Raw genomic sequence first — 144,179 nt, 5'->3', positions numbered from 1 at the left:
GGAGTTAGTAATATGTTCAAACCCAAAACACAAGTATTTCAAGTACAGCTTTTTTATCAGTTCTGACAAATGAACTGTTTCTGTCCTCAAAAATAACTGGAAAAATACTCGAGGCTGGCATGTACAGTGTGTTTCTGACTCATGTTCCTGGTAGAACGGCATGTGAAGCCTTTTGGCTATTGTTAATATTTTCTAAAGCACCGTTAGCATATAAAGGTCCTCGTGAAGGCCCCTTCTTCAAGATTAACATGCAGCTATCAGTGCTCAATGGACCGATGGTCTCATTGAGGGGACTTCATTGTGAAGTTTCTCAGAAAGACTCCACTAGCATCGACTCGCCTGCATCCCAAGGTCAACGCCACCCTAACAAACCACTATGTGTTGCCACAGTTACCACAGCAACTCTCTTGTCTTGGCAACAGCCTTGCTTCTGTTTAAAAGCTAAACGCTTTAGATGCTGTTATCTCATCAGCAGAGGTTTAGAAGTAGAAGCAGCTCTGGAATACATATTGTCAGTAGGCAAAAGGGAACAATTATTCTGATGCTTTTAAATATGTTTGTCTGGAAAAGGCAAGAGCTTTTAAAAACGTTATAGTGGATGTTCTTTTTGGGCATCTTATGTGCCTCTTTAATGTCCTAAAATGCTGTCTAGGTTAGCAACACTTAAGGCTTTGAGGCATTGACAATAATGAGGTCTCATCAGTAATGATGGTCCGCTCGGCTTGCATCAGTAGAGAATTATTATTTGCTTTACTGGGTCATTGATATATTTTATATACTTTTGATCATGCACATGCAATTTTTATGCCTTGCAAAATTTTCTTTGGCATTTGTTTGTAAGCTCTGTTTGTCAACTTTTCATGTTGGTTAAAGTCTTCATGAAATCCAAATGGAAGTTTTTTGGATTTTAGTTTGAATATGTTAGCCTTAAAGCTGCAGTCCGTAATTTTTTTTTTTTTTTTTTTTTTTTTTTAAATGATCCCAACTCAATTTTTGAGCAAGTACATATCCAGCAAGTGTTCAAAACTATCGACTTACTTTAGGTAAGATTGTAATAAAATGATCTTTGCCAGGATGTGTATTCATATGAGCGCTACATATGTGGTGAATACGTGCTGAATCAACCATAAATCTGTCTGTCTTCAAATGCCGACTGATATCTGACACATCCTTCATTGGCATTGAGATGTTTCTTTCTCAAAGAGAAAGAGGTAAAGACAGCTGTCTGTATCCAGACGAATGTTGCGTTTCTTTCTGAGATGTGATTCTTTCTGAGAGCCATTGACATTTTTTATAGTGTCATTAAGTTCTCTAAAGATGTGCTATTTCATTTCCTCTGTAAATTTTTCTCATTTGTCCGTGATTGTAATCAGTTTTTCTGCAGCGAGGAGCGGTTGTGTTTCTGAGGAGCCATGCTCTCCATATCCTGCTGTCTGTGATCTAATTAGATGTCCATTAGCTCAGTTTCAATTAAGACTGGCTGGATGAGCCCCCTCTGCCCCAGTGTAGATCACCTCACAAGTTAGAGTTGTTTTATAATTTATCAAAGAAATTAGCTTGAAAGAGTGTGGTTTTAGCTGGAAGTGCAACTGGTTCATTCCTGTTCAGAAGCATCTTTTGAACTTTAAGGGATATGCTTGTGTTCATGTATATAAGTATTTCTATTAATACGTATAAAAGGCATTCAGAAATATTATGTTTGATTAATTATATATTGATTGCTTTTTTCAGCATCATTTGATAATCATATTGCTATGATCATCAGTAGGAAATCTTTAAACATGCCTTTAAACTTAATTCTGTTTATCGTCTGCTTTCCGCATGTAATATATTGTGCTAAGAGGTGCTAATAGTGTAGTGTTAATTTTTTTTTTTTTCAAGGCAGTTTCTATAATAAGTAATTGAATGAGGAATGCTTTAGTTTATAAATATATATAAACTAAATATATATATATATATATATATATATATATATATCATTAATATTATTACAGCTTTTATTATATTTATCATTGGTATAAGTTTGATATTAACAGATTTAAGTTATTCAAAGTAAGCTGACAATCATCCATCATTGAAAACAGTACTTGTTCAAAGACTCTTTATTTTTTTTTCAGATCTTCACACGCTACGGAAAATGCTACACCTTCAATTCGGGACAGGACGGAAGGCCACTGCTGGTCACCATGATGGGAGGGATGGGAAACGGGCTGGAGCTGATGCTGGATATCCAGCAGGACGAGTATCTGCCTGTGTGGGGAGAGACTGGTACGTCTCATGAACCCTAGTAATCTCATGTTTCTTCTGTTTTAGATGAGATCCCATAATATTAACCAGCCTAACAGTTGCTTCATTTGTGTGTGTTTTTATTTCTCCTAAAGAACTGTAGAAGAAACATCTAGACAAAGCTGGGCTAATATATATATATATATATATATAATTTATAATAGCCTAGTATAGACTATTTATTCTGATATCTAATCGATTACATTCTTTTAAATAAATACATAATTATACTCAACATTAATAAAACACCTGGTTCTGTTGGAAGCTGACCAATTTTGTGAAATTCAGCTCGAAAGGAGTAACAGCACAATGAAGTTGCGATTGTAAGTTGCAGTCTGTACGGACGCACAGAAGCATGACTTGACGTGCGACATTACAGAAAATGTGCGTTCACGAATGTAGCCTATGTTGATCCAAATTCATATCAAATATCGATGTGCCATCAGCGCAGCTGAACAGTTCTGTGTTCAAATGCATGCAATAATAACTTGCCGCAAAGCACAGGCAAAAGTAATTCCCGTGAATATGTGAGGGGGAAATAGTAAGCAGATATTTTAATTGTTTACTAATAAACTAGTGTTTTCTGAGTCGGTGTCGCAAGGATGAAGTTGCTGATTATGACTCGCCATCTCCTCAGACGTGACTTAAGAGAGAGTGCATGTTTACAGATTACGATTATAATGAAAGAGTTTTTCATTTGTTTTATTTCGTTAAGTAGTCATTTAAAGCTTTCTATAGATATATTTATCATGTCTGTGAGGCATTCACTGAGTTTCAGTTCATTTTTGTAAGCACTCCTGTTCAAGATGAGACGGCAGAAAGTGCATCGTGTTTGTTTTCTTTATTTTATAGAAGCACAACGTATTGTTGATATTGTGAGTGCACACAAATAAAAGTAATTACCTTTACAGTTACAAATGATGTATTACTCTTACCTTTATGAGTAAAAATAATGGTGTATCCACTGAAAAAAATGCAAGTGAACGTGCTGGCACCTCTGCGATTTGCAGTGTGATGTCAGAATGTTATAAATATTGGCACACACGTACACTAATATGTCTTTTTTATTAGATTAAACTGTTTGTCTTCACTCTTATACCATATTGAATAGGTTTTACTGAGTTTATGAATGAATTTGGCCAAAATTCTGTATTTTAGAAGGCAACATTTATGCCTATAATGCCTTAAAATGCTAAGTAGGGGACTCATTAGGTTTTGGAGTAGAGCTGTAGACTGCCTTAAAAACAGATAAACACTCATCAGAACAGTTCAAGCATGACACTGCAGTAAACGACATAAGCAGCCGTTGGACATGTTTGCCAGCTGAAGGTCAGAATGCTGCGAGGAGAAAATGTCTGTGACCTTTCCAGTAAAGTTCAATCAGTTTTGAGCACTCAAAATGCAGAAAGTGACGTCAGGCTGGATCCTATTGATCAGAAAACCGCAAATACACAGACACACATTACAGCTGCAAGCCAATTGCAAGTGATGCTATACGTCCAGACTAGGAAGTGAACCTCACTCTCGACCTTGTCTGTCTCTCAGCAGGACCAATTTAACCTCTCTACGCCTCCGTAATTGAAAAGATAGAGGGGGTAGATGGGAAACCCTGCACACCTGCCTGGTGTCAACACCTGACATTTACCAAGATTGTTTTTATAATGCTGTGATTTCCCAGAAAGTTCTGCTTGTGCTCCTTCAAATTTCCCCAAACGCCAGGTGCTCTTGAAGGTCTTCGATATCTAATCACATCCTCCTAGCAGCTCTCTGGTTACTGTCCTGAAATCTCTTCCACAGCTGACTGGATTTCTCTGTAATTACAGAGCAGCTGTCTCAAAGTCTTGACATCCAGAAACTCTGTACTGCACACTAGTTTGACACACTACGCTTAACCCTGGGTTAACATCTTTTTAACCCTGAGTTAATCCATGTGTAGCATTACTTTTAACCCTGGGTCATAAAGCCCTGCTGACCCTGAATTATACCAAAGTGGTGCAAAATTGAATTAGAGTGCTAGAATATTTTGGCAAGACTTTAAATGAAAGGTTTAAAATGACAGATTTTCAACATGGTCTCAGACTTTTAGACAAATGGTTATTAAACCAGGCTGAATTCTCATCTCACCTTGTATTTGTCCAGTCTTGTAAATATGCAAATAAGAACATTCATCCAGTGTTTACAATATAAAATCCTGAAGTCTGACTAGTCAGGATTAAATAACAAACCTGGGATTGAGTTTAACGAAGCCTGGTTTTAATCTGAATGCTGGATGATGCTCTAGATGATCTGCTAATATACAATTCATGAAACAATGCATCTGTGAGTTTACTGCTGCATCATTTCCCTCATGTTGTTCCATTGTGTGATAATTACCATAAAGCAGATGTTTCAAATACAAAAATGGTGATACAGCAGGTGGGAGAGATCCGTAACTCTTCTGTGTGCTCATAGAGGATGTGCATGGAAACTGCAGTCATTAGTAGTGGACCATGTGAAAATCCAGCAGGCTGTGGAAAAAAGCCAGCGTTTAGACTGTAATGGACTGATTTAAAGTACTTAAATGACACCGGGTAGTGTCAAACACAGCCTATAATCTGCGCTAACACTGATGTTTGCTTAGCTGTCCATAGAGACATGTCTCTAAACCTGAGGATTATTCCTGTTTACGGTCTGAGGATGGCACATGGCTAAATGTCAGAACATCACAGACGTGAAGCTGTCTTGAGACGTAGTATATAAACATCACTTTTCCTGTCAGTGTAGCTGTTTTTTAATGCTTCTGTTTTTATATTGTCTGATGTCTTTCTCATTTTGAGGTTTGTCGATTTCTTGTTTTTTCACTCGTGTTGTGCATGTAATCTGCCTCCAGATGTCTGTCGAGGACCACATGTTTGAACCTCATTTGTTGCATTATTCGCAATGTTTTACCACAGTTGTTACGTATTTTTATAGACTTATTCGCCGATCTTGTTCGTATTGGGTGTGGGACATTCTTAATTCCTTTCTGAAACTTTGGGACCAAGTGGAAAGACAACGTAAAAAGAGAGAAAATGGTATATCAACAAAACTATTCACATTTACTTAAAGTAAAGTCTTATCGTCGTAGTGGAGAAACGTTTTAGATTTAATTTGTGACATTCCGATTTGATTGTTGTTGGTTATATTTGTAACAATAATATTTACAATCATCTATTCTTTGAAGTTGACCATGTTAGTAGCATTATTGCATTGATTTATTGTTATAGGTACATTTTTGTGTCATGTATTCCAGGACAGGTTTTTGTTGTCATGCTTTTGGGTTCTTAATTTGGTATAATTAGCAGTGTTTGCTAAGGAATGTGTCGTTGCAGTTTGATATTGTGATATATATACGCTGAAAGTACATCCCATATGACCTGATACCATCTGTTCTTCTGAGACACCTGCATTGAGTACATTTCCCAGTCTTCACATCTCTTTCTCTCTATCACAGATGAGACGTCTTTCGAAGCGGGAATCAAAGTCCAGATCCACACGCAGGATGAACCGCCTTTCATCGATCAGCTGGGATTTGGAGTGGCTCCAGGCTTCCAGACGTTCGTCTCCTGCCAAGAACAGCGGGTACCAAGGCATTGTTCTTTTTGTACATTTCTTAATGCTGGACTGCAATTGTGTCAGTCTGTTGGTTAACTGCTTGGTTTTGGTGTTTTGCAGCTGCTTTTGTTATGTATGTTTGTTTTTAATACTTTAATGTGGAGTATCACATTCCATTTGTGAAAGTTCTGATTGACACGGTGACATTATTTAAAGCCAATGAAGCACATTTTCAGACTTAATTCTCATATATATATATATATATATATATATATATATATATATATATATATGTATATATATATATATATGTATATATATGTATATGTGTATATATATATGTATATATACAGTATATGTATATATACAGTATATGTATATATATATATATATATATAGAGAGAGAGAGAGAGAGAGAGAGAGAGAGAGAGAGGGTATTCATAATGTGTATAATATATATATATAGTATAGTATTCATTAATCATGGTGTTAGTAGTTGCCTTTAATATTGATTTAAATTTCAATTCATTAACAGTATAACAGTAATTTTGGGAATAATGGGACTTTCACATTTTGCAAATGACAATGTGTGGTGAAAATGTGCTTAATTGCAAACAAAATATGTTGTGGGTTTTTTTTAGGAGCCCTTGGTACATACATATATGACAGGAACATAAAGATAGTTTAAATAAGACAGAGATCTGTGGCATCTGCCTGAAGGGAGAAGTGCAAATAGGTTGTGTCCGGGGTGAGAGGGGTCTGTGATGATGTTTCCTGACCGTTTCTTCACTCTGGACTCAAGTCCTGAAGACTGGACAGGTGCACACCAATTATCTTTTTGGCTGTCCTGACGGTCCGTTGGAGTCTCTTTAAATCAGATTTGCTTGCTGACCCAAATCAGACAGTTTTGGAAGAGCACAGAACCAACTCAATAACAGCGGGGTAAAACTGTCATAAAAAAACGAAGAAAAAAAAATTTCAGTTGATGAAGGAAGTTACCACAGTGTTGTTAATGTATAAATTGCTGAAAAAAAAGCTTTTCCAATATTCATAATATAAATTCGTTTGATTTTGGACTGAGATATGATGTGTACAGCTTTGTGAGATTCACTCGAGAATAAATATTAGTCTCCCACAACCATAAACATGATTTGATTTTTAAATTAGAGCGAATGGATGATACAGAGGTCGACCCTGCTGCCTGGAATAAATATTATTTATGTATAGGATTCTCAGAATCCATGTTTAATTTTCATGAAGGCCACATCATAAAATAAAAACACCAACTTTGTTTCAGTGAGAAAAGGAAACAGTCGAAATCAAGGTGCATGTGATCAATAAAGAGTCAAAGAGACGTATAGACAATCTGACTGGCTGAAGACAGACAGAAAGGTGGTTGATATGCAGACGGATCTCTTCTCTTGTAATTGGAGGTCAGTAAGTCTCCCAAGTGGATTGATTTCAGTTACATTTCCCCTCATTTATTTTCCTCTTACACAAAAAGATCAAGCCTGCGTCTCTAGATACATCACTAAGATTCAATGTCATTGGATTTACAGGATAAGCATCCATCTCTGTCAGTCACTCTGACAACTGTATTTACTAATGGATGCTACTCTCAGACTGTGCTGAAGACTGAGTAATGTATATATGTGGTTTACTGAAGTCAATTGGTAATGCCCGTCACCATACCAATAGCTACTGGGTCAAAAATGTGGTTTTGTTCAATTATTTTGTGTATCCACCACTCGATACTCAATGGGGAATTTGTATATCTCTGTGTCCACACAACAATGCTATTTTCTTAAAATAATTTCAGTGCTGTTTTTCAAACACACCTTTGAGTAAATTAGGCTTTTTATAGAATATCCCAGACTCATTAGACACTGGCATTTGCGTCACACAATTAATGTTGCATTATTAGCAATGTGACGTTAGCATGTTGCCAAGCTAACAAGGCAATATCTTAACAACATTCACAAATTTGGGGTAAAATTGCAGTTTGTAATAATTTTTAACTATTTTTAACTCCACTGAGCTGGTTGCAGTGCATTCTGGGATAGGATACATGCCATCACAAGGGGTCTTAGAGGCAGCATAAGAATGCCATCTGTTTTTCACAATAGTGTTCACTTTGAGGATCCTCTTATAATGCCTTCAAATGCTGCCTATAATGCCAGCTTAGGAAGTCAACATGTCAGATGCTGTCGGTGATGCTTGCATTGTTTTGAACCTGAAACATTCCTCTAAGGTTTCAAGTAGAATGTTTATAGATAGTGAATTTATATGCAGTAATGTTATGTAAAGCATTAGCGTGCTTTACCTTTAGTGTCTGGAGTTTGTGTGTGTGTGTTTGTTTTTAGCGGATATGTAGCATTTTGGCGGTGTACGTGTGTGCATTTCTCGAGCTGATAGTGAGGTGTCTCCAGGGGTTATAAAATTGTCCTAAACCTAGTGATATGCCAAATAGACTTTTTGCAAAGGCTGTTCCAAAACGTATGCAGAAACATTATGCAGCCTTTTAAGATTATTTGTTTGGTTGACTGCAGCATCACATGTATATAGAAGTCTGTTTCCACCACTGAATTAAAGATATAAAAAAAGGCGACTTATCTCACAATTCTGAATTTTTTCACAGAATTGTGAGTTCTAAAGTCAGAACTGTGCAATATAAACTCGCAATTGCGAGAGCATATCCCTCAAAATTGGACTTTAACTCGCAATTACGAGATTCCTTGCAATTCTGACTTCTTTTTTTTTATTGTGAGATTATATCTCACAATTGCGAGTTAAAGTCCCAATTTTATTTATTTTTTTATTTTTAGTTATTTCGTTTTTTTAGGGGGAGGGGGAACTGGTTCTCACAATTGCGAGTTTATATCACACAACTCTGTCTTTATGTTCTGAGTTTATATCTCACAATTGTCTTGCAATTTCGAGTTTATATCACACAATTCTGACTTTTTAACTCGCGATTGCAAGTTTATATCACGCAGTTATGTCTTTATATTCTGAGTTTTTATCTCACAACTGTCTAGCAATAACTAGTTTATTTCACGCAATTCTGAGAACATATCAGTTCCCTCCATACAATTGCGAGATTATATCACACAATTTTTACTTTTTATCTCGGAATTTGCGAGTTTCTATCATGCAATTCTGAGAAAAAAGTCACAATTGTGAGATAAGTTGCAATTACCTATCTTTTTTTTATTGGAGAAAATGGGCTTTCACACATTTATACTAAATAATGCACCTGCAAACTTCAGAGAAATGTCAACACCGCGCCATATAAATTAATATAATTTAATATTTCTAAATTATCAATAAAATGGTTACAACTGTGAATAGTTATGGTCATTATATCAGGATTGTTAAACTGTTAGCAACATGCTAATGTCAAACAAACTCTTTTGGAAGCCATTGTGATTTGAGTCTTTGCTGCATGCCATGCGTGGAGCGATATTTGTGTTGCTGTTTTGCATTTTGGATTGTAGTATAAATTGTATTTGTAATGGAATAACATGATTGAATAACCATGTCTTTCTGTCTTGTAGTTGACATATCTTCCTCCTCCATGGGGTGACTGTAAGGCTTCAGCAATGGACTCTGATTTTTTCAGCACATACAGTATCACTGCCTGCCGCATTGACTGTGAGACACGCTATCTGGTGGAGAATTGCAACTGCCGCATGGTGCACATGCCTGGTAATGTATAAGCAGAACCACATATATATGGTATGAGGATATCTGCAATGTCATAGAACTAGAATTATCTGTGTGATTCTCTTGTGAGCGTTAAAAGGTAAAGCACAAATATTTGTTTTATTCTGTAGCCTGATTTCTCAAACACCCTAGAATCTTAAACTTAGTAACTATAATGAAAGAAACTTGAGAGAATCTCATTTCCCACAAAGTCTTTTTTAGTGCCTCTACTAATTTAGTGCGGACTGGCCACCAGTCATTTAATGAATTATTAAATTAATTGCTCCTTCTTGTGGTGAATGAAATGCTTTCAAGCTGTAGCTTCTAAAGCCTGTGATTTTTAAACCCTCGCTGTGCTCCCGAAGCTGTGTAGCACGTTGTGTTGCTTCAATTCTATTTACCAGGTTTTGGCTTATTGAAAGTAAGAGGATTTTAACCTCAGCAAGTAGAAAACCACAATTTCATGCAGCCCTGTTAGGATCCAGCTCCCCGCTGAGTTCTGTGCATCAGTTTGAGACACGTCTCTGTTCATCTCTAAAGACTTTGTCATTAACTAGATCCAAACTGCGTCAAACAGGGATTTGCTGTATCTTCAGTTTCATCTACACTGGGTCAAAACTGGAACGCTGTGGTTATAATCAACAAAGCTATCGTTATAATCAACCGCAACTTCACAGACAGTAGCTTTGTAGTCCATGTTTTAGTATAACTAGAGATTTGTAGCCAACTTTATTGATTGATTTATTGACTTGTGGATAAGCAAACTAGTTTATTATTACAAGAACATTCTAGTTTGGTCACATCACTGGCTAATGTAGTCTAGACATGTTTTTCACTCAGCATCGATTGTACGTGCTCTTTCTCTCTCTCTGCAAGAGTCCTTAAAATATTTGAGGAAACTTCAAGTCCTGGATAAACAAAACTAATCAAAAGAAGAAATCAGATTTTTTAAGGAGACGTTCAGAGCTGATAACAGCTGCGTGACGGAAGACGACACAGTTTAATTAACAGACAGACAGAGTCTGTTTCATTTCACCTTTAGCTAGAACATTGTGTTCTTCTCTCTCTGCGGCACATCTTTTGTTCTTTATCCTCACGCTTTTCTTAAAGGCTGACTCACACAAAAACACATTCAGTTCTTATTTCACCCCAAAAGCAAATAATAAGAAAATGCATTATACATGAAGCAAATTAAGTCTATTTTGTATCGTAACTTATTTGCATTACAATTAAGCCTATTTCTCATCACTGTAATGAGTGTGGGCATTTTACTTCAGGGTTAGTTTGTAATTCTCATTATTCTTGATGTTTCTCATTAGATTCTCATTACTGTAATAAAGTCACAAAAATCCCAGTCGCTTTTTATTGACATCAGAATCAATTAGAGACAGCACAAATACTATTATAGTGTACATACTTCATAATTTAGATTTATTTATTTTTTAGGTGAGAAAACTAAGGAATTTATTTTTCTTGAGTATTATAAAACCTGTTTTAGACAAGTATTTATTTATTGCACTGAAATTTTTATGGCAATTGATTTGCCATACTGCCTAATTAGGTAGTTTAAATAAAAATGACAATAAATGAATTAATCACGGTGCCCAGACAAGATTATTTCCATGACCTTATTGCAATAATGGGAATCTGATAAACAAAATACCACCATTAAAAATAATAAGTGAAGTAACAAAGTAAAATGTCCACAGTCAATACAGTAATAGTGCTTTATTGTTATCAATTGCAAATCGTAAAAAAAAAAAAAAAAACACCTTAATGATCCTAAAATAAGTTTGGTTTTCTTAAAGCAAAATATGATTTATTTTGATTTTGAGATTAAAATGGCCTGGAATGAGATTAAAATTACAGTTGCAACTAAAATGATACTGAATGTAATCTGTTTCCTGGAGTCATCTTTGCTTATAGGTTGTGTTTCTCTGTCTTCAGGAGATGCTCCATATTGCACTCCAGAACAGTATAAGGAGTGTGCAGATCCCGCTCTAGGTGAGAATTTCACTGCCTCCATTAAGAGAGGCCAGTTCTCCTCTCCTCATTACTGATGTCTGAACCTGAGGCCATGATGGGACAGCTGGATTTATAACCCCTTCTAACCGCACCACCCACTTCCCCAAGCCTTTTTCTACTTCATCATCTGTCCTGTTGTTTTTCCAGCCAGGGTTTTTGAGGTTAAGAGAAACGTTCTGTCTTTTTCTCTTGCTCTAGATTTTCTGGTGGAGAGAGACAATGACTACTGCGTTTGCGAGACGCCCTGCAACATGACGCGCTATGGCAAAGAGCTGTCCTTCGTCAAAATCCCCAGCAAAGCCTCTGCCAAATACCTGGCCAAGAAGTTCAACAAGACGGAGCAGTACATCGCGTGAGTCTTGGGTTCAAGCCCAAATCCAAGAGTTTTGGCCATGACAAGACATTTGTCGATTTATATTTCTCTCACGTTGCACTAGATATCTCAGAAAACTCGGTACACCAAAACACTGAACAGTTTTGCTAAGCTGACATTGGGCAACTTTATATATACAGACACTTTAAATAAGAAATATTTACATAATTGAGAAAATTACTTGTTTTTAAAGAATATTTCTTGCAATTGTTTTTTTTCTGAGCATTTTTTTTAAGCACAACCTTCAGTAAATCGCAAAAAATTGCCAATTGAAAAAAAAAATTGACATTTATGGTTGTTATGCCCTAAGTGTTACACCCCACTTGTTTAATTGTCCAAATTGCCAGCTGTTAAGTGCCTCGTCAGTAATTAACCATGGTCTTTGTCTGCCCTCGTGCAAGATCCAGAGCACCAATCATCTGAACAGCTTATAGACCAGACAACAGACTGACAGACATGTAAAACATCACTGCTTTGACAAACACACTAAGAAATGTCAGGAAATGTCTCTAAATCTGCAGTCATCTGGAACAACATGAATCCTGAGTAAATTTGCAGAGAAAGGTCAAGAAAGTTGCTGCTCTTAGTTTGCTGTGTATTCTAAAGGCAGTTATACTAGTTTAGGTATACTTTAAAATGCTAAGATTTAAATATTTAATGTCAGCTTGTTATGAACTATTAAATGGTGTGTTATTCTAAATAAAAAAAAATGTTCCTAAATTATCAAAATAAAATTATTTCTTTTGAGCTGATGTGTTAAATATTACTTCAGTGAAATTTTGGTTGTGTCGTTCCATGTTGACTCATTAATTTGCAAAATTATTACGGCAGCCTCAATGCACAAAACAGTGACCAAAATCTCTTGAAACTATGTTCTTCTATTTGCAGGATCGAAATGGAGAATAACTATTATTTGCAGTATTTAGCATTTAGAAAATGAAAAGAGAAGTCAAGTGGAACCATTGTAATTATCTGCGGTGCTTTACATTCAGAACAGGAAAAGAGAAGTTACTGAAAACCCCAATTTAATCAGCTGAATGACTTGTGGTTTCGTTTTCTGCTTGTTCCCAAAAATGTTGATGACCATCCAGTGAAAATGCTCAGAATCAGATATCTACCATGGTTACTTCAATTTAGGAAATGAATCATACATGATCATAAATCTGCCATTATCTACTTGTCTTTGACAGTAATAGGGTTATGTATTAATTTAAAGCAGAGATGCTGATGTTTTGAACCCAGATGATGTAATGTCTGGGTTTGAAAGGAGGAAGGTAATGTTTTCTTTTTAATACTTGGTTTTAAAGTAGCACCTTATTACCATTCTTCGATAAACCTGCTGCAAAAAAACCATTAAAACTAACCGTTTAAGTGTTTTTGGCTTCTCTAGGTAGCTTTGAAGAGCTTGGGCAAACACTCATAAAATAACTGCAGCTGTCATCTGTACCTTAATTAAACATTTAATATGTATTCTGAGGGGATCAAAACATTTAAACTTTCACACCATCTGCAGTGAATGTTCTTAATAAAAACGAAATAATTTTTTTTAAGAAGTCGAGTAAGTATAGCAATATGATATAAAGTCTGAAGTGCCATTAATTGATGTGCAAAAACCTAACAGGTAGACTCAGAATCAGCTCCAGCTGAGTCTAAAAATGGCCTGAGGTCGCTGCTGGCTCGAGAGAATGAAATGCTGTGAAACTGACAGACTGTGGATCAATGCTTGGAAGATGGTTTGAAAGATTGGGAGGGTTGTGGAAGTAAATGCAGCTGGGCTGTCCTTACCTTTCCTTTGTGTTCTGCCCTTTAGAGAAAACATCCTGGTGCTGGACATCTTTTTTGAGGCCCTAAACTACGAGACCATCGAGCAGAAGAAAGCCTACGAGATAGCCGGCCTTCTTGGTGAGCTGCAGTTTCTTATATGTCAATAGATGGTGATTTGAAGCTTTGAAATGATTTTATCCTTTTATATTTCCAGGTGTTATTTCACAGTTTTTCACTTTTTAGAAAGTCTACCTACCAATAACTAACTTATAGTGGCTGTAAACTGAGAACATAAAGACCATAAAGTTGTTGAACATCAAATAAACAGCAGCTTGTCTTTTTACAATCCATATATGTTGCAAAGCTTGTTTGTTTGTTCATGTGGCTAAATACTGAACTAAACTGTTTCAGGTGACATTGGCGGACAGATGGGCCTGTTCATCGGTGCTAGTATCTTAACCATCCTGGAGCTCTTTGACTATCTGTATGAGGTAAGACCTCCATGACTCAAATCCAAACCTGCACCTGTTATTTCCTCTTTTCTCAATGTATTAAAGACCCTTCGGAAATAATTGCCTTGAAACTTGACAGCTGTGGAAATTTCTGTCACTCAGAATGGCACATTCTCCTTTCCCCTTTAATTGTGTTGAATATGACCTTCACAAAAGCAGTGCTCTCTTAGCTTTCTTCCACTTGAGATCCCTTTCCACACTCAGCATCTGAATGAACAGAGAGTAAAAATATCATTAGCTTTCAAGCCTTTGCTCAGGATGTGATTGCTTTCGAGATATCAATACCTTAAAGCGAAGGGTGGAATTATCTCTTGATTGGGAAAATTGTCATCGGCTATGATGATAGGCAATCCAGCAGGCAGGCAAGCAGAACAGTGCAGAAGTAGACTACTAGAATCTTGTTCAAAGCAAGTCGAGGACTCTGTGTTGTTGTCAGATGCAGTGCTTCGAGCATTATGAAGAAATAGTTTTGGTATGCATGCAGATACTCTGTCATTAGCATCTTAATCAACTCAACGTTTGCTAAGAATATTGTCCTCCAAACTTGACTGATAACCATTGGTCTCATCTGCAAAAGTATTACACACTTGGGTGGGCGAAGCATTGCAGCAATATTCCCCCTTTTGAAAATTTTCAGTTTAAATCTTTAAATGTATGTTTTTTTTTGTATTTTGACCATCTATGGCCATTTTAGATGGCAGTGTTGATTTTAAAATGTTGAATATATAGAAAAATATCTCTGGTGCCGTGAGTCATAAATCATCACAATACTCATGGTTCTGCTTAATGTTATGTTGGCAGCTAGATCTTTGCCAAACACCCAATACTGCAATGCATCAAGACATATGACTTTAAAAACCGGGAGGCGGTGCCAGGAGAGCTATTTTTCATGCCTGTTCTCTCAGATGCTCCTTGGGTTATCTCTGTATGGCAGTGATTGATAACACATCACATGATCTTTTACACAAAGTGCTGACTTGCAACTCTGCACAACAGACTCACATGAGCCTTTGGAAAACAAAAGCACAAGCATTCAAGGTGTTCCTGCTGAAAGATAAAAGAGACAAATATTGAAATGTAAAAGGGATATTTCATCCAAGAATGCAAAATCTGTCATAACTGACTTACCTTAATGTCGTTTTAAACATAAATGATGTTCTTTTTTGCAGTAAAATGCAAAAGGAGAAGTTTAGCAGACTGTTCATACTGCTTTATAAAAACATTTTCTGCATTCTTGACAGAATAATTGTATTTATCTCATCATTCTCAATAAAGAAATGTGGGAAGTTTTGGGGGCCTTCATCAGAAAGACAGAGAAAAATATATATATACCCCACCCAATATTTTTATTTTATTCTGACCAAAATCACACATTACATAGTAATTCATGATTTTCAATTTGTATGTGAAGTACAGACCTTTTAGGAGTACTTAACAGTAGTGGCCAAGGTCTGGGCAAGCAGTCTTATGAAGCAGTATGACTTTGTGAGTTTTTCATGAGGCTGAGACATTTAAGTAATTTTTTGTGATTTATATTCCCAGAATAATGATTTCATTTGGGGGTTCTTTACCCAAAACCATTCTTGTGGAAAATATAAATAAATCTAGCAATGCACCAATTTTGATAAGTTGAAACTCCACGCGAAAAGTCCCTAGAGTCAGATTCAGACTCAACGCCAGGCTCTGAGTAACGCCTGTGACATTAGGACACAGATGGGAGACAGGGTGTCAGATATGGCAGGTGGAGCTGGAATCATTTGCAGGAAATGAGACACAAATACTGTCAGTTCCAGGACTTGTGTTTGTGTAATCTGGCTGGTTTAAACTGACTTCTGGTACATGACAGCCAAAAGCCAATAACAAACAATACATCATCAATCCATCATGTTGTTCTGTGTGACAGGAGGCCCTCATGGAAAGTGGGGGGGGGAATGCCCCAGTTACGAGTTCAAATCTGTTACTACACATCGTTTCTGTCAGTCTCTAGTAAAGCAGCGTTTAGAGACTAGACCATTTTCAGTTCCTGGAAATTTCTTAATGTGTGCTTTATTTGGGGACAAAATATTCAAATAGGACTTGGCTAGTCTTACATCTAAAAAAAACCCAAGTTTTCAGTTCCATGCATCCATTTCTGCCATTCTAATCCAAATTTGCATTTTTAAGTTTTTGTTTCATGCTTTTTTGATTTATCCACGATCAGACGTTCAAGTAAAATTATAAATTGGTTAAAATTTAATTGCTCTCCACATGAGCATCTATAGCAGATATCATAGCGTGAACTGCACAGCAAGTTTTAGCTGTGGGTTTGTTTTCTCTCTTCAAAGGTGATCAAGTTCAAACTGTGTCGCTGTGCCAAGAAGAAACACCAGCGGAGCAGCAACAACGATCGAGGAGCCGTTCTCAGCCTGGATGACGTGAAGCGTCACGTCAGTAACTATCACACCAGTATAAGTTGGCCAATAAACTCATACTTACAGACAGTAAAGACTATGTCCAGAATATTATACTGTTATATTACTCATACTACTGTATGTCTGCAGTATTCAGTATGTTTACTGTGGACAGGATGCAGTTTTTTTAACCAGAAGACCAACGATATTAAATGCCTGTACAACCCATAACACTGCATGAGGTGCTGTTCCATTGCCAGAAATAGTAGTTATATCAATTGTGTTTTTTTTTTTTTTTTGCATAATCTTATATTTTTTTTTTATTAAAATGACAAAAGTTCAGCCATTTTTACACAATTGTATTTTCAGAGATGGCAACTGGATGCCTCTTACTGAAATTCACATGTACACAATCAGGTCATGTTTGAAATGATTTTTGCATCTTACCGTGTAATGTTTCACATGCTACGTATTGCCTAATTGAAGGAAGTATTCAGTTTACACTGTGCAGTTTCTAAATATCTATCTTTACTCTCAGGCTCCCTGTGACAACCTTCATACCCCGTCAACCTACCCAGCCAACATGCTACCTCACCATCCTGGCCAAGGCAACTTCGAAGACTTCACCTGTTGAGCGTAAAGTAAGAGCCTGACAGAAAACAACCAAAGCTGACCACATCAGTACGGACTCCTTTCACAACCGGACAGTACAGTATAAACCTTCTGGATCTGCGACACACTAGAAAACCACCATGTCTTGAGATATATCCAGGCGTCTGAGGAATGGTGCCGATCAACAAAGTTTATTTTCACTAAAATGTTCCATGGAAAACTTTTGATGTTTTTTGAACATTTCAAGGAAATACTGCCTCAAAAACAAAACTCCTTGAAGTCTAAGAATTTACACATTAGGTGACTTGGACATCGAATAGCTTTCTGCAGCTGGACCCTGATGCCTTTTGTGTACATAGTGATGGCTCTTAACTGTCTTAAGACCAGTGGCTTACGTAGGTCAGTAGATATAGCGCTTATTCTCTGTATGTAGCCTCATTTGTCCATTGATCTGCTGGATCGATTCAGCCTCAGTGTATCTCACGAGAATGTAACTTTCTGAAGAAGGTGGCCATTACAAGCATTAAAAGGGGGATTATGGGACGCTGGATGGTTCAGATCCCATATGACATTGTGTTACAGGTCTCATCTTGTAAATGCATGCTGGTCATCTTGTGCATGTTTTTAGTTTTATTTAGATTTCATTATTTCCATCGCCAAGTTAGCCTCAATTATATACAATTGTTGGAAGATGGTGTAAAGTTTGTTTTCATGTGTATTAGGGCTGGGCGATATATCGAATATTAGCGATACTATCGGAATAATTTTGACGACGATGTACAATTTGAATATATCGGGAATATCGAATATTTCAAATTCAAGCATACTTTCCCAAAAGAACCCGCCGAATGTCCAAAAAAGGAACCTGTAACTGCTGACTGCTCTACGCCCCTCTACTACGAGAGCTGTAATGATAGCGGTTGCCAGATAACAAGAGTTTAAATCTCCCAATCAGAGCTCCACTGTTACAAGGATACATTTTTTTCCCCGGTGTTTGCTTATTTTAAGCTATCTGGCAACCATGCGCACGTGCTCACTCCTCATTGCGGAAGAGCCGCTGACGATAATCTGAAAACACTAACAAGCTGGAATTGAGCGATCTAATGAAAGCGTCGTTCAGCCGGTCTGTGTTCTGTCGTGAGATCTCAACTGTATTGTTTGCATTTGTGATCGCAAAATAAATGCACTTACTCGACCGCTGATGTTTGAATAGAGAAACATAGGCTATGGCCATTTGGAATTACTATTGGGGAATTTCACTGATATGTTTACCAGTTTCCATAATATAGACAGAGAGAATGCAAAAGTCTTTGGTATTCATTTATATATATTTATATATAAGAAATAGCTATGTGCTTCAGCAACTAGCTCCCCATCTAAGAGGGTTTTTAGTGTCAGTAGGAACATAGTTTCATGCCACAGAGCTTCTCTTAAAACCACAGACAGTTGACAGACTTGTGTTCTTGGCTTAAAAACTTGTTAAAAAATTAAAATAAAATACTTATCCCAGTTGCATAGTTTAAATTGTGAATTGCATGCACTAAAAAGTTGACAGAATGCACTTTCTGTAACTGTTACTTAATTTGCACTGCTTCAGTTACATATAGGCCTACATGTATTCATTAATAAAAAGCAGTAAGTGATCTCTTGGTCTAGATTTTTTAACTGCTTAAATTAGCTGTTTAATCTAAATGTTTTTTTTTTTATGGGCAAAAGAAAATCATGTTTTATTTTTTATTATTTAAATGCAAACATATCGAGATATATATCGAATATCGTAAAAAATTTGACAATATCGAGATATCATTTTTTTTTTGTATATCGCCCAGCCCTAATGTGTATATGCGTGCGTGTGCAGGTTTTACTGTTTTTGTGTGGATAACATTTCTCAGTGACCCCAGAATAATAGTAGGCTGATGAAACTAGTCAGAACATCTCTTCAAGTATACAACGGTTCAAAAATAATCAATGTTTAAATTCATATCTAAAAATGGCAAAATGTAGGATTAGTCTGTTGCATAATTAGTAGGAATGGAACGGTACACAGATGTCACGGTTCGGTATGTACCTCGGCTCTGGGGTCATGGTTCGATACCATTTCGGTACAACAGGAGGGGGAAAAAAAAATCTAGTATGCTCGGTTTCTTTTCATTTATTTTGAACAGACAGTAGTACAAATTAAAAAAAATTCCACCTAGATGTGAAAATGCTAAATATTATTATTGTTATAAATGTAAAAGATCTGCAGTACACAAGGAATAGTATACAAGGAACAAATATATTGAATATATATTCTATTTAGTTTACAGATAAACAAGGGGGAAAAAAACAGTGCGGCACGCAATGTATCCTATATATGCTGAGCTTCGGTTCATTTCATAATTTGTTCACAGAAAGGAAACTCATATGGCAGAAAGCCATATCCTATTTGTTTTCTTTATTTTACAAAAGCACAATGTTTTGTTTTCATTGTGAGTGTACACAAATAAAAGCAGACCTTTATACAGTGATGCAGTATTATTAAGACAATACGTGTTTAAAGTTGATTCCGCTGGAATGAGGAAACAGGAATGAAGTGATCATGCTGACACACACACACACACACAAAATCAGTTCCAGCATTGCTAACTTGACAGTGCAGTTGGTACTTTATCAAAATAAAATACAGTGAACCAAACATCAGCGTGCACGCCTCTGTGTCAACGTTGGAACAAAACTGAAGTACAAAGCCTATAATTTACACAATAAATAATAGTTTAGAAAACAGAGACATTACATTGCAAATATGGAAATATTATGGTGTATTTGGATTTGTGCCGAATAAGGGAGATAGGATACATGAGCACAAAGCTCCATTTCGCAAACCATTAAGTGCACAAGTATTTAAAGTACACACCATTTTCAGTCTGTGAGAGACACATTCAGAATCAACACATGGTCACTGTCTGGGATTTGTGCGCAACTCATGGCATTCGCTATTCTTCTGCTGTCGGTTGGTTATCAAACATTGCTACGGGTGCCCCCTTCTAGATTAGGGGTGAATTGCCTGCATTCATTGTAAGGCCTCATGCACCAAATCGAGATGTCCATACCGTGACGGTTAGGTACGAATACATGTATCGTTCCAACCTTAATGATTAGCATATATGACTAACAAGAAATGTTAATGGGAAGTCCCCAAAACATATTTGGACACTTAAAATATTAATGATTATGAATACATGATTGTTTATGTGTGCATGAAGGAGTGACTGAACAAGAATGTTTGTGACGAATGTTTTATCATTTGCGTTGTGTTGCTGGTCTGTTTCTGGATGAAAGCGTTTCCAGGATCTGGAATGTAACAAACCAGAGTTTGTATCGCTGGCTGGATCAGACCGATTGCTCGTACGACACTCCATTCACGAATGCTAACTTTTGTAGTTGTGCGTACAGTACATATGTGTGCATGTATGTCCATGTGAGACTGTTATTCTTCTGTCTTTATTTCGATTCTGTTAATGAAAATTTAACTGATCTTTTAACCACTTATTGTTTATTTGAATTCTTCTTGAATACTTGCAGGGATGTATGTTAATGTGGCAAACTTCATATCAAAGCACAAACGACCACCAATATGTAAAGGTGATGTTAAAGAATGATAAAATATTCTTATCAGTTATCATGGTAATCAGCAGATTCATTAGTACTCTTATTCTTTCCTTTGATTTTTTACTACAAACGTACATATTGCCTGATAGTGCAGTCGGCAGATAATAGGCTGTTCTATTTATCTATGAAGGTATAATAAACATCATTCATGATTTTACAAACGTCTCACTGTTACTTCATTAAGCTTTAAGGTGGATGTCAGTAGATTGTTCATGTTTAACTTCAGAAGTAAAAGGAGCTTAGAATAATTCTTCAGGATGTACAAGACTGCAAGCTTACAATACATTTCTTTAGCCATGACGCTGTAGATTCAATAGCGGATTTTTTCCTTCTTTCTGTATTTTAGTATAATTTTCCATTTCCACCAACAGAAGTACGCAGACTTTCAATTACTTTAAGAAAACTGGACCTCACTAAAATTATTCAGCTGCAGTATTCTTTATAAAAATGGACAAAAAATGGTTCTGAATTTCAAGTGGCTCCCGATTTCAAGCCTTACTGCTCACTTACCTCAGAACTATTCAGCAAATTAGACAGAATAAATTTTGAACCTACATTATGGAAAGTAGAAAGAGGGAGATGAAAGATGAAGAGGATGTTCATGAGAATCAGACGGTGTCAGGATACAGGACATGAGTGCATGAGCTGAAAGATCAAACCCAAGAGGAATAAGAGAAGATCCAAACATGACACATCCATCAAGATCGTTGGATGACATCTGACACCGACTCTTCTCAGGAAAATTTACATTAAAATGGCCTACTGGCATCAGGACCATGATTAAATCTAAACAGCAGTTCACGTATAACTGGACTGAATTGTCCAAAGTCACCCACAGGCTTTATATGTGGCCTCGTGGTGGTTTAGAACATGCTCTGTTTGTTTAACTGAATTGAGGGACATCACAAATGACTGATGAATGTAATTTCCTTCTGTCATCTCTTGTGCTGATGTGGGAATGTCTCTGGCAGATGTAGGGACAACTGCCAATGACTTCAGGCAGCACAACCCAACCATCAGGGCATTCTGGTGAGGATCTTGTAGTGCAACACTAGTGCCTTTGAGACATGCCTTGTCCTCCAAACGCATTAAATATACGCATTTGGAAAGATGCATTTAGTCTTGATTTGGCACAGCTGCTGCTGTTGTGAATGCGCAATGTGTTTGGGGTTTCGAATAAATATCCTTTAAAAGCCACATTCCAATTTTTCAAACTATCCATCCTAAATGGTATGCAAAAGACTTAGTGCATACAATCATATATGTTAAAAAAATACAATGCAAAAGGTATCTGGATGTTGTAGTATTACAAAGTGTGTGTTATGCATGCTTATTTAGTAATAATAAAAAATATTATTTTAATTATAAAATGCTTATTTTAGCCATAAATGCCAATGCTAGTTGTATATGGTAATTTTTTTACTAAAACAACACTGTAGTACCATGTCCAGAAAACAGTAATACCGTGGTGAAAAAGACCCATACTTGTTTTATAGTTTGTGATCGATGCGTGTTCGGAATTAAGCAAACTGGCATTAACGTCCATGTCACATTACCAGTGTCACTTAATTTTTCAGATCATCTGAAACTGTGAAAATGGAACTACCCTTCAAGCCTCTTTGAGTTCATCACACTGGTACTTGCTCACTGAAAATGAGTTACTATTCATTTCCCATAATGCAACTGTCAAGAGTTTCTGCCCTTGTGCCAATTTATCCTGTCGGATCTCGTGGCACAATTAAAAGCTGCAGCCGTTTGTCACTGATAAGAGTGTCATCGTGCTCTTTGAGAGGATTAATAAGAACTATAGAGACTGGCTCTTTTTAACCGGGTTGATTGGAGACACCATCATTTACTTTCATGCCAGTTTTGCATGCATTCATCATATTTAGAAATCCTGGCATGTGTCTATGTGTCATCAGTTGCCCACTAGGTTCATCAAAAATCTTTCTGTGCAGGAGGACACTGATATGATTGGCAACAATACCAAGTAAAGCTAAGAACTGTTTGGCTTTGGCAGCAAAAATCTTAACATGTCAGACTGAGCTAACAGGAAAACAAAAATGTGCAACAGGCAACAGTATATAAGCTCCATTTAGTTTGTATGTCTTACTTGCAGTACTTACATCATCACTGGCATATGTTGGTGTTCAGGTTACGGTAAATGGATGAAAGTTATTCACAGTTAAATAACCCTGTGAAGAGTCCTCTGGTTTTCAATACAAATCTTATTAAAAATTTAAAACTTTACACACTTATTCAATACAGAATTAACTGCTGAAAATAAAAAACACTGATGGGACATCAGCTGTGAAACAAATTATGTATTTTACATAAATATCCTCAAACTTTTGTTAATGATAACATCTGTTAGCAGTTTATGATTAGAGACGAGCACGATCTAACGAACACGAAACAAAGGACGAATTTCACATTAATAATCTCACGTCTACATATCTTGAGGGATACTTTTATTTAAATTATGATATGTTATCGATGTAAATAAATAATCAAACCGTTTAAATTTTGACGGAGCTGAAAGTGACGCTTACCTCACCACAGCCAACCCGTTTTGCGCGCGAACTGAGAAAAAATGACATCACGCATACGTCAGTATACAGTTAAATATGGGATTTTTATATTATAATAATATAAATTATAATACATACAAATTGTATTTTACTATTAAAAAATACGTTTTTTTTTCGCTTTTAATAGTTGTTGTTGTTATATATATTTTTATGTGCTCTATGGTCGTTTTTAATAGACATACAATGATAACCATAATACATCAGCTGATATGAAATGCCTGGACAATATCATGGACACAGCAACTGTTTAAGAAATTAAGAAATTTAAGAAATTAATATATTACAATGTCTGAGTTCAAACTTTATTCACTTTATCTTTTTTTTTCAACCATTTTGTTTAGAAATAGCTACCTGTGAGATATGTTCATTTTGTGTTGATAAAGCTTTGGCAGAACATATTTAACTTGATTTTAGTGAGCTTTGACAAGAAAAGAGAGTGTTAAATGACCATATGGTATATTTGATGTTCATATTTGTGTTTATTGATCAGAAGTGTGGGTTGGAAGCAGGCCTATTTATATAGTACAAATGAAATCCAACAAAACCTGGTGTTATAATATCCTGTTCTTTCATATCTTTTTCTTTTTATCACAATATGAAGTCTCAATAACAATAAAGCACCTTCTTTCATCAACATAATCACAAGTGAAGGGAGTAAACCTCATAAAGATGCCTTTTGCACCATAAACAAATGAAAACCAGCTCTTTATTTTCTAATGAATAGCAGCAGGAAGGGGTCTAATACTGTTCTTGTTTCATACTAGTGCTGCCACTAATTGCTTGAAATTAGTACTAGTTCATCCCTGTCAGCGCAATGCAATTAAAACATTGTGGAAAAGGAAATGTTCACATTTACAGTATAAGGACAACCATGTATGTTATCGGTTTTTGAGAGCATGAAACCAGTCTGAAAGATTCCCAGAAACTTGGAATATTTATTTATTCGTTTATTTATTTTAAGACCTGGGAAGTTCTATATAGTCTCAACTGAAACTGAAATTTTACCAGGAATACATCACACCTCATACTCATATATTTGCACAGCGAATTAAGGGATTGATTTTAGAGTGCGCTAATGGGAAAGAGTTTAATGATGTCATCAGAGTGTTTGTGACTGCCGATGTGTGACTTATGGATGCTGGCGCAGTCGGCAGGAAGCTGATCAGCCCTTTTAATCAACCACAGTGAGTGCTTAGTTGAGCTACTTTGTGTGTGTATAAATCTGTGCATTAGGATGAACGGCCAAATGTCAAAATGAAGGATGTAGAGAGAGATGTTTGACTTCTAAATTATCTTCACACATCATGTGATTCTGATGTGCACTACAGTGGACCGAGCAAGTCTTTGTAACCATTCAGAGTGATGTTTTTAATTCATGCCATAGATGACGACCTTTGACCCTTTTCTCATAGTTCTCTCCTATTTTATTTTGAGTTTTATTTACAACCATCCAAATTCAAATGGCTAAGAAAGGTGATGAAACACAAATAAAAAAAAATAAATAATAATTGTTGTGTTAGTGGTGTTTATACTTTATTTTCATATATATTAGATATAATACATAAAAATATTAGACCATCTCAAATGCTAGCCTGATGACTATAATTGGGTGTTTGTCTCCCTCTTTTGGATATAGTGTGAATTTATTCACATCGATTTGGGTCAAGTGTGAACAACTCTTAATTTAGAAATTGGAGTATGTTGTGAAGATTTACTTGATTATTCTTTAATTTTATTTTTAATTTTATTTTTTTTACTGTAAAACAGGAGTAAAAACTTTTGTACCAGAAAATTACATTTACATTGAAGCCTTTCAATACTGAATGTTTATTATTAATAAATAAAATCATAATATAAATAAAAATAAAAAAAATGCATTATTAGAAATGTAAATGATAATATTACAATACATAGCATACAATAAAACAAATAATATATATATATATATATATATATATATGTGTGTGTGTGTGTGTGTAGGAGCTTGATAAAAATCGTAATTTTAGATGAAAATTTCAGATGGCACTTAGAGGCTTTTGCATCTGAACTCTTCATATATATATAGTGGAAAATTTATATAAAGTTAAACAGTGAGATTTTTTTTTAAACTCCGTATAGACATTTAATTCATTAATTAAATAAACATACGAATTAAAGTCTACCAGAAAAGTTGACCATAGCGGAGTCTTACCTTATAATGTATGTTAGGGACGTTTATGTTATTTTTTTCTCCTATAGTTTAGATTACGTCAGTGCGCAAGCGGGCTCTCTCTTCACATCTCGCGAGACTCTGTCACTCATCACGGTTGGTGCTCTTCAGCTATCGCGATACTCGTTCACATCTCACCGGCTGTGTTGCGCCTCCGTCTGTTTGCGACTCGGGGAGAAGATGGCGGCTCGTAACGCTAGTGGTTTTCAGCCTGCGACACCTGGAGGTGGCGGAGCCCAGATGGGGCCCGGGCCTCCGGTACCCGGTGCAGGGCCCGGTATGGGTCCCGGTACGCCCTCGGGACGAATGGGACCCGGCGGCCCTCAGAACCATATGTATCGACCACCGATGCCCGGATACCCGGTAAGGCGCGAGAAGAACAAAGAAGCACCCTAACCTAGACGGAGGGTTTTGGTTTTAATGTTTGCATTCAGGGCCTATGGGTTTTTTCAATGCATTACACATTCAGACTGTTTTGAATCGAATTAAAAATGTTAAAATAATTTTATCTTGCATTACTATGCTCGCGTGCTGTGGTATTGATTTGAGTAATGCTAGGTTACTGCAAAGCATCAATCTCCTCTTTCTTGATTTGTAACCCAAAACAAGTGATTTGAATATTTATCTTATAATTTGCATAAATAAAAATGAACCAGCAGTTATTTTTGATGACGTTAAATTTTGGATTTGTAAGGCCTAAACTAGGGCCTACAGGAGCATCATCCTGATGGGTTTGTTGCATTGATATTAACTTACAGACATTGTAGATATTACACATCATATATTTTGCGTGCAGTGTGCCTGAGACTACCAGCGGAAATACTTCTGTTTTGCATTTTCTGGTTGAACACATTTATAATTCCTTGAATCATCAACACAGTGTAAGGGAGAAGTTGTTTGTTGATAGAAACATGAAAAAGTCAGAATGATCATGTTCTTCAGCATGATTTGAGATGTCCTTAAGAGCATCTTGAGCTTCAGTGACCATCTGTACAAAGAGTCAGATGATCAGTGACCCAGAAACCGTATAATGTTTGTGTACTTTATTATGGCTTAAACATTAAAAAGTTACTTTTATGGCCTCTAAAAGCTATTGTTTTGTTCGATAAAAATCACAAGTTTAACATTTAGGACAAAATGTGGAGAATTTGTGCTGCTGCGTCTTGCATTCTAGGATGAATTAGGTTTAGTTTTGCTGGTTTTCTTCCTTGTGTGTGTGTGTGTGTGTGTGTAGACTTCAGTGAAACCTTGAACACATGCTCTTTTATTTAGGATATTGTTCTTATTTAATTTTGTTACATTTTATTTTACTTCATGTTTAAATTTTCCAAATGTTTGAATTGCGATTGAATTGTTTATTCATACATTGGCAGTGGAACAATATGATTTTTTATTTTCTGCACCTTTGTGCCCTTTTGCAGCATGAATAGACTTCAGTATTTGTCTCTTGACACTTACAACGAGAGGGAACCGTCAGCTGGTTAACAAAATCATATTACTGCAAAACTAAATGCTTTGATAGTTATAGTGGTTGTCATTTTTATAACTAGTTTTGTAAAATTAGTGTTACATTTCAGCAACTTATCTCATTTTCTTTCATTAAATCCTTGTGTAAATATTAAAATGTTATTTTTTTATTATTGTTGTCATTTATTTTGTCAAATATTGATGTGTACTGTGATATATGCTGAGATTTCATGTTGCTGTTTAAATACGAAGCCAGAACAAGAAATCACATGAAAACGGCGGGTCTCCTTGTTTTTGTCCATTCGGTTAACCGTTCTTCGTTCCTGTCTTGGCAGAGACCGGGAATGCCTCCAGCCAGTCGTATGACCCCTCAGGGACCCTCCATGGGGCCCCCAGGTTTCGGGGCCAGTCCAGTGTCCCGTCCCGGTATGCCAGTCATGGACCCATCCCGCAAGCGACCGCCACCAAATCAGATCCAACAGGTCCAGCAACAGAATCGCAACCAACAGTAAGTCCAGCTAACACCTCACTCGAGGAAATAAACCTGATGTTTCCTCAATTGTGCTTAATTGAATCTGTCGCTTTCTCACTAATGGTGCTGTTTTTTTTTGGTTATCTTTTTAGTGCCAAGAAGAAGAAAATGGCAGATAAAATCCTACCTCAAAGAGTAAGTGGTCATGCTACCATGCAAATACGAAAAACCTTGATAGATTATATTAGCCGAGTGCATTACTCAAAAAGGTATGGAGCTCAAAGACTGGAAAACTAAAGTTGTGCGGATTATGATGCAAACAGAAGTGGTTCAAAACGCTGTTGAGATGATCTTGATTTTGCCTGTGGATCTCTTTCAGATCCGAGAGCTCGTTCCCGAGTCTCAGGCATATATGGACCTGCTGGCGTTCGAGAGGAAGCTCGATCAGACCATCATGCGCAAAAGACTTGATATCCAGGAAGCTCTCAAGAGACCCATCAAGGTACATGCAGATCCTTTACCAACAGTGTTCTGGCTGTCTTCGGACTCCTTTAGAAGAGCAAAACTTAGCTTGAATCTGGAACTACATTTGATTGAAAGACTTCACTATTTATCTGTTTGTTCTGTGCAGCAAAAAAGAAAACTACGGATATTTATCTCCAACACCTTCAACCCTGCCAAACCAGATGCAGAGGACGGCGAAGGAACTGTTGCATCTTGGGAGCTGCGTGTGGAGGGACGACTTCTTGAAGACGTAAGCCAGATTCTGTCATCTCGCAGTGATTGAAGATTTTATGTAGAGGTAGACAATTATTTGTGTAAACTCTGAATGCGTTTCTCTGTATCAGACTGCTGTGTCCAAGTATGAAGCCACCAAGCAGAAGAGGAAGTTTTCTTCTTTTTTCAAGTCTTTAGTGATCGAGTTGGACAAAGACTTGTATGGACCTGACAATCATTTGGTGGAGGTGAGTGCATTTCTCAGCTGTGGTTCTCTCCACTAGATCTCTTTTGTTGTCACTTTTGTGCCAGTTTTCAGTCATTCAGGAGTCGTTGTCTTGATTTCAGTGGCACCGAACTGCTACAACTCAGGAGACGGATGGATTTCAAGTGAAGAGGCCGGGAGATGTTGGTGTCCGCTGTACTGTACTGCTTATGCTGGACTACCAGGTGAGCAGAAACTACCAGCAGGTGGCACTCCACGCTGTTAGCAAATGTGAGTGTTTGTGACTGAGACAAATTGTTCTCTTTCTAGCCTCCTCAGTTTAAGTTGGACCCCAGACTTGCCCGGTTGCTGGGGATTCACACTCAGACCCGGCCCGTGATCATTCAGGCTCTGTGGCAGTACGTGAAGACCCACAAACTCCAGGACCCTCATGAACGAGAGTTCATCAACTGTGATAAATACCTCCAGCAGGTAACAAATATTAGAGTTTGTCTTTTGATGCTTTTACTTCAGGTGTTCAGACTGGAAATGCCTGTTTAGACTTGACTGCAGGAAGTAGCATATAAGCTAGTTGTTCGCAATATTGCAATATTTTTGTGTTTGGTATGAGTCTGATAGATTTGCGTAGTCCATATATGTGCTGTCAGAGACCAGAAAGATGGTTAAATGCATCTTTTAACCAGGGTAGTGGCTGCAATGCTAATGTCTTGAGATCCGATTTATAACCCAAAACGCATGATTTGTGTATTTCTCTTATAACATGCATGAATAAATAAAAGATATTGCTGCTTGATGTTGTTCTAGACCTATTAGTTGTGTACTAAATCTATTCAAACCCAATAATTGACAGATCTCCTCATTTAAGATTTTTGAGACCCAATAATTGCTGGTCCTCCTCATTTTAAATCTTTGAAACCCAACAACTTATGTTTCAATTCATTCAAGATCTTTGAAACCCAAGTATTGTCAGTTCTCTTTGGTCAAGATTGTTGAAACCCAATAGTTGCTGTTTTTCCTCGTTCAAGGCCTTGGAAGCCTGATAATTGTAGGTTCTCCTTATTTGAGATATTCGAATCACCAAAAATGACTGTTCAAGTTCATATTTATATATTATTTTAAAGATAATTTTACCCAAATACTCCAGCTCTCTTCGTTCTAGATATTTGAAACACTATAATTATTGGTTCTTGTTCAAGATCTTTAAAACCCAATAATTGTCAGTTCTCCTCGTTCAAGATCTTTTAAACCTGAGAATTGCAGGTTTGCCTTGTTTTTTTGTTATATTAAAAGCCAAAAATTGTCCGTTCGCTTTGTTAAAGAGTCACCTCAGTTCTTCTCATTCTAGATCTTTGAAACCCCGTAATTGTCTGTTCTCATTCAAGCTCTTTGTGATCCAGTAATTGTTGGTTCTCATTGTTCTAGATCTTCGAAACCCAGAGGATGAAGTTTTCTGAGATTCCTCAACGGCTGCATGCACTACTGATGCCCCCCGAGCCAATCATCATCAATCATGTCATAAGGTAACCGTCAATCACATGATGTCACTCAGAATTGCTGTTTCTGCCTCGTCTGTGATGCAACATCTAAACATCCTTTTGTATCAGCGTGGATCCCAATGACCAGAAGAAGACGGCATGCTATGATATAGACGTGGAGGTGGACGACACCCTGAAGACCCAGATGAACTCTTTCCTGCTGTCCACGGCCAGTCAGCAAGAGATTGCAGGCCTTGACAACAAGGTACAAAGGTTTTGCATGTGGCTGAATAAATAATGCTCAGCATGTCACTGCAGGGGTGAGCGCCGGCGTTGCCTTTGCACTATTGTTTTGTTGTATATCCTGGGCTTTCCTGCTGCATATCAAAGTGACTCTTGGCAACACGCCAGTCTGAATATTTTTTTTATCTTTTTTGTGAATAGAAGCCAGGGAGTGGTCAAGGAAAAAGCATCCTGTTTTCTGTCAACTCTGGACCTGTTTAATTGTATTATTTTCTGTTTGCTGAGAATCTTGAGGAGCCTAGTAACCACTTCAGGGATAGCAACCGGACTCACCGTGGTTACACTATTGCCACAGTTACTTCGTACTTGATGTAATCATGGTTTTCAGCTTGAGTGATTGTGAAATGGTGAAATCAGCTGTGGGTTAAAGTTCAGTTCCTTTGGATTCCTCTATAAAAGTTTATATGGCACCACATTCAACCAAAAGTGGATTTATGATTAATTTGCTGATATTGCATATCATGTTATATCTGCATAGTAACATCTAGCCTTTTTAAAATATTGGACAACCGCTAGTGTTTATAATCTTGGAAGCATTTTTAATTTCTGATCATATTTGACTAAAACCTGCTGTGAACTTTCACACACTTGAGACCATTCCCCTTTGACCCAGTTGAACCTCTAGTCAGTTTGCAACTGTCACAAACAGTGGTTGACCTTTGTATTTATGTAATATCAGGCTAGAGTAAAACCTGCATGATGTTAACCAAGATTGTTTGTGATTTCTCAAATACAAAAGTTTGGTAATGAACTTTATATTGAGTACACATTCAACCTAGTGAACCAGAACTAACTGTTATGTGATTCAAATGTTGTATAATGGTAATCATGATCCCACATGTGTGCTTGCTTGATCCCTCAGATCCATGAGACCATCGAAACCATTAACCAGCTGAAGACTCAAAGGGAGTTCATGTTGAGCTTCGCAAGAGACCCGCAGGGCTTCATTAATGATTGGCTCCAGTCCCAGTGCAGAGACTTGAAGGTGAGACCAAATGCTTCAAGGAGAGTGGCATCTAAAACTTTAAAAAGCCCTGCTTTCATGGTAATATCGTGTTTTTTATGGACACATGAAGTTGGAAGTTCCATTTTATCTTAATAAACCTGCAGGGTTCATAAACGCTTCTGCTAAGTTCTGAGTTCGCTAGTCAGAAGAGGTTTTCTGACCTTCGCCCAGAGCTGTAGTCGTTCACCATCTGTATGTTTGCTCAGCTGAGTGTTAGTTAGTGGACTGACTGGACTTGTAATGATTGTGGGGGTTGGGAAAGTGTTTCACAGGCCTTTGTATGTGATGCTGAATTTCTAAACAGCTAGGGAAAATAAAGCTTGCAACTGTTTGCCCAGTCCTAATTTATCAGCCTAAAAATATCTGTTGCAAAGCTGTTGCATGCATTTCCTTGGGACTGGACGATGTGATGAATTTCTGAAAGTGTGTTGCTCCAGACAAAAGCCATTATTCAGTAACCGTTAGATTTGATCTGCTGACATCTGAATTCGGTGTCCTTGCAGACGATGACAGATGTGGTTGGAAACCCAGAGGAAGAAAGGAGAGCAGAGTTCTACCACCAACCTTGGGCTCAGGAGGCTGTGTGCAGATATTTCTATTCAAAGGTGATGCTTTTTCACTTATTTAGCCACTGTGGAACTTGCAATCTCAAAGGGCATTATCCTTTTTATTTTATGTTTTTCTCAATCTTGTTTTCTCAGGTTCAGCAAAGGAGACAGGAGCTGGAACAGGCTCTTGGCATTCGAAACACATAAGCAAGCTCCCGGCCGTTGGGACACAGGACCAGAGGGGGTTCTGGGTAGCAAATGTCTTGCTGATCTGTGCTGCAGATGCTGATCACTACAGTTTATCTTGTGCTGTCCTGCTGTAGCTGCCCAGGAATAACCCTTATACAGAAATGACCTTATTTTTGTTGTGACTCCGCCAAACTGTTGTCTGCTGTCATTCTTATTTTTACATATTTAAAGGTTCCAACGCGACTGAATGTTTGTCAAGGTGATTTTTGCGATGCTGTCACTTCGTAAAATGTCGATTTCTGACCAAACTGACAGGCTTTGTTAAATAATATTATGTAACTAAATTCCAGATCGCAAGAATGCTCTTAGACATGCTAATGTTTGAGCCCATTCACAACTTTCCATATTAACCAGTCAGCAAGAGTTACTTTTTGGAGGAGGTCATTGTTTATTTTTGAAGTTATCGATATTGTCTTTGATATTTTAATGTTCTCATAAAATGAACTTTATGAAGATCTAGTCTAGTTAAGTATAGATGACTAATAATGACATAGTATAGTACCTCAGCTCTGTGAAGATGAATTATTTGGAGGAAGTCCCTTGAACAAGTCTGTTGAGATGAAAGGCGAGCTCACTTGTTAGCATTTTCAGCAACGCTCAATATAAGATTGTTTTCATCCGTTTGATAGTCGTTTAGGTGCACAAGGTTAGATGTACTGCTGATCGACCTGTTTGATTATAGATCTTTTGGTCACAAGCTTTTTCCTGGACTCTAAAGTACTTCCACTCTAACCTCGCTGTGATATGTATTAATATATTTAGAGAAATGCATTCATGGTTTATTGGTTCATTTGATTAATTCTTGTCATTCAACTTGTCACTTTAAATGTGAATAATATGAAAAACTTGCCAGTGCAAGTACAAACTGGTCATGGCTACCCACAAAACATCTAGTAAAACGGTCAAGAGTTTTAATGCTGCAGAGAGGCCGGGGGTTCTTCCACTCGAGTTAAAGCTAAAGACTTTAACATTCTGGGCAGTTTAAGTTTTAACTACATTTTGTTGTTTTCCTAAAGTCATGTATTTGTTTTGATTTTTATATCTTACAGTCTTGATATTCTTTGTTTGCTTTAATGGACCAAATGTTGTATTTCTCTATTAGTCCTTGTGTTATAATAAAGATAATCTTGTATCAATGCTCAACTCAGTGTAAAATGCAATCAGTGCTCTTAATGTTTTTTCCTGAGGTGTGGAATTAGAACCGTCTTTTTTTTCATTTATTATACAATTAACAAAAGCAAAAAACGATCTATAACACTATAGATTTCTATCTGATTTATTTTTATTTATTATATAAAAAAACCTACAGTACATGTACGGAGTTAAGCTAACTGAGACTTGTTATAGCACTTTGCTTGCTTCCATTGTTGCATTGGATGAAATTGTCAACTAAATGTAATGTAAATGTAACCGTACGCAAAATGTAAAATATGTTAAAAATCACTTCATCTGGAAAGTATAACCTGTGTAAAAACGTGATAGTTTTACACGCATTGTAAATCATAGACATCTTACAGACATCTTCTGAACGTCTATTTGACATCTGATAGGAAACGTCCTAAAGACGAATTGATGATAAGCAAACACTAAAAAATATGTCTTGCAGATCTAAAAGCAGACTTCAAATAGTTGTTTCCGTGATGTACATGTGCTATAAGGGACACATTTTTTGGCTTTGCCAGTTGTTAAAGGTGTACATTAGTTAGAGGTTTTGGCGCCTAAATGCCAACTGAACTTCCTGACAGATGAATTAGCACAAATATGTTTTGTATTCTTTTTTAGTCACAAAAGTTCTGATTTGTTTGTTCAAAACAATTATTATCATTGATAACTTAATTTTCGACGAACCGTTACCTCAGGAGTCTCTTTTTTGTGAAAATGCGAGGTCGCGTATTTAACCGTGCTTTCTGATAGAAATGCTTCTTGTAATAGCCCACCTTGTTGTTTCGAGTCTTAACAATTAAATCCCACGTAATTTGCAATTTAAAGACAGTACGAGTGATAGTTTACAATAATAATTATAAATCATCGGACCAGTGGTCAGTCCTGTCTTGAGGTGCGCTCAGCCAATGCGTGTTAAGGGGAGTGAGGCGCGTTCACGGGCTATTTAAAAGCGCGCCCACAGGATTCTCTCCGGTCCGTCAGCTGCTCTCGAACACAGCGAAGTCTTACAGCCGGGACAGACGCGCAGCATGGCGGCCAAGAAAGTCTGCATTATCGGCTCTGGCAACTGGTGCGTGACATTTTCATTGCGTGATTGTTTTACACTGTTTTTGCTGGTTTATGTTTTACAGCAATAGCGCGAAGCTACTGGCTGAAGTACATTTGGAAATAGCCTATTTTAATGTATTTCTATTTTAGGAAATTGAATAAATAGTTGCACGGATTTCCTCAGCGGACATCAAGGGCAAACCAGGAATAGGCTACCTAATCTCTACGAATATCACAGATTTGATAAAAAATGTTGGATTTTATATTTTGAGATTTTTTTTAGCCTACAAATTATTATTTTTTTTATATATAATGTATAAAAGGTATTGTATATAATGTCCAAATGTGCATTGTTTTGCTTGCTGAGATTATGTGCTGAGATGATATTTGCTGAGTAATGATTGCCCCTTGTTGTCCAGTGATCCTCACAGGCTGCAGTCTTTTCTTTCTGACCCATAAACTTAAAGTTGTTTTATGGTGTTGCAGAGCTGTAATGATCTGGATTATTATTACCATCCATAATTAGTGTCTTAATTGCATGTTTCATGCTTCCAGCGATAGAGAATTAAGTTTATATTTAGAAGTTTATGATTGCAGACACTATTTTAAGAGTTGTACAATGTTTGAATATCTTCATATAACACTATAGTACAGTACTTACCAAAAACCAGTGGTAAATGCAACAATGTTTACCACTTTAAGCACCTGTCCCAAGTTGCAACAAAGTCAGGAGCCAAAAACTTATAGTTTAGAGAATGTGTGTCACATGAAGTTCTCTTTTAGTTCTTCTGCTAATTAAACTCTCAGTAGATTTCATTACTTAATCCAGCAGCAGTATTGGCTGCTGTTTATCCAGTACAGTTTGTCTGTAATGTCAAAGTTCTTTCATTTCCTCAGGGGTTCTGCCATTGGCAAGATAGTGGGCGCCAATGCAGCAAAATACAACACGTTTGAAAGCACAGTGAACATGTGGGTGTTTGAGGAGATGGTCAACGGACGCAAACTCACTGAAATCATCAACACCGAACACGAGAATGTTAAATATTTGCCTGGACACAAGCTGCCGCCCAATGTGGTGAGAACACAAAGCATCTATAGAATCCTTGAACCCTTTAAACCATTACTGCCATTTAACAACAGTAAATGTAATGCTGCAGTGGAAATGTAGAAATCAAGCAGTGTCGTTATGATGTAAAGAAGCTTATCTTTGCTTACCAATCTTGAAACTCATAGGAAAATAGTGTGATGAAATGTGTTGTTTGATATAAGAAAAGTGCAATAAAACCATTGATAAATGGCTGTTTTTCTTTAGCTGGCGGTTCCAGATCTTTTGGACTCGGTAAAGGGTGCAGATATTCTCATTTTTGTCATCCCTCACCAATTTGTGTCCCGAATCTGTGACACCATCAAGGGTCACATCAAGACAGACGCTGTGGGAATATCCCTCATCAAGGTTTCCTCATATGCATTTTTTATGTTTCAGTTTGTATCTGGACCTACAGCACTGTTATATCACTGTGTGTGTTTCGTAAGGGTGTGGATGAGGGTCCTGACGGACTGAAACTGATCTCTGATGTCATTAGGGAAAAACTTGGCATCACCATGAACGTGCTTATGGGAGCCAATCTGGCCAGTGAGGTTGCTGATGAGAAATTCTGTGAAACTACGATTGGTAAGTACACCAAAATGGAAATATTATGTTTTGGTAATGACAGAAGGAAAATGTGCCCATATACGCCACTGTAACTATATACAGCCACTGTATTTCTCCAAATAATAATCTAATAATCTTGTGTTTAGGGTGTAAAAGCAAAACTCACGGACCCCTGCTGAAGGAACTGATGCAAACACAAAACTTCCGTGTGACGGTGGTGGAGGAGGCTGACGTTGTGGAGATCTGTGGGGCGTTAAAGGTAAAAATCCATCCATTCAGTTTTTGAAGCATTTAGATGAATAAAAGTCAAGAAGTAATGGATTTTATTGTAGAACATTGTGGCAGTGGGTGCTGGTTTCTGTGACGGTCTGGAGTTCGGTGACAACACCAAGGCCGCCGTGATCCGTTTGGGTCTGATGGAGATGGTTGCCTTTGCTCGAATATTCTGCACGGCCAGTCCGGTCTCTCCCGCCACGTTTCTGGAGAGCTGCGGTGTCGCCGACCTCATCACCACCTGCTACGGAGGACGCAACCGCAAAGTTGGAGAAGCGTTCGTTAGAACGGGGAAAGTATGTTTGCTGGTCCTTAGGATTAAAAGTTACGCTCTTTTTCAGTGTTCTTGTGCATCGCTAAATATGTGTTTTCTGTCAGTCTATCGAACAGCTAGAGAAGGAACTGCTGAACGGACAGAAAGTTCAAGGTCCAGCAACCGCAGTGGACGTTCATCAGATCCTCAAACACAAAAACCTTGTGGAAAAGTAACTATCTTTGTGCTCTTCACAATCAGTGCTGGGTAGTAAGATTATCTCATGTAAATCAATGTGAAAAATGAGTTGGGTCAAAATGTATCTAAATGTAATCAAAAGATAGCCTGATTATATTACGTATAATGGGTAGTGTAATGTTCTTAACGAAAATTTTTTGTCATGTAACGGACTACAATTTGTAAGTAAAAGTTCACATTATGGAAAAAATATTTTTTCCTTTTTATTAATGTCAACTTTTTTTCTGTCTCTCTGCAGGTTCCCCCTGTTTAATGCGGTTTATCAGATCTGTTTCCACGGTCACCCAGTCAAAGAGTTCATCTCCTGTCTACAGAACCATCCAGAACACATGTAAACATCATCATGGAAATTACGGCTGTTTTAGTTGTTTTTTCATTAACACATTATGAAATATTTGTCTAAATGTTCTGAATTAAAAGTGCATAACATTTTATTTGGGATAAAATGCATTGTAATGGATTTTGACCTGTTTTTAAGTCTTTTTTCCTATTCTGTAATGTTGCTGCCAATGAAAAAGTGCCTTGAAGTTGCTGGAAAACAAAGTTTCCTTTTCCTTGTGCCATAAAAACAGATTTCGTTCACTCTTTGGGTCTGCATGTTTGTTCGTGAAATCATTAGTGATTTCAGAAATGACTGAGAACAAAGCTGACATTGAGTCAAGTGTGTCTCTGTACATTGATATTACTCACTAACACACATGGAATGTGACCTTTACTTTGCACAACTCTCTCTGACACAGTTCACCTTTAACATTTTAGGGATTCAACCGTTGACCTTTTCTTGAGAGCAAGTAGCTCCTTACATAAGGCAGAATGGAGTATTTCAATTGCTAACGTTTTCCAAACTGGACTGATTTAAATTGCACTGCAGAACAGATATTATATTTACATTACAGTGATTGCACGATGATTCAACGATAGAATCATCTCAGGTGCATTTTCAAAACATTATTTTCGTATTCCAGTTGAGAAAGATCAGTTGTGTGTCTTAGTTTTGGGCCTGTGTGTTGTTTTGATTATTATTGGTTCTTTAGCTCTTCCTCTATGAGAACAGCAGCATGTATTAATAGCGCGCTCTTTTGGGGAGAAGTTTCGCGCTATTTTTGGAGAGGCGATTTCTCGCTTTGGACACTAGAGAGTGATGATGTGCTTGTGATGCATTTGCTAACATGTCCAGAAAAGCACATTGTGCGTAATACTGTGATCTACCATATGCAATCAGGGATGAGCATTATTTCAGATACATATATATTTAAAATACAAAAAACAGTATTTTGTCTTTTATTTTAAAGCCATTGGAAAAAATATAATGAAATTTGTATTGAAATACATTTATGATTAGTATTTTTATATTTTGTGTAAACCTCTTTATCAGGTTGCTGATTTATTTCAGGCATGAACTCCCCACAAACCCAGCATTTATCACGTGAGCTGCAGCTTTACACAGTTCCATCCAGCATTGGGTGAGTGACTTTTCTGGAATAGGATGTCATGGTCAACTGTACTTGTTTATTAATGTTAAAATATTGCATCATTCAGATTTGCTTTCAGTTAACATAAAAGAATTAAAGAGCACCAATAAGGGAAAAATATTGTTATATAAAGTTTTGATAGTTATGTATTAATTTATTTTTTTTATCAACAAGCTTGTCGGTGTTTAAAGCATCACTGCATGTTAGGGCTGTGTGATATGACAACATTGTGTCGATGATATAAAATGTGAATAGTTCAATCAAGTGTGAACTGACTGAAGTTTTTCTAAATCATTTACATTGAAAAAGGCCTATCGGGGTAAGCAAATATATCCATGCAGTTTTCAGTGGGAAAACGATGGGGTTGAAAAAGAAGCATGGATGAATGGTTGAGTTATAGAGTGTGCTTGGTTCAAGGAAATTCAAGTTCACACTGGCACGTTGGCAATGTCAGTGTGAGTTCAACCATAATGGAAGGAAATGTTTGTTTTGATGCGCGAGATGCTGGCATAGATTACATACATTTTCTATCTTTTTCTCATTTTAAGCATGGTCAGTATATTTTCTGATTACATAAACACTTCAGAAGAACATTGATCACACTATATGAGTGTGTTTCTAACAACTGTTGAAACTTTGTATCTACGTCAGCTTGTCATATTTCAATGACTAGACTTATTGGCAATGTGAAAGGTTATAATCTGTGCACCCCTCTTTTTTATTTTTTTATTCACCCGTTAACGTATGGGTTATTCGTGAACTAATCTGGGCTAAATCATCCGATTAATTCATGTAATAATAATGATAATAAATAAATAAAAGTATGACTATGTAACATACTTTGCAGTTTTTCATTTTCTGCAGTACTAGCTATTATTATTTTTTTTAATTTCAATGGGATATTGACTGTACTTTTGGATAGACTCAACCTTCATGTCATAGGCTAGACATTATGCTATTTTTATAAAAAGAGAAACACGTGACCGGTAGTCTACAACCAGTCATGCGGCTTCCCACACTAGAGGAAAAATTAGATAACCAATGACCTCTGATATTAGTGAGGCATCCACTTTAACATTTGGGAGAAAATAAATGTAATGCCTTGCTCAAGGGCACTTCAGTCATGGTATTGCCAGCCTGAGACTCAAACCAACAACCTAAGCGTTATGAGTCAAACTCTCTAACCATTAGGCCACGACTTCCCCAAATTGTAATGTTGTATTGTAACACCCTGTTTATATATATATATAAATCAAAAATGTTATAATAATAATAATAATGTGATTTTTAAAGTGCTGCTCAAACACTGGCTTCATGAAACAGGAAAGGTAAATACATAAGCAAGTCAATCAAAACATAAACATTCCCTCTATACAAATATTACTGGTGTTGGAGTGATTCAAGATCTAAGATTTTTATTTGTCACATACACCATTATATAGAGCATAAATATCCAGCAGTGAAATGTGAGTCAGGTCCGCTCCATGGACAGTGCAATTATTAAACAATACAACACAACATTTTTTAAATATAGATGAATATAGCTATGAATGAAATAAAAGTAAACAATAAAAATAAGAATAATATATATATAAATTATATAAATGTATACTGTAGAATTAAATATAAAATGGAAAATAATGTGCATGAAAGTACACTGTATTCTTAAATATTAAGATACCCAGAGATGTACAAGAGGCAATGTGCATAAGTGCATTATACGGAAGCGCTTACCAGATGGCAGCAAAGTGAAAAGATGGTGACTGGGGTGGATGGAGTCCTTGATGATTTTAACAGCTCTGCTTTTGCAGCGTTTGATGTAAATGTCCTGCATAGAGGGGAGAGCAGACCCTGAGATGCGCTCAGCAAAGCGCACAACTCTCTGAATGGCTTTGCAGTCTTGACTGGAGCTGTTTCCATACCACACTGAGATGCACTGAGTCAATACACTTTCTATGGCCCCTCAATAGAAAGTTTTCAGGATTGCTGGTGAGACCCTGAATTTCCTCAGCTGTCGCAGATGGTACAGTCTTTGCCTGGCTTTCTTAACCTGAGTTTGAATGTGGGTAGTACAAGTCAGGTCCTTGGAGATGTTTACACTGAGGTACTTGAAGCTGCTCACCCTCTCCACAGTAGTCCTGCTGATCATAAGAGGAGTATAGGGCTGCTGCGGTCTCTTCCTGAAGTCCACAATCAGCTCATTAGTTTTGCTCACATTCAGAGAGAGACAGTTGTCCTGGCACCATGATGTTAGTTTCTCTTCATCATCCAAGTATGCTGTCTCATTATTGTTGTGAATGAGGCCCAGAACTACAGTATCATCAGCAAATTTGATTATAGATGTGGAGCTGTGCAAAGACATGCAGTCATGTGTGTAGAGAGAGAAGAGCAGGGGACTCAGGACACAGCCCTGTGGGGCTCCTACGTTCAGGGTGATGGAGTTGGAGGTGTACTGGCCTACTTTCACCACTTGAGGTCTGCCAGTGAGGAAATCAAGAATCCATTTGCAGAGTGGAGAATTCAGACCGAGGTCCATGAGTTTGGAAGCTAGCTTTATGGGGACTATAGTATTAAAAGCTGAGCTATAGTCGATAAATAGCAGCCTTACATAGTAGAAAAATAATTAATGAAGCTAAAATAAAATGTTTTTGTTTACAAGCATATACTCTGTTCTTTCTTTGGATGTTTTGTATGTTCAGATATTCATGTAACAAGATATATACACATTAAAACCTAAATAGTGATATATTAGTATATTTAAAGAATGATGTAAAGTTCACTTAAAGAAAACTTATGAGAATACTTGCAGTATAAAAGAATCTGCCGTTTCTTTTTTCTTCTTCACTTGTGTTTTTTTGGAAATTCTGTACAGAAGATGTGCACTAGCGGCCTCTAGCGTATAATAATGAAAACACAGATTCTAGGAGTATAGCTCAAATATATTTAGAGTTTTTGTAAGTATAAGTCAAGTATACTTAAATGTCATTTTAAGTATATTTCTGAGGAGTACATAAAACGTAAACTAAAAGCATACTTTCCTATTTTTAGTTTAAAAAATATATACTAATAGCACACTTGAATACACTTATTTTTCGTAAGGGTAACCCCCAAATTTTTCACTGTTTTGTCAAAATAATCTTTTAGGCCAAGGCATGCCATTATTGAAAGAACCATATTGTAATGGACAAACCTTCCTAATCATCGGGAAGAAGGAGGCGGGAACCGGCGGACGATCAAAATAAAAGTTTAATAATCAAAATAAACACAAAACAGCGCATCAGCCTCTCGCAGACGACTGATGCGCTACTGAACCTAGCCGGCCCGGAGGCTGTTGAAAAGTCGGAATCCTTTGTGTATGGAGAGGGGGAAAGTCACGAAGAACCAGAGACTCTACTGGTAAAGTTTGCTGAATTATGTTTGTCAGCGAAAAACATCATTATGGACAGGCATGTTTTTAACACCACTAGTCAGGGAACCGGTGAGTCTATTCAGGCGTATGTCTCCACTCTGAAAATACTGGCGAAGAAATGCGATTTTGGCGCGCTCCGTGATGAATTGATCAGGGATCGTATCGTCTGTGGAATACAGAGCGACACCCTCCGCAAACAACTATTACGTGAAAAGAATCTCAGCCTTGAACTGGCAGTTAGCATTAGCATGCTCCATGAACAGTCGGAGAAAAGCTCTAAGGAACTTCATAAGGAAGCTGAAGTGTGCTCAATTCAGAAGGCTCGCTGTGGCAATTGTAATGGCCAACACTCACCTGACACTCACCTTGTTGAGAGCAAATGCTTTGCTCTCAACAAGACATGCAATAACTGTGGAAAACTTAATCACTTTGCTAGGTGTTGTCGCTCTGCACCAGCGCAGGCCACAGTTCGCCCCAAAGCCCCCACTCCATACAAAAGAAGAGAAATGGGTAGAGTAAATGAATTGACCACTGAACCAGACAATCAAATGGTTGATACTTTCTACTGTGACACAATACTCACACCCGCAAAGAAGGGGGAAATCTTCGCCACGCTCGCAATGAAGAACGGAAATGGACAACTGAAGGTAAAAGTGGACACTGGTGCCAAATGTAATGTGCTGCCCAGAAAACTGCTGCATGCAGTTGACCACACAGTGCATGTGGATCCAAATGAAAAAGTCAATCTAGTGGCTTATGGAGGTGAGTCAATCAAAACTGATGGCACTGTAACACTGCATTGCACACAGGGACAGTTCAAGTTTCATGTGGTCAATAGGGATGTAAAACCCATACTGGGACTACAAGACAGTATTGCTATTGGTCTCATACATCTCGGACCTGACGTCCACATGCTGCAACAAGAAGCTCCAGAAATACTGGAGTACAAAGACCTTTTTGACACTAATGTCATAGGTAAATTACCTGTGATATATCATATGAGACTAGATGACACTGTTGCCCCCACAATATGTGCTCCCCGCAGGATCCCCATTGCCATGAAAGATAAGGTCAAGGCGGAGCTGGACCGAATGACTGCCCTTGGTGTAATTATACCAGAAAACGACGCAACAGAATGGGTGTCTGCCATGGTTGCAGCGAAAAAAAAAGATGGAACAGTGCGACTTTGCATCGACCCAGTGCATCTAAACCGGGCCCTCCTCAGACCCCGTCATCCACTCAAATCAATTGACCAAATCATTGCGGACATGCCCGGTGCAAAAATATTTAGCATCTTAGATGCCAAGTGTGGGTTTTGGCAAATACCCCTTGACCGCGCATCCTCAAGCTCACAACATTAATGTCACCTCATGGCCGATATAGGTTCCTGAGAATGCCATACGGCATATGCACAGGCAGTGAGGTCTTCCAAAATGTGATGGAACAGTTATTTGCTGGACAACCTTGCGAGATCGTGGTCGATGACATCCTCATCTGGGGACGCAACATGATGAACGCCTAACACAGGTTTTGAACAGGATCCGTGCCATCAACCTAAAGCTTAATCCTGACAAGTGCAGATTCAGAGTCAACTGTGTACACTATGTAGGACACCTGTTAACCGCTGATGGTGTTAAGCCAGATCCGGAAAAGATCAAAGCCGTCTGCGAGATGGAGAAGCCACAGGACAAACAGGCTTTACAGCAGTTTCTGGGCATGACAAACTATCTATCCAAATTCATCTCCCAGTACAGTGACATGACTGGCCCTCTGAGACAGCTGATACACCACGACGTGGAGTGGCACTGGCATGACGCCCATGATGCGGCTTTCAGCAAACTGAAGCAGGCACTGACTAATCCCCCTGTGCTGCAATTTTTTGACACATCAAAGCCAGTGGTTATATCAGCAGACGCCTCCCAACACGGTCTTGGGGCGGTGTGCCTCCAAGACGGGAGGCCGGTGGCATTCGCATCACGTGCCCTCACACCAACTGAGTCCAGGTATGCTCAGATTGAAAAAGAAATGTTAGCACTGGTGTTTGCAGCCAAAAAATTTCATGATTTCATCTATGGCCGCCCCGTTACTGCTGAAACGGATCATCAGCCCCTTATAACTATCCTGAGGAAACCACTGCACACCGCATCACCACGCCTGCAGGGTATGATGTTAAAATTGCAACGTTACGACTTGGATGTGATGTATAAGCGAGGCAAGGAACTGTTTGTGGCAGACGCGTTATCGCGTGCACACTAACCTGAGTCTGAGCCCCCACTTACTGATGACTTACTAGAAGTGATGACTGTCCAGGTGCTCTCTTCATGTCGTACAGATGAATTACGAAATGCAGTAAAGAGTGACGTCACCTGCCAACAGCTATCTGAAGTCATCGTGCATGGCTGGCCAGTTGCGACCGTTCTTCTCCATGAAGGAAGAGTTGATGTTAGAGGATGGACTGCTTCTGCGTGGGCAAAGGTTAGTCATACCTGCAGCACTGCAAACATTTTATGTTGGCCAGCTACACCAGGGCCATCCCGGGATTGAAGCCACCAAACGCAGAGCTCGAGAGACTATGTACTGGACCTCAATGTACACAGATATCGAAAGAGAGGTGTCTCGTTGTGCTGCATGCAACGCTTTGACAGCACACCACACAAAGGAACCAATGCACCTCCATGACATCCCTGAACTGCCATGGTCATTTACTGCAGCTGATATATTTGAGTGGCGTGCCAAAATGCATCTTGTCCTGGTGGACTCCTACTCAGGGTGGTTCGAGCTGGATTACCTCCCCAACATGACCAGCAACATGGTCATTGCGAAGCTGAAGCGACACTTTGCAACACATGGTGTGCCCCACACCCTCATGACTGATAATGGGACCCAGTTCACTGGAAGGGACTTTGCAGACTTTTCACAAGCATGGGACTTTAAACACATCCGCAGCAGTCCTTATTACCCACAATCTAACGGTCTGGCTGAGCGTGCAGTGAGATCCGCTAAGCATCTGCTGGAGAAGTGCCACCGTGATGGCACAGACATCCAAGCAGCCATTCTCCACACTCGCAACATTCCCCGTGATGGGCTCCCTTCCTCTGCTCAGCGACTCATGTCCAGGCAAACCAGGACCTTCCTGCCAGCAACCACAGACATGCTCAGGCCTGCTATCCAAGTCAATGTGGCTGCCGCCATCTCCAAACACAGAATAAGGGGGAAAGTGTATCATGACCGCAGTGCTCACCGCCTCTCTGCACTAAGACCAGGTCAAACAGTCAGAGTGCACACTGAACGTGGCTTTGATCAAGTGGCAAGAGTGGAAGGCCCAGCTCAGCAGCCTAATAGCTATGTAATAGCATCACAAGGAAAGAAATATATCAGGAACAGGCGACATCTCCTCCGGGTTGATGAAAACCCAACGGCAAGCTCTGAGGAGGACGTGCCACTGAGGTCCACCTCACCAGTACTTGATAGAGAGACTGCCCAAAATGCCAACCCACCACCTACACCTCCTAGTATCACACCAGTGGTCAATACTGCTGACTCATCTGAGAGACAGTTGGTGGTGACTCGAGCAGGCAGAGTTAGCCAACCTAATCAGCGTTATCAGGACTATGTCAATACTTGGCTAAAAAACTAAACTAAAATCAAGGTATGGAAATGATAACCAGGTGTCCCTTCGTTAACTGATCTAATGTTGTTTGCCCATGCTTCACCATACTTTTTATGTTCTGTGTCACCTTTTGTTCCGTGGTGGGTGGCCTGATAATAAGTTGTGGCACTATCACTTTAAATATCAGTGTTCATGTTAACATCTATGGTGACCCCGTTTGGAGGAAGCGGGTAACATAAATAAAGGGAGTCTAGTGTATACACTCACACGAGTTACATGTGTATTATTTGACACTCTACAACTCTGATGATCAATTTTAAAATATTAGAAATGTAAGTCACGTAAAGATTGCTTTCAGTTTAATACTATCCCCAACCAGGAGAGGTCCCTAGTTTCCAGCCGCTCCTTGTATTAATTTCAGTGTAGTAGGTCGTGCACTCTAATGTAAACATTCACTAACATTAGCAAATAATAAATGGAAAACTGACCATGAAAACAGCATTTTCCAGCCAAGATGATGGTCCGTGTATATTTTGGTCATTTGATTTTCTATTTAAAAATAAATAAAGTAAATGAGAAACGGTTTGATTTTCGTTTTGTTTAAGAAACGGAAAACGAATATTTAGCTGGATTTTTCGTATTTTTGTTTGTGGGTAAAAAATGAGATGATGCTTAAATATTTGTTTGAATGTGTGGGCGGCGCTGAAACGCCCCTTTTATCCTTCTGTACTGCACCACAAGCGGCAACCGCGAGCTCAGTTCATCTTCACCAGGAGAGAAGCGGCAGACAGCAGAGCTTATTAATCCTGCGTTCTGGACATATTAGGCATACGCTTGGCCAAGGATACCTCAACTCTGAGCAGAAGGACAGACTCAATACCCTTTAGGCCTACAGCCCCCATCCTGGTCTGAACATCTGAACTCATGAGGAAATATACATGTGTGCGCATGTGTGTATACATTGAGACAGAGAGAGGTAAGACTACCAAGAGTAGAGAGAGGGAGAGCACATAAGGGAGTATTTATTATACATCACACTTTCAAGTGTCGGTTCAGATCTTTAGATGTGTGCATGTGTGTGTGTGTGTGTGTGTGTGTGTTTGTATTTCTTATTGTGTTGACAACAAATTGCTTGTTCAATTTAAATGTGAATGAAGTTGTTGTCTCTTCCGTTTAATAAATTAATCTTGTAATATTTATTTAAAAATGTAAGGCAGAGGTGCAACATTTCCTTACATTTATTGAGCCAAGTAAAAAAAAAATCCCAGTTAACAACATGTGAAAACCATTTATCTGTAACAACTTGTTACAGATAATTTATCTGCAACATCTTGTAAAAACAAGATAATGTGTAAAGTAGATGACCTGATGATTCTTTTCAATACACTCAGCATTCTTAAAGGGATAGTTCACTCTCAAATTAAATGTTGGTATGTTTTAGCTTACCTCAAGGACATCCAAGATGTAGGTTTGTCTGTTTTCTCAGTATTTCCCATTTTGATATTTTTAGGTCCAACCGTTCTTGTCTGTGACTCACATAATAGATGTCTATCATGGGCGTAGGTTTGGTCTCAACTTTGGTGGGGACACCCCCATACATCCCCCCAGGAATTCTTTTGTTGTAAGATACCAGTGATTTAATGGTGATTTCCTTTTTTATTTTAGACTGTTGGCAATACAGAATATCACAATACAGAAGTGAATCTACTTCATCTCATTATATTGTATCCTGACCCTGATATACCATCCTGTATACTGTCCCTAAAGAGCTAGTATAAGTGTATAATCTCAAAAATGCACTCTCAAAAAATAAAAACCTGAGACTGTGTAATGCTGAACAACCAAACGTTTTATTAACATAAATTATTATGTACATTAGTATTTACACTAACAAAAGATACTCTGTCACAAGGTAACAAATCTAAATAAATAAATATAATAACCTTTTTCTATTATAAACACTATTTACACTCCAGTACACTCACGTTTATGTTGACTGCAAGATTCTAAGTTAAGGTACAGGCTAATTGACATTCAGTTACTTGCTAACGTAGCATTCTATCATCCTGGGTAACACATACTATCACCAATTAATACTATTTTCCACAGTAGAATCTGCATTTGAAAGCCTGGTCAGTCACTACTGCTAGTTTATTTGTGTGGCTAGCTAGTTATTTTGCCTACTTACAAAAACCAGAATATTAAAATGTTTTTACTCTGGCCTTTGTATGTGGCAGAGAGACAGCACTGGTAACTTACCGTCGGCGTCGTCAACATGGGCGCGCACGCACACACACACCACCCTCTCGCTGCTAGTGCAAGCACAAAAGTAGTCCCGGCCCGCGCGTGTAGCCTGTCAGATACCCCGCTGCCAATCAAATTACAGCGTTTCTTGTACTATCGTCGTCCTGGCCGTTAGAATCGATCCAAATAACAGTGCAAAGATCCAAATAGCAGTTCAAAGGAGCTTGGTAAATATTGGTGGGGACAAATTAGTCATCTCAAAATATTGATAGGGACTAGTACCTAGCGTCCCCCCCTAAACCTACGCCCATGATGTCTGTGGTCACCACCTCAAAGAGCATGCAAGGAGGAGTCAAAATTAAACAATTCCCCATTGTAAGTACACATTGATGACCTAAGACACGAAACGAGCAGTTTGTGTGAGAAAACGAACAGTATTTATATCGTTTTTACCTCTTGTACACAACCACGTCCAACTGATCTGAGTGCGCGAGTGCTTCCCGATGTGACGTGCGCGCGCGCTCTGGCTTAGTCTGCGCAAGCGCGGAAAGCACCGGAAGCGATCTCTCACGCGTGTACATCACTCATTGTTTACACTTACTGCCTATGGTTTACACAGATTTAGGAAGTATTACCTTTCACTGTGAAGATCTAAACATATTTAGACGTACAGGAAATTGCAATGGAAGACGATTTCAATATATCCATAGACAACGTTGAATTTTTTTCACAACCATATTTATTTGAACCAGAATACACAGAACAAGTACTCAGGAGCGATCCGCTGCAGCAGCACGTCTTCAAGCCTCAGAGACAGAGATCTCTTCAAAATTGGTGGTGTTTTAGTAGCAAGTGTTGTGAGATGCCAACAGAAGTGGAGAGCATATGTTGTCAAGAATGGAACAACTACAAGACGACAACGAGGACATTGAAAGGATCGCATCACACACCTGCCTGACTGAAGATCCTGAGTTTTCTCCGCTGTTGAGACCCAGCGTTTTGCACGTTGTGTTTAGTTTGCCACGTATAGCTGGAGGCGACGTCCAATGCCAGAGGGACCCAATGGCACGCTGTCAATAGAGTGAGTAATGTGTTGTATTTTTATTATAAACGCAACGATTATAGGGTGCATTATAAACAAATTAATTTATTACAATTACTGCATTATATTTCAGACAGTGCAGATTGGTGGCGTAGCGTGTGGTAAACAATGAGTGATGTGCATGCGCGAGAGATCACATCCGGGGCTTTCCGCGCTTGCACAGACTAAAGCCAGACCGCGCGCGCACGTCACATCGGGAAGCACTTGTGCACTCAGATCAGTTGGACGTGGTTGTGTACAAGAGGTAAAAACGATATAAATACTGTGCGTTTTCTTACACAAACTGCTCGTTTCGTGTCTTAGGTCATCAATGTGTACTTACGATGGGGAATTGTTTAATTTTGACTCCTCTGTGCATGCTCTTTGAGGTGGTGACCATAGACATCCATTATGTGAGTCACAGACAAGAACGGTTGGACCTAAAAATATCAAAATGGGAACTACTGAGGAAACAAAGAAACCTACATCTTGGATGTCCTTGAGGTAAGCTAAAACATATCAAAATTTAATTTGAGAGTGAACTATCCCTTTAAACTAATGAATGCAATTTGCGTGAGTGAAGTAGGCTACTTCCCAAATACTATCATGAAAATCTGTTTCATGACATTTCATGACACTCATAAACCTTATGTCAACAAGGCCACCATGTATGAAAAGAAACAATTTAGTATAAAAAAATAAAAACAGTCTTTAAATTTTTTCTCCCCTTTTTTTTTGAAAATGTCCCTGCAAAATAGATGGTAAGGCGACAGCTTTCTAATTTGAACTTTGGCCGGGGTTCAGACGAAGCATTAGTCATTTGTGATCTTTTGTAATTACCGATCCAGTTCTGAAAAACAAAAAATTGCGAAAGGGTATTACACCAATTAAACCGAATGTTAACAAAACACTTCATTTATACAAGCAGTGCAGCAGAATTATATATTTATTTGACATGTTGTTTGTTAGTGTGGCACAAAAGTAAACCTTGGTGTCCAAACCAGTAGCTGATGCAGCTCTTGGTATTAATTCTGAACCAACTCGTGTCATTCCATCCTTAAAAAATGATTTCAGGGTTTCCTTTTGATTCCCATTAATGGGAGTTCTCACCCGTTGAATAACAACAAAGAAAGAAATAGTTAGTCAGTAATAAATCAGTAATAAAAAAAGACTGTGTTGCAGATCATACCATCGTTCTCAGGAGATACCCCCAGACTATGTAAAGCGCTTTGAGTGCATAGAAAAAGCGCTATATAAATGTAATGAATTATTATGAATTATTGTAATTATGCTGACTTTTGGAGAAAAACGCCACTCTTCGTGTGATAGTAACTATTTGTATAAATTATATAGATCTATAAATGTTCTGCCCCATATCTTGAAAAATTAGGTAATTCTAAATTTCCAGTGAAAGAACGCACTACAAATGCGTATGTGCACTAATCTATATCATCACGTAATGTATGCGTGCACTGTGTTTTGTTTTTGGACGGATGATGGATACTCTGAAGGCGCCAATCTTTTTTGTTGGCTGCATCCTGCATCCTTTTTTTCACTTCTTAAACTATTGTGAATTTACATTCTGCATTTAAATTAATAGTACTACCCACTCCAAACCACCCTATAGAGTTTATACAGTGGTGGCCGTGGTCACCTCTTAGGGGCGCCCCTGCGGTGTACCGACGGAGGCTCAGCCGCGTGCCAAAAAAAAAAAACGCAGACCGTATCTTGTCGGTTTGCCCCCGTTGGTCAGAACCTTTTGAACCGGGGAATTTGTTCCCGTCATTGTAAGTTTGGGGAGCCTCCCAAAATACTTTCATTTCCAGTGTTAGAGCGTTTTTACTTCACTGCATCTGCATCGTCTTTCACCAAAAACTGAAAATGAAGCACGTCTTTATTTTTCTCTTTTTGCTACAGTGTGTTCATGGGCACGGTAAGACGTTTACAGTGTACGTTGCTAGGCTCTTTTTGCCTAATATCACTTTTATTAACTTTATTCTGAAATTCAATTGTATTTTGCTCGACCATTGTAATACATTCAACTGTTACAATTTCTCTTAAACATTTTTATTTATTTATTTTTTTTGTGTGTGTGCAATTATTTCAAGAACACATGTAGCATTTTTGTCACTGGTGTTACGTTCATCAATATTAAAAGATTTTATGAAATATTTTTTCTCGATTTTTTTTATTTTTGTTACAGAAAAAAATTAAAATGCAAGAAATGCTTCATATTAAATCGTGAGTTAAATGAGAAAAAAATCCTGATATATGAAAAGAAACGTTTGAAATGTCATCAACGTGGTTTTTATTTCAAAATAGAAGCGGTAACACCAGGGGACCACTTTTTTTTATTATGCCATTTATATCATATCTTTGATAGTTATGAATACTTTATTGTAGGCTATTTTAAATGGGAGAAAAAAAATGTTTTTGACCCACAAAATAAAGCACTTTCGCTTTGTACATGGCTGTGGGGACGAGCACTTTTGTGGTGCTTGGAATACTTTATAATGAATTAAAAACAAATATTTCCACATTTATGGCGCAAGAAGGTTTAATTGTTCAAATAACACATTGTTTTATTGTAAAATATTACAAAATTGTGTTTTTCAATTGTAATATTTCAATAAAGGCTAGGGACAGAAAAATGGATGATCATGGCTATTTGAAGCATACTGACTAAATTATATCCACAGAAGACAAACGATGTGCTGAAAAATATCAAACCGTACAGCCTTGCACGTTAAAAACGATTTGTGACATGAACTATATAATGTAATTTAATGAAAAACCTATGTGGGTGTGGTTCTGTGGCAGGATTTGAGTCTTATGTTGTTGAGGTTATTTAATAATCATCCAACTATTCTAATGACCCAATTTTAAAGCCTCTCAAGCTCTATAAAGAAATAAAAATTAAAAATAAAATGACAACAGAGCAAAAGTTGATTGTATTATAGACTAACAACATAGTTTAGTCTGTTCACTCATGTTTGCTCTGCCTAATGTTAGCTATTTATCTGAATTTAATTAGTCAGGAAAACAGCGCAGACTATTTATTACACAAACGTATTTTTTTAATGTGAACATACTTGAACATTTTAAGCTTAACATCAAAATGTTGTTACTTTTTTCGTAATAATCCAATAAATGGATGTATGAAAAATTCAGCTGCGGGCGCCACCTTCTGGCGTGCCGCGGGAATTCATTCGAGACGACCTATGTGTAATTTCTAGCCCTCCATTTATTAAAATCAGAGTGAGGGGGGGTATTCTCTAGCCGTTGAGTTGTTATTACTCTAGCCATTGTTATTGCTTTGGATTATGGAAACTAATGAGTGCATTCTCTCTCTGCCAGATGTCTCTTTTAGCCAAGTGACTAAAACTGGAATTCATCGACTGCCCGCTTGAGGCTGGCTGCAAAAGGGAGTCAATCCCATAGATTCCCCATGTTAAAATCAGGGGGGCAGGGTTTCATATTTTTTTTGAAGCACCCCTGGGTGGCTAGCGCACCCCCACCTGCTGTTAGCATCAGGCTCCACGGGGGGGCCAGGGTGGGCCTGGCCCACCCAATCAGAGGCTTGGCCCACCCTGGCCCCACACCACATAACAGCCAATCACAAAATTAGTGCGATATTCAATTCAGCTCCAGATATGTTTTTTTCTCATTTCTGCCCAATCCCCTCTTTTTTTTTCCTCTGAGACAGACAGACCAGTGTTGCCAGACGTACTGATAATTATCGTATTTGTATGATAATTTTTACCTCTGTACGATGAACGATCAATAATGAAAAAAATCCCGTAATGTAGGGGAGACCGGGTATGGTTGTAACACGGGGAGAGTTGTAACACCACCATTTACACCAATTGGGGATAAGATAGGAGTCATGTGATCATTTCAATGTTTACCTACTGTCTCCCTGACAACGCATGGTGGTTGTCAAGTCGGAAAACTGGTGCAATCTGAAGTTATTGAGAAAAAACTGATTTTGAGGTAAGAAAGTAAATTTTTTGACCAAGACTATTTTTTGTCTAGTATCTAAACTATTGCAGATAAATAATTTTGACTTAAATTAGATTAAAATGTAGTTTCTTAGGCAAAATGTGATGCAGTTTTCCCCTGCTAATTTGAAACCATTATGCTAATACAGCTAGCAAAACAGTGACTGACAGGGGTGGGGTGGGTTGTAACACTTGTTGAAAAAGTGTTACAACCATCCCCTATCATACAACTGATTGATTTAATATTTTTATAGAATGCCTAGGCAGTGGAAAAGAAAGACAGACAGAGGTGTGACTGCCAGTCTTTTAAAAAAAGCATCAGATGAGGTCACAACAAAGGGCAAGTCAGTCAGATCAGCTGCGAAGGCACATGGGATCTGTCATGTAACACTAAGCAGATACTGCAAATCACTGCAGAAGCTGAGAGACAAGGGGTCCAGTGATCTTCCCAGCGTAGGTTACCGGAGTAGCAATAGAGTTTTCTCTGAGGAGCAGGAGAAAGTGTTGGCAGAATATTTGACGCAGGCAGCAGATCTGTATTATGGATTGGCTCCACGTGAGGTAAGCAATATGAAAGGTTAGCTACTGGAGACCAGAGTTTAATTGAATACTAGCATAGGTTCCAGATAAATAGATTTTTTTGTTTGCTATACGATCATGTTTTCTATTTCACTTTCTTTTAGGTCAGAATGTTTGCATATGAACTGGCTGTAAAGTATGACCTCAAATACCCACAAACATGGGGTGAGAAGCAGATGGCAGGGCCTGACTGGTTCACATTCTTCATGAAGCGGAACCCCAACCTGTCCATGAGGAGTCCAGAGGCAACCAGCCTTACACGGGCCACAAGTTTTAATCACATGAATGTGGAACATTTCTTCAACAGCCTCGGACAGGTCATTAAGAGATACAGCTTTGATGGGAGTGATATATGGAACATGGACGAAACTGGCGTAACCACAGTTCAGTCACCAGAACGTGTTGTTGCACGTCGTGGAGTGAAGCAGGAGGGTGCGATGACATCGGGTGAGAGAGGTGTGCTTGTGACAGTAGCATGCGCTGTGCAAGCACTGGGAAATGCAATTCCCCCCTTCTTTGTATTCCCCCGTAAACGGTACAAGAAATACTTTATTCAGAGAGGCCCAACTGGCAGTGCTGGAAGTGGACACGCTTCAGGATGAATGCAAGAGGAAGACTTCTTGTTATTCCTTGAGCACTTCGCAAAGCACACAAAGGTCAGCCTAGACAAGAAGGTTTTGCTTTTGATGGACAACCACTGTTCTCATATATCAGTGAAAGCTATCGACTTCTGCAAAGAAAAGGGGATTGTGCTACTTACCTTCCCCCCACACTGCAGCCACAAACTTCAGCCACTGGATCACAGTGTCTACGGCCCATTTAAGAAAATGGTGAACACTGCAAGTGATGCGTGGATGAAGATGAATCCTGCCAAGACGATTACGATATATGATATTCCAAGTATTGTGAAGACCGCCATGCCCACAGCTGCAACACCCAAAAACATTACAGCTGGTTTTGCATCCACAGGTATTTGGCCCTTCAACCCTGACATTTTTCAGGAGTGTGACTATGCACCCTCACAGGTCACTGACCGGCCAGACCCAGGTACATCATTGACATCTGGAGCTTCCCAGCTGGACTCTCCTCCAACTCACTCTGGGACGACCTCCTCTCCTCCTCCAACTAACCTGGGGACGGCCTCTTCTCCTCCAGCCTACCTGGGAACGACCTCCTCTTCTCCTCCAACCTACCTGGGAACGACCTCCTCTCCTCCAACCTACCTGGGAACGACCTCCTCTCCTCCTCCAACTCACCTGGGAACGACCTCCTCTTCTCCTCCAACCTACCTGGGAATGACCTCCTCTCCTCCAACCTACCCGGGAACGACCTCCTCTCCTCCTCCAACTCACCTGGGAATGACCTCCTCTCCTCCAACCTACCCGGGAACGACCTCCTCTCCTCCTCCAACTCACCTGGGAATGACCTCCTCTCCTCCAACCTACCTGGTTACGTCTGGCTCCTCTACAATTCACAATGTCACCATGTCCTGTGCTCCAGATGAGCCAGGCACCTCAGGGTTGTCTCCAGGTCAGGCATTCAGTCCTTCAGCCATGCGACCTTTTCCAAAAGCAGGGCCAAGAAAAACAACTGGCAGGATCAGGAAGAAGAGGCGGTCTGAAATACTCACTGATACACCACCGAAACAAGCACTGATGGAAGAACAACAGGGAAGAGGAAAGAAAAGACAGAGCATTGTTGGTAAGAATAAAGGCAAGAAACAGAAAAAGGAGAGAAAGCCCACCAAGAAAATGTTGAACTTTGAGGATTCTGACATCTCAGATAAGGAAAACTTTTGTGTGGTTTGCATGGAGCCATATGGCAACTCAAAGCCAAAGGAGGTCTGGGAAAAATGTGCCCTACGCAGTCTCTGGGCCCACAAAGCCTGCACTCCTGGGTTACCAGCTTTCATTTGTCAGCACTGTGACTCTGATTAAGAAGACACACACACACACACACACACACACACACACACACACACACACACACACACACACACACACACACACTCACTCACTCACTCACTCACTCACTCACTCACACTCACACACACTCACACACACACACTCACTCACACACACTCACTCACTCACTCACGCACACTCACACACACTCACACACACACACTCACTCACACACACACACTCACTCACTCATGCACACGTTTTTTTGTTAGAAATTGTAGTTTGTTTATCAAGTATACTGTTAAGTAAGTTCGTTCAAGTAGACACATTTACATACACACTCACACTCACTCACACAAAGATAGATATGTTTTTTTGTTAGAAATTGTAGTTTATCAAGTATACTGTTAAGTAAGTTCGTTCAAGTAGACACATTTACACACACACACACACACACACACACACACACACACACACACACACACACACACACACACACACACACACACACACACATACACACACACACACAAACACACACACACACACACACACAAGTTAATCAGACAGTCTGTTCCAAAGAGGGATTGAGACATTGTTCTTTTATGTCAATAAACCTGTTTTTGAAGCATATCGTATAGTGTGGCATCCATTTTTGCTTCTTTTGTGCAATTGTTACAACTTATCCCAGCATGTGTTACAACCTACCCCGGTATTGGGGTAGGTTGTAACGAAGGTACTTCATGTATTTGACACCAACTCACAAGGTCTGTGATATTCTTGTAGAGGATTGAATTGGTGCCATTTGTAGTGAACACTTGTGGGTACTTTGTATAAAAATTTGAGAACTCTAGCTACAAAATTCAGTGAGTTATAGTTACTGAAGCAAAAAGTGTTACAACCATAACCGGTCTCCACGATAATTTCAGAATTTTATGAAAAGTTAAATGATGACAGTTGCAGTCATAGGGCTTCACTCATACACTTAATTGGCTCATTACAGACACTCTAAATGCGTCCGTGTGCACCTCAGGGAGGGTGGGTGCCCAGCTTTAAAGCCAACGAGCACTATGTTGCGGTCCATGACAGCAAGAACCCCTTCAACATCTGGCAACACGCAGTCTTCCAATGAAAGCGGCTCAGATGTGTGGTTATTAGTTAACTGCGCCACATCGCAACAGCTAAATTCCGCCTACACTGGATGCGACAAAGCAAGTGTTAAAATCATTTTAATATGTTTTAATATGCGCCGCGACGCAGACAGTCACTGAAAATTATGGGATAGTATTTTGTTGCACTGAGCCATCCAACCATACGGCTTATCTATTGTGGTAATTTGCAGGTCGCGTTAAAATGTAGTTAGTTTAGAATAGATAAATAACTCTTTTGACTTGTGTACGATAATTTTCTTCCAAATACGATAATTTTGAACTTCTGGTACGATACTTGGACATTTACATTCTGGCAACACTGAGACAGACTTAGCTCTAATAGCTCATTCACTTCACAACCTTTGAGGTAAACGGATGTGCTGAATTATAAAGCAATAAACGACAGTAACAGCCAATTCATTTTATTAGAACTGTTAGTGATCTCAATTAGCACATTATAGTAGCCCAATAAGTGGCTTGAATATTCTGTAGATCGCGATGCATGCTTTTTGTTTTCCGTGCCGAGTGTTCGGTGTTGCTTTCTCTGAAAATGACACATTCGTTTCGACAGGTTTTCAAAACTGTAAAGCAGCATTAGAACGTGACCGTGGTCTTCAAAAACATGCATACAGCCAAGCTCATTTACAAGCCTCGACCTCATGGACAGAGTTTTGCCGCCAATCGGTGTCAGGGGAGACCGTTGCATGTTTTGCTCGGCCCCCAACAGATAGAAAAGAATCGCTATTACATAAAAAGCATGGCAGGTGTTGTTAAGTTTTTAGCAGTCAATGAGCTTCCACTACACGGGGATTGTGAAACATATGACATAGAGGAAGATTGCATAGCTGCGGGGCTTTTTGCTAAGTTGTTTAAATAAAAAAAACCATGGAAATGGAAAAAGATAAATACCTGGCTGACATTACATCAGGTATCCCACCAAATGCAAAGTACACTTCCAAAACCATCCAGAATGAAGTGATTGAAATTTTGGCATCCATGGTTCTGAACTACTAAATAGTTCCAAAATATATACAAAATATTAAAAATGAAGAAAACAAACACAACAATAACAAACAACCCTAACATTTGCCTTAAATATATGATATTAAAACTATATCAATAGACATGTGAGATTTAAACATTAAAGGAACCCATCCCCCCCACCCCCAATCCGAACGGCCCACGTAGAATATCATTTGGCCCACCTTTCATCTAATATCTGGAGCCGGGCCTGGTTAGCATTCCATTGACTCACATTCATTTTGGTGTCACTTTGACAGTGAATAACTTTACATCTGAGGCGTTTAAAGAGATTACCTTGTATCTTACGTTGTGGCCCTGTAGAATAAGTTTTTGTCAAAAATAGGCTAACGATTGCGTCATAACCTGCAACTTTCTGTTGCACAGTAGAGAAAGTACTGTATGGACAGGAGGAGAAGCTCGCAGACAATCTTTTAATGTCTATGAGGCTATCGGGGGGATGTGGAGGCATAAAGTCAAGGGAGATAATTAATCAGAACACTTACCAAAATTTGCTCCTGTTCACGCTCGCCTTCTCTGGAAGATTTGGTGGGTGATTCAGATTTCTCCTGGCACAGCGATTAGAAGACTTACAGGTTGCTCAAGTGACATCTACGTCATCATGCTCAGTTTGAGTCTGCGCAGTACACCGGACCCCCAGGAAGTGCGTGCTTCTAATTGACTTCACTTGTCTCCGTTGATTTCTAATGGGGTCGCTGTGTCCATTTCTTTTATGGTCTATGGTTAAAATTCACAACTTTACAGCAAAAAAAAAACATTCACAGCCTGGTTCAAAAAAATATTTTGGTTTATATAACAAATTTTGCCCTTCATGACAACTGTGAGGGGAGTGAATTTTTTTATAACTCATCCGTTTAAATTATATTAAGCCTTGAAGTTCTGCATAATTAAGGGCGTGGCCTGACAGGTGGATTGCCGCTGCTGACACTGCCGTCGAGCTAGGTGGGCATTTTCGAATGTCCGGGAGAGTCGGTGACACGCTGCCAAGATGGCGACAGCCCGCGCCGCCCACTATGAGCTTCAAAAACGCTCTTCAGAAGTCTACGGGTGACATCATGGACACTACGTCTATGTTTTAATACAGTCTATGGTTTGGACAGACCAAAATGTATAGTTCAGTTGAGAAAAAGTATCCTTGGCCAAGTGTATGTCTAATATGTCCAACTTTCTTCCCATATTAAAATTTTATTCAAATGCTATCTACATCTTAAATGGCTCTAGAGGTAGCAGGAAGGAAAACCCATTGTTTGCTATACAGTGATATAATGTATAATTCTTATTGGATAAACCACTACACCACCCCTTGCAATGCAACTTTGTATGGAACTTAGAAGAAGTATGTGAATAGACAATTGGCTCCATGTTCATAATCATTTCCATGGGCCCATGCAAGGACTGAGAATAGTCGGATGGCATCGAAAGATAAAGATAAACTAGTGGACGATTTCAGACACACCCTTGGTTCAAAAGTTTCCACATGGGCTACACTCAAGAAAGAAAGGCTTTACTTCTCTCTCTGTGCGTGTGTGTAGAATGCTGTCTATTTACTAGATGCCATATCAACACAATATGGAGAAAAAAAATGTGCCTTTGGATCTTTGGAAGAAATCACTGCGCATTTAACCATAGCAAAAAAAAATTTCTTGCTTAAGTTAATTTTTCGTCTAGTTTTTTAATCTCCAATTTGTTATTTGGCAATTTACACAGTGTATTAATCAAACAAGACCAAATATTTGTACTAAACATATCAAATTAAGGTGGTTAAAATTCAATTAAATTTGCTGGCTTTAATAATTAACTGTTTATTTCTTTCTTTTTTCGGTGTTGATACAGAAATAGTGCCAGTGTCTGTGACAGAGGGAGATTCAGTCACTCTGAACACTCACATTAAAGAAAAGAGATTAGAAGAGATTTGATGGTATTTTAATGACATTCACATTGCTGAAATCAGTGGAGATCACAGTAAGGTCTGCACAGATGTTGAGTGTAATGAAGGTACTGAGAGATTCAGAAACAGACTGGAGCTGGATCATCAGACTGGATCTCTGACCATCACAAACATCACAAACACAGACTCTGGACTTTATAAACTACAGATCAACAGCAGCAGCAGTCATCTTCAGTTCTTTAATGTTTATGTCTATTTTGAGTCATCTATGTTACTTATCTGATCCACAGTTCTCTCATGCCGTGTAGTTTGTTTGTTGTTTTCAACAAAAAGATCCTACAGCAGCTTTTGGTGATCCTCTATGTGAAGTGAGAACTGTCTGTCTTACACTAATGTCACTACTCTCAACCTTTATGATCTGTAGTAAAATAACATTTTAACAGCATTTTTCTATTTTATAATTTTGTTTGGCTTATAGTTATGTTCATTTCTTCAGGTTATGTTGATGCAGTGAGTGTGTCAGTGATGGAAGGAGATTCAGTCACTCTATACACTGATGTTGAAACAATCAAACAAGAAGAGATTAGATGGTATTTTAATGAGATCTCAGTAAGACCTGTACAGATGTTCAGTGTAATTATGGAACTGAGAGATTCAGAGACAGACTGAAGCTGGATCATCAGACTGGATCTCTGAGCATCACAAACATCACAAACACAGACTCTGGACTTTATAAACTACAGATCAACAGCAGCAGCGGCAGTCTTCTTCAGCTCTTCAATGTTTCCGTCTATTGTGAGTCATTATGTTCCTTATACGATCTCTTTAATATTCACAGTTCTTTCATGTCGTGTAGTTTGTTTGTCGTTTTCAGCAAAAAGATCCTCCAGCAGCTGTTGGTTTGTTGTTTAGATGCTCCTCAACGACAGAAAATGAAGACAGTGAAGGAGGGAGAATCTGTCACATTAGATCCTGGTGTAGTAAAAAAAACTAATTATTTGATGAAATGGGTCTTTAATGACGTTCGCATCGCTGAAATCAATGGAGATCTCAGTTTTATCTGTACAGATGTTCAGTGTTTATATGCGGATGTCAGATTCAAAGGCAGACTGAAACTGAATCATATGACTGGATCTCTGACCATCACAAACACCAGAACCACAGACTCTGGACTCTATTATCTGCTGATAACCACCATCCGATTTAACATCATAAAGAGCTTTATTGTTGATGTCACTGGTGAGTGTTATTTAGTGACGATACAAAATATATTAATCTTTGATCTCGTAGGTGTCTGATCCACCTCTTTATGATCTGTAAGAAAGGAAATTTTCAAAGTATTTTCCTATTTTATAATTTTGTTTGGCTCATAATTATGTTCATTTCTTCAGGTTATGTTGATGCTGCGAGTGTGTCAGTGATGGAGGGAGATTCAGTCACTCTATACACTGATGTTAAAACAAACCAACAAGAAGAAATAAGATGGTATTTTAATGACATTCGCATTGCTCAAATCACAGAAGATCTCAGTTTTATCTGTACAGATGTTCAGTGTAAATATAGTGATGAGAGATTCAGAGACAGACTGAAGCTGGATCATCAGACTGGATCTCTGACCATCAGGAACATCACAAACACAGACTCTGGACTTTATCATAAACAAGTCATCAGCGTCAGCAACATCAATGACGGCATCTTCAGTGTTACCGTCTATGGTGAGCCATTGCTTAATATACTGTAGCAAGTTTTGTATTTTTAAATCCAATCATTGTTCGATGATTGTTCAGTGATTCAAATTCCAAAGAAGTTGATAAAAGAAAAAAAAAGTATGTTTATAAGCACAAAGTATGGACATCTGTGCTTTTTAGACTGAAAGACAAGAAAGAGCATGAAAATCTTTCAGATCCACAATTCTTTTATGCTGTGGATTTAGTTTGTAGTTGATTTTTATTTCACCTGTTGGTTTGTGTTACAGAAGTTCTTGCTGCTGAACGAGATGAAATTAAGAGAAAGTCAGTGAAGGAGGGAGAATCTGTCACTTTAGATCCTGGTGAAACTAAAAGCCCAAATGATGTGATAACGTGGTATTTTAATGACATTCTCATTGCTGAAATCACTGGAGATCAGAGTAAGATCTGTAGAGATGATCAGTGTGATGAGAGATTCAGAGACAGACTGAAGCTGGATCATCAGACTGGATCTCTGACCATCACAAACACCAGAACCACAGACTCTGGACTTTATCATCTACAGATAGGCAGCAGCAGAATCAGCATCATAAAGAGCTTCTGTGTCACTGTCCCTAGTGAGTATCATTTGGCCATTTATTTCCTTTCCCATTGAGCAGTTTTAGAAAACAGTTTAAAATGTTTTAATCAAGATAAAACATTTTGTGGTGCCACCCCCTTGTGGTGCCATCCCAAAGACGTTCAAAATCACTCTCACGGACCTTTTCCTGGACTGTGCCTAGCCGGTGGAATGACCTCCCAATCTCAATTCGTACAGCTGAGTCTTTACAAATGTTCAAGAAACATCTAAAGACTCATCTTTTTCACCTGCACTTAACCAACTAACACAAGCACTTTTCCTTTTCTTGTCTTTTCATTTATAAAAAAAAAAAAAACCTGGCTATGCGTTCTATACTAGACTAACTGAGACTTGTCATGGCACTTGTATACTGTTGTTGTTCTCTTGTTGACCTGACTGCTTCTATTGTTCTCATTTGTAAGTCGCTTTGGATAAAAGCGTCTGCTAAATGATTAAATGTAAATGTTTTCACTGTAGTCTGTTTGACAAAGTTGACTTGGACCCTCCACTCTTGAAATAGTTTAAACTAAACCCTGTGAAAACACATTCTTGGGTTGTCTTGATTCACATTTCGAACTACTCTTAATTTGCCTTGGCTTAATGACCTTGTTTGCATTTTTGCGGTGTCAATGATTGGAAGAATGTGACATGCGGCCTATGATTGCAAACTACTTTTCAAGTTCTTTTCCAGACTTTAAAAATAAGTATAAAAGGTCTCTTATTCACCTCAATAGACATGTTTTCTGTTACCATTTAACATTTTCCCCCTCAAATGCTGAAATGACAATTATTCGGTGCTGAGCTTACAGTGTTCTGACGCTGTTTTAGCTGCTGATGACCAAAATAGAAAAAGAGAAAACATCAGACAAAATTGGTGTCTAAACCGGAAGCGATCGACACAACGCTACTAAAGACAATAGATCTAATCTCAATCAATGATTCTGTCCATTGAATGCTGTGTTAAAATCCTCCTTGGGCATTCGTACTTACTAGTTGACAAATTGTAATTGTGACGTTGTGTGCGTTCAAGTCACTTTGGTCGGAACAAGAGGGCGGAGTACCTCCTTTTAATAACTCAAAATAAGATACAACAGGGTTTATCAACTTATATTGCTTATAGAAAATGAACAGCAAAGAATTTGCATCAGGTGAGTTCTGCATTTTATTTTATATTTGGTAAATCAAAAGATTTTTCACCTATAGGTTCAAAAATGATTTAATAATTTCATTAATGATTTAATAATTTCATTAACTAGCTGCATAACAAAAACGTAACCAATTTACAACAACTAAAATATTGATTTCAACACAAATTTACCATCAACAACAGATGCTGCATCCGTCGATTCCGCCATGTTTCTCGTTGACATGCTCCCTACTCAGAAAGTTTCCCACTCGTAATTATGACTTTGTGGTGGCGTTTATGTGCATTTAACTCGTAAATACGATGTATCTGGCATGACTTGAACACACCAGAAGGTCGGTTGGATTTGCAATGATCATGAGTTTGACATGACAATGATTTGGTGTAGACACAGTGTTAAAATTGATTACTGACTCAAAAAATAATAATTACTGTCTGTCGGTTTCAGATTCAGGTCTGTCTTCAGCCGCTGTAGCAGGATTAGTAGTCCTATGTGTTGGTGTAGCTGCAGTTGTTGCTGCTGGTGTGATTTATTATCGCAAACGTCAAGCAGGACAACAAAGTTAGTATGACATACAGATGGTTTTAACATGATTAAAAATATTTAATTTACCAAAGTAATGTATGAGTTTAATTGACTTTGTTGTTGTTTACAGACTATGTTACAGACATGGTGATGCAGTACCTGGATCAGCTCCGGTTTCACGGAAGTGGAGACCACGCCGTTGAAACGTGGAGGCTGACGAATAAATTAGATCCTGTGTCCTTTCCGTACTGTGCTCAATACCCCCGCAGAAATGCCCGCCAGAAGTTCCACGCTGCCAGACTCTCTGAGAGCGGTACCAATTTTAACACTTCATTTTAAGGGGATGTTAGATGTTCCGCATGCTGAACGACGGCAGAAAACACGGGAACATCTAATATCTTAATGGAAAACCACCGCTCCCCGCTGCACAAGAAGTGGCAGGGATGGAGGGGTTTTGTGAGGGTAACGGGAAGGGGCGAACGCTTCCTTGTGTGCCTAGAGCCACTAGCTCGGTGCCCTGAATCGGCGGACCGGGAGGGGAAGACCGTACGAGCTGCTCTAGAGACCTCTGTAGAGGTAGTGAGCCTCTTAGCACCGCTATTTTCCAGGTGGTAACTGAGAGAAGCGCTCGCTGTAGATCGTTGGGCCCTGAAACACCGGCGGGGTTGGCAGAATGGTCTCCTGAGGGCACTGAGGATAGACGGGCACCGTGTAATATGGTGTCAATGGCCCCTCCCCTTGAGACAAATCCATGTCTCGACGAAGCTCAGCGACTGCTTCCTCGTGTGCCCAGAGCCACTAGCTCAGTGCCCTGAAGCAGCGGAACGACAGGGGACGACCGTAATAACTGCTCTAGAGACCTCCGTAGAGGTAGCGAGCCTCTTAGCACCGCTAGTTTCCAGGAGGTAACTGAGATAAGTGCTCGCTGGAGATCGCTGTGCCCTGAAACACCGGCAGGGTTGGCAGAAAGGTTTACTGAGGGTACTGAGGAGAGACGGGCACCGTGTAATACGGTGCCAATGGCCCCTCCCGATGAGTCCCTCCATTACTAGTGTGCTGAGTACTGAACTAGTGTGCTGAGTACTTAACTAGTGTGCTGACTCCCTTACTAGTGTGCTGAGTACTGAACTAGTGTGCTGAGTACTGAACTAGTGTGCTGATTACTGAACTAGTGTGCTGAGTACTGAACTAGTGTGCTTACTCCCTTACTAGTGTGCTGACTACTGAACCAGTGTGCTGAGTACTGTACGGGCTGCTCATGGTCCGAAGACCCAAGAGATATATAATCCTCCTCGTGAACCGAAGAAGCACCGGAGCGCGCTTCGAGATCACGAGAGAGGATGCGCGGATCCGGTGACCCCGCAAGCAAAAGGGACGAGCCCGTCGCTCATTCGTCATGCAAATCTGCACGAGAGCCCTCCAATGAAAAGGTGGGTGCAGTCGGAAAATAGTTCAGACGAGCACGAAGCATCTTCACCGAGAGCAGTACACAATGCTCGCACTCGCCCGTCTCTAAAGCCAGAACCGCATGCTCTTCCCCCAAACAAACAAAACAGTAAACATGTGTATCCAGCTCATAAATAGGACAAGAGCATGGAGGAACACAACACTTACCATTCCGTTGACTCATCCTACGAAGAGCTGTAGCCGACGAGAAGAATCCTCCTGATGCACACATGCACAGAATGATCTGAAGACAAAAGACCTGTTGATGCACCTGTGGCGTATCTATTTATAGCCCCGTGTTGCCGGCACGCGCCCCGATGATGTCATCAACCGAGGCAATATTAACACCGGGTCAATTCTATCGACGTGTTACACACATTATTCACAGCTGGTCATGAATAAGACATTTCCCAATGCGCTGAGCAGTGCAGCATCGATTGAAGCTTTCGAAAGGGAACTAAAATAACAGGTTTATTCAACAGTCTCCTCTTTGTCTCTCCATATAACTGTATATTTTTTTGTATCATCCGTGCCACAAGAATGTACTGTTTTCATTCTACTGATTATTATTAGAGTAAACTCAACTTAAACATTTAAGTTTATTTCACTCAAGTCGGTTTGAATTCAGGTAACTAATTCAAACTACCTGAATTCAAACCAAATCTTAACAGCTATATAGCTATTTAAATGGTTTGAGGAAACCGATTGCCTTAAATGGTTTAAGTTCATCAAACTCAAAGCAATAAAGTTACATAAGACTAAGCAAAAACACTGGTACAAAGAAATCATGACAGAACAGGAGTGTTTTCTCAACTTTAAGTAGTTTGAATCCTGTAACTATGGGAATACTTCCATTCAAAAAAAAAAAAAAAAAAAAAAAAAAAAAACACCATTACACTGACCCCAGACTTTGGCAGACATTATCTTCAAATACAACCAAAACATCCAGTGGGTTCGAAGACAATGTTCCCTCTTCCTCCTTAACAGCAAAGATGGTGACAACTGCCTTCTGTACCTGATGATACCTCCTGTACCTCCGTTTTTATAAATGCTGTAAAAAGGTTTGTTAGTGTATGGCACCAAATATCATCATATTTCAACAAAGCGGACATCATATTTATATTTTCATAAATGACAATAAAGGTGTGAAAGATCAGGAAAGTATTTATTCAATAAAGTATGTGCCCTGTAGTACTTTGTTTCACATCATAACTTCCAGAGATGTTTATCAGCAGGAATAAGCTGAATGTTTTAGAGCTTGAATTTAATTTGTATTGAAGGTTCACCCAAACAGGAATATTCTGTCATTAATTACTCACCCCATGTAAGACCGTCGTTCATCTTCAGAAGATGAATTAAGATACTTTCAATGAATTCTGAGAGCTCTCTGACCCTCCCTAGACAGCAAGGCAACTGTAATGTTACCAGGTCTAGAAACGTTGGGAGGAACACTCCATGAGAATTAGTTTTTTGTGCAAAGAAAGCAAAAAGGTTCACTTTAATTATCAATTCTTCTCCTTCCCGTCACCCTAGACTGCCATTATAGAGTATCACAATGCATGCAAGTGTGTTCCTCTGCATGTAAACAAGGCTTAGCGCATGTGTGTTCTACATCAGCTCGCATGCGCTGATTACATGCAGAGGTACTCTTGATAATGGTGGAAGGTGTGATTTGGAGAATAAGAATGGTTGAATAAAGTTGTCATTTTTGTTTCTTTTGTGTACAAAAAGAATTCTTGTAGCTTTGTTCAATTTAGATTGAACCACTGATGTCACATACAATTGTTACAATGTCCTTACTATTGTTTCTGGGTCTGGGAACATTTCAGTTGTGCTGCTGTCTATGGAGGGTCAGAGCAGTGGCGTAGCGCAAACTGCGTTGGCCCACCCGCAAGAGTGGAGGAGGGGCCCCTCACCGCATAATTAGATGGGGGATTCACCTTTTCATTCAAAATCGTGAATTAGGACTGTGGAATTTAATAGTATGTAATTATTTCGTATTTATTTATTAAGAACTTTAAAAAAAAAAAAAGAATAAAAGAAACACCAACAATAAAACAGCAATTACATTAACTTGTTAAAATGCAAGGGAGCACATGACGTCAAAATATTTTTTCTGCAGTATACAACAAAGATTCATGACGTTTAACATTCAATAAAGGTAATATATATTACCTTTAAAATCCTCCAAAGCGCCCCTTTCTCCTAGCATTTTTTTGCGCAAAGTCCTTGACAATGTCTGTTATGTCCATCTGACGCGCGTGCTGGCTTTTAATGCTGAGTATCGCAAGTTCAGAAAGTCTGTCCTGGCTCATTGTGCTTCTCATGGAGGTTTTTATTAGTTTTAGTTTAGAAAAAGATCTCTCGCCACTTGCCACTGTGACGGGGACGGTTAAAAAAAGCTTCAGAGCTTTAGCCACATCCGTGACACTTGGTAGAATAGATGTATGCTTCAGAATCAGCAGCTCAGCCAGATCTTTAATTGAACCCATTTCAAGTTTTTTTTTTTATCTCAGAACGTAGGGCACTTCGAAACGAAAGCAAGTGTGATGGAAATTCGGAGGAAATATAATTGTTGTAAATCACTGCAAATGTTTCGGCACAAGCACGCAACTCATCATCAGTTGCATGTACGAGTTCACTTGGACGTAAGAAGCGGAATCGTTTCACTATTGTATTCAAGCTTTTGAAACGTTGTTTGAGCTGGGAAACAGCTGTGTCAATGCACGGGTAAAAAACACCAACTTTGAACATTTTCTCGGGGTCTGTGAGACGCTCGTCCTCAGCGATTTCATCAAAGTGGCGCTTCACAATACGTGCTCGTTTTTGCGTGAAATGACAGCTGATGCCCCAGGATGCAGCAAGGCCTTGTGATATAAGGCCTCATCATTTTGTCAATCCATTGAAAGTCCAGCCAATCAATATTAAGCTTAAACACAAGTTTATCCATAAAGTGGTTTCGTTTAAGTCTTCTAAAGAAGACACAAACCTCATGTAACGCAGTGACAGAGACGTGAGATGAGCGGATCCATATGAAAGCTTTTATTGGACAGAGACGTGGTCATAACAGGCATGGGTCAAACACTGGAAAACAGGTATATAGGGGGCAAGACATAAGAATAATCCTAGGGCAAGTATCCAGATGGCTAAGCAAGAGGTGTAATCCAGTATCCATATATAACTTTGAAAACTAGAAACTAAGATAAGACTATGGAAATTTAGAAACAAAAACAAGACTGAGAGAACAAACTCGGAAAGGCTTATGTATCGCAGCTATCATTAGAAAAGAGATGTACACAGAACAATACTCGGCAGTATGAGAGAGGAAGTCTAATGCTTATAAAGTGTGTCTGATCTGATTGATTGTAGCTGTGTGTCTGTAATTGGTCTCTGGTGTATGGTGTGATTATTGAAATGGCGGCTGGGAAATGTAGTCCAGGGTATACTGTGTGGTGTGAGAGTCTGTGTGGTTGATGATGATCTCTGATGGTGAATTAACGAAAGTTCATAGACCAGATTTGTGACACATTAACTGAGAAGCTTGAACCAAGGTTGTTTTATTATGTGTCTATACTAAAAACTTTTTGAAGCTTGAAAATAAAGACTGCTTCGACTTCCAATGGATAGACAAAAACGATGAAGGAATATCAAAAATATATACTTTTGTTTGAAGATTAATCAAATTAATTAAAAATGGGTTTGGAACAATATGCGGTTGAGTAAACCATGACATAATTTAAATTTTATAGTGGACTATCCATTCAAGACAACTCAAATGTTCAACTATTCAGTCATTTCTGCTGATCTCAGCTAAAAGTTTAAATGATACCAAGTGAATATAAAGATGTTTAAAATATGCTGAGAATTGTGATGGAGCGCACTTGGAGCAAGTGAAAACCACGCTCTGACTTTTAAAATATCCTCTCGTCGCTCCAGTTAAAATCACACTGCTCTGCTCACATACACTGATTGTGAGTAACTGTCGGCCACTGCTTTAAGCATTTTAAATGTGCAGGCTGTTTAGGAAAGATTCATACAGATTAGCAAATGTGAATTTAATTTATGTGAATCTGTTTCCTTGAAGATGGAAAAAGACCCTGATGATGACTCCTGCCAATGAATCTGACTGAACCTGGAGCTGCACGTGAGACATCACAGAAACTTTATTATGTTGATGCTTTCATTTAAAGGGAACATAAAGAAAAGCTGGGAAACCAATAGTGTCACAATACCAAGATTTCAGTCTTCAGTACTGATACCAGTGATACAAAATTCAGCTAATTAAAAATTCAAACTAATTTGCTATAATTCAGTTCATTATTAATAAAATAAAAATTGCCTGATTTTTTTTTTTTTTTTTTTTTTTTTTTAGAATTGTGAAGGAGGTAAAATAAATGTTGGCTTTGGTGATCTCATCATTCAAGGGCTACAAGTGGAAGAAATCAGAAAAACCAAAAAGCAAGCAAAAGTGGAGAAGTGTCGCCAAACAAAGAAGAAAATTGGAACATCAGCATCATATGGACTTTAAATTGAGAACTGTAATAAAATTGATGCAGAAACAGGAAACATTGAATAAAAGAATAATGAAACTGATAAAAGAGATGTCTGACTATAACAGGATCAGTCTGGAGCTTCAATCATTAACAGATTACTTCTTTTTTGCTGGAGCTTTAATTTGTAATGATTAGAATCATTACAAATTAAAGCTCCAGCAAAAAAGAAGATAAGAGTTTCAAATGTATGTTTTTGTTCACACCTAGTATACCTCCATAGCTATGTTTTGTTGTTGTTGTTGTTGTTGTTGTTTGAAGTTGTTATGTGCTATACTGTGCAGAAGATGGAAAAAGGAAGGTGATGCATTTTTCAACAAGGTTGCAAAATGGAACATCTAACTAGCTGTGCTGTTTTGCTATACTAACATGTAGGTGTGGCCTGTGTGGTTAACACAGTGCAGGCCAACAGCTATGCTTGCAAGATGCTATAGATGATTTTTGTACCAGAAATGTGTGGTTTACCACCCTTGCAATTATTCCAACTTGAACTTTTGACACTGTCTAGACGGTGATGAAAGTCATGTGTGTGTGTATGAATACATGTGATTACCAAATAAGGAGTGATGCAGGGGGGAGGTTTATATGTAGATTGTATGCGAGAGATATAAAAGGCCCAAGAGTATTGAGTTTGGGGACGTACCCTGTGGTGAAGACTTCCTCGCTGTTATTTTCATATTTTTGATTGCTTATGAGTTATTGTCTATTAATAAAGCAAAGCCATTACAAATGGTGATGCGTTAAAACTTTATCAAAAGAAGAGTCTCTGAGTAATTTTTATAGATATGAATAACATATTCTCTGCAACTGAACTGAGCAGGTGTGGTGTCATGGAGGAATCCAGGTCCTTTGGTCGCATAACCGAATCTCAAAGGTAAGAGCAATTGTTTTACAACTGCTGTTGGGATTGAGGAAGGTACATTAGACAATATAAAGATTTACCTAGACTAAAAAACACAAAAAACCTAATAGATTAAAATGTGAGAAAGTTTCAAGTAGTTTTAAAAGCATAATGTTTAAAGGTTTGAAGGCCATCCAGTCTATCAGAAAAAGAACAAAAACAGACAGAATCAAACAACATGTTGGTTTCTTATTAAGAAACAGAGAAAAATATTAATTCCAATAGTACAAAGAGTGCTTGAGTTTTCTTTCAGTTTGTCAAGTTTTTTAGAGGTGCTAAAGTTATCTTTAGAATTTTCAACTTTACAGTTCTGCAGTTCAGATAGAACTGTAAAGTTGCTAATACGAAAATTCTAAAGATAACTTTAGCACCTTTAAAAAACTTGACAAACTGAAAGAAATAGGAAGATCCACGATGAAAACACCAGCATGCTGTTGTTCCCAAGATTCACTGTACTTTAATAAAAACAGCTGTTTTCAGCAGAAATCCTTTTATATTAAAGTTAAGCTTTGTGCTTTTGTCTGTTTGTGGTGTCATAAATTTGTTGTTAAAGGTTCAAATCCTGCCAGGGTTGATCCATGACATTTCACCATTGTGTCCTTGATCAAAGTCTGAATATCAGGATTTGAACCTGCAACAACTGTCACTGAAAGACACAGTGGAGAGACGCAGCAATCAAATGCCAGATATGTGTTATCTTGTTATATATTTTCATAACTGTTACTGGATGCTAAATAAGCTTTTTACTGGTAAATTAAGCAACTGAAGGGTGTTTAAGCACACTTAAAGGAATATTTCACATGGAAATTAAAACTCATCTATCCACAGTTTGTTTCTTCATCAGAACAGCTTTGGAGAAAATCGAGCATTAGAGCACCAGCGAATAAGAATAAAACAGCCAGAAGGACATGAGCCAAGAATGAACACAGGAAACACACGGTAGAAACTAACAATGCTGGGAAAAGATAGAGTAAATAACAATCAGGGACTGAACAAGAAAAACTACCAAAAACATGTGACAGGAAACAGTAATACAACTTAACCCTTTAACTCTCACCCCCCATTTTTTTCAAACAGGCATGAAAGAGCACTATCCAAACTTAATTTTTTTGTAATTTATGAACACTTTGGAATATAGCCTTAGATAGAGGTTGGTCTCTTTTAAGGAAGAAAATCAGCAGATTATTGCAAAAGTAGAATAAAAAAAAGTGATTGAAGTTTAAATGTACTGTAAATAAAATGCACTTTAATTTTACATGATTTTATTTATTTTAAATATTTTACATAACATGTTTTAATCTAAAATTGGTATAAAATTAAAGCCTTATGTCTAAAAAAGTTATGTTCCAAATTTGAAGTTGATTGAAAAAAAACAAAAAATGAAGTTCCTGTGAGGTGTTATTTAGGGTGTTAAACGACAAACATCTTTTTAAAGAAACAGCACTGTTTCTTCTTCAGTGCTCTCTCGCCATACACACTCAGCCTCAAATATATCCTTACTGCCCCTGGGATCGTGTGATTGATCTGATTCAGAGTGAGCCAGTGCCTGGTGGGAAGATCTATCCCCTCTCGTTACCTGAACATAAGGCCATGGAGGAGTATGTGGAGGAAGCTCTCAGACAAGGCTACATTGTCCCATCCAACTCCCCTGCTGCTTCAAGTTTTTTCTTCGTGGCGAAGAAGTTTTTTTGGGGGGGGGATTTGTGCGCAGCGACGCTTCAAGTCAATCAAACTAAGAAACACGTGCGCATATTTGCATCGCTTTCATCATGCCCTCTAGATCTCACCTTCTCACACGCAGCCCCACGATTGGTTGATTATGTGCAATACCTGCATGTTATTGGTCAAACTGCTCTGGATGTTTTAGGCAATATTAAAATCCTGTCCAGGACGTGTCCCATATAACTGGCGCATATGGCCACCCTACTACTTCTATGACGTATTTCCTGTATTTGGCCCAAGTGTTCATGTGAGCATGAAGACCACAAGTGTGTGTCTGACTTTTCATTACCTGATGGGACAACTTATAAAAATGCAACTATTTACATAGCTTTATTTTTTATTTTAAATTCAACATCTAAATATCTGTTCAGTAGTCCCTATAACATGACATAATTTTAATTTTTGGTGCTTCTTATTAAGTGATAAAAATCTGTTGCAAATGTTGTTCAAAATACATATCACGACTCATTTTTGCACAAATAAAATGTAAAAACGTAAAAAAATTATATTTCAATACAACATTATGCATAAAGCATTCACTAGCCTGGACATTATTTAATATAACTCCGATTGTATTAGTCTGGAAGAAGAATGTCATATACTGTACACCTAGGATGGCTTGAGGGTGAGGAAATCATGGTGTAATTTTCCTTTTTGGGTTAACTATCCACTTTAAAGGCCCTTTCACATGCTTTCTCTCGTTGTGGAAGCAGTTTGTGCGGTTGAAGCCTTGTTTGTACTTCTGCCTATTTATACTTTCAACACAGCAAACTTGCTGACTTTGTGCACTCCTCCCTAAACGGAACCGGCTTTTTTGACACTTGCTTGACACATTTCGTTCACACTTACTTCCCCTTTATATAATTCTTTGAAATGACATGGGGGTGATTTGGAATAGTTCTCTGAACCATCAGGAGGACACGTGAAAATATTTTTGAGTACACTACTTAAACCCACACAAAAGAATCAAAGATCTGTATAAAACCCAGTTAACTTGAGTTCCCTATCTGGCGGTCACTACGAGTTATGTCGAACGACATATGGGGTCTCACTTGGGAGGCCAATCATCTCTGAATTTAAGAGAAAACGCCAATGAAAATTGGCTAGTGGATTAACACACCTGAGCCACTCCCCGTGCCACGGGTATAAATAGGGCGACAGGTGCACCCACTCATTAGATTTTTGCTTCGGAGCCGAGTAGTCGATGAGAGCAGTCACTACAAAGCCATTCATCTTTGTTTTAAAGAAGCTGTTCCTGGTCGGTGTGACGGCGCGGTACAGCGGTGTCCCTGTGACGGCGATTCCCCTGGGCGCTTCGGCTAAAAGAGACAGTTTTATAAAAGAGCAAATCACGGGCGATTCGCGTCTTTTTCAAGATGCCGTTTCGTCCGTGTCCTTCTGGATGCGGTCGTTTACTGTCTTCGGTGGACGGTCACGAGCGTTGTCTGCAGTGTCTGGGCGTCCAACATGCTGAGGTTGCGCTCGTGGATGATTCATGCGTCTACTGTGGGCGTATGAACATGGCAGCGCTGCGATCGCGTCTCTCACTCCTCAAGGGGAGTGCAGCAGACCCCTCTGTCGCCACCCGTCCTGGTTTCTCTGACTCGAGCAGAGGACCGCCGGCTGGCGCTCTGGGAGATCTGAGGGTTACAGTGAGAGCTTCTCCGCCGGGCCACGCCCCACGGACCTCTCACTCCTCCCGCAGTGCCTGTCCCGTGCAGCTGCCGATTGATTCAGCTGGGCCGTCTCACGGCGGTCCCAGCGTGTCTTTCGGTGCGCCGCCCGAAGATCAGATGTCGATCGCTGCATCGGGGGATGGGTTATCGACCTCTGAGGATGAGGATTCGGCGGGGCTGCCCCCCTCGGGTGTTGTCGCTGCTGCCGAATCTGACTTGGAGTTGTCGGCCATGCTTGCCCGGGCAGCCGTGAGTATCGGGCTGGAGGTGACTACACTGCCCAGTCCCGAGCCCTCGCGGCTGGATGATTGGTTTCTCGGCGCGGGACGCGGCTCACAACCTCGTTCTGCTACGGTGCCTTTCTTCCCGGAGGTGCATGAAGAGGTGACGAAGTCATGGACGGCCCCTTTCCTCTTCCATCCTCACCACCCTCGATGGCGGGGCAGCCAGGGGGTACGTGGATGTTCCCCAGGTGGAGAGAGTGGTTGCGGTGCACCTGTGCCCACAAAACGCCGCCACTTGGAGGAATCGTCCGCGTCTCCCGTCCAAGGCCTGTAAACTGTCGGCCGCGCTCGCTGCCAAGGCTTACAGTGCCGTGGGCCAAGCTGCCTCCGCCATGCATGCCATGGCTATACTGCAGGTACACCAAGCCAAGGCGCTCAAAGCAATGCACGAGGGTGGTACCGACCCGGGGTTGATGCAGGAGCTGCGCACGGCGACTGACTTCGCCTTACGGGCGACGAAGGTCACGGCGCGGTCCCTCGGGAAGGCGATGTCCACGCTGGTGGTCCAGGAGCGGCATCTCTGGCTGAACCTGGCTGAGATGAGGGACATGGACAAGGCCTGCTTTCTCGATGCTCCCATCTCCCAGGTAGGCCTGTTCGGCGACACTGTCGAGGACTTTGCCCAGCAGTTCCCTTCCATTAACATTCCCCCTAACATGGGGATGTGAGCGCCTTTCTTCTCCCAGTAGAGTTCCCCGGTTGGCATACCCTGGTCGAGCATCTTCCAGCACCCTCGGCAGTCAGACTTGGCAGAGCAGTCTGTCACCAGGCCCAGTACTGGCGTTAGCATGCCCGGAGTTCTGGTCAGCCCCTGTACTGGGCTAGGTGTTCATATGGCTTGGTTCCCTACGGGTAATCCCATATGTGTATTCCTCCACGGTAAGGTTTCCCTCTTGGCAAACCCGTGTCTTCCCTTGGCAGACCCGTTCTGTCAGTCTCTTCTGGCAGCCGTTCCATCCCTACTCCAAGGTAGGACCTGCCTCAGAGACCCCTTCCATATGTAGTACTGCCCCCTGGGTCAGTCCATATCGTTATATCCACATGTCACCTCCCTACGGGTAGGATGTGGTCTCCGTAGCGACCTTTTCCTAGGCTCGCTTCCCCATTGTCTTGCCAGCTGAAAGAACAAATAGGGAAGATTTGAAGCAATCTTTCTCTGAAGGTTGAAATCCCTTCCATTAACTTTATGTGGGCAGAACAGCAGCATGGCCTTCTCCAGCAGCGATGTACTCACCCTTTGGCCCCTTCGGTACCAAGGTCAGTGAATTTGCGCTGGGGCTTTGGGAAGGTTACGACCTTAAGCGTAGCTTTTGTGGCACGCCAGGGCTTGTCGACAATTGCAGCGCCACAGGGTTGTGACGGTGTTCAGGTTGTGGCGTTTTCCATAGGACCCCATATGTCGTTCGACATAACTCGTAGTGACCGACAGATAGGGAACGTCTCGGTTACGTACGTAACCCTCGTTCCCTGATGGAGGGAACGGAGACGTTATGTCCCCATGCCACAACCTTGAACCGTTCGCTGTTGCCGGGACACGTTCTCGGCTCCTCAGCGTAAAACCTAATGAGTGGATGCACCTGTCGCCCTATTTATACCCGTGGCACGGGGAGTGGCTCAGGTGTGTTAATCCACTAGCCAATTTTCATTGGTGTTTTCTCTTAAATTCAGAGATGATTGGCCTCCCAAGTGAGACCCCATATGTCGTTCGACATAACGTCTCCGTTCCCTCCATCAGGGAACGAGGGTTACGTACGTAACCGAGACGATTAGCTCCATTTCTTGCAAAAGTTTATGCAGAGAGCATACTGAGAACTTCTCTTCCTCCTAGCTTGACACAGGTTGGGATTACTCTGATTCCAAAACCCCAAAAGGATCCTCTTCTTATTGAAAACTGGCATCCAATTTGTTTACTTAACACTGATTACAAGATTCTGGCTCAAATCTTTGCCCAAAGATAACAGAAAGTGATGAGCTATTTAATTGATGAATCTCAATCTGGTTTTATAAAAAAATAGGCACATTTCTAATAACAGATGAATTTTAGACATCCTTGACTATTCTGATTTGATTTCAGAGTAAAGCTTTTTTTTTAGACTTCTACAAGGCATTGACATGGTGGAGCATGCTTTTATTTTTCGTTACCTTCAAAAATTTGGTTTTGGTGATTTTTTTTGTTTTATAATGGCATTAGGACACTTTATGCTAATAGTAATTGCTCATTGAAATTTAGTTTTGGTATGTCCCCCAGATTTAATCTTCAGAGGGGCATCAGGCAAGGATGCCCTATCTCACTCTATCTTTTCCTCCTTGCAACCCAGATTTTTCTAACACTTTATTAATAAATGTACGTTGAAAGGGATTCTCATTGCAGAAAGAGACGTAAAGATCAGCCAATTAGCAGATGAAACTGCTCTTTTTTTTAAGAGATGCCTCTTGGGTCCCTATTGCAACAGCACTTTTCAACAGCACTGTTGAAAGATTTTCTAGAGCTTCTGGGCTTTTTAAAATTTGTCTAAATGTGAACTACTTTCAATTAAAGAGTGTAACCTTTCTACAATTAATAATATTCAAATTAAAGCTAAGATCTCTTATTTAGGTATCTTTATATGTAAAAATCAAAATGATAGATGTGTATTTAATTTTTCCCCAATTATTGAGAAAACACATAGATAGTTTTATTTATGGCTGCAGAGAGACTTATCTCTGATGGGAAGAATATTACTTGCCAAAGGGGAGGGGAACCTCCAGATTATTATCTCTCCATGTTGATAACAACATTCTCAAAAGTATTGACAAAATGTTATTCAATTTCATGTGGAAAAATGGCTTTCATTAAATCAAAAATCAAGAAATCTGTTGTTTTGAATACTTATGAAAATGGTGGTCTCAATATGTTAGATTTTTACACTTTTAAATAATACTCTTAAAATTAATTGGGCTAAACACTTTTTCAAAAATCCAACCTCAGTCTGGAACTTTATTCCACAATATATTTTCTCCAAATTTGGTGGATTTAATTTTTTATTGCTTTGTAATTATAATGTTGAAAAAATACCAGCTAAATTATCTAAATTCCATAACCAGGTCCTTCACGCCTGTTCTCTTCTATACAAACTTAACTTTTCTCCTAATAAATACTTTATATGGAATAACAGAGATATTCTATAAAACAGATCAGTTTTCTTCCAGCGCTGGTTTGAGGCAGATATTTTAATTGTAAGTCAATTATTTAATGCAAATGGCCTTTTATTAAAGTATGAGGAATTTCTTAATCGTTTTAACATTCCCATTACCCCTAAAGAATTTGCTATGGTATTCTCAGCCATACCATCTGGAGTTATTAGACTATTTCAACATATTCCCTACCCCTCTGTTTTACCTTTTTTAGACCCTACTGTTACAATGGTGGGGAAATATTGCTTTTCATCCACTCCTTCTAATAGACCAATATGTTTTTTATTTCTCAAGGAAAATGTTTCAATTCCAAATGTCGCAGTTTATTGGAATACCTTGTTTTTGATATTTCCTGGAGGAAAATTGGGCTGATTCTAATAAGACAAGAGAAGTTACTTTTCGTATTATCCTGTTAATACATTCTTAAAGAAATAATAATAAGAAAAAGATATTGATACAAATTGTTCTTTTTGCAAACAGCATCCAGAGACTATTGTGCATTTATTTTGGCTTTACCATTACTCTAAATTATGGTGGAAAGACTTTTCCCTATTTGTGACTGAGAACATTGATAAGGATTTTTTATTTGAAAAAAATGTTTTGTTTGGAATTGTTAATTGGGGAAAAAAGGCCATTTACTAGAAAACAAAATATAATTTTATTTAATCTTATTTTATTAACAAAATTTTATATACATAAATGTACATTTTAAGGTCAGAAACCACTTTTTTATGGTTTGCTGGCTGAATTGCAGCATTACTTTGGGATTATCTTTAACTCGTGTTACAAGAAGGCTTTAAAAACAATAGAAATTTGTAAGTCTTTTAATCTTTTCTTTTGATGTGATATATGATTAGTCGTACCCCCTGTCTTGTATATACCCTGTTTTAGGTTTGTTATTTATTCATTTATTTATTTTATTATTACTACTTTTTCCTCCCCTCTTTCCTTGTACTTTTTGTTTATCTGTTGTACAATGCAACTGCTTTCTTCTTTGTCTATATAATGTTCTCAAAAAAAATAAAAAAAATAAAATAAAATCCGTCAGAGCGGGTCCAGTTTACTTTCGGTTTCGTTTTCCCTGTAGCTATTTAAATGAGTGCTATATGTGCGTGCGTGAACGTAAGTTAATTTACCTTTCTTTATCTGTCATTTATCTTGCGATAACGAAAATAATAATAAAAAAATTGTTGCAAACTTGTAACATTCAGATTTTTAATTTTGTAGTGTTTTTTTTTTTTTTGCAATGAAGATGGAGTCTTGGAAATCTCTTTGGCACTGAGATTGGGAGTTAAGAAGAACAGTGGGATAGTAGGTGAAATTTATTATGGTTCTGTTTTTGTAAATGCTCTTAGAAATGTTATTTCAGTTGTAACAATTTCCCTTACACTAACAAAGCAAGGAAAAAGTACTGCACGCAAAACATAAGGTAACGGGCGGATCTGCTACCTACTGATATGAATAAAGCCAGTAACAGCTTACTTTCGTTAAATAACCACTAAAGAAAAAATATACAGACTACAATTGACATGTATGTAGACTTGAATTAATTATATATTAACGAAAAAACAATGAAACACAAGTTCAACCAAGTGTATTGAGAGATATATTACATTATGATACCCAGACGGGCAGCAATATGCGCTTATTTCACAGCTGGAGGCACGGCCGCACTCCAACACAGCAAACATTATCAAATTACCCATACACATTTAACCCTCAACACCCCAATGTCCCAAGGTCCTGGCCAGCAGACCGAAAGTTCATTCAAGCAACATAAATTGTCCGTACGGACACAACAATGTACTCCGCGAGAAGAAAAAGACACCAAACAAAAATGTAAGGCGAAGCGTGGCGAGAAGCCGCAGTCAATATATCCCCGTGGACTTACGCAATCTCGCCTCAGTCTGTTTAGCCGATGGGAAGATGTAGTAGTCCAGAAAACAATTGTCACGTAATCCACAAAAATAGGGTATTAGTCCCTTTGAGGAATTCTTCCTGCAACTATTACACAGAGCCCTTCTCTTCTTCTTCTTCTTTGTTTTTAACGGCGGTTGGCAACCAGCTTTTGGTGCATTACCGCCCCCTTCTGCTCCGGAGTGTGAATCAGACAATAGGCTTACAATCTAGTTTCTACATAAAAAAAAAAAAAAAAAAAAAAAAAACACTTTCATTCATTACCCAACACACTTACCCATATCCCTATTTTATCTTCATAACCTATTGAACAAACCAGTTTCCCTTAAGAAAGTTAACAATATCCTAACCTGTGCTCTATCACCTATGCTCAACACTCCTTTTAATGTTAAATCCTGCACCCCTATTTCCCTCAAATTATTCCTCATTGTTACTCTCTGTTCCTCATACCTCCTGCATCTTATAATTATGTGCTCCACTGACTCCTCTTCCTGACACCACTCACACAAGCCTGTCTCGTGTTTTCCTATCATTTTCAGTGATCTGTTTAAAGCACCATGCCCCAGCCTTAACCTTGTCACTACAGTTTCCTCTCTCCTGTGCCCACCACCTAACCTATTTATTTTTACACTCTTTTGAATTTGATATAAATGCCTTCCTTTCTCCTCTCTGTCCCACCTTTCTTGCCAAATTTGGTTAGTTTTTTCCCAGATGATACTTTTGACCTCTGCTTTACTTATTTTAATTTGCATTTCTATATTTCCCTTCTTTAAAGCCCTCTTTGCCAATTCATCCACCTGCTCATTCCCTTTCACCCCTACATGTGCTGGAACCCACATAAATTGTACCTGTCCTCCTTGATTTGTTATTCTTGTTACTGACTGAAGGACTTCATATAATACATCTTGACGGCTAGAGTGAAAAGACCTTAAACTCTCAAGGACTGAGGATGAATCGGTGCATATCAGAACCTTTTCTTGACTTGTTTTTTCCACCCACCTTAACGCAACTAATACTGCCACCATTTCCACTGTATATACTCCTAAAAAATCAGATGTTCTTCTATTAATTCCTATTCCTTTAGCAGGTATTGCCACCCCATATCCTGTCACTCCTGTCTCAGGTTTCTTAGAACCGTCTGTATACACATGTACAAATTCTTTATAATCTTTATTTATAAGGTACTTAAATGCATTTACCAAATCTATCTGATCTTTTCCATCATCCTTCCTTTTTAATTCTAACAAATACCAGTCAATATCAGGCCAAACAAGTAACCACGGAGCCACCATTGGATATACTACAGTAGGGCTCATCTTCATATAAAATACTCCAAATTCTCTTGCTACCTCGTTGCCTATTCTACTAAAATTCTCTCCTTTGTAACTTGCATTCTCCCAGGTCTCCTGCAACACTATTTTTGTGGGGTGGAACTCATTATGACCCTGCAAATTAGCCCAATAATTTGTCATCAGCTGCCTCCTTCTAATTGCTAACGGCATTTCTCCCATTTCTACCTGCAGTGCAGGTACTGGTGAAGTTTTAAAAGCACCACTACACACTCTTAATGCCTGTGCCTGGATCCCATCTAGTTTCTTTAATAGAGATTTGGCTGCTGACCCATAAGCTACACTCCCATAATCCAACACAGATCTAATCAATGCCACATATACTGTTTTTAATGCATAACAACTAGCTCCCCATTGCCTACCTGTCAAACATCTCATTACATTAATTACTTTTTTGCATTTTCCTTCTATTTTCTTTATATGATCTACCCATGTTAACCGTGAATCGAAAATAATCCCCAAAAATTTGAAAGTTCCAACCCTTTCTAATTCTTTCCCATACATATTTAACTTCATCCCTTCCTTAATTTGTTTCTTGGTGAAAAAGACTGTTTGAGTTTTTTCTATTGAAAACTTAAACCCCCAATCATATCCCCACTCCACCACCTCATCAATTGCTCCTTGTACTTTCCTGATTGCATGCTCCATATTCCTTCCCCTTTTCCACAACGCCCCATCATCCGCAAACAGTGACCTCCCTATATCCATTGGTACCTTAGTAAAGACATCATCAATCATGATGATAAAAAGTAGTGGGCTAATCACACTGCCTTGAGGTGTTCCATTGCCCACATCGAACTGACTTGATATGTCTGACCCTATTCGTACTTCAATTTTTCTTCCAAACAAAAAATTCTTTATCCAATTAAAAACTCTTCCACCTAGACCCATCAAGTGCAACTTTATCAACAATCCTTCCTTCCACATCATGTCATACGCTTTTTCTATATCAAAAAACACTGTAATGACTGATTCCTTATTTGCCTGAGCCTTTCTTATTTCATTTTCTAGTCTTATAACCGAATCCATGGTACTCCTCCCTTTCCTAAACCCACTTTGATATTTTGCTAGTTTTCCACTTTTTTCTAGTATATATGATAACCTTTCTGTTATCATCCTTTCCATAATTTTGCATACATTTGATGTTAATGCTATTGGTCTATAACTTGTGGGTTTAGAAGGATCCTTGCCTGGTTTCCTTATTGGAATAACTACTGCTTCTTTCCATGCATTCGGTAATCTTCCCTCCTCCCACACTCTGTTATAAAGGTTCAGCAACTTTAAGAGTGCTTCTTTCCCTAGATGTTTTAGCATGACGTAGCATATCTGATCTTTTCCTGGAGATGTTGGTTTAGCTTTATTTATTGCTCTAATCAACTCTGCCATACTAAAAGGTTCATCAATTGTATCATCAGTTTTTTCCCTCCAGTCTAACACACCAGGATACTGATTCATTGTGTTTTCCTTTCTCATTTTGCATACTTCTGACAAGTTATCTGAACTGTGAATTTTTACAAATGTTTTTGCCATTACCTCTGCCTTATCCTTATTGGAGATTGCTGTACCTTCCTCAGTAATTATAACTGGAATTTCCCTTTCCCTCCTTACTCCACCCATCCTTTTTATCATTCCCCAAACCTCACCAACAGGCGTTGTTCTTCCTATTTCATTGCAAAAGTTCCTCCAACTTGCCCTTTTAGCTTGACGCACTGTTCTTCTCACATTAGCCTGTGCCTTTTTATACAGAATCAAATGCTGCATGTTATGGGTGTTTTTAACTAGTTTAAATGCTCTATTCCTGTTTTTAACAGCTTGACGACATTCTTCTGTCCACCATGGTACCAGTTTTTTATTCCTCCTTTGTTTACTCCTTGGAATAGATCCACCTGCTGCCATAATAATTGCTGATGTTATTTGTTTGTTTGTTTCATCTATATTGCCAGAAATGTCTATCTTTGATAATGATTCCTCACTTAATTGCTGGAATTTTACCCAATCTGCTCTTCTAAAACCCCATTTTGGTATTCCTTCACCTGGTCTTATTTCCACTCGCTCTCCCACTGAGCATGATACTGGGTAGTGATCGCTGCCCACTGTAGTATCGCTCCAAACATGCCAGTTACTTATTCCAGCCAAGGGATTAGACACTAATGTAATATCCAATGCCGATTCATTTCCTGTTGTTATGTTTATTCTTGTTCCTCTTCCGTCATTCATACACACCAATTCCTTATCATCCATCAAATCTTCTATTACCCTTCCATTTACATCTGTATGTGAGCCCCCCCATATTTTACTGTGAGCATTAAAATCTGCACACCATATTACTTTGTTTCTATTATTTCCTTGTATCCTTAATAACCTATCTACTTCCAACCTTTTGCAAGGATTATAGTAGTTTATTATAACCACTTCCTCCCCTCTTTCCCACACTACTACCTTAATGTATTCTAAATCCTCTCCCTTTTCCAGTACCCTATATGGAACATCTTGTTTAATAAACGTAGCACATCCTCCTCCTCCCCGTCCCCCATTTTCTCTGTCATTTCTTATCCCTATAAATCCATGAATCACAAACTCTAAATTTGGCTTTAACCAAGTTTCCTGGATACACACTACATCTGGATTTATTTTCCTGTCTTTAATGAAATGTTTGAATTCCTGACCATTGGCCAGTAAACTTCTTGCATTCCATTGTAAGATGATAACCATTAATATTAACCAATACATGGTGCTTCCTGGCTTGACTGATTGGTGAGGTTCTCCCTCACTTCTTCCCACGTCAGTCCCACTAGTCCTAAATGATTTACTGCTGCTTTGACAACCAGCTGTATTTTATCATTTTTTGATTTAACTTCAGCTGTACTGTTTATCACTCCTGCAATAAACGTCACCAAGTCCTTTTTATCCACATAAATCTTGTCACTTGTTCTTTGTTGTTGTTCTTCCACCCCCAACTCTGCTTGTTCTATAGTGATATTATTGTGTACTCTTGACACTCTTGCTGCTTCTGCATAAGTGATCCTTCTTTCAACTCTTATTTTCTGGATTTTATTTTCCTGTCTCATCACCTCACATCCTCTATAAGCCACATTATGGCTTCCTCCACAATTACAACATTTTGGTTGCACTCCTGCTCCACACTTTCCGTAGTCATGCTCGCCCCCACATCTAGCACATCTCTTCTTCTCTTTACAGTTATTGGCTATGTGTCCAAACCTCTGACAGTTAAAACACCTCAATGGTTTTGGTACATACATTCTCACTGGGTAGCTCATATAACCTAGGTATACCTTTTTTGGCATATTTCCCCCCTCAAATTCAATCAATACCGTTTCACTATCCTTTTTCACTCCTTCTCTTGTAGTTTTTAATCTTTGTGCAATCACTATTTCCCCCCCTTTAAGATGTCTCTTAAGTTCTTCCATTCCTACATTCATTGGTACCCCTGTGATCACTCCTTTGCATCTTCCACCATTTTGTTCTCCCACCCTCCGTGTGTTTATCACTTTCAGTTTTCCAATCTCTTTTACTTTGATTGCTTTCTCAAATTGATCTTCATTTGCACAATTGACCAACAAATTTCCATCATTTAGGACCTTAGCATATAAGATCTCCCCTATCTTACTTGCCAGATGTTTTGTTAATACAAACGGGTTGATTATCTTCATGTTTTCTTGATCTTTTTCATTGAATCTTATTATGACTATAAAATTCTCATGTATTTCCTTCTCATTTCGCTCATGTTCTTCTTCCTCACTTTCCGAATTCTCATCATTTTCATTCCTTATTCTTTTATTCCCTTTTACCTGACTGACTCTCTTTTTTGAAACCTCTCCCTTCAATATTCCCTCATTTCCTTCTTTCTCTTCACTGTAATCCATTTCCGCCCACCTACCTACGTCTGATCCATTCACGAAGCAGTCGTGCTCAACCGCTCCCAAAACAGTATTTCCAATGTTTTTTGAATTTCCCGCTTTCATTCGATTACTATTTCCTCGATCACGTCCTGCTGATGTCGCCGCCATCCTCCCCTCGCGCCTGCCAGCTCCCCTCTCCCACCCAGTGGATTGCGCACTTGAAATAGCGCGTTTTGTTTGGTTAAGCCCTAGTGTGACGTACTTGATCCTCAGTCACGTTCCTTTCAACTATTACACAGAGCCCGCTAAACACAGACCGCTTTCCCCGTTTGAACTCCAGAGTCCCCTTGACGTCACTTCCACTTCTCCTTAAAACCAATATTGCGTGACATAACAATGACGCAAGGACAAAACAAAACAAATAACAGTCCATATAATAGTCCGTGATTACACCACAGGCATCTGATACAACAGTTAGCTTTTTCCATGTGAAGAAAAAAAAAAACATACAACCAAGCATGTTTATCATCACCTCAAAAAGCTGTACATAAAGGCAGAAATAGGTGACTATTACACAGTGACATACTTAAGAAGAATGTTCTTTAATGCCAAACCCCAGATCACAAAAACCATTTGCCATTTTTAAATAGATTTTCCCCTTTTTGTTTTCTTTTGCATCACCCAAAATGTGCTTTAACCTTTAGTCCATAAAAGCCCTTTTCTAAAAAAAAAAAAAAAAATTAAATTCTTGTAAGATCTGTTCATATGCTGAGATTCATAAAATATTTGGCCTGGTTGTATTTTGGTATTGTCCTAATGATGTTTAAACATTTTTTTTTATTTTTTTATTTTTAAGCAGGGTTTTCTTTCCTGACATGCTACAATTCTTGTTAAATGCTAAACATGCTTATCCTGTGCATCTAATTTTATTTTGTCCATCAAAAGTGTGCTGTCACTTTAATTGAGCGTGAGAAGAGGAGCAAAAAGAGACTAATTTTTGGCAGGAGCCCAGTACATACAAAACATGAAAAACATCTTGGTGCTCTTGCTCTCAGCAAACTCTGAACTCTCTTCACTGTCTATAGTCCAACCCCCACCATCCCCGGCTCTTAATGTAAACAAGATCTATCTACAGACCCGCAACACCCGATTGAAATGAACTATAGGCTACTATAGGCCTATTAAACGATACTAAACTAAATTACATTGCTGAGCATCAGAGAGAAGTTGGAGTATGGGGAGTTATTAAAAGTTCCCAATGCTTCAGGAAAAGCTGCAATTTGAAAGAGTTTTGATTTGATTATCAAAGCACCAAAGCACTGCACCCGTTTATCAATAAATTTTGGAGCACTTCATGCTTCCTTCTGCTGACCAGCTTTTTGAAGATGCTGATTTCAGGCATTAGGCATGAGAGATTCACTTGACACAAGATTTTCTTGTCTATAATGTGGTGACTGGTATCAAAGTACATAAACCACATTTTCAAAACAGTCGGTTGGCAATAAATCAGATAAACAAACATTTCACTTGGAAACAGTTAATCACAGTAAATTCTACAGAAGAATGTCAAAGTATAAACCAACTCTGAATTTATTTATAATTGATGTAAGTATGAAATAGTAGAGTTAAATATATACAGTTATACTACGGAGCCATTGAATGCTTGAATCTGATTGGCTGACGAATGTTCTGAGGTGTGCAATTATTTAAATTTACTTAAAATATGTGTACCAATGAGTAAATATTACCCATTATTTGGTCATTGATTTTATTAACCAATTACAACCTATGTGCAATTAAACACATAGGCTATTCAGAGTTCAAAGTTAACAATATTAGCAGAGTTAAAGTTATTTCCTATCACACTATAGAAGTCAAAAATATCATAAAATAACACTGAAAATAAAAAAAAAGTTAAAATTGCAGGATTTGTTTAGTTTATATAGAGTGGCAGACATCCATCCCCTCTATAAACCTATGAAAAAAGGAAAAATAATAATAATGTACCTGTAAATAAATTAATAAAAAATAGTGGATATTCTGTGAATAGCGGTCATGCCTTCTGTCATTTTCATGAGTAAGTAAGCTCAAGCCTGTTGGACAGAGCTGTTAGCACTTACGAAACTTTGAATAACGTTCATAGTTATTTTTTTCCACTCCAGGGCGTCCCCACAGGAAACACATCTGAACCTCTGTGAGGAAGTCCTCCTGAGCATCTGCTTCCTCCTGAAATCCCGCAAATGAAAAAAAAAAAACCTGAAATTAGTAACATAATATACACCTGACCTAAAACACAACCTTTATGTTCACTGGGTGTTAATTGAATGACATTTCATTTATAGCATGCAAATGTAATGCTTATTTTTTACCTATGATTGTTTTATAACTTGACTTTAAAGATGACTGGTTTAATAAATGCAACCCTTTATTGTCCTAAAATTCTGTACCCATTAGAAATTGTTTATGCTATGAAGCCATTACCCTGTAGTTTGATATCAGCATTTGCACTGAAGATCCTCCCATTGCATGCAATCGTACGTGGAGCATCCAGATGGCTCAAGACCAAGGCTACTCCAGTGTCTGAACTTTCCCATGTCTCTGACACATCAAGGGACAGCAGAGGGAGCACAAAGGGAAAATTTGTGCCTGGGGATCTACTTATCTCTGAAAGAGAGTTTGAAGTTGTCACGAGAATTTGAAATGGTTAGCAAACAGTATCTTTAAAGCAACTTTGTGTAACAGACAGAACATGAATACATTAGAATGTGTGAATAAATACCTTCTCCGTCATTCATCATCCTCATTGAGGGTCTAAGGGTTTTCTTATAAAGAACAGTACTTTCTGTGTACCTCTAATGTAAAACTGTCCAATGCTTATTCAAGCAAGCAATCTAAAAAGTAGATTTTTTGTAGTAGTTCATAAAAAAACTTTTTCCTCATATTGCAAGAGAAATGCTTTCATCAGTCCTAGAAAAGTAATTTAATCTCCAAACATTCATAATTTATACAATCAAATATACCATGCAGTCAACTTTGGTAATATGCATTGCCATTGTCTGTATATCAACTTCAAACAGGATGTCCTTCACTTTTTTCAGTATTATGGTTTCAAAAGGTTTATTTTCTGGGGGCATCTGATGTGACTGGTACATACTAGGTCTGAAGCAGGATACTGTGTCCATGGTGAAAGGCACTAAATAATCCTCATCATACTCCTCTCTGCAATCCAGAGTCTGCATCTCACGTCTTAAAAAGACATGATTTGTAACCACAGGGTCAGCTTGGGAAATCACTGGGTCATTTTGAGGATGATTTGCTGCTCTGTAATTTTGATGGGAATGTGTTATGGAGGATAGAAAGTGTACTGTTGGTTATAAATAGATGAGAGTGTTTTCAGGGGAGATGAACAAAGCTGTATCTCACTGAACATGTGGAGAACAGGTGATGAAGGGACTATTACAAACTTCCTGTTTTCGTAGGGGCTTCATCGGCGCCTGGCCACTGATGACAAATCAGATGAACAGTCACAATGTTATTCTCAGATTTTCTGGATTTATTTGATTTGATAGGAAATAAATTTTGGCTCATTAATACAGGGAAAGTTGACAATACAAGGTGCTGCTCACTTTTTTATAAATTGAATGTGTCATTGATGAATAAAAGTATCATTTCTTTCCCCAAAGATTTTGAATGGCAGTGTATTATGATTTCTAAATCATAATAAAACAGCATTGTTCAATTCAGCTTTGCCATCACAGGATGGCATATTTTCCCAAAATTGTAACAGTTTGTTTATTTGTGTCATTATTAAACATTGTTTGTTTAAGCACCCTGACAAGCCCAACAACAACAAAGATAGCTCAACCATGGGATGTGGGATGTGTTTTTTTACTGACCAATTGCAGTTACTAATTTTGTTTGTTGATGGTTAAGGCTCAGAAATTACACCCTTCACTTTTAATATCAACCATTTATAATTTTAAATTATGCCTTCATAAAAAATGCCTTCAGACATTCAGTGTGGATGAAAACTTTGATGGCTTCATGGTTTAAAAAATGGCATCGACATTCGACAGAATTACGTCATGACGTCATTTAACAAACTTTAGCCATGAAAGCTGCAATTAGTATCTTCACCTGAAAATGTATTCATTTACAACACACAGTCTGTGGAGCTAATGGAGACAGCCTCAAACTGCGCTGCAGCTGGAAAAGCCGCGGTGAAAGGCTGAGCCATGGCAGGAAGTGAGTGAGGCTTTGCTGCGGTGAGATCTGGGGTGAAGCCAGGCTGGGTTGAATGCCTGCTGCTGCTGCAATCCAGTGCTCAAGGAGAGCCGGGTCTTGAGCACGACAATGGAGCTCGGGGCTTTGCACGGTCTATTGGTCACAGTGTGTTGCTGGTCGAGAAGAGCAGCTGTCCAAATATCGCTTGGTGCCTGGCGGCCGTGTTTGGTGGGGAAGGAATGATCATGGGGCCGGCAAATTGCAGCAAATCTAGAAAAAAAACCCCGGTATAGATCTCTTAGTTGGATGGAACCGTGATAAGATGGCAAACAGAGCGAACCGAATGCTGAAAGACTAGAATAACAAAGCTAGGACTGCTTTGATTATTTATAGGGGTTCTCTCTTGCACTGATTGGATAGATGGATGTGATTACTGATGATGAATTGGCGGTGTTAATTATCTGTGCGTGCTCCTCCTGAAATTTGTTTATGAAACATCACTTAATGAGAAATGTGATGAAATGACAGCCGGCTTCTTTGTGGTCCATCTTGACTTCGTCGTTTGCCATTTCCGTTTTTCTTCTCGTGCTTTGATTCGCTAGCTGAACCATAGCTTAACAGCCAATCAGAGCATGCTCTCTCGCCGATGGCCCTGACACTGATTCAACATGCTGAATCGGGCCGACATGAGCCCGATGAGAGCCGACGAGTGGAACAAACTAGCCCGACCGTTGCTCATTGTCCTGATGATGGCTATCGGCCGATCGTTGGCTTGGTGTGTCCTGGGCTTTATGCAATCAGTTTAATATTCGCAGTTCTTTCATGCTATGTAGTTTGTTTGTTGTTTTTAGCAAAAAGATTGTACAGCAGCTGTTGGTTTTTGTTACAGAAATTCCTAATGCTGAACGAGATGAAAAGAAGTCAGTGAAGGATAGGGTGACTAGATGACCCCATTTTCCAGGGACAATCCCAGTTTTTGTCCAGTCCTCGTCTGGAGTTGTCCCCGTATAATTGCGACTATTTCCACCAGCAGAAGGCCCTGCGAGCTGATTACTTGGTCGCAAATGCAAGCCGTTACTGTAGCCATGAAAAGTGTGGATGAGAGCTGAGCTCTATTACCATCAGTTACCAAAAGAGACAGCATTATATTCATATTAAAACAAAGTGTAATGATATCAAACTTTCCTAATCATCGGGAAGAAGGAGGCGGGAACCGGCGGACAATCATATGAAACTTTAATAATTACAAAATAAACACCAAACAGCCACCAGCCCCTCACGGACGACTGGTGCGCTCAAATAAAAATCAAAACACAACTAAAATCCCAGGCCTGGTCCTCTCTCGTCCTTCACTGTCATCGCTCCAGTTTTATATCCTTCCATCTCCTACGTGGGATTTGAGACCGGCAGTGGGTCGTATGCGCCACTGATTTCCCAATCATTGCCGGCCTCCCTCCTTGTTCCCACGTCCCTCGGCCCCGCCCCACTCGCCACACAAAGTAATAATGTTTGTGTGTACTGTATGACAAGACATTTTAGATTGTTTTGCACACAACAGTCCTATTAAACTTTCCTAAAAGTCAGCGTCACAACTCTCTGAAGTTTCTGGTATGAATGATATATAAAAACAATAAACTAATCAATTACACTTGCACAATTACATTTGCAGAAAGCACATATTTTGTAGTCAATATGAGCCTAAAATGCAAAATATTAACCATGATTAGGGAAAGAAAAGATCGATTTCCAGAAACATATTTTTATTAAAAAAAGTTTTAAATGTACTAGGTATGTAGCTGTAACGGGTATATTATTTTGAAGGGAGATTATATATATATTTTTGTTTAGGGGACTTTTATTTAGGCGAGTGGTCTACTTTTTGTGCGTGCTGTGAATGCAGCGGAGGGAGACGAAGAAGAGCGCGTGCTATGAGTGTGTGACTGACACAGAAGAGAGTGCAGTGTCGCGTTTGTGAAGCTTGTTCGATAAAGTTGTTTCAATTAAAGATTATCGAGGCTTAAGTAGAATAAAGGATGACAGCACCAAGTGAAAGTGTGAACAGTGACCCACGTTTGATTTCGCAGAAGACAGTTTCGTTCCAGTGGTATGTGTTGGCTGTGAGAATGAGCAGTGACATATTGTGAAGACCACGGAAGCTGTGAGTACGTGCAAACCCTGTTTGATTTTTGCCATCCAGAGACCTGTTACATGTCTTTTTGCATTTTTTTTTTGCACTTCTCATGTTTTGATCGAAAAGTTTCGTAGAGTTAATAGCTAAGTGGGACTGTTCATGTGTAATTGAGTTTACCGCACGAGTCAGAGCACGTGAGATTGAGATCGCGGTAGCAGCTAGTATGCAGTATGCACTTGATGGAAAAAAAACATAACTTTTCCACTGATTCAAGAGTGAAGATTGTCGTTACCCTGCCATTCAAGTGACATCTCAGTTTGATTCATCTGCAAGTTGATTTTCTTTTTTTTTGAGACAGTTTATCTGTGAAACAGTTGAGACAAAGTTGAGTGTATTTTTGAACTTGCATACTTCAATACGGGATCTTCAGTTTATTGCAACGCACCCCACGTCCAGACAACGCACTCTAATTCTTCATTCTACGAACTGGTATTTTCTTTTATTTTTCAGTGACTGAACTGATAAACGGTGAACTGTGAGTACACGTTTAAAAGTGCTTATTCAGAGGTGAGATTTGATGGTATGTTTGTTTGTTGTTTTCAAATGTGATTGTTTGAAGGTGATCTTTTAAAAAAAGGTTATAATTTGGGGGTATACAAATTGAAACATTTGAAATTATCTCGATTTGAAGATCTATAAGGGATTCGTTATTCCACAAGCGAAAAGAGTTTTACAATTTCAGTGTTGAAAGTGTTGGTGTGAATTCAAAAGACAACACAAAGGCTGTAAATTATTTTTATTTCATTTTTTATTTAGACAAGACATAACCAATCATAAGAAAAAGAAATCTAAAAGAATAAATTGTTTAATTGTTTTTTTTGTACTTATTTACAGTGTATCTTTTCATTGAGAGCTGCTAGGGAGTGGGGAAGTCTCACTTACTTTATTAGATCTGGGGAGGGTGGAGTATAACACACTGTGATCTAGCATATGCAATTTCTCTTCAGGAAGCCACCGTGTGACATTATCGTACCTGAAGCCTACCCTTGTCAATCTTTAGATTTCTCATACAATAAAGTAAGAAATCACATACACACATTAGCGTGTAACGAGGCTAAAACGTTTGGGGAGCGAGGACCAAGATCCTTTCGTTGTCCGAACTTCCAGAGCAGCCATAATCCATTTCCCCACACGACGGGCTAAATACCCCGTTACAAAGTGGCGTCACGAACAGGATCGAATTAGGCACATTTAAGTAGTCGCACGTCTCCAGGCTCATAAGTAGCTGTTGTCAAGTAAGAAGATGTCTGAGCTGGAGTAATTAAAAAGAGAGATGGCCGAGATGCAGAGGAGGTTTGCTGAGCAGGCAGGGGCACTTGACCAAGCCAGGGCAGAGCAGAGAGAAGCCCTATCCTTAGCAAAGGTGGTAATTGAGAGCCAAACCTCTGCACAAACGACCCCGGCTGCCATTTATATCCCTCGAGACCGGAAGCTCCCTGATTTCACTGGTTGCGTGTCAAAACCAGGAGAGCTGAGTGTTGAAGAATGGGTAGCATCGATGAAGTCTGCATTTCAAGTCATGAGGGTGCCCACTGAGGATCAGGTAGAGCTGGTGAAACAGCACCTAAAGGATGAGGCCAAAGCCACAGTGAAGTTCATGATGGATGGGAAAGAGGAGTCTGTTGACAACATCTTTACCGTTCTCCTTGACACCTATGGAGATAAAGTGCCCATTGGTACAAGGCTGAAAGACTTCTATGACCGTGCTCAGAATGCAGGAGAAACAATACGCTCCTATGCTTATGACCTTCGGGAGAGACTTAATCGTGTTCAGCGCCGAGAGCCAGCTAGAGTGGCAGATGCTGAACATGTTCTGAAAGAGCAACTGGTGTTAGGCCTAAAAGATGACTTCTTGCGTCGAGAGATGAAGCGCAGAATTAAGGCTGAGCCAGAATTGAGTTTCGTGGAGTTGATGCAAGCAGCAATTACCTGGTCTGAAGAGGAGGAAGCACAGCCTTCTAGCAATGCCAGGCCCAGTACCCGTGCCAGAGGGGTAGTGAATGCTGCTGTAGCACAGAATGCTACTTCAGCGCTGTCATTGGAGAAACTGCATGAGGCGATACAGAAAATAGCTGCTCGTCAAGAGGAACTATATCAAGCAGTCTACGGGAAAGAGAGAAATAAACCACAGCAAAGCCGTCCAAAGAGTCAACCTTTAAAAGATAGTGAAGGACGTTATATTTGTTATTCATGTGGTGAACCCGGACATACCAGTCGCTATTGTCCACAAGGTGGCAAGTTAAGAAGGGGACCAGTTCCACCACAGCATACAGTGGAGTCAGTTGAGGCTACAGAGACAGAAATTGGAGGTGCAGTGCAGAAAGGCCCAGGGCCGTCATTGATTAGATGCCACACAGCGGAATGGTTGGCTGACGAGACTGCTAAAAAACTGAAGGACAGTGCTTTTGGGGATTGCTTGGCCATTGAGGTGAAGATAGCAGGTGTCAAAACCAAGTGCCTCTTAGATACAGGGTCAGAGGTGTCCACCATATCCGAGTCACACTTCAGACAGCACTTTGGGGAGAAGAAGTTGAAGTTATCCTCTGCGTGCTGGGTTAAGCTTACAGTGGCCAATTGACTGGACATTCCTGTCTTGGGATGCTTGCAGGCTGATGTAGAATGTCTGGGAAAGGTATTTCCTGGAAAGTGTATATTCGTTCTGACTGACACAAGTCCTGATGTGAAGGGAATGAAAGGGGTGTCTGGGATCATCGGGATGAATGTACTCAGTGAAGTTCAGTCCTTGTTTATCCCAGCTGAGGGGATGGAGAAGATTGGCAAGTATAATAGGCGAGATGAAGCCCAGGTCCGGAGAGTGCTTGCCAAAGTTGAGAAAGAAACAGGACATCTAGGGTCTGATGGAAGGATTGGGTATGTCAAGATTGCCGGAAGACAGGCTGTCACTATTCCTCCCCGCTGTGAGAAGGTGCTGGAAGGCCGCTGTGGAGTGTCGCCTAGGGTGAACAGTCATGTGCTAGTTGAGCCAGTCGCTGGAGCAAGTTTGCCAAATGGACTCTTAGTGGCTCACGTTCTTGCTAAAACTGAGGATGGAAAGGTCCCTGTGCGTGTAGTGAACTTGAGTGGAAAAGCTGTTAGACTTGTTCCCAGATCCAGAGTTGCTTCTGTTTTTATGCCAAAAGAAGTAATCACAAAGGACGTGCTTGAATTTGAGGAAGATAATGGAGTACTTCATGTCAAAGAGTTGGTGCAAGACAAAGTTCAAGCTGATAAAAACTCACTCACGCCGCTACCAGTTCCTGTTGAAGTGAACTATGACGGACTCACACCAGAACAATGTGAAAGGCTCACTGAGTTACTATCAAAGCACAGAGATGTTTTCTCCAAGGATGACCAAGATTATGGCTACACCACGGCTGTGGTGCACAATATTCCGACAGGTGAAGTGCCACCAATAAAGCAGCGACATCGTAGAGTACCACCGCGGATATTCCAAGAGGTCAAAAGGCATGTCCAGGGTCTGGTGTCCCAGGGAGTCCTTAGAGAAAGCAGTTGCCCCTGGGCATCACCTGCAGTTATTGTTATGAAGAAAGATGGCAGTGTGCGTTTCTGCTGTGATTATCGAAAGCTGAACGAAGTAACGTATAAGGATGCATATCCGCTTCCACGAGTGGACGAGTCCTTGGATGCGTTGGGGAACGCCAAGCTGTTCTCAACACTGGATTTGACTGCTGGGTATTTCCAGGTGGCTGTGAGTGAGAAGGATCAGGAGAAGACAGCCGTTACCACTCCATTTGGGCTGTTTGAGTGGACCAGGATGCCGTTCGGGCTGTGCAACGCTCCGGCCACTTTTCAGCGCCTTATGGGTGTGGTGCTTGGTGACTTAGCCTTTGACGTTCTTCTTGTCTATCTAGATGATGTCATTATCTTCTCCAGAGATTTTGAAAGCCACTGTGAGAGGTTAGAACTTGTCTTTAACCGGCTAAGACAATATGGTCTGAAGTTAAAGCCAAGCAAGTGCTTTCTTCTAAAGCCCGAAGTAAAGTTTTTAGGACACCAGATCTCTGCAGAGGGCATAAAAGTGAATGATGAGAAAGTTAAAGCCCTGGATATGTGGCCAGTTCCTAAGAATGTGAGAGAGGTCAGGCAAGTGCTTGGTTTTATGAGCTATTACCGAAGATTTGTCCCAAGGTTTGCTCAAATTGCCAAACCACTGCATGCACTGGTAAGTGGAGGAAAGACAAGCAAGAACCCAGGAACGTTTACTTGGAGCCAAGAATGTCAGTCCGCATTGGATAAGTTGAAAGGGTGTTTGATGTCACCACCAGTCCTGGCATATCCCGACTTCAGTGAACCCTTTATACTCACCACAGATGGAAGTCTTCATGGACTGGGAGCAGTCCTCAGCCAGAAACAGGAAGGGATTGAGCGTGTTGTGGCATGCAAGCAGAGGGCTAAGGGGTTCAGAAAAGAATGACAAAAACTATAGTGCGTTCAAGTTGGAACTGCTTGCATTAAAGTGGGCGATCACTGAAAAATTTAGAGAATATCTTATGTATTCAAAGTTTACGGTGATTACTGACCATAACCCACTAAGGTACCTCTACTCAGCTAATCTTGGCGCAGTTGAGCAGCGCTGGGTAGCGCAGTTGGCTGAGTACGACTTTGAAGTATGCTACAAACCTGGCCGACACAACACGAATGTCGATGCCCTGTCAAGGATTCCCTCCAAGGAGGAACCAGAGAAGGATGATGATGGGAAGGATTTTATTCGGCTAGGAGCTGATGAAGTGAGAGCATGCTTGTGGCCAGGAAAAAGGGTCGACCAAGAGCAACCTGATGGCAAAGCCGCGGTGCAGGCTTCAATAAGAGGAGAAATAAATGGGTATAGTTGGAGTGAGATAAGAAAGCAACAGAGGAACGATCCTGTGATCGGCCCCATTTATAAAGCCGTATCTGAGAACCAGAGACCAAGTAGAATGGATCACAGAGATATGGCGCCAAAACTGAAGAAGCTTGCCAAAGAATTTGACCATCTTAAGCTGCGTCAGGGAGTGTTGTTCAGACGCATCTTGGACCCGAGGGATGGAGAGGAGATCTGGCAGATGGTTGTTCCTGAGCCTTTACAGCGTGAAGTTTATGAGGGACAACATGAACACGGAGGTCATTTTGGAGAGAGAAGTACAGTTACTCGGATGAGCAGAAGTTATTACTGGCCTACAATGTCTGCAGATGTTCCATGCTGGATCAAGCAGTGCAGGAGATGTACACTAGCCAAAGATGTTTTTCCCAGACTTCGAGCTCCTATGACCTGCAGTAATGTTTCAGCTCCATTAGAGGTCCTAGCCATGGATTATACGCAGCTTGAGCAGTCTTCTGGAGGGTATGAAAACGTGCTTGTTCTTACCGATATGTTCACCAGATTCACAGTTGCTGTTCCTACAAAGAATCAGACTACAAACACAACAGCAAAAGCGTTGCTTAAGCACTGGTTTGTTTATTACGGCTGTCCAGCTCGCTTGCACTCAGACCAGGGCAGGTGTTTTGAGGCCAACGTGATCAAGGAGCTTTGCAAAGTCTATGGTATAGGAAAAAGCCGTACCACCCCATACCATCCACAGGGGAACTCTCAATGTGAGAGATTCAACCGTACCATGCATGATTTGTTAAGAACCTTGCCACCTGAGAAAAAAAAGGATTGGAAGACTCACCTTCCAGAGCTGGTAATGGCTTACAACAGCAATGTGCATTCATCCACTGGTTATTCTCCGTTCTATCTAATGTTCGGAAGAGATGCACGTTTACCAATGGATGTCCTTGGGGAAAAGGACCTAGAAGAGGATGAGGTTGATAACCTGGATGATTGGGTGAAAGGTCATCATGCAAGGTTGAAGACGGCAGTGGAGATTGCAAACGCAGCATCTCAAGAGGCTTCCAGAAAGAGAAAGAGAATTTATGACCGCAAGTCATTTGGAGCTCTTGTGAGGCCTGGAGATCGATAGCCTACACACAGTTGTGAAAAATGTTAAATACAGTTAGAAAATAACATATCTGTTGTTTTATGTATCATATGTTATCATACTTATTGTTTCATTTTAATATGTTTTTGTAAAGCCATAATTTTGTTATAATACCAGTCTGTTTTGAGATGTTTCCAAAACGTGTTTAAATGAGCATTGTATGTTTTATTAATTATAAATCGTGTTTAGTGATGTTTTACTAATTTTCAGTGTGATTTTTGGTGAATTGTATAAAAAAAATAAACAATTAGGGTAAGTTTGATCCTCAAACATAATTATAATATTAATGTATGGAACCCACGACAATAAAAACAAAAACAACAACAACAACAAAAAACATACTGTCCCCATTTTTAAATTAGTAGATAATGACAAGTAAGATTTCAGTGATATTTTGACCACTGAACTAGGAAATGTCCCTGGTTTTGATACATTTCAAAGTGCGCGCACGCACGCACAGCGAGTGCCGTAGACCGTCTTAGTGAGGTTATTTGATGCTTGTGTGGATTATAAAGTTTTTTTACATAGATAAATAAGTTTTTTTGGTAGACATAATTCAGAATGTCGTTTTTTCTTGTCAGAAAAGCAGATGGATACATATGTGAGAGAAAAACTTGTTCAGTGCAGTCTTATCCCAGATAGCACACGTACGTCTGCAAGATGTCTGTTAAAGATCTCTTGATCTGGAAAGCATCTTTCAGATGTCAGTTTATCATACATTCTAAATCAACATTTTAAAGACATCCAATAGACATCTATTTGACATAATGATCATCTGTATTGCAAATGAGCAAACACTCTAAAAAGATGTACGTGTGCTATCAGGGATCGAGACGTTTAACGGTAAGTTCATGTTATTTATACATTTTATATACATAATTGTCTGTGATAATCAAATAATGTTAACCCTCACATAACTAAACATATATAATTTAGTTTTGTGCTATAGTTAAGGCTTCACCTTGTAACTTTGTGTTCATAATGTACAGAATTTATATACTTCATATACTTATATATTGTGACGGGAGGAGCACAAGACAGACACAGTGGGCGTGGCGTCAGGCCTTGGAGAGGCTTTTATTAACAGAAATCAAATAAAACAGGGGATAAAAGTGGCCAAAGGGGAAGACTGTCCAAAATAATCAGGGAATCTGGTGTCCTCGTCGTGCTGCGGGGTTTGTGTAGGTCGGGCAGTGTTCATGGAGGAAGGGTCCAAGGGTCCGAGGCCTGACGACACGCCCACTCTGTCTGTCTTGTGCTCCTCCCGTCACAGTGGTGGAGAATGCGGGCAAGGCGGAGCCTAGACAGCGCAGTTGGGAAACATCTGGTGACGTCATTCCCTCTCGCTTCCAAACGTTCGTGAGAACCCGGAATGGGACAGAGGAAATCCTGGGTAAGCCTCCCAGCCATGAAAGGGGTAAGTGACTTCTGTTATTTTCATTTTACCCTGTGGTTGGTTGAGGCTGTCACTAAAAACCGTTTTTTTCTGTCCCTGTTCCGGTGCGCTGCAAAAGGGAGGACTGCCCGGAGAGGAATCCCCGCCCACTCCGACCGTTTGGAGCCTGGTTGAGGATGGTAGCACTCCCGTGTGGGCGGCACCCTGATGACGGGGATGTCGCTTGGGAGGGGGAATGTGACGAGTCAGCTGCCTCCTCCCTGATTGTCACCGGCACCCCGTCCTAAATCGCCGCCCTTCACCAGGCTCCCGACTGGAGTGGGTGTGTGAGAGGAGGGGCGCTGGACGAGTCAGGGCTGGCGGCGTGTGATGGGGGACACCTGAAGGAAATGGAGCCTCATCACCGCCGCTGTTTAAAAGCCCAACGCGCCTCTCCTCGGGAGACCAGTCTCTTCCTCGTGCATGCACACTGGTGTCCTCGTGGGTCCAAGAAGGGTGCGTTGAGGGACTCCCACGCCCCCAGAGACGTGAGCTGCCGGCCGTCGGGCCAGGATGCCGGGCCGTCCATCCCCTGCCAGCGCCACGGCCAACGAGAGTGATGCGGCGGCTAGAGGAAGTGTGTCTGTCTTGTGCTCCTCCCATCACAATACTTCATACTGTTTACCAATTTTTCTCAGTGTTTTTGACTTTTCCTTAATCACTTTGGTACACCTATAAGTGTTTATATATGGACTATTTTCAAGCTGCGGAGTAACCCAGTACCTGCGTGACTTGTCATAGAAATGTACAGTATGTGTGCACGTATGCAGTGTGATCTTACCCTTATCTGTGTGCCAGTGACTGTGCATGTGTGTTTCGATATAGCCACTGATTGTCACGATATCCAAACAAGAACGGAAGACAGGTAGATCCAAATGCAATAAGTCTTTATTAGGTAATCCAAATCGTTATCCAGTCCAGGCAGGGCTCAAAACCAAAGTAGCAATACAAACGTAAACAGACACAAAACAATCGGCCAAGAACAGGGCTAGAAGTGGAGTGTTAACTACAAGGACTCCGTGACACATACTTAAACAGACAGGGTATAAATACACAGGGAAATGACAATGCTAATGGGGAATCGGCTGAGTGCAATGATTAATGACCAGTGACAGCTGAGTGCAATGAGGAGACAGAGATCGTGGTGAATGTGGTTCAGGAAGTGACAGACACCATGGGGAAGGAGGACATCTAGTGGTTACCCAGGGAACACAAACCAGACACCGTGACAATACCCCTTCTCTACGGAGCGGCTACCAGACGCTCCAAGACGTGACCGACAAAAACAAGAGACCAGGAGGGAGGTGGACTGGTGGAGGCTCAGGGGGAGGGACGGAGGGCCAGGTAAAATGGGGAAACAAGGACAAGAGGACCAGGTAAAATGGGGAGACAGAGACCAGAAGTGCAAACACAAAAACAAGGAGCCCAGGAGGGAGGTGGACCGGCGGAGGATCAGGGGGAGGGACGGAGGGCCAGGCTCACAGAGGGGAACAGAGACAGGAAGTGAGAAAACAACAACAACAACAACCACACAACAGGAGACCAGGGTGGGTCAGGGCATTCAGGGACCCAAGACAGTGCCGACCGGGCAGGATTCCAGGGTGGAGCAAGTGGAACTGGGGCCCACCTGGATGGCACAGGCGGAACCGGAGCCCACCACAGCCGTGCGGTTGAGACAGAGGCCCACCAGGGTGAAGCAGAAGACCACCACATCCGTGTGGTTGAGACAGAAGCCCACCAGGGCGGCGCAGACGACCACCACATCCGTGCGGTCCAGACAGAAGCCCACCAGAGTGGCGCAGAAGACCTCCACAGCCGTGCGGTTGAGACAGAGGCCCACCAGGGCAGAGCAGAAGACCACCACATCCGTGTGGTCGAGACAGAAGCCCAACAGGGCGTTGCAGATGACCACCACATCCGTGTGTTCGAGACAGAAACCCACCATGGCGGCGCAGAAGACCACCACAGTGGGATCTAATTGACAGGAGAGCAAGTCTGGTTAGACAAGTCTGAAACAGAGAACATGAACAAGTTAAGGGTAGCCTCCGTGACCACGACAGGATCAGTCGAGCGCTCAGAGAGTTCGCCTGAGACGTGACGAGGCTCTGGAAGTTCCGCAGAGGCGAGGAGAGACTCTGGTAGTTCAGCCGAGACGAGGAAAGGCTCTAATAGTTCATCAGAAACGTGGAGAGGCTCTGGTAGTTCCACAGAGACGTGGAGAGACTCTGGTAATCCCATGGTGTTGGAACTGGATTCCAGAAGATCAATGCTGACTTGACTTTGCTCATGAAGATCATTGGTGGCCTGACTCTGCTCATTAAGATCATTGGTGACTTGCATTTGTTCATGAAGATCATTGGGGACTTGCATTTGTTCATGAAGATCATTAATGACTTGCATTTGTTCATGAAACTCAATGGTGGCTTGCCTTTGCCCATGAAGATAGTCGGTGACTTGACCTTGCCCATGAAGAACACTGGTGACTTGACCTTGCCCAAGAAGATCAATGGTGACTTGACCTTGTTCATGAATTTCACCAGTGACTTGGCTTGACTCTGGAAGGTCAACGGTAACTAGTCCTGACTCTGGAGGGTCAACGGTGACTAGCCCTGACTCTGGAAGGTCAACGGTGACTAGCCCTGACTCTGGAAGGTCAACGGTGACTAGCCCTGACTCTGGAGGGTCAACAGTGACTAGCCCTGACTCTGGAGGGTCAACGGTAACTAGCCCTGACTCTGGAGGGTCAACGGTGACTAGCCCTGACTCTGGAGGGTCCACGGGAACCTGACTCGACTCTGGAGGGTCAACTGGAACCTGACTCAACTCTGGAGGGTCAACGGGAACCTGACTCGACTCTGGAGGGTCAACGGGAACCTGACTCAAATCTGGAGGGTCAATGTGAACCTCACTCGACTCTGGAGGGTCAGCTGTGGCTGTCATCCTGTGCAGTGGCTCTGGGCTGGCGGCCACCTTGTGCAGTAGTGCTGGACTGGTGGCCATCTTAGACTGTGGCGCTGGCTCAGCAGACGTGACGTGAACCGTCTCTGGATCAGCAGACGTGACGTGAACACTCCTGGGAATCTCTAGGATTTTGGTCAGGATAGAAAAATAATCCAAAAATGTTTCAGTGGCCATCTTGGGCAGTGGCGCTGGGCTGGCGGCCATTTTGCATCGTGGCGCTGGGCTGGTGACCACTTTGGGCTGTGGTGCTGGGCTGGCGTCCATCTTGCCTCATGGCGCTGGGCTGGCGGCCGTCTTGTGCAGTGTCGCTGGACCTGCGGCCATCATGGGCAGTGGTGCTGGGCTGGGGGCCATTCTGCGCAGTGGCTCTGGGTTGGTGGCCATCTTGTGCTGTGGCACTGGGCTGGCATCCATCTTACCTCGTGGCGCTGGGCTGGCAGCCATCTTGTGCAGTGACGCTGGACTTGCGGCCATCATGGGCAATGGTGCTGGCTCGGCAGACGTGCGCTTCCTCTCCCTTCTCCGTCTGCCATGGTGAGACGGCGGCTCCGATCCGTCCCACACGAGCCCTGGGTCGAAGGGGGGCCATGGTGGAGAGCGATGCTGAACCTCCTCTCGACCACTCACTCCTCTGCGACCTCCCCTGGTCCCACGGAACACGACCAGGCGGGTTCCCTCAAACCGACTCCATCTCTCCCGCTCGGTGGCTGGGGAAGAATCATCAAAAGACATACCGCTGGATCTGTGTGTGACGGAGTCCTTCTGTCACGATCCCCACACAAGAACAGAAGACAGGAAGATCCAAATGCAGTAAGTTTTTATTGGGGTAATCCAAATCGTAATCCAGTCCAGGCAGGGGTCAACACCAAAGTAGCAAATCAAACATAAACAAACACAAAACAAACAGGCAAGAACAGGGCTAGAAGTGGTGTGATAACTACAAGGACTCCGTGACACATACTAAAACAGACAGGGTATAAATACACAGGGAAATGACAATGCTAATGGGGAATCGGCTGAGTGCAATGATTAATGACCAGTGACAGCTGAGTGCAATGAGGAGACAGAGATGGTGGGGAATGTGGTTCAGGAAGTGACAGACACCGTGGGAAAGGAGGACATCTAGTGGTTACCCAGGGAATACAAACCAGACACCATGACACTTATTATACTGACTGGAACATCCTATTGATTACACAGTTTGAAAGCACACCTTTCAGCCAGTCAGTATAGCCTTTTAAGCTTCTGTAGACCTACTCATAGGTGAATGTAACTAATAATCATGATGAACTAAATTTAATGATGAACTTCACACAGTTAATTGAACTTAATAACTGTTATTAAAACAATCTGTATTTTGTATACTTTATTTTATAGTTTAGAACAAACGTGGAATTACTTAACCGAGCAGAGTCCACAAAACCCCATCCAATTGTCATGGCAATTGGAAAACGTCACCTCCCAATACAAACAAACCCCATAGTATGGTCCCACCCCTAACATGGATTGACAGGTTTCCATGTGAGTCATTGGAAATTCAGATAATAAAGTAATTGGGATTCCATTTGAGTTTTGGCAGGTTACATGTGCAACACAGTTAAAAAGCAGACGTGGTAATTAATAACACCCCATGTACTTGTTCTTATGATGCATTTACGCTAACATTAGTCTGTTTTATTCTTATTCCAAGGTCACCGTAGCCACCCGGATCCAGTCAGTATTCAGACCAGATGGTGGATTGCCACTTAGAAAGGACCTGTACATCCCTGAAAGACAGTGGAGACCAGGACAACTACAGCCCCAGATACAGATCCCCTGTTAAGACCGTGTCTCAGAAGACCACCAGGGCAAGACCACAGGAAACAGATGATTCTTCTGCGCAATCTGACTTTGCTGCAGCCTGGAATTGAACTACTGGTTTCGTCTGGTCAGAGGAGAACTGGACCCCCAACTGAGCCTGGTTTCTCCCAAGGTTTTTTCTCCATTCTGTCACTGATGGAGTTTTGGTTCCTTGTCTCTGTCGCCTCTGGATTGCTTAGTTGGGGACACTTCATTTCCAGCGATTTCATCGACTTGATTACACAGATACTATTAAAACTGAACTGAGCTGGATGATGACATCACTGAATCAAAGATGAACTGACTTTATCTGAAAATTGAGTGTTTGCTGTTGTCCTTTTGCATTATTACACAATATTTTCCTATTTAATACTGTAAAGCTGCTTTTATGCTGTATTTTTTTTTAAATATGACAGGCTCATTACTCATAATACATGGAAAATACAGTTGCAAATGGACTTTGCTTTTCCATTTAAAATTTGGCAGTCACCTTGAATTCTTGAAAACGCAAACAGTAATGCAAAATTAGTTTGGTTGTCACAATTTGCCATTCCCTTTGCAAATTTTCTTGAATATCCTTCCATAGACAACCCATAGACAGGGTTTGTAAAGACATGAGGGTGAGTAATAATGACAGAATTTTAATTTTTGGGTGAACAATACCTTCAACTACCAAGTGCTCAGTGCGCATCTACTTAGGAGTCTTTATATACTTGATATAAATTTTAGGACATCTTTAAATGATTTTGCATTCTCTATCTTTAAATTTTAATTGTCAATGTCATTTATTTAAATAGTTTAACATGTCAAAATGTAATAGTTAAACAGTTAGTCAAACACCTGTCATTCAGAACTAATTTTCTTATTTATTGCAACTGTATTTATGTGATTGCATGTCGTTTGTCATTGGTACAAATGTTAACACATTTGTGAATGTCAGATGGCATTAAAAAAAAGAATATATATATATATATATATATATATATATATATATATATATATATATATAGTCTAAATAACCTGTATTATTCATTATTTATTAATCCATGGTTGTCTTGTTAAGCATAGGTAAAATTATGAGAATAACCCAACGTGAATACAACACAGAAACACGAAAAATAAAACTTATAAATGGTAAACCTGACTATACCTTGGGATTTCTTAACAACCCATCCTGCTGGGTTAAATTGTGTAAACCAGCATGATGGTTTACTTTAACCCAGCATGTGTTCTGTCCAATATTTACTCAGTGCTGGGAAAAAAAAAAAAAATTATATTTCAGCCATTTTACAGTGTATGATTAACGACTGCTTTTCCTGTTTTCATGAATTAACTTTTCAGACTTAAAAAATAAACATGAAAGGTCTATTTTTCACCTTATTATACGTGTTTTCTGTCACCATTTGACATTTCCCCCTCAAACGCTGAAATGATAACGCAGACAGTATTTTTAGACTTGTCGGTTTGCCCTCGGGGGTCCGACCTTGTCAAGTCAAGCCGCTGAAGCGGACTGCCAGGTCATTGTTGGCTGGACAGTCTTCAGATAACTTTCATTTCCAGCATCAGAGCGTTTTTACTTCACTGCAGCTGCATCGTCTGTCACCAGAAACTGAAAATGAAGCACGTCTTTATTTTTATATTTTTGCTGCTGTGTGTTCGTGGGCACGGTAAGACATCTCTTTTGCCTAATATCACCTCTATTAACTTTATTCTGAAGAAATTAAATTGCTCGTATTTTGCTCGACCATTGTAAGATATTTATTTGTTACAATTTCTCTTAAACGATAAAAACGAACGTTACTGGTTCAGTCTCAACACTTCACAGCATTTTGCAACTTTAGGGGAGAGGGGCACAACCTACAAGCGGAGAAGCGCACAGTTCAAGACGATATATATAGTCCAAAACGGGTCATTTAATCTCCAAACAGGCAAAAGTTCCACAAGAATGAATTAAGTGGCACGAGTTTGGAAAAAGAAAAAGAGGAATAATATTAGCCTAATAATAAAAAAACCAAAGGAAAGAGAAAGAGCCATCATGGCTATTTGAAGCATATGGAATTTATTAAATCCACAGAAGACAAATGTTCTGATGAAAAATGCCAAATCGTACAGCCTATAGCTTTGCACGTTAAAAACGATTTGTGACATAGCCTATATATTGTAATATAATGTGTGTGTGGTTCTGTGGTGCACAGGATTTGAGTCGTAGGCTAGGTCGTTTAGACCATTTTTCAAACTCTTCTAATGACTCAATTTGAAAGCCTCACATGTTAGCACGACACTGGTTCCCTCGACAAAAAAAAATGCCTTAGGATTTTTTCCATAGGCTTTTGGATTATTGCAAAAAAAAAAAAAAAAAAAAAAAAGCTAGGGGAGAACCGGGGCGAAAGTAATGCGGGACGAAAGTAACAAAGCGATTTTCTCAGAGCCTATTACTGCATTTGCATTCCCAGCTATGACGGTATATTCAGCATTCAATCCTTGATGGAGCAGAGAAATACAAGAAATATCACGTGATTTCCTCATCATTTCCCGCAGTTAGGTCGGTAAAACTATTTTCGAGTACAAAAAGTAAATTATTGAAGCGGTAATTTTTTTTAATTAGTTGTGTTGTTTTTTTTTTTGTTTCATGTGTCACAGTAAGGATCAATCTACAGGTTATTTAGTGCTTTAACACATCCTAAAGTTTGCATTATCAAAGTTTTTTAGTATAAAAGTAAATCAGGTTTAAATGCCAGGAGTTCCTGTCGGGACAAAAGTAACAGTTGTTACTTTGGTCCCGCTACAGTGACAAGAAGTATTTATTTTGTTCCGGTGCATGGTATTCTGTGAATTTCTGTCTCTTGCATCATTTATTAAAATGTTTATGTCATATTATACCAAAAGAATATGTCTGAGAGAGGGTCAGAAAGACAAACAGTGGTCTGGTTTATGAGAGAGCTTTTCTGGACATAGAGGAACATCTGGGCAGCTCCTACCTCGCATTTACCTTAGTTCTATTTAGGTTTTAGCCATACCTTAGCTTTTACACCTACAGCTATGAATTTGCAGTGTTTCCAGATGTTTTAATGCACATTTTGAATTTATGTATAAAAACAACTGGATGGAAACATGAATAGGCCTACTGTTACATTGTTTAGAATTTATATTATGCCAATGTAATTTAATTATTATATTGTTCATTCTGTTGAAAAAATGTTTTATAAAAATACACTGAAATAAAAAAATAAAAAAATAAAGTTTGTACAGTCGGGTTTTGAGACATTTAATGAAACTTAAATTTAAAATAAAAATATAAATATAAATATGTAATTTAATTTTTTTTTTTGCAAAAATAAAAGACAGAATATGTTTGCAGTTACATATTAACAAGGTCATAGTCAGGTATACTTAATAAAAAATAAGAGTAACAGAAAATAAATCTAGCTTATATTGTTGTGTCACTTTTGACCCACCTGTGTGTTACTTTCGTCCCAACCGACAGGGTCAAAAGTAACAATGTGCAACTTATGTTCAAATTGAAATTATACTGAAGCCTTTCTACATTTCTACAAAATAGCACCTGGTATTGATAGACCACACTTATGAGTTACTGACCACAGCAGAAATATATCTCTGTCTACAACATTATCTTTTAAAATGATGTTTTTCTGAAAAATGGTACTTTCGCCCCTGCTCTCCCCTATGTATTCAACCATAGTTCATGAAACTTTTTGTCCATCAAGAAACTCTTTACAAAATAATATAACTTTGAGGAATTTTAAAGCCTAAATAAAAGTGCCCAAAGTTGGAAGCTAAACATACGAACTACAGCACCACAGTCACACGCCTTCAGCCTCACCACCACCAAGCTTCCCACTTTTTCAAACTTATTTTAACTTGTTCAGTAAAACAGATTTACTCTGTATATGAACTTTAATCCATGCTATTTGAACCTTTTCATATAAACTGGAAAAAATATAATAGAGCCAAAGTAAAACTAAAATGAGACAATGATAATGTAATACATTTATATTAATACATTTACATAAATAGTAGCCTAGCCTATAGTGAATAAATGAAATTATCATAACTAAATTACATACGTATTTCTCCTACATTTTGAAATAAGGGGCATCAAAATTCAACAACTACTTGATATTTTAATTAGCCTAGGCTGTGTAAGGAGGTTACTTTTTGCCTCTAATTTGTATGTAAATCTATGGGAAATCTAGTTCATTTTCCCTAAAAAGGGGTGGTAACGAAATTGACAGTTTTTACTATATGCCATATCAACACTATATGGGGAAAATAATGTGCATTTGGATCTTTGAAATAATTTTTTAATCTCCAACTTATTTTCAATTTACACAGTGTATTCATGAAACAAGACCACATATGTGTACTAAATGTATTAAATTAATGTGGTGAAAATTAAATTAAATTTGCTGGCTTTATTAATAACTTGTTTATTTCTTTATTTTTCATATGTTGATACAGAAATAGTGCCAGTGTCTGTGACAGAGGGAGATTCAGTCACTCTATACACTGATGTTGAAACAATTAAACAAGAAGAGATTAGATGGTATTTTAATGACATTCACATCGCTGCAATCAGTGATTATCTCAGTAAGACCTGTACAGATGTTCAGTGTAATTATGGAACTGAGAGATTCAGAGACAGACTGAAGCTGGATCATCAGACTGGATCTCTGACCATCACAAACATCACAAACACAGACTCTGGACTTTATAAACTACAGATCAACAGCAGCAGCGGCAGTCTTCTTCAGCTCTTCAATGTTTCCGTCTATTGTGAGTCATTATGTTCCTTATACGATCTCTTTAATATTCACAGTTCTTTCATGTCGTGTAGTTTGTTTGTCGTTTTCAGCAAAAAGATCCTCCAGCAGCTGTTGGTTTGTTGTTTAGATGCTCCTCAACGACAGAAAATGAAGACAGTGAAGGAGGGAAAATCTGTCACATTAGATCCTGGTGTAGTAAAAAAAACTAATTATTTGATGAAATGGGTCTTTAATGACGTTCGCATCGCTGAAATCAATGGAGATCTCAGTTTTATCTGTACAGATGTTCAGTGTTTATATGCGGATGTCAGATTCAAAGGCAGACTGAAACTGAATCATATGACTGGATCTCTGACCATCACAAACACCAGAACCACCGACTCTGGACTCTATTATCTGCTGATAACCACCATCCGATTCAACATCATAAAGAGCTTTATTGTTGATGTCACTGGTGAGTGTTATTTAGTGATGAAACTTGCAAAATACAGTCATCTTTGATCTTGTAGGTGTCTGATCCACTATGTGTAGTCTCTTTATGATTTGTAGAAAAGGACATTGTATAATGTTTTTTGGCTTATAGTTATGTTCATTTCTTCAGGTTATGTTGATGCTGCGAGTGTGTCAGTGATGGAAGGAGATTCAGTCACTCTATACACTGATGTTAAAACAAACCAACAAGAAGAAATAAGATGGTATTTTAATGACATTCGCATTGCTCAAATCACAGAAGATCTCAGTTTTATCTGTACAGATGTTCAGTGTAAATATAGTGATGAGAGATTCAGAGACAGACTGAAGCTGGATCATCAGACTGGATCTCTGACTATCAGGAACATCACAAACACAGACTCTGGACTTTATCATAAACAAGTCATCAGCGTCAGCAACATCAATGACGGCATCTTCAGTGTTACCGTCTATGGTGAGCCATTGCTTAATATACTGTAGCAAGTTTTGTATTTTTAAATCCAATCATTGTTCGATGATTGTTCAGTGATTCAAATTCCAAAGAAGTTGATAAAAGAAAAAAAAAGTATGTTTATAAGCACAAAATATGGACAACTGTGCTTTTTAGACTGAAAGACAAGAAAGAGCATGAAAATCTTTCAGATCCACAATTCTTTTATGCTGTGGATTTAGTTTGTAGTTGATTTTTATTTCACCTGTTGGTTTGTGTTACAGAAGTTCTTGCTGCTGAACGAGATGAAATTAAGAGAAAGTCAGTGAAGGAGGGAGAATCTGTCACTTTAGATCCTGGTGAAACTAAAAGCCCAAATGATGTGATGACGTGGTATTTTAATGACATTCTCATTGCTGAAATCACTGGAGATCAGAGTAAGATCTGTAGAGATGATCAGTGTGATGAGAGATTCAGAGACAGACTGAAGCTGGATCATCAGACTGGATCTCTGACCATCACAAACATCACAAACACAGACTCTGGACTTTATCATCTACAGATAGGCAGCAGCAGAATCAGCATCATAAAGAGCTTCTGTGTCACTGTCCCTAGTGAGTATCATTTGGACATTTGTTTCCTTTCCCATTGAGCAGTTTTAGAAAACAGTCTAAAAAATTTGAATCAAGATGTTTATATTTACACTGTAGTCTGTTTGACAAAGTGGACCTGGGCCCTTTCTTGGGTTATCTTTTTTCACGTTTCGCACTGCCCTTAATTTGCCTTGGCTTAATGACCTTATTTGCATATTTTCGGTGTCATTGATTGGAAGAATGTGATATGTGGCCTATGATTCAAGTTGTTTTCCTGAATTAACTTTTCAGACTTAAATATTTTCAGACAAAATAAATATGAAAGGTCTCTTCTTCAACTCGATAGATGTGTTTTCTGTCACCATTTAACATTTTCCCCTCAAACGCTATTATTACCAAAATAGGCAATTATTCTGGCAATTATTTTAACTGCTGATGACCAAAATATAAAAATAGAAAACATCAGACAAAATTGTCACATGGTGTCTAAATCAGAAGCGATTCCATTGCATGGTGCGGTTCGATGTTAAATCTCAGACAATAAACTGATGTTACATTCTATTTGTGATGTATTGAAGAACCTGTAATGATGCAAGCACTCGCACTTCTTCTGAGATGAAGGTTGGATGGATTTTTTAACGATCGTTTTGTCTAGTGTGAGTTTGACGTGACAACGTTTTGGTGTAGACATGGTGTTAAAATTGATTAGTGACTCAAAAAATAATATCTGTCTTTCACGGTTTCAGATTCAGGTCTGTCTTCAGCCGCTGTAGCAGGATTAGTAGTCCTATGTGTTGGTGTAGCTGCAGTTGTTGCTGCTGGTGTGATTTATTATCGCAAACGTCAAGCAGGACAACATAGTGAGTATGACATACAGATTGAAAAGATTGAAAATGTGAAAATACTTAATTGACCAAATTAATGTATCTGTTTAATTGAGTTTGTTATTTTTTACAGACAATGTTACAGACATGGTGATGCAGTTCAGTAATCAGGTAAGATACTACACTGTAAAACCTGACAAGTTATGCTATGTTTCCACAGGAACTTTTTTCCTCCCAGACCTGTTGCGTTCTACGTTTCCACCACGGTCTAAAGTACCGGGAAGATTAGGCAAATAGTCTGGTAACGTAGGTCTGAGCACGTTTCTCAATACAAAGTACGCAAATTTTGGACTTGCATCCTCGGTAGTTCGGACTTTGTGCATTCGACTCGGGAGTGTGATGTCCGCGACGACACAAGTCCGGTAGTTCGGCAAACAGCAGCGTAATTGATAACATCAGTCAGCTCGCCTTGGCTACTGCAATTTTCCTGACTGTATATTTTGTATATTCTGTATATTCCTGACTATATGTTTTAACATATAGATAAATTGAATATAGACCAAAGATAACCTGTTAGATTTACCCAAAATGAATTATATTTTATGTTTAACCACTAAAGTGACATCAGAGCCAGCGTCACATTTTAGAAGGTCTAGCCAAGGTAAGACTGCTCTAGGCAGATTCATGAACACTGAGCTCCCGCTGATCGCGTGGAGCTGACCGTCTCAGAAATCAGCCAAACACATTTTTAAATAGGCGTTGTCTTAATAAATAAACCGCATACTTGAGTTTAAAACAACTACATTCTCACCTTAAATACTTTTTAAATTAAATTTCATGACACAATAATAGTAATATTTTGAAAATGATCCTAATAAATGGTGGTTGAAATCACAATGCTGCGTGGACTCAACCAATCAGCATGTTTAGCACCCAAGTCCCACCCCCAAAAGTTCCGGAACTTTGAAAAAGTACCACCTCGCCAGCAGGGACTTTCTGAGGGGCATATTTTTTAGCCAGAACTTTATTTAATTCCTGGTTCCTGCGGTGGAAACAAATTGAGTACCAGTCCCTAGTTCCTGGGTAAAATTCCAGGGGTGGAAACATGGCTTTAGATAAACCGTTTGAGGAAACAGATTACCTTACAGGGATACTCCACCCCAAAATGAAAATGTTGTCATTAATCACTTACCCCCATGTTGTTCCAAATCCTTAAAAGCTTTGTTCATCTTTGGAACACATTTTCAGATATTTTGGATGCAATCAAGGAGGCCTGTGATTGTCCCATATACTGCCAAGTAAATAACAGTGTCAGGGTCCATAAAAGGTATTAAAGTTGTTGTCAGAAAACTCCATCTGCCATCAAACATGCAATCTGGGAAAACAGTGCATCATTGTGGCATGGATGATTATTATTAGAGTAAACTCAATTTAAACTTTTAAAGTGTATTTCACTCAAATCAGGTTGAAGTCTTAACACCTATATAGCTACTTAATTTTTTTTAAACTCACCATTTTGTCAATCCATTGAAATTCTAGGCAATCAATATTAAGCTTAAATACATTTTTACCCATATGAATAGTGTTTTCATTCAAATCTTCTAAAGAAGGCACAAACATTATGTCTGACAGAGACATGAGATGTGCGGATCCATATGCAAGATTTTATTGGAAAGAGACATGGTCATAACAGGCATGGGCCAAGGTATATAGGGTCAAGACACATGAACAATCCTAGGGCAAGTGTGGGTCTTCAATGAGCTAACAATATGGATTCGCAGATGGATTCGCATCATGAGCCATGACCAGCTCTTGAGGTTCTAAAGCAGTACCATCCGGGAGCAGGGGGAGTTCAACAACAATTCCTTCACCCGCTATATAACCAGCTAAAGGTTAATTGCTGGGCACCACCACCACGCAAGGAGCTGAAGCGAGCCCCACCACTTCAGGAGGTTCTGCAGCATGTGCCACCACCTCTGGAGAAACTGCAGAGGGAACCATCGCATCGGGGAACACAGCAGCGAGCGCCACTACCTCAGGAGGTTCTGTGGTGGTGTATGCAGTCCAAAAAGACCAAAAAGCAATCCCCTATAATGGGAAGCACCTCAGACAGGGGGATCAGTTCAGGAACAGGATGGTTAACGTAAGTGGGTTTGGGAATACCAGCTCTGCATGCAGATGCCAGCGTTGTATCATTCACACTGGACACACAAGACTGGGATACCGAAAGACTGACCTTGAATATCTGGGTGCAACAGACAGGATGAGATAAGACTCTGGATGATCGGATGTCACGCGGCGAGGATCTGGCAGATCGGCTGTGACGCGGTGAGGCTCTGGCAAATCAGCTGTAACACGGCGAGGCTCTGGACATTCAGATGTGATGAGACTCTAGATCAGCAGCTGTGGCTTGCCTTGACTCATGAAGATTGACCGTGACCTGACTCAACTCTGGAAGACCAGCTGCGACTTTACCTGACTTGTGAGGATCAACTGTGACTTGACCCGACTCTTGAGGGTCCACTGTGGATGCCATTTTGCAATCGAGCTCTGCGGTTGCCACCATTTTGTGCTTGTGCTATAGTGCGGCTGCCATTACATGAGTGAGTGCGTTGTCGCGTTCCTCCTCTGCGACACCCACAGTACATGAATAGCCAACACACAACAAAGCATAGTCCGACAATTGACAGTGATGAACGTGGACCCTTGCGTTTAATCTTAGACTGAAGGGGTTGAATTATGCCATCACAGAAAATCTCAAATAGTCAGTGATGGCTAAAAAAATCTATTATATGGTTTTCCAGTGATTGTTGGCCTTGCTTAAGGGCAAACAATATTCTTGTTGTGTCCATACCTGAAAAATTTTCCTCTGGAAACTGCTGGATCCTTGTGAGGCCTAGTATTCTTTAACGGAGTGACAGATGTGAGACATGTGGTCCATATACAAGCTTTTATTGGACAGAGACATGGTCATAACAGGCATGGGTCAAACACTGGCAAACAGGTATATAGGGGGCAAGACAAAAGAATAATCCTAGGGCTAGGGTGGGTCTTCGATGACCTCTGGTGGTGAATTAACAGAAGTTCATAGACCGGATTCATGACACATTAACTGATAATCTTGAACTAAGGGTTTTTTTATTATGTGTCAAAACTAAAAACTTTTTGAAGCTTGAAAATAAAGACTGCCTAGACTTCCAATGGATAGACAAAAACGATGAAAGAATATCAACATATATACTTTTGTTTGAAGAAGAAAAAAATTAATTCAAAATGGGTTTGGAACAATATCCGGGTGAGTAAACCATGACAGAATTAAATTTTTTTAGTGGACTATTAATTTAAGACAAAGTGCAAGTAGAAATGTAAAAGATAATTTTGTTTCCATCTATATTAGTTAAGTATATAACTAACGTTACACTCAGAACTTAAAATACATAACTAGTATTCTTCTGAACCAACACAAAATGCAAAAAGTCTTTGAAAGAATGATAGACAAACTGAAATTTAAGATGTTATTCACTCTGCCAATTCAGTCTGAATCAAAATGGTGGCACACTATTATATCACACATAATGTAATGATATCATTCTTGTGGGATATTAGTTGAGGTTTGTTATTTTTCATCTGCGCTGTTTTCATTATTTGATCAAGGTTTAAATTTCAATCTAATATTCACAAAAAGTATAGTATTGCTTCAGAAGACTATAACATTTGTGCTGCTGGTCAACATTACATTTGCATTACCACCAAATTCATCAAAAAAGTATCAGTATCAGTATCTTCAAACAAAATATTGCCATATGTGTATCGATATGTTCTTACACCCCTAGGAGTGGAGTGTAACCATTTCCCCTCCGCACTCTGAGCGTTTAATAATCATGCTGCTCCAGGTTCACAATTCCGTTTATTTTACCTACAGATCGATGTATTTCTTACAGATTTTTGCTCATTCGAAATCGGATACAGATTAGCACTGTAAGATAAAATAAATAAGTGTTGTAATACTTGTTTAAATTATGTTTACCGATGAAAATATTCAGTATCTAGAAGGACGTGAATTCTTGCTAAATATGCAGTTATATTATGGTCTGTTGGCATGAATTGTACTCGTGATGGAGCGCTCTTGGAGCAAGTGAAAACGTACTCGGTTACTGACGTTACCTCAGTTCTCTCTAGAAGAGGGAACGAGTACTGCGTCTTAGCTAAGACGCTACAGGAAAAGTCTCTTTTCACGAAATACTGAAGCAAAAAATTATCCTTAATTTTGAATTATTGTAAAGCGCATTTGCAACAGCACACAGCCATAGGCAAGACAGCTCGCTCGCTCATTGGCTGCTCTGCGGCAACTGCACAAGCCTATCGAGCGCTTCGCGCCCTCCATGCCACTTCCCGCCCGAAACGGGTGTGGCCTAGCCCTATAAAGGGAGTTCGAAAAGGCTGACTCACCTGATTTATTTAATCGCCGAAGCGAACCAGAGTGAATCGTATGCACGGCAGAGAACGCAGTACTCGTTCCCTCTTCTAGAGAAAACCGAGGTTACGTTAGTAACCGAGCACGTTCTCTTATGAGAGTTATCTCGTACTGCGTCTTAGTTAAGACGCTACGGGAACCCCATGTAAAGCGCCGTGCGCGCAGGGATCACACATCAACAAACCTGGAAGCAACGCCCAGGATTTACAGTGCACGGTCACCAGAGGGACTCACAGAGAGTCCAGGACAGGAGGGGGGGGGGGACCCTCCGTCCCATATCTAGCAGTGTCCGTAGACGTGGCAATATGACATCATACAGTTGAGGCAAGTCCTGACCAATGTGTTAATGCGGGTCTTACGCAATACTGCCCATATAACAGTCGGCAGCGCATAACGCTTGCGATCTCAGAGTTCCAATCAGGGCCCTGATTCGACTATACCGACCGCAGCCCTGCTTGCAGGGCGGGAACCTCCAGGTTATAGAACCTGATAAATGTAGACGGCGAGGCCCAACCTGCCGCCATACATATATCCTGCAAGGAGATCCCAGTAGACCACGCCCACGACGAGGCGACGCCTCTTGTGGAGTGTGCTCTGACGCCCAGCGGGCACTGAAGGCCCCTGGAAGCGTAATCTAACGCTATGGCGTCAACTATCAATCTGGATAGGCTCTGTCTCGAAACCATTCCTTTGGAACGTCCACTGAACGAGACAAACAGCTGCTCAGTCTGTCTAAAGACAGCGGAGCGAGACACATAAGCTCTTAAAGCCCTAACGGGGCAAAGAAGACTCGTGTCTCCATCCTCTCCTGACACCAACAGGGCAGACAGGGCAATAACCTGAGCCTGAAACGGCGTGTTGAGGGATTTCGGCACATAACCGTGCCTAGGTTTGAGTATGACCCTTGAGTCATTAGGCCCAAACTCCAAGCACGTCGGGGAGGATTCAGCCTCCTAGCTCCTCTAAGGAAGCGGATGACCAAATCGTTCCTTTCTATTGACTGACTGAGCGCTGTCTCAGAAAACGCTGCGATAGCCGCCACGTAAACTTTGAGCGTGGAGGGGGCTCTGCCCTTATCCAACAGCTCCTGTAGGAAGGAGAGAACCTCCGTCACCTCACAACTAAGGGGTGAACATCCCCGAGCTGTGCACCAGCTGGAGAACACCGACCACTTCGAGGCATACAGCCATCGTGTCGACGGAGCTCTAGCCTGAGTGATGGTATTTAGCACTCCCACTGAGAGATCAGCGGGTAACCGTTGAGCGCCCACACATGCAGGGACCACAACTCCGGTTGAGGGTGCCAAATCGAGCCCCAGGCCTGTGAGAGGAGATCCCTCCTCAACGGCACTGGCCACGGGGCAGTGTCTGCTAACTGCATCAAATCTGGAAACCATGGTTGGTTCTTCCAAAGTGGTGCTACAAGCAGTATTGAGCATCTCGTTTACCTCACCCGTTCTATCACCTGCGGAAGGAGGGAGACGGGGGGGAAAGCATAGAGCGGGCAGCACGGCCAACTCCGTGACAGCACGCTTGCGTTCTTGGAAAAGAACAAGGGGCAGTGAGCGTTTTCGTGGGACGCGAAGAGGTCCACTTCCGCCCTGCCAAATCTCTCCCACAACAGCTGGACTGTCTGCGGGTGTCAATGTCAATGTCACCTTTATTTATATAGCGCTTTAAACAAAATACATTGCGTCAAAGCAACTGAACAACATTCATTAGGAAAACAGTGTCAATAATGCAAAAATGATAGTTAAAGGCAGTTCATCATTGGATTCAGTTATGTCATCTCTGTTCAGTTAAATAGTGTCTGTGCATTTATTTGCAATCAAGTCAACGATATCGCTGTAGATGAAGTGTCCCCAACTAAGCAAGCCAGAGGCGACAGCAGCAAGGAACCAAAACTCCATCGGTGACAGAATGGAGAAAAAAACCTTGGGAGAAACCAGGCTCAGTTGGGGGGCCAGTTCTCCTCTGACCAGACGAAACCAGTAGTTCAATTCCAGGCTGTAGCAAAGTCAGATTGTGCAGAAGAATAATATGTTTCCTGTGGTCTTGTCCTGGTGCTCCTCTGAGACAAGGTCTTTACAGGGGATCTGTATCTGGGGCTCTAGTTGTCCTGGTCTCCGCTGTCTTTCAGGGATGTAGAGGTCCTTTCTAGGTGCTGATCCAGCATCTGGTCTGGATACGTACTGGATCCGGGTGACTGCAGTGACCCTCTGATCTGGACACAGACTGGATCTGGTGGCCACGGTGACCTCGGAACAAGAGAGAAACAGACAAATATTAGCTTAGATGCCATTCTTCTAATGATGTAGCAAGTACATAGGTTGTTATGGGAAGTGTTTCCGGTTCCGGTTTACCTAATTAATGCAGCCTAAAAATCCTTTAACGGATTTGGATAATAAAAGCATATTAGTATGTTATGTGTATGCCAGGTTAAAGAGATGGGTCTTTAATCTAGATTTAAACTGCAAGAGTGTGTCTGCCTCCCGAACAATGTTAGGTAGGTTATTCCAGAGTTTGGGCGCCAAATAGGAAAAGGATCTGCCGCCTGCAGTTGATTTTGATATTCTAGGTATTATCAAATTGCCTAGTTGCCGAGTTTTTAGAACGTAGCGGACGTAGAGGATTATAATGTAAAAGGAGCTCATTCAAATACTGAGGTGCTAAACCATTCAGGGCTTTATAAGTAATAAGCAATATTTTAAAATCTATGCGATGCTTGATAGGGAGCCAGTGCAGTGTTGACAGGACCGGGCTAATATGGTCATACTTCCTGGTTCTAGTAAGAACTCTTGCTGCTGCATTTTGGACTAGCTGTAGTTTGTTTACTAAGCGTGCAGAACAACCACCCAATAAAGCATTACAATAATCTAACCTTGAGGTCATAAATGCATGGATTAACATTTCTGCATTTGACATTGAGAGCATAGGCCGTAATTTAGATATATTTTTGAGATGGAAAAATGCAGTTTTACAAATGCTAGAAACGTGGCTTTCTAAGGAAAAATTGCGATCAAATAGCACACCTAGGTTCCTAACTGATGACTAAGAATTGACAGAGCAACCATCAAGTCTTAGACAGTGTTCTAGGTTATTACAAGCAGAGTTTTTAGGTCCTATAATTAACACCTCTGTTTTTTCAGAATTTAGCAGTAAGAAATTACTCGTCATCCAGTTTTTTATATCGACTATGCAATCCATTAGGGTGTAGAGACCATTCGCCCGTGGGAATGTTGTTTCTGGACAGCCTGTCTGGACCCAGATTCTGTAGCCCAGGCACATGAACTGCTCTCAGCTAGCGCAAGTTGCGCTGAGCCCAAACCAGGAGGCGTTCTGCCAACCTGTACAGGTTTCGGGACCTGAGACCGCCATGGCGATTTATGTAGGACACCACAAGCATGTTGTCCGAACGGACTAAGACGTGCACTGGTGGCCTTTGATTTGGGGACAAAAGCGCGTCAGCGCGTTCTCCACTGCCAGCATTTCCAGACAGTTGATATGTTGGAGCTTTTCCCGTTCTGACCACAGGCCAAAGGATGGTTTGCCCTCGAGCAGCGCTCCCCATCCCGAAGTGTAGGCGTCTGTCGACACCATCTTCACTTTCGAGGAAGTCCCCAGGCTTACACCTGATTGGTACCAGTCGTTCGCTGTCCAGGGTTTCAGGGCTGTAACACAGCTCTGATTGACCCTGAGACGCAGCCGACCGGATATCCAAGCTCCGCGCGGTACTCGCACTCTCAGCCAGAACTGCAGGGGGCGCATGCGGAGCAGGCCCCACCGAAGAACTGGAGATGCTGAGGCCATGAGACCTAGCATCTTCTGAAATTCTCTGAGCGAGAAGGTCGCGCCGCAGAGAGAGCTCACTGCGCGCTGAATGCCCAACGCGTGCTGTGGCGACAGCCGCGCCGTCATGGAACGTGAGTCCAGAGCTATACCCAAAAACAGTATAGTCTGACTGGGGTTCAGCGAACTCTTCGTCCAGTTGACACTGAGACCAAGTTTCTCAAGGTGATCGAGTAAAATGGCCCCGTGTTCCACGAGCTCTGATCGTGATTGAGCCAGAATCAGCCAGTCGTCCAAATAGTTCAGCACTCGCATGCCTCTGAGTCTGAGAGGAGCGAGCGCTGCGTCCATGCACTTGTAAACGTACGAGGAGCCATGGACTAGCCGAACGGCAGGACTGTATACTGGTATGTCTGGCCCTCGAAGGTGAATCTCAAGTATCGCCTGTGACGTGACGCTATCTGTATTTGAAAATACGCGTCCTTCAGATCTATTGACATGAACCAGTCTCCTTTGCGAATATGCGCGAGGAGTCTCCTGGTTGTAAGCATTTTGAAACTGCGTTTCGCCAATGCTTTGTTCAGCTGTCTTAGATCCAGTAGCCGTTATCACAACAGCGTCAGCAACGCAGCTCGAGACCCCGTTCTCGCTCTACCGGCCGTCGGCCCGTGTCGCGGGGACCACGGCAGAGGATTACGGTGAGGCCGGTAGAGCGAGAACGGGGTCTCGAGCTGCGTTGCTGACGCTGTTGTGATAACGGCTTTTGTGTGCAGGCAAGCGGGCAACTATGCAGGCTTGCGCGTTGCAGAAAACGCTGAGACAGTCACAATTCCTGGAACTGAAACAGCGGCGTGCTTGGGTGAGAGCTCGGCCACAGCAGAACTCGTACACCAGCGATTCGATGAAGCAGCAGCAGGCGGGGGGTGTGGCTGAGAGCTTTGCGAGGCCGGTCTAGCACGACTCGCTGCAGAACCGGAGCGCTTGCCATGTCTGAGAGCGTCAGCTCTAGATGCCTCTCAGCCACCGTAGCGGAAGCCATAACTCGTCCCATGGCTTGTGCAGCGGATTTAGTAGCGAAGCACTCCTCAGGTCCCATCTCGTCCAGTTTACAGAGGAGATCAACCTGGAATATCTGCAACCATCGTGTGTAGTGCAGACGCAGCCTGCCCAGCAGCAGAAAAGATTTGCGCGAGCAGAGATGACGTCATGCGGCAGGCTTTAGATGGCAACACCGTTTTCGTCCGCCATCCAGCAGAGGGCGGGCAAAGGTGCGTCGTTATCGCCTGTTCCACCGGCGGAAGTGACTAGTAGTTCCTGTTTTTAGCATCATCCAGTGTGGAGAATGCTAGTGAGACAGACGAACGAGTTTGCGCTGAATATGGAGCGTTCCAAGCCTTTGCCAACTCTTCGTGAAGCTCAGGAAGAAATGAGGCGGGCTTTGAGAAGTACGCTCATCCGAAAGGAAACTACCATCCAGCCGGGAACGAGAGGGGGGGCGCTGGTGCAGACCACTCGAGGCCGAGGCTCGTCGCGGCCAGCGTGAGCACTCGCCTCGGCTCCTTCTCGATGTCAGCTTGTTTGCTGGGCTTCTGAGCAGAAGGCGCGAGATCCCCGGAGCTCGCCCAGCCCTCACTGCCCGAAGCTAGCAGAGAGCATGTGTCCTCTTCCCCCGACGCGGCCCTGAGATCTACTTCCTCGGACGACGCGGCGGCAGACAGCGGGCGCTGCCCATCGGGAAGCGATGCAGGGGAGGCCGGTGAAGCAGGGCGAACCGGCGAGCTCGGTTGAGCTGAAGACGGTTCCGGAATCCGCTGGAAGCGGCGCTTTTTAATGCGCCTCAGCGCAGCGGAGAATGCAGGCTCAGAGAAAAGGCCAAGCGAGTCCTCAGAGTCACCATTGGCAACAGCTCGCAGTGAGGGCCTCTGCCGTCAGCGAGCGCGAGCGCTGCATGATCTTCACCCAGGCAGGAGACACAGATGAAGTAACGGTCTCCCTCGCTGAGTGGGGTTCTGCACGAGCCGCAAGAAGGCATCTTAAAAAAGACGCAAGCTCTTTTACGAGTGTGTGTCGCAGGGCGAACACACACACACGCATAAAGAACAGTTGGATATAATAGAATTGAAAGGATATGGGTGCCGGAACGCGCAGCAGGAACGGCAGTGGAAGGCGGCGTTGGCCAGCGGCTTCAGGAATAGCTCATCCCGCTGAGATGCTATCTGACGGCGCTTGCTTCTTCGTGATCCAACGATGTGTGAACTTCGCTGAAGAGATGAAAAATCAGGTGAATCAGCCTTTTCTAGCTCCCTTTATAGGGCTAGGCCACACCCGTTTCGGCCTGCGCTCGATAGGCTTGTGCAGTTGCCGCAGAGCAGCCAATGAGCGAGCGAGCCGTCTCGCCTATGGCTGTGTGCTGCTGCAAATGCGCTTTACAATAATTCAAAATTAATTAATTAATTTTTCAATTAATTTAATTTTTTAGACGTTCCAATTAATTTTTTGCTTCAGTATTTCGTGAAAAGAGACTTTTCCCGTTGCGTCTTAGCTAAGACGCAGTACGAGAGAACTCTCGTAAGAGAACCACGCTCTGACTTCCTCTCCTCGCTCCAGTTAAAATCACACTGCTCTGCTCACATACGCTGATTGTGAGTAACTGTTGCTGTTTTTGATAGATGTTTGCTGACCACTGCTTTAAGCATTTTAAATGTGCAGGCGGTTTAGGAAAGATTCATACAGATTTTCAAATGCAAAATTAGAAGTCATAATAAACCTTTATTATTATAATTATTATTATTTGTCAGCTATATTTTGTAGAAATATTCAAATTCTTCTGGAATAGTTTCTTTTAATCAATGTGAAGAGAAACACTTGATAGCACTCATTAAGCATTTTTGTGTTTGTGTGTCAGTAAATCTGTTTTCTTGAAGATGGAAAAAGACCCTGATGATGACTCCTGCCAATGAATCTGACTGAACCTGAAGCTGCCCGTGAGACATCACAGAAACTTTATTATTTTGATACTTTAATTTAAAAAGAACATAAAGAAAAGTTGGGAAACCAATAGTGTCACAACACCAAGATTTCTGTCTTTAGTGCTGATCCCAGTGATACAAAATTCAGCTAATTAAAATTCAAACTAATTTGCTATAATTTTATAATTTCAAATAATAATAAAAAAATGTAGCCTGAATTGTTTTTTTTAATTATGTAAAATTGCTTCAGAAAGACAAACCGTAAATTAGCAACTAATTGATTAAAGTTTGAGAAAGCCTGACCAGAAAGTTTCAAGAAGTTTTAAAAACATAATGTTTTGGAGGCCATACGGTCTATCAGAATACAAACAAACAAACAGACAGAATCAAACAACATGTTGGTTTCTTATTAAGAAACAGAGAAAAATATTAATTCAAATAGTACAAAGAGTGCTTGAGTTTTCTTTCAGTTTGTCCAGATTTATTAAAGAATTTTCGTATTAGCAACTTTACAGTTCTACACAGGAAGATCCCTGATGAAAACACCAGCGTGCTGTTGTTCCCAAGATTCACTGTACTTTATTAAAATTGGGTGAATTTTTCATTTAACATGACTTTTATTGGTAAAACAACAATATGCATTTATTATAAAAATGTGCATTATAATCTTAAGATTTTCCTACAGAAGTTAGAAGTGTATTATGCTTATTTTTGTAAAGTTCTCAGGAAAGACTGTACTGTCAGAACTAAAACACTGTAATATGCCAAACTCCTCACAAAAACCTCAGCAGAAGAAAATAAGGAGTTTGTTTTCCATACACGGTATTAAAAATCTGTTTAGTTTGTGTAAAATCAGTTATGTTGTCTTATGTTGCCTATAAATGGGCTGTATTTCAGATACATGTATACATATTTGAAATAACATTTAAAGTCTTTGGCAAAATCAAATGTAATTTGTATTTAAATGCATATAATATTAGTATTTTTGCATCTTCATAATAAAATACTTTGCCAGTCAACCTCTTTATCAGGGAGCTAATTCAGTTCAGACACACCCCTCCACACAACCTCAAAATTTATCACGTAAGCTGCAGCTGTACAACTCCATCCAGCATTGGGTGAGTGACTTTTCTGGACAAAAATAAGATTAGGATGTCTTGGTCAACCAGGCTCAACCCTGCATAGCTTCAGTTTGCAAATGCCTTGTCCAAATACCCATTCTGTACTTGTGGTCTTTGCACTTGACTACTTCTATGACGTATTTCCCGTATTTGGCCCAAGTGTTCATGTGAGCATGAAGACCACAATTGTGTGTCTAATTGCAAGTAAAAATGCAAGTGTTTACATAGCTTTATTTTTAAATTTAATAAAAAAATGTAATTCTACATTTCGGTTCAGTATTCCCTATAACATAATTTTAGTTTGTGGTGCAAATTTAAAATAAGTTTTTAAATTTGGAATAATAAATATCTCCACTACTCATCTTTGCACACAGTTTTTCTACCAAATTATATAATATCTAATTTTTATTAATATTTCAAATACATCTCTCACGGTTCAACAGGTATAACTGAAATAGCCTACATTAGATTACAGTACATGATACCACTATGAGATTACCAGTTTGATGTACGTGTAACTTATAAATTTAATACAATTTATAGTTTTTACATTCAACGCTGTCTCAGAGTATGAAATGAATACCCTCTAAACCCATATTAGCTTAGTTCCAGGAAGAATACCTTTTTCATAGTCACAGTTAATATTGATATTTCCATAAAAAGACCCAAAGGACTCGTTCTTTCATGTCTCGATCCTCCTGCAGTTTGCGTTCGAGGGTCAGGCATGACAGTACAAAGTCCTCCCCCTCGGGCTATCCCTGTCCCCCCATGTCTTCACGAAGGTCGCGTTGGGCGCCCTTGCCCCACTCTGGGAAGTGGGCATCAGGATCCTCAACAATCTCTATGACTGGTTCATCATGGCCTGGTCCCGAGAGGAGTTGTGCATTCACAGGGACCTGGTGCTTTGGCACCTCAGTCAGTTGGGGCCTCAGGTCAACTGAGAGAAGAGCAAGCTCTCCCCTGTGCAGAGAATCTCTTATCTCGTTATGGAGTTAGACTCGTTGAGTATGACGGCATGTCTCAAAAGCGAGTGTGCTCAGTCAATGCTGAACTTCAGTTCCTTCAGAGGCAGGACAGTGGTACCACTGAAACACTTTCATAGGCTCCTGGGGCATATGGTATCCATAGTCGTAATGGCGTAATGGCACTATGGTATCCATAGTGGCTCAAGTCGCTGCGTGCTATCCACATCCCGGGGGAGCCCAATCGTGCAGCTCTCACGACAGCTCACTTTCCCTGGGGAATGCCGACTCCATCCCCAGATGGTCCAGCTGATCTAGAGTCAATTCGTTAGACCTGTTTGCTTCCCACGAGTCCTCCCAGTGCCAGCTGTACTATTCCCTGTCCCAGGCCCCCTTGCGCATGGATGCACTGGAACACAGCTGTCCTTGGGCTCTACGCAAGTATGCATTTCCCCCAGTGAGCCTGCTCACACAGACACTGTGCAAGGTCAGGGAGGACGAGGAAAAGGTCCTATTGGTTGTATCCAGATATTTGGAGCCTCCACGTGTGGCTTCTGGATGGGAAACGGCAGACCTAAGTGATCTGCCACTGGCGGTGGTAGACACTATCACTCAGGCTATAGCCCCCTCCATGAGGCAGGCCTATGCTCTGAAGTGGAGTCTGTTTACGAATTTGTGTTTTTCTCACAGAGAAGACCCCCGGAGATATATCCTGGCATGGATATGTGCCCAAGGTTCCCACCACTCCCTTCCAAGACCAGGTGGTGAACCTGCAAGCACTGCCCCTGGAAGAGGCTTGATGTTGCTGTGTCCCGTAAGAGTGATTCGCATATATGTGGACCACACCCAAAGCTTTAGAAACTCAGAGCAGCTCCTGGTATGCTTTGGAGGTCGGCAAAAGGGGAAGGCTGTCTCCAAGCAGAGGTTGGCCCACTAGATAGTGGATGCCATCGCCTTGGCATCCACTATGCCCATGCCCCCTGGGGGTGAGGCTGTATTGTACTGTAATTAGCCAAACTCCTCACAAAAACCTGAACCACAACCTCAAAAATCATGTGTCTTGTGATCTGAGCTAAATATTTGTAGACATGTTATATACATTTATTTGTTTTCTGTAACTTCAAGTCTGCCACGAAGTAAGTGCTTTAAACTGAAGCATGCATAAACACTATTTTCTTAAAATCAGAAAGGAACAGATCTGTGTACATCTGGTACATCAAAAAACATCTGGTTTACTCATAATGCCTGGAATCTGTGAGTTTGTTTATCATGAAATAGTTAAATAGTTAAAATATAAAGGTATTCTTAAGTCATTATAATGAATGTATAATGCATTATAAAAATGTATAATGTGTTATATAAACTCATGAATAATCAACAAAATTATAATATGTCATAATACTTACGTATTTGTGTTTATAAGTTTATGAGTATGATTATTTATAACACTCAATGAACACCATATTAAATCTACTTCATTTTCAGTATAATGGGCTGTATCATATCTTGGCAATGTTCTAAGATCTGCACGGTATCTCACTACAGCTTGTGATTGGTTAGATCTTGATGTTATTTGAGTGTTTCTGTGGAGGTAATGCTAATTAATTGATGTGAGCTTAATACTCCAACTGAAAAAAAGCAATGTTTTATATGGTTACATTTTATTTTGATAGTCCCCTTAATCAATCGACTATAAGTAACTTTGCAACTACTTGCCAACTAACTTTCATCAGAGTATCAGTGTGATCAAGAATGGTCGAATCTTAGTATGATAGAATAAGCTAACATACTTGCAAAAACACTTATAATCAGTTGAGGTTGAGAATCAAAATAAGGTTTTAGCATATATTTAGCAGACATACTAATACTCTAATGACAGCTAGTTGATATGTAGTTGCAGTCAGTGCAGAGCTGTTTAAAGGTTTCCATCAAAATAATAACTGTATATATTTACAATATAAATTGTTCAAAGCATATGTGTCATATTACACATTCAACTGATCTGATACCTGATTATGACTATTTGAGAAAATGTTTTATTTAAATTATTATTATTACTACTTATAAGTGGTCTTTGACCACTTTAAGTAAAGAAGCATCAGAAAAATGGCAAGAAATTGGACTTATAATACATTATAACTATGAGAAATATAATCTTAAAAGCTATAATAAATGTAACGCTGTACAAACTTCATAATCTTCGGGAAGAAGGAGGTGGGAACCAGCGGACAATCAAATCAAACTTTAATAATCAAATAAACACAAAACAGCGCAGCAGCCCCTCACGGACGACTGCCACGCACAAACAAAATCAAAACACAAAATAAATCCAAGGCCAGGTCCTCTCTCCCTTCACTGTCGTCGCTCCTGTTTTATATCCTTCCATCTCCTCCGTGGGACTAGAGACCGGTGGGTCGAGCAGGTGTCGCTCATTTCCAATCACTCCACCGGCCTCGTTCCGTTCCCAAGGCTCTCGGCCCCGCCCCACTCACCACAACAACAAATAAGTCAATATTATAATATATTAAAACTGTTCTTATGAATATTCATGAGATGATACAACATATACGTTTTTTTTTGTTATAATGCATTATGCATTCATTATAATGGCTTACGAGACATAAACATAAAACCCATTATAAACATGTATAAACATGATGTCTAGTCATGTCCTCTTTTGGAAGGCCAAACAAAGTAGTTTCGCTTTCTCAATGAAATAGCATCACACACCCTAGCCTTGAGTGAGCCATGGCTTGGAGTGAGCAGAAACCAGCTTGAGAACAGTGGATTCTACAGAGGAGCATCTGATGAGCTGCTGGTAACCACATGTGACGAACCCAGGCTGGACTCCGCTTCATCCATAGTGAAAGGCGATTTGGCGATCCACAGCTCAAAGTTGAATTATTTCCTCAGTTACCAGCACGGATCAGCTCCTGGTAATGTTAGGAACAGGGAGGCAAGCTGGACAACATTAGATAATGCAGAGAAATGTGAACAAATCGAAACAATTCTTATTTTCGGTGTAGCGTTTAGAGCCTGTGAATGCTTCTGTCATGTCAATTTCTAAAATGACATTTATAACATTTAAATATGTAAATAGTTAAAGGAATATTCTGATGTCAGTACAAGTTAACCTCAATAAACAGCATTTATGGCATAATGTTGATTACCATGATGTTGAGTAATGTTGAAATTGTCCCATCACAATGTGCCTGAATGATTACCGCTCCATAGCACTTACATCTATTGTTATGAAGTGCTTTGAGTGATTGATCCTAGCACATCTCAAGAACTGCCTTCCACCCACACTGGACCTACACCAATTTGCCTACTGTAACAATAGGAGCAAAAAGGATGCAGTATGCACAGTGCTGCAGTCAGTACTCACACACTTGAACAATAACAATACATATGTATAGATGCTGTTTTTTTACTTCAGCTCAGCATTTAACACTGTCACTCCCTCAAAGATGACTACAAACTTGGAGACCTGGACATTAACAACTCCCTCTGCAACTAGATTATTGACTTTCTGGCCAACAGAACTCAGCATGTTAGGTCAGGCCACATCTGCTCCACCATCATCACACTCAACACCGGCGTACCACAGGGCTGTGTGCTGAGCCCAGTCCTCTTCTCCCTTTCAACTCCATCATCAAGTTTGCAGATGACACCACAGTGATTGGCCTCATCAGAAAAAAAGATGAGACTGCCTACAGGGAAGAGGTACAGCACCTTGCCGCATGGTTTGCAGACAACAACCTGCTACTCAACACCAGTGAGACAAAGGAGCTCATTGTGGACTGCATGACCCCATTCACATTAACAGGATGGTTGTTAAACATGTCTCCAGCTTCATGCTCATGGGAACCACTATCTTGGATGACCTGTCCTTGACCACAAACACCTCCAGCCTGGTCAAGAAGGCTCACCAGTGCCTCTTCTTCTTTATTAAAACAACAGCATATCTTAGTTCTATGAAACATAGCAAAACCAATGTTACTCACGTACTGAGCCTCGTAACAAAGCAAACTCAGCATCCACTTTCTTTCTCTCTAATGTCTCTCCATTGCTGCAAAGCTTTTCCAATATTGCAAGTTCTAACTCTTGCCTAATGTTACCCCTCTTTTCTAGTTACATTCCTTTGACATTTTACTCTTCGATAATGTCTCAGCAATCTTTCTTTCAACAGTCTCTTTACAAATCTCCCTCTTACTCTCTCCCCTCCCCATTATGAACTAAAAATGCCTCTACTGCTGGTTTCCATTGTAAGTGCCTCACTGTGACCTTGATTTGAAGGATGAGTTTAGATTAAAAAAAAATTAAATCAACACACACAAATGCCACAAATGACGTGGGTTAAACTTAAACATAACTTGTTTTGAACCTAAAATATTAATTTAATAAAACAAGAATATGTGTATATTTGGACAAATTACATCTTTACGCACTATAGACAGAAACACTGAACGTTTTTGATGTCAGTTTTGCTCCACTTATCTCTAGTTTATAATCTCCAGAGTGTTCAGTTGTGATGTTTGTGATGGTCAGAGATCCAGTTTGATCGTCCAGCTTCAGTTTGTCTCTGAGTCTCTCATCAGCAACATAATATGTAGACACATTACCAGTCTTTCCTTTGTTGCTATAGCTACAAGGATCTTTTCAGCTGCAAATTTTCACATTATGTCTTCATCTTCATGTATTTCCATAAGATCAGTGTGTAAAGTGATTGAATCTCCCTCTGTCACTGACACTGAATCACCAAACACACCTGATGAACACAAAGAGGTTTAGTCACAGATTTAGGCTCTTTTTGGTTTAGGAAGCATGAAATCAATATGTAATGTTTAAAGGTGAAAGGTAAAATGAGTATATGAAGTTGCATGATTAATTACAGCTTGAAAGTACAAGATTTATTTTGCTCAATATATTTTTATATAATTTTAATATGGGATATTTATATCAATTTATATCAATTTTAATATGGGACAAGCCAAGCTCACTAAATTTTATTTAGGTTTCCCATACATTTTGACTATGGCTTTCCATGACTTTTAGTTATTCGTTCAGAAGAAAATATTTTTTAATTTTATTATTTCTTAGAAAATGATGGAGAGGATTTACTTTTGTAATCCATGAAATTAACATTTAGTACTAAGTGAAACATGAACACAGCAGATGTAAATCATTTAATTTGAAGAGTAGAAAAAGCTTTATTATTCTATAATGGAAAGAAATCCAGCCATAAAAGTACATTTAACACTTACCGATCAGATGGCACCAGCACAAAAGGAGCAAAACAAACACATGAAACATTTTCTACAGTTCAGTGAATCTTATTATCTAATAAGACTATCCGCTGAAAACACTTGAGCTGTTCATCTGGTGTGTGAACCTTCCTCGGACAGAGTTTGAAGACCCTCCTAGTTCTCTCTCTCTCTCTCTCTCTCTCTCTCTCACACACACACACGCACACACACACACACACACACACACACACACACACACATTATATATAGTTACATCTAAAGGTTATTAAGATTTTAACGGTATTCAATAGTGAAAAACATTCTTCATTTTTATCATTTAATGCTGAAAGATAAGCCTGCCTGTGTTAAATAGTAAGAGGAATATCGTGTGGGTGAATTACAGTTTATGCTAAAATACATTCTAAGGGGTTATAAAATGCCTGTTTGTGTGTGTGTGTGTGTGTGTGTGTGTGTGTGTGTGTGTGTGTGTGTGTGTGTGTGTGTGTGTGTGTGTGTGTGTGTGTGTGTGTGTGTGTGTGAGAATAAAATTACATGCAAGGAATAATTAAAGTACAAAGTTGCTACTCTCTGTCATCTCATATGATCAGTTTTACTGAAGGTTGTACTGATACTAGCTTCTTCTGAGTCGAATTGAAACATATTGTGTTTAATCTTTTGGGGCTCCAGAAAGCTAGTAGGTCACAATGGACACTTCAGAGGATGTGTGTTTAGATCGTAGATGAGGGGCTTCTTCCTGTCCTGATACTATGAACAGCTTTTATGACTCTTTAATGTATGGAAACAAAAAAAAACATGATGAGAAACCATGTATGATAATACTGTATCTATATAAAGAGATGTGGAAACTTTTCTCCTTACTGTCCAAAAAAACCTTGGTTGAGTCCAACTTTTTTTTTTTTCACTTTTTTTTTACATTGACTTATAAACTTTTTCATTGTTCTTACTAAGACATCTAAAAATATATATATTTGTAGGTTCCCAGTGGGGTGACTGTTGGCCAAACTTCTGAAATGGGCTGAACTATTGACATGAGCGGGCCTGATAAATAAACCAAGACACTCACATATTTCCCTTTTTTTTTAGAGATAATCAAACTATGAAAACAAGAAATAGCACTATTGAAGTCATAATATGGTGAAAATAGCAATACATTAATTTTCCAGCCGTTTGATGGGTTAATATTCATCGGGTTATATGAATATATGAAAGTATTATATGTTGTGATCACTATACTGGCATGAATTCATCTGTATAAATGCTTAAGGAGGGGGTGTGAAGGATGTGGGTTGTGGCATTCAATAACTTGCACAATCAATGAGTCTCAAGTAGGTTTGTCGATGAGTGATACCGCAACCACGTTTACATTTAGTTGCCCTCTTTCATGGCCTATTTTCATCTTGCTTTGTAAATGTGCTTAAAATCCCATGTTTTTGATATCAATGAGAAGTAACTCTCATGAGAAGTAAATTTGGTCTGCCAGAAAAAGTAAATATTCAGCTGAGATAGTGATGGGTTGTGGTTAGCTGAAGAGTAAACAGATAGGTGTAAATATCAAAGATATCAGTAAAATAGATTGTTAGTCCATTTCTAGAAATAAAAATATGTTTATGTCTTTATAATTACAGATTCAGGTCTGTTTTCGTATTGCAGTTTTGCTGGTGTTTCACTGCAGTATCTTTCATTCGTTCTCATCTATTTATAGCGCACTGTATCTGTCAAAATGTGTTTTTCTGCTTTGGCCACCAGTGACGATGACTACATTTGTCAACATATTGTGTGAGATACTGTGCATCACTCACTTTGCAGTAAAATGACATGCAATCAAAGAAGCAGCATCCATATTTAATAATTAAGTACATTTTAATGTGATGTTAAAGTAAAACAACATTTTAAATTCTGAATGCCAATCAGAGCAACGAAATATCACAATAACAACTTCTAAACAAACAAACTATTAAAAATTAGATAATATCAAAAGACAAAACAAAACAGAGAATAAGTGTGAACAAAACCAAAAGGTGTGAGATGTTGTCCTGTGTGAGCTGTAACATCAGTTCCTGTAGATATGGTTTGCAATTATCGTTTCTTGGGGACATTTTCATACACAGCATCTGTCTTTGATTTCTGCAAAGAAACACAAACTCAGTCAGAAACGTGCGGATTCGATAAATATAATATTAATAAAAGACCAACCTTTAAAACAAGACGATTCAATGTTTCTGTAGTGTGCACGGAAAGCTGTTTTTATTTTTAAAGTGCAGAGCTGATTCTAAATACTTTTCAAGAACTACTACAGAACAGATGCTTTGAAGCAGCTGAAGGAAATCATCCCGTTCATCACATGACTTTTTAAGCAGTTAAATCATCAAACAGATTATGTAAGTTCTGAAGGTTTGTCTGCTGCGCTAAGAACAACTGTCTTTCACACCAAAGATACTTGTTGCAGCTCGTCTACAAAGCAACCAAGGGCCGCTAAAGCTGCATTTCACCTCAGATGATCGTGAATCACAGAGCAGCTGCAGCTCGAGACCACACGTAACAAGAGTTAACCACTGTCCTACTCTTTTCAATACAAATCTAATAATATAAGACTGACTTAGTATGGTTTGGTTTTTTTTTTTTGAATTTTTTTTAAAAGAATTGTTTAACCTAAATATTAATTTAAATAAAATATGGTTTAAATTTGTAGGTAAATTAGTCAAATGATAAAAGATTTGACATGGTTTGTAAAAACAAGAAAGTCACCATCACTAACATTGTATGGAAAAAAGATGCGCTGAATGTGAATGGTGACTGAGGCTCTCAGATAACACTCAGATTAAAACATTTTAGGATGAACTAACACTTGAATATATGCCTTTTTAATTTTCTATTTGCTGATAAGTTTTGAATTTTAGATCTGTAAATGAAAATAGCCCTGTAAAATGTAAACACTTACACTGGAGCAAACTGTATGCATTTAGTATAAATAGAATTTTAAAAAAGCATGCCTAAACTCGGCTTTTGATCTTCTCCCTATAAAGAGAGTAATGTTGATGACGGTTGGCCGATAGATCACAAACGTCTTTTCACTGACGACCTGATGCTGCAAACTTCAATCAGACTAACTGACTGCAACAACAGAGTCAAGAATCATCTTACCGTTTTCTGTGTTGATTTACACAAGGCTGAACCAGTTCCGTCTTCCTCCTCTGTTTGGACTGCATCACAAAAATACAGACTGTTAAAACAACAAAGCTTGCAGTCCTATATATAAATGTGACCCTGTACCACAAAACCAGTCTGAAGTCTCTGGGGTATATTTACAGCAATAGCCAAAAAACATTCTATGGGACAAAATTATCTATTTTCTTTTATGCCCAAAATCATAAGGATATGATTTAGTAAAGATCACGTTCCATGAAGATATTTTGTAAATTATCAACTGTAAATATAGAAAACTTAATTTTTGATTAGTAATATGCATTGCTAAGAACTTAATTTGGGCAACTCTAAAGGCGATTTTCTCAGTATTTCAATTTTTATTTTTTTTTTGCACCCTCGGATTCCAGATTTTCAAATAGTTGAAATACAATAAATTGACACTTCAGACTGGTTTTGTTTTCCAGGGTCACAAATGTGGGCATTTGTAATGAATGAATATTTCTGCTTCTGTATTAAATGAATATTTCTGCTTGATTTGTAGTTAAAAATAGTTCTTCTGACCTGTTTTTCTGCATTTCTTGCAGATGCAGCAGAACATGACTAAAGCGACAATCAACAGAGATCCAGCGGCAGAAATCAACACTATGTAGAATAAAGATAGGCCCTGATCTGTAATGGACAAAAATGAGCCATTAGTGCAACTGAATCTATCAGTCTGATACCCAACGAACACTTAATAGATCAGTTCTTTAAATAAACCTAGTATATCGGCACTGACATACCTAAACACAGCCAACAGAGCTGAGTGATGTCCAGATGTTTAGTCTGGTTGCTGATGGGATTGTTGAGCACACAGCTGTAGCTGTTTTTATCCTGATATTCCACCTCCAGAGGTAGAGAGAGACCGATGCTGAGATCAGACACACTGATGCTGGACAATAAACTGTTTCCTTTGTACCAGGAGAGAGTCACATGACCCACATTCACCACTGAACACACCAATGAACAATATGATGATGATGATGATGATGATGATGATGATGATGAAGAAGAACATTGTGAAGTGTTTCTGGTAATGTTGGGTTTGAACAGATGAGCTGAAAAATGAGAGAATAAACAAATATGGGTACAAGAACAAATGTTCTTATTTTCAGTGTAGTGTGTTGATAGTCATTAAGTCTTTATGTCATCTCAAACTATAAAACGATTAAATGTTTCAAAATGTAAATATGTAAAGAAACATTCTGGTTTCAATACAAGTTAGGCTCAATCAAAAGCATTTGTGATTTTTTTATTTATTTCCATTTGTCGTGCAGAAATGCAATGAATGAAGATTAAATTTTAAAGCTACGAGAGACATGAACAATGTGTGTGTTAAAATGTAAAAGATTGAGTGTGGAAAAATAAAATCACTAACCCTTTCTGTGTTGTCTAATTCTATAATCTTTTTAAATAGCTTTACAGCTCAAATAATACACAAGTTTCAAAATAATAAAAAATGTTTTTACTATATCATAAGCTTAGCATTTCTCCTTTTAAATCCTTAAAAAAATGGACCTCATTGACTTCTGCTGTAAGCGCCGCCGTGTAACCTTATTATATTTGTTGTGAACTGCTTAATTTGTATTGAACACAAAACCTTCCTTAATTTGCTAATAACAAGAAAATCTGAAGGACAGAAGAAATGGTCTCTACTCACCATAAACTGAAACATTAAATGTTTTTAACAACCGTTTTGCTCCACTTATCAGTAGTTCGTAATCTCCAGTGTGTTCAGTTGTGATGTTCATGATGGTCAGAGATCCAGTTTGATTGTCCAGCTTCAGTTTGTCTCTGAATCTCCCGTCAGGAACATCACGTGTGGAGAAGATTCCAGCAGTTTTACTGATTTCAGCAATCAGTGTCTTTTCAGCCCCAAATTTCCACAGTATGTCTTCATCGTCGTGTACTTTAGTAACATCAGAGTTTAGAGTGATTGATTCTCCCTCCATCACTGACTCACCTGGAAAATGTGAATTTGAAAACAGTTTATAACATGTAGCAGAAACCCCAAAACAAAATGTTAGGGGACATTTGATCTTTAATGTGTTTTAAAGTTTTATTCATAGCAAAATAGATATGACAAGTTAATCACAGGTGAGTAAAACGTCATGTTTGATTCTGCTGGACACTTTCAATAGTTTCATATTTTTAGATTCGGCTCATTGGAACCTGAAATCCAAAGTAGGTCTTATAATAATGATTTGATTTACTTGGGAAAAACAGCAAAATGAAAATCCTCTTATTTGAACAGTAGCAGCAGCTTTATTTCTCTAAAATGCTGTAAAAATATAGGTACAACTTACCATTCAGATGCCACCAACACAAACAGAACAAAACAGACACGTAAAACATTTTCTTAATTTGTTCAGTGAAAACTCGGACCTAATAAGACTAGATAACATGCAATCTGATGTGAATCCTCCCCCAACAGAGTTTGAGTACCATATTAGTGCGCACACACACACACACACACACACACACACTCCCTGTGTGTATATGTGTGTTTCTGCCTCTTAAGACTTTAACTTAAGAAAAGGCGTCTTTTTTAAATATAAAACTTGTAATTCTAACATTGATTGTTCTCGAAAGGAGGTTTCTGCTTGTTAAATTTGAAAAAGTAGAAAATGCAATAAATTCATTGGTAAATCTGATGGAATTTAAAATGGTTGCATGATCATCATTTTTGCAAAATGGCAAAAGCAGTTTGCCATCTCACTCTGTGAGTCTTTATAGGTGAGGTGTGACACTAGCTCAGCATCCGAGTCAAACTGAAACCTGCCGCTGTGGTTTTTCTTCAGAAGCATGGTTTGATCTGTCGGGTGGACGAACAGCTCTTGCAGGAAAATGGCCATTTGTTTGATGTGTGTTAAGCATGTCAGTGAAAACCTTCCTGTCCTGTTGTTACTTACTTCACAGTCACAGTCTGACTTCCTCCTACACAGAATAGCTTTACAGTAATATAAAATTAATCTATAAAAATGGGAAAAATCTAAGATGCACACGTCAATAGATAGAAGTAATTTAATCGTACTGAGAGGTTAATATCACTTGACTTTTAATTTATTATTTTTTTGTGAATTTAAATGTAAATGTTACAAGATTTCAGATATAGTGTAATGATCTGCACTACAGATTAAAATAATCTGTAGATATTGAAAATGAATTGACATAGCTAATAATGTAATTATAAATTTTGCAACATTGCACGATTGCTCAACAATTATAACTTAAGATATTATTTATTCATGTAGCTTGGGGCCCGTTCTTCGTACATCACTGACTCAGTAAACTGGATTTGATTGTTGAAGATTTGGCATGATTTTAGATTATTTGGTTCTTTGAAGCTCATCCTGGAGTTCTCTTACCAAAAAGTAGTATACTTCAAGTTTATTTTATTAAGTAAACTTAAGTAAAGTTCAAGTTTTTTAAGTATACTTTATGTAGCAAGTATACAAATATGAGTGTTCTAGTAATATTGTAACAGATGGACTGAAGGCAGGGGGTTAGTGGAATACATCGATCTGGAGGTTGGTGCAGGACGGGAACAGGGTTGAGTAGAGGAGGACCTCCAGGGCGGATCTGGAACTTGGGGCGGCCATGGCGGACCTGGAGACTCGGGGGGGCCATGACGGACCTGGAGACTCGGGGGGGCCATGACGGACCTGGAGGCTTGGGGGGCCATGGCGGACCTAGAGGCTCGGGGGGCCATGGCGGAGCTGGAGGCTCGGGGGGCCATGGCGGACCTGGATCCGAGGCCGAGGCTCCAACCACGACCTCTGCCTCTATGGCTGGATCTCTACTGCCCCCCCCCCCCCCCCCCCCCCCCCCCCCCCCAAAAAATACTTGGGAACGCTTACGGGGCTAGACTCAGGCCTGGAGCCGACACTGGAGCCCTCCTTGGGCTCGTCTGGGAATCAAGAGACACAGGGGATTCCAGGCTGGGCGGGTTCCAGGCTGGGTGAAACCAGCAGCGACACAGGGGATTCCAGGCTGGGTGAAACCAGCGGCGACACAGGGGATTCCAGGCTGGGCGGAACCAGCGGTGACACAGGGGATTCCAGGCTGGGTGGAACCAGCGGCAGCACAGGGGATTCCAGGCTGGGCGGAACCAGCGGCAACACAGGGGATTCCAGGCTGGGCGGAACCAGCGGCGACACAGGGGATTCCAGGCTGGGCAGAACCAGCGGCGACACAGGGGATTCCAGGCTGGGCAGAACCAGCGGCGACACAGGGGATTCCAGGCTGGGCGGAACCAGTGGCGACACAGGGGATTCCAGGCTGGGCGGAACCAGCGGCGACACAGGGGATTCCAGGCTGGGCGGAACCAGCGGCGACACAGGGGATTCCAGGCTGGGCGGAACCAGCGGCGACACAGGGGATTCCAGGCTGGGCGGAACCAGCGGCGACACAGGGGATTCCAGGCTGGGCGGGTTCCAGGCTGGGCAGAACCAGCGGCGACACAGGGGATTCCAGGCTGGGCGGAACCAGCGGCGACACAGGGGATTCCAGGCTGGGCGGAACCAGCGGCGACACAGGGGATTCCAGGCTGGGCGGGTTCCAGGCTGGGCGGAACCAGCGGCGACACAGGGGATTCCAGGCTGGGCGGAACCAGCGGCGACACAGCGGATTCCAGGCTGGGCGGAACCAGCGGCGACACAGGGGATTCCAGGCTGGGTGGAACCAGCGGCGACACAGGGGATTCCTGGCTGGGTGGAACCAGCGGCGACACAGGGGATTCCAGGCTGGGTGGAACCAGCGGCGACACAGGGGATTCCAGGCTGGGCGGAACCAGCGGTGACACAGGGGATTCCAGGCTGGGTGGAACCAGCGGCGACACATGGTATTCCAGGCTGGGTGGAACCAGCGGCGACACAGGGTATTCCAGGCTGGGTGGAACCAGCGGCGACACAGGGTATTCCAGGCTGGGTGGAACCAGCGGCGACAGGGGATTCCAGGCTGGGTGGAACCAGCAGAAACACAGGAGATTCCTGGCTTAGGGTCAGGGAGGAGATCTGGAGGTCTCGGGGAAGGGCTGAGGTAAAAGAAGGAGTGGGCTCTTTGAAGTTGTATGTGGATGGAGCTGGCTTATGGTGAGCTGAAGCACCTACATGATTCCGGGTGGGAGAAGGATTAGGATCCTCCAAATCAATGAAAGACTTTGAACCAGTTAGATCGAGGACTGAATTAATAAAATCTGCTACAGGTCTGTGACAATCGTCAGCAGTCAAAAGGAGAAAAAAAATCATCATCTTTTAGTCCCATCCAGAAGTGTATTAATCATGGAATCGCTCCAACTCACCAGAGGTATCAGGCTCAAAACTCCTCCACATACTCTTCCAAAGACCTTTCCTCCTGCAGGATCTCACACATGTAGTCTTCAGCTCAGCTCATTCTGTCTTAGGTCGCTCGTTCTGTTTTGGGTCGGATCTTCTGTAACAGATGGACTGAAGGCAGGTAGTGGAATACTGGAATTTATTGAAACCGGTAAGTATTGACAGAGGGAGAGTAGCAGGTGGATGGAGGATGAGAGAACTTGCAACCTGGAGGTATTCTTGCTGGATGGGGTGACCAGAGTTCGCGGTTGGGAGCACACACCTCAGTGATGGTGAGTAATGGAGGACCGGAGTATGGTAGTACAGAAGAATAGCTGGAGCCATGGGAAGGAAATGGAGGATCGTTTGGAGAGAAGGTAAGCACAAGATGTAAGTATTAGCAGGAGTCAATAATAGTAACTTTACAGAGGAAATAATCTGCTGAATAGTCATGAGATCCAACCAGGAGAGTGACTGAGGTGTGTGTATTTATAGTGCTGGGGAATTGGTGATTGAATTGTAAACAGGTGCTGGTGATTAACTGATTCAACGGTGTGCAGTTGCAGGAGATGAGTGCTTGAGTGAGGGAGTGCGCTGAAGTTGATGAACCTGACTTGTGATAAATATACTTGTAAGTGTACTGTTTCAATACTCCTTGGGACTAAACTGTCCCACTTTCTATATAAAAGTATACCAGTAGCAAACTTTGAGTACACTACTAGTTTACCTTTATGTTTGTAGTTTGTACTGCAATTATACTAAAAGTGAACTTATATGCAGGGGTGCACATAAGTGGTCCGCAGGTCCGCATGCGCGACCAAAATAAAAAAATGCGTAATATAAATATGTACTGACAGCACATTTGCGTACCAACATGGTTGACAACTGTTAATGCAAAATTACCATTTAAGATCACAAACTGTACTATATAAGTTTTATTTTCAACCTGAAAGCATAAATCTAGACTATGCCTACCATTTCAAAGCACAATACAAAACTGTGACATTCATCCACTGACGCTCTTTAATCACCAGTGCTAAATCCGGAAGCGTGTATACTTACTTACAGTACATGCCGGCAACCCCCCAAAATAAGAGCCTGCTGATTTTAAGTTTGAATATGATGAAAACACTTCTGCTTTTTATTTTTAATAATATCACACACTATTATTTAGTTTATTTACTATTCATTTTTTATAGTTGCATTTAATGGGTCATGCTATATGCAGTGTGAGGACCAAACCAAATCTCCAGGTTCTCTTATGAGAACCAGACTGAAAAAATTATGTGCACCCCTGCTTATAGGTACATTGATAGTTTACTAATTAAATACTTTGTACACTTTGAAGAATAGTCTCAGTAAACTACTAGTTTAGTAGATTTATACTGCAAGTATACTCATAAGTTTTCTGTAAGTGAACTTTACATCATACTTTAAGTATACTACTATGTCCTTATTTAGGTTTTAATGTTTATATATTTTGTTACATGAATATTTGAACATACAAAACATCCAAAGAAAGAACAGGGTATCTGTCCTTATATGTAAGTCAAGTATATTTAAATGTCATTTTAAGTATATTTCTGAGGAGTACATAAAGCCCATTTCTTAGAAGTACATAAAAAGTCTAAAAAGACTAAAAGCATACTTTCCTATTTTTAGTTTAAAAGAAGTATTCTAATATTCAGACGGCAGTTTCGGCCCAAATCTGGCCCACATGGATTTCACGCGGGCCAAACGTGGGTCGGATCTGGGCCAAAATTGCTTGCTGTCTGGGCTTGAATAAACGTATTTAAGGTTGCTGTCATCGCAACAGGTCTGTAAACTTAAACCAGCTCAGGAGAGCAGATCGCATCTTTTAAAATGTAACTGATACTTAAAATCTGTCCAAGCCACTGCTACTTTATTACAAGTGAACCCTGCTAATCCGGGGACAATAATTTACGATAATAATAATTTAAAATGTGTTACCATAATAGGCTACTATAGACACAGCCAGTTTTACTCATTGAAATATATATTTGTGATAAAATAATTACTTTATAATTGTATTAGTCTTACACACATGATGTACAGTTAAACTGAGTCCTGCATTCATTTGAGTGCTGACAGATATTATGTGAGTGGCTTGATGGACCTTTAAAAAAACTTTAATTAACGTTGTCACGTAACAAATCTGCTTCGAAGATAAAATTACATGAATTGCTTATTACAACATTGAAATAAAAATGTAAAGCCTGTAAAAATGCCAGAAATTGTGAATATATAGGCTACAATTAGCCTTTCGCCGGCCCCTCCCCAAAAAACGGCCATTGTCCAATCACAAATCATAGCAACCGTTACTATGTCAGGCAGTTCCGACAAACTATGCTCCAAGCAAGATGGTGAAGCGGTGCACCCACGGCGTTTGTAAATCGGACACTAGAATAGAGCTGGAATCGGGCCTTAAAAGTTAGGCCCAACAGGACCCGAGCCCGACAGATTTCGGCCCGAGCCAGACAAGTACATTTTGATTGACAGCTTTTTAAAAGCCCGAACCCGTTTACAGCCCGACATTATTCAAATGTACGCACGCACACAGCTCTTTTGCCTTTTGTCAAGAATGAGTCATTTATACATGTTTTAACATAATTTATACATGACTAACATAATAGGCCACTTGGAGGTTTGAACGAAGAAATAAAATAAGTCCTCTGTGACATCGTAACATCTCAGAACTCTAAATAGCCCTAGGTATAGACTCATTTAGCCTATAAATAGGCCAACGCACCAATAAAAACGAGTCTTTCTTAAAAATTTTAATTAAGATAAATTCTAAATTAAGATGGGTATTTGGCAATAATGAAATTAATTAAGATAAAAACTCTACCTTATTTGCTTCGCCATAGCAGCTGAAATTTAATAAAAGAATAATGCCAACATTAACCTATATAGGCTAGCCTATATGTCTACATTATGCATTTAAGACTAAATTAGTATTTAGTTATCATTTTTAAAACCTTTACTCACCAAGATAATAATAAAAATAGCTACTCGCAATAGACAATAACATATGAAAGAGAACTTTCCCGGCAGTGCAAGAGCATGACTGGTACACAAGGCTGTGCTGGTTGCATTTGAGGTACAGGTCATGGTGTTTCTCAGATTTTGCTTTTCCACGACATACTGTAATCCCTTTTGCCTCGATCTGGAGGATATCGCGGAGGTATTACTCCAAAAAAGGTAACTGACCCGCACAGGTATACCTCTTCCCGTCATGGCAATCTCGTGTTTGACCATTTGTTTGTCGGAAGTAGCAACAGTAACTAAGGGGGGCGGGGCTCGGCGAAAGGCTAATTGGGAATCATATAAATAAAATAAAATAAAAGCACATTTTATTTATCTATTATAAGATGTTGTTTGTTAACTTTGCTGTTTTCTTAAAAGGTCCAGAAATTTTTCAAGTTTTATGTCAGGTGTCTTCTTTAATTATATGACGTCATTACGTTTCAGTCCTGCCGCCAGCCAATCGCTGCATTGCTGATCGTGGTTTCATTTTGAAACATCTGGCTTGTACGGGGAACACCAGAATGCGCAGGAATCTTAGACAACCTAATCCGGATATTTTAATAAACTCCGCAAATTCGTTTGAAGAACCAAATCAGCTAGAGATCATGCAGCTACCACGATTAGAAGATCTGACATCTTTAATGTATTTCATCTCAGATTTTTTAAGCGAGGTGTGAACGGGGCCTTGGTCTGTTCTGATGGCGCAGTCTCCCTCTGGCCTGGTCAGTCTAATACAGGGGTGGTCTAAGTCTAATACAAATTCTGCTTTACTTCCTCTTATGAGGTACGTTCTTCTGGTCGAATTCTGAAGGCAGCACTAGAAAGAAACAAGCAGGAGAGTTTTTTGTCGAGGTCGGAGCAGAACTCTGCAGGACTGCGGCTTTCCAGGATGACGTTATCCACTCCAATCCTTTCGTTTTCGGTAGCAACAATGAATCTCTTCATTTTCGTCCCGGTGTGCGTTTTACAGCTTGGTAAGGCATGTTTTGTATTTTTTTTGTTTTGTTTATGGTATTTCGATAACGATTATAAAAACACGCATAGCCTATGTGTCTAGATGCCGGGATTGGTGAGTATTCTCGTGAGACTGTATCTACGTGAAAACAGTCAACAAAAACAAAGAGAAAAACGGAGTCAGCATATTGTATCCTACATTAAGTTTCCACCGAGCTATAATGGTCAGTGACGGAACACCCTCATCCGGCTTGCGTTTCAAGCGCAAATTGTCTGTGTGTGTGTGTGTGTGAAAATATTCAATTTTAATATTCACTGTTATATGTGTGTGTGTGTGTGTGTGTGAAAATATTCAATTTTAATATTCACTGTTATATGTGTGTGTGTGTGTGTGTGTGTGTGTGTGTGTATGTGTGTGTGTGAAAATATTCAATTTTAATATTCACTGTTATATGTGTGTGTGTGTGTGTGAAAATATTCAATTTTAATATTCACTGTTATATGTGTGTGTGTGTGTGTCTGTGTGTGTGTGTGTGTATGTGTGTGTGTGAAAATATTCAATTTTAATATTCACTGTTATGTGTGTGTGTGTGTGTGTGTGAAAATATTCAATTTTAATATTCACTGTTATATGTGTGTGTGTATGTGTGTGTGTGTGTGTGTGTGTGTGTGTTTGTACACTCTGATGTAAACAAGCACTGCATGAGCATCAAGGCATCATAGTGAAGTCTGGTCTGTTTTGCATTGTTCAGTCTTGAAACTGAAACTTAAGACTTTGTGATGTCATTGCTTATAACTGAGTATAAACTGATTACCAACAAAACATTTGGAGAAATTTACATAAAAAAAAATACTGTGTGTTTACCTACTTTCTTAAAAGTGAATTATGATTATCTGTTTATTTCTTCTTCAGCTGCATCTGGTGTTGATCCAGACATAGTTTCAGTGTCAGCGATGGAGGGAGATTCAGTCACTCTACACACTGATGTTAAAACAAACCAACAAGAAAAGATTAAATGGTATTTTAAAGACACTCGCATCGCTCAAATCAGTGATTATCTCAGTAAGACCTGTACAGATGTTGAGTGTAATGAAGGAACTGGTAGATTCAGAGACAGACTGAAGCTGGATCATCAGACTGGATCTCTGACCATCACAAACATCACAAACACAGACTCTGAACTTTATTAACTACAGATCATCAGCAGCAACAGCATCACTCAAAAGATCTTTAGTTTCACTGTCCACGGTGAGTCATTAAATGAATGATTAAAGACATGCTTAATTTTTTATTACATCACTGAGTTTCAGTGCTTTTTATCTTTACAGTGGCAATCCAGATGTTTGTGGACCCCTCTGTTATGACCTTCTTTTGTCATCTGTTTACATTAATTTCATATTTTCTTCAGTCTAGTTAAACTGGGAATCCAAAGTGGAGAGGTAAAAAAAAAATAATAATTAACTTGTGTTTTAGAAACACAAAATATGGACAAAGTCGATTTACTTGAGAAGTAAAAATTTAACCTTTTATTGTTGTGGGTGTAAGATGGTATTTAGTATTGATAATTCTTAATATATTTAATTTTTTTTTTTATTAACATGAACTGGATTATATAGAAGTTCTGTGCCATTGCCACTAGGGGGCAAAATGAAACAATTATATGCATACGTGGGACAAATTGTGTACTATAATATCCTCCAGCAGCTGTTGGTTTGTGTTTCAGATGTTCCTGGTGCAGAGCTGAATAAAATGCTGGCCAAGTCAGTGAAGGAGGGAGAATCTGTTACTTTAGATCCTGCTGTAATGGAAAACACCAGTGATTTGATGACTTGGTACTTCAATTACACTTTCATAGCAAAAATCAATGGTGATCCCAGTAAGATCTGTAGAGATGATAAATGTGAAGATGCTGATGGGAGATTCAGAGACAGACTGAAGCTGGATCATCAGACTGGATCTCTGACCATCACAAACACCAGAACCACAGACTCTGGACTTTATCATCTTGAGATCGTCACCAACAGCAGCAGCATCCATCGACAACACATTATCAGCATCTTCAGTGTTCCCGGCTATAGTGAGTGTAATTCAGTCTGTAAGATCATTTTCCCTTGAGCAATTTTAATGTTTTTGTTATCGAAGATCTCAATAATCATTGATCTCTAGTAATAATGTATTTTTCGTTACAGATTGTCTTTTGTATTTATTTGCTATAGCGGCAATATTTGTTCTGCTATTTGTTGCAGGTGAGAATTTCTGGTTGTTGTGTGTTTTGTGTGTGTGATGTGGTTTCATTTCGTCATTACAAAAACACCAGTATAAGTGAATTTACAATAGTAATGGTTTTTTTTTAGATGTGCAAGTGGTTTAGAGAAGATGCCTGTGGATATTTAACTGAAAGTTAAAAGTTTTGTTTCAAATCACATGCAAAAAGTCAAAGAATGCGTTCGTTTTTTATTTTTGCGTGTCATTTTATAGAAACAACCAAATTCTTTCTGTATGATTTGTGGCTATTTTAATCTCAAAGCATCAGATGCATTCAAACAGGTTGCATTACTACAGAACATGACAATGTGATTCAGTTTGTCAGAGCATTTTGTAATTGAAACATCAATCCTGTTCATTTGTTACATTCTGTGAATCTGTTTTATTAATTAATTAATTTATTTTTCTTACAGGAGGCTGCTGTAGAAAACATACCTATGAAACAAGCATCCTGCATTCCTCAACAAATGATCTGGTATTTTCCCCTTTCACAGAGGAAGAGTTTTATTTTCAGTATGTGTAATTATGTCACAGTCATTTAGCTTTTAAACAGTATCATAAACAGATGAAAGCACTTCAATGTCACAATTATGAATGCATTATGTTTGTGCATCATGGATGTAGGCTACCCTGCTGTTTTGCGTCCTCTAAACTGTGAAGCTCAGTGACGTTTTCCTTGATTTAACTAACACTGGGAGTTATAGCTTTGTTTAGCATGGTGGCCACTACAGTGGACAGCTAAACACTAATCGTTTTCTTTTATCTGCACAGGTTTTATTAGTGTAACTCTATATGAGCCATTACTGTAGACACTATTGCATCATGAACGGGTTTCTCCCCAGTTGCCAGCAAATGTAAATGCAACTAAAGTTCCTTTAAACCAAAAATATTCCTTTTCAGTCTTGGTTGTAAGATGGCCAGACAGGAATATTCATATATTATATCTATAATATAAAATATGAAATGATTACAGAGTGTGCTGTCTTGTATTTTAATTGTTATGTGTAACAACTGGATAAAAGTGGGAAAAACAGATCTGTGCTTACAAAATACAATTTCC

General features: G+C 39.9%; 5 protein-coding genes and 2 pseudogenes across 8 annotated transcripts in view; 6 read left to right on the top strand and 1 right to left on the bottom strand.

The window, feature by feature from the left end:
* LOC132131480 (acid-sensing ion channel 1B) overlaps positions 1 to 17,953 on the top strand; it is a 149,777-nt gene extending 131,824 nt beyond the window's left edge. For all 4 annotated transcript variants that reach the window (XM_059543521.1, XM_059543522.1, XM_059543519.1 and 1 more), the window contains 9 exons: positions 2,118 to 2,268; positions 5,759 to 5,886; positions 9,417 to 9,567; positions 11,512 to 11,568; positions 11,788 to 11,941; positions 13,773 to 13,864; positions 14,138 to 14,217; positions 16,563 to 16,664; positions 17,167 to 17,953. In XM_059543521.1, coding sequence (XP_059399504.1) covers positions 2,118 to 2,268; positions 5,759 to 5,886; positions 9,417 to 9,567; positions 11,512 to 11,568; positions 11,788 to 11,941; positions 13,773 to 13,864; positions 14,138 to 14,217; positions 16,563 to 16,664; positions 17,167 to 17,262 — 1,011 coding nt within the window. In that variant the 3' untranslated portion in view covers positions 17,263 to 17,953. The remainder of the gene's footprint in view (positions 1 to 2,117; positions 2,269 to 5,758; positions 5,887 to 9,416; positions 9,568 to 11,511; positions 11,569 to 11,787; positions 11,942 to 13,772; positions 13,865 to 14,137; positions 14,218 to 16,562; positions 16,665 to 17,166) is intronic.
* A 7,841-nt stretch (positions 17,954 to 25,794) lies between these two features.
* On the top strand, positions 25,795 to 33,033 carry LOC132131140 (SWI/SNF-related matrix-associated actin-dependent regulator of chromatin subfamily D member 1-like). Its single transcript, XM_059543122.1, has 13 exons — positions 25,795 to 26,054; positions 27,494 to 27,666; positions 27,783 to 27,825; positions 28,010 to 28,132; positions 28,262 to 28,384; positions 28,479 to 28,595; positions 28,696 to 28,797; positions 28,883 to 29,044; positions 29,996 to 30,093; positions 30,178 to 30,313; positions 31,214 to 31,336; positions 31,861 to 31,962; positions 32,059 to 33,033. The coding sequence occupies exons 1-13, from the start codon at positions 25,872 to 25,874 to the stop codon at positions 32,110 to 32,112; spliced, it is 1,539 nt and encodes a 512-aa protein (XP_059399105.1). The 5' UTR covers positions 25,795 to 25,871; the 3' UTR covers positions 32,113 to 33,033.
* Positions 33,034 to 34,240: 1,207 nt separating this feature from the next.
* On the top strand, positions 34,241 to 37,263 carry gpd1b (glycerol-3-phosphate dehydrogenase 1b). The gene is made up of 8 exons (XM_059543463.1): positions 34,241 to 34,387; positions 35,263 to 35,440; positions 35,678 to 35,818; positions 35,899 to 36,037; positions 36,166 to 36,278; positions 36,352 to 36,588; positions 36,671 to 36,777; positions 37,042 to 37,263. The coding sequence occupies exons 1-8, from the start codon at positions 34,347 to 34,349 to the stop codon at positions 37,136 to 37,138; spliced, it is 1,053 nt and encodes a 350-aa protein (XP_059399446.1). The 5' UTR covers positions 34,241 to 34,346; the 3' UTR covers positions 37,139 to 37,263.
* Positions 37,264 to 59,788: 22,525 nt separating this feature from the next.
* Positions 59,789 to 63,975, top strand: LOC132131366 (carcinoembryonic antigen-related cell adhesion molecule 1-like). Its single transcript, XM_059543389.1, has 8 exons — positions 59,789 to 59,978; positions 60,096 to 60,158; positions 60,252 to 60,422; positions 60,575 to 60,898; positions 61,159 to 61,488; positions 63,083 to 63,196; positions 63,291 to 63,473; positions 63,833 to 63,975. Exons 2-8 carry the CDS (start codon positions 60,116 to 60,118, stop codon positions 63,973 to 63,975), a joined length of 1,308 nt encoding a protein of 435 aa, XP_059399372.1. The 5' UTR covers positions 59,789 to 59,978; positions 60,096 to 60,115.
* A 9,829-nt stretch (positions 63,976 to 73,804) lies between these two features.
* LOC132131365 (uncharacterized) lies at positions 73,805 to 88,276 on the bottom strand (annotated as a pseudogene).
* Positions 88,277 to 107,338: 19,062 nt separating this feature from the next.
* LOC132131735 (carcinoembryonic antigen-related cell adhesion molecule 1-like) lies at positions 107,339 to 121,124 on the top strand. Its single transcript, XM_059543830.1, has 7 exons — positions 107,339 to 107,461; positions 107,579 to 107,905; positions 108,053 to 108,376; positions 108,637 to 108,966; positions 109,692 to 109,805; positions 109,903 to 109,940; positions 120,956 to 121,124. Exons 2-7 carry the CDS (start codon positions 107,599 to 107,601, stop codon positions 120,989 to 120,991), a joined length of 1,149 nt encoding a protein of 382 aa, XP_059399813.1. The 5' UTR covers positions 107,339 to 107,461; positions 107,579 to 107,598; the 3' UTR covers positions 120,992 to 121,124.
* A 19,648-nt stretch (positions 121,125 to 140,772) lies between these two features.
* LOC132131736 (uncharacterized) lies at positions 140,773 to 144,044 on the top strand (annotated as a pseudogene).
* Positions 144,045 to 144,179: the final 135 nt, after the last annotated feature.

This window comes from Carassius carassius, chromosome 48, assembly GCF_963082965.1.
Source record: "Carassius carassius chromosome 48, fCarCar2.1, whole genome shotgun sequence".
NCBI lineage: Eukaryota > Metazoa > Chordata > Actinopteri > Cypriniformes > Cyprinidae > Carassius > Carassius carassius.
This window is presented reverse-complemented; position numbering and strand designations above follow the sequence as displayed.

What these genes read in the sequence shown, in the direction of transcription:
- LOC132131735 (XM_059543830.1), top strand. Translation starts at nt 107,599, where the DNA reads ATGAAGACAGTGAAGGAGGGAAAATCTGTCACATTAGATCCTGGTGTA. An exon ending in CTTCAGTGTTACCGTCTATG is followed by an intron (nt 108,377 to 108,636) that starts GTGAGCCATTGC and finishes TTTGTGTTACAG; the next exon opens with AAGTTCTTGCTGCTGAACGA. An exon ending in ACGTCAAGCAGGACAACATA is followed by an intron (nt 109,806 to 109,902) that starts GTGAGTATGACA and finishes TATTTTTTACAG; the next exon opens with ACAATGTTACAGACATGGTG.
- LOC132131366 (XM_059543389.1), top strand. Translation starts at nt 60,116, where the DNA reads ATGAAGACAGTGAAGGAGGGAGAATCTGTCACATTAGATCCTG. An exon ending in CTTCTGTGTCACTGTCCCTA is followed by an intron (nt 61,489 to 63,082) that starts GTGAGTATCATT and finishes TGTCGGTTTCAG; the next exon opens with ATTCAGGTCTGTCTTCAGCC. An exon ending in TGCCAGACTCTCTGAGAGCG is followed by an intron (nt 63,474 to 63,832) that starts GTACCAATTTTA and finishes CGGGGTTGGCAG; the next exon opens with AATGGTCTCCTGAGGGCACT.
- gpd1b (XM_059543463.1), top strand. Translation starts at nt 34,347, where the DNA reads ATGGCGGCCAAGAAAGTCTGCATTATCGGCTCTGGCAACTG. An exon ending in ACAAGCTGCCGCCCAATGTG is followed by an intron (nt 35,441 to 35,677) that starts GTGAGAACACAA and finishes GTTTTTCTTTAG; the next exon opens with CTGGCGGTTCCAGATCTTTT. An exon ending in CGTTCGTTAGAACGGGGAAA is followed by an intron (nt 36,589 to 36,670) that starts GTATGTTTGCTG and finishes GTTTTCTGTCAG; the next exon opens with TCTATCGAACAGCTAGAGAA.
- LOC132131140 (XM_059543122.1), top strand. Translation starts at nt 25,872, where the DNA reads ATGGCGGCTCGTAACGCTAGTGGTTTTCAGCCTGCGACACCTGGAGGT. An exon ending in CTGACAATCATTTGGTGGAG is followed by an intron (nt 28,596 to 28,695) that starts GTGAGTGCATTT and finishes TCTTGATTTCAG; the next exon opens with TGGCACCGAACTGCTACAAC. An exon ending in GCAGATATTTCTATTCAAAG is followed by an intron (nt 31,963 to 32,058) that starts GTGATGCTTTTT and finishes TTGTTTTCTCAG; the next exon opens with GTTCAGCAAAGGAGACAGGA.